General features: G+C 43.9%; 1 protein-coding gene across 3 annotated transcripts; it reads left to right on the forward strand.

The window, feature by feature from the left end:
* The first annotated feature begins 4,245 nt into the window (after window positions 1–4,245).
* LOC137369747 (protein LYRIC-like) lies at window positions 4,246–100,188 on the forward strand. 3 transcript variants are annotated; one of them, XM_068031141.1, is made up of 13 exons: window positions 4,248–4,856; window positions 13,739–13,834; window positions 31,428–31,541; window positions 37,841–37,931; window positions 44,777–44,965; window positions 46,630–46,884; window positions 52,110–52,196; window positions 69,116–69,214; window positions 71,914–72,038; window positions 76,246–76,362; window positions 86,263–86,385; window positions 90,912–91,065; window positions 98,222–100,188. In XM_068031141.1, the coding sequence occupies exons 1-13, from the start codon at window positions 4,467–4,469 to the stop codon at window positions 98,290–98,292; spliced, it is 1,911 nt and encodes a 636-aa protein (XP_067887242.1). In that variant the 5' UTR covers window positions 4,248–4,466; the 3' UTR covers window positions 98,293–100,188. The 3 variants fall into 3 exon arrangements, with proteins under 3 accessions (XP_067887245.1, XP_067887242.1, XP_067887244.1); XM_068031144.1 differs by lacking the exon at window positions 69,116–69,214 and having other exon boundaries at window positions 4,246–4,856; XM_068031143.1 differs by lacking the exon at window positions 13,739–13,834 and having other exon boundaries at window positions 4,251–4,856.
* Window positions 100,189–140,884: the final 40,696 nt, after the last annotated feature.

Genomic DNA, 140,884 nt, shown 5'->3' on the forward strand with positions numbered 1-140,884 from the left:
TGACAAATGATGGGAACTGAACATCAGGGGTATTCGATATTTAGGAAGGACAGGCAAAAAGGGAAAGGAAGTGGGGTAGCGTTGTTAATATAGGAGGAAATCATTGCAATAGTGAGGAAGGTTATTGGCTTGGAAAATGGTGTGGAATCTAAATGGATGGAGCTAAGAAACACTAAGGAGCAGAAAATGTTGGTGGGGGTTGTCTATAGGCCCCCAAGCAGTGGTGGAGATGTAAGGGATGGCATTAAACAGGAAATTAGAGATGCAAGCAATAAGGGTACAACTGTAATTATGGGTGACTCTAATCTACATATAGATTGGTCAAACCAAATTAGCAATAACACTGTGGAGGAGGATTTCCTGGAGTGTGTACATGATGGTTTTTTAGACCAATACATTGAGGAACCAACTAGAGAACAGGTTATCCTAGACTGGGTATTGTGCAATGAGAAAGGATTAGTTAACAATCTTGTTGTGCGGGGTCCCTCAGGGAGGAGCGACCATAACATGATAGAATTCTTCATTAAGATGGAGAGTGAAATAGTTGAATCCAAAACTAGGGTCCTGAATCTAAATAAAGGAAACTACAAAAGTATGAGGTGCGAGTTGGCTATGGTGTATTGAGGAACTTTACTAAAAGGGTTGACGGTGGATAGGCAAGGGATAATATTTTAGGAACGTGTGCATGAATTACAACAATTATTCATTCCTGTCTGGTGCAAAAATAAAACTAGAAAGGTGGCTCAATTGTGGCTTACAACAGTAATTAGGGATAGTATTAGATCCAAAGAGGAGGCATATAAAATTGCCAGAAAAAGCAGCAAGTCTGAGGATTGGGAGCAGTTTAGGATTCAGCAAAGGAGGACAAAGAGGTTGATAAAGCGGGGGAAGATAGAGTATGAGAGTAAACTTATGGGAAACATAAAAGCTGACTGTAAAAGCTTCTATAAATATGTGAAGAGAAAAAGATTAGTGAAGACAAATGTAGGTCCCTTACAGTCAGAAATGGGGGAAATTATAATGGTGAACAAAGAAATTGCAGAACAATTAAACACATACTTTGATTCTGTCTTCACAAAGGAGGATACAAATAACCTCCCAGAAATGTTAGGGAACCAAGGTTCTAATGAGAGGGAGGAATTGAAGGAAATCAGTATTAGTAATAAAATAGTGCTAGAGAAATTAATGGGGTTAAAGGCTGACAAATCCCCAGTGCCTGATAATCGATATCCCAGAGTACTAAAGGAAGTGGCCCTGGAAATAGTGGATGCATTGGTGATCATCTTCCAAAATTCTATAGACTCTACAGTTTGGAAACTGGAAAATGTAACCCCACTATTTAAAAAAGGAGGGAGAGAGAAAGCAGGGAATTACAGACCAGTTTGCCTTACATCAGTAGTGGGGAAAATGCTAGAGTCTATTATAAAGGATGAAATAGCTGAACACCTGGAAAACATAAACAGGATTGGACAAAGTCAGCATGGGTTTATGAAAGGGAAATCATGCTTAACAAATCTACTGGAGTTTTTTGAGGATGTAGAATGGATAACGGAGAACCAGTGGATGTGGTGTATTTGGATTTTCAGAAGGCTTTTGATAAGGTCTCACATAAGAGGTTAGTGTGCAAAATTAAAACACATGGAATTGGGGGTAATATACTGGCATGGATTGAGAATTGGTTGACAGATAGAAAACAGAGAGTGAGAATAAACGGGTCTTTTTCCAGGTGGCAGACAGTGACTAGTGGGGTACCAAAGGGATCAATGCTTGGGCCCCAGCTATGCACAATATATATTAATGACTTGGGTGAGGGAACTAATTGTAACATTTCCAAGTTTGCAGACAACACAAATCTGGGGGGAATGTGAGCTGTGAGGAGGATGCAAAGAGGCTCCAATGTGATTTGGACAAGTTGGGTGAGTGGGCAAATGCATGGCAGATGTAGTATAACGTGGATAAATGTGAGGTTATCAATTTTGGTTGTTGAAACAGAAAGGCAGATTATTATCTGAATGGTGATAGATTGGGAAAGGGCGAGGCATAACGAGACCAGGGTGTCCTTGTACACCAGTCAGTGAAAGCAAGCATTCAGGTGCAGAAACAATTGGGAAGGCAAATGGTATGTTGGCCTTCACTGCATGAAGATTTGAGTATAGGAGCAAGGATGTCTTAATGCAGTTATACAGGGCCTTGGTGAGACCACATCTAGAGTATTATGTGCGGTTTTGGTCTCCTTATTTGATGAAGGATGTTCTTGTCATGATGGGAGTGCAAAGAAGATTTACTAGGCTGATTCCTGGGATGGCAGGATTGACGTATGAGGAGAGATTGGGATGACTAGGCCTATATTCACTAGAGTTTAGAAGAATGAGAGGGGATCTCCTAGAAACCTATAAAATTCTAACAGGACCAGACAGGCTAGATGCAGGGAGGATGTTCCTGATGGCTGGGGAATCCAGAACCAGGGGTCACAGTCTCAGGATACGGGGTATGTCATTTAGAACCGAGATGAGGAGAAATTTCTTCACTCAGAGGGTGGTGAACCTGTGGAATTCTCTACCGCAGAAGGCAGTGGAGGCCAAGTCATTAAATATATTCAAGAAGGAGATAGATATATTTCTTAATGCCAAAGTGATCAAGGGATATGGGGAGAAAGCAGGAACAGGGTACTGAACTAGACGATCAGCCATAATCTTTTCTGAATGGCGGAGCAGGCCCGAAGGGCCAAACGGTCTAGTCCTGCTCCTATTTTCTATGTTTCTACATCACCTCACAGAGAATCCTGTCAGGTGTCACAGTATCTCTGATCCTGGCATTATCTGATAGAGTGTGTGTGACCTGATAGTTCGTGTTTCAGTCCTTTTGCCCAGAGTTTCTCAAACGGGGCGTCTGTGGAGACTTCCCAGGGGGTCTGCAAAATAGTCCAGCGGTACACGATTGAGCGGTGGCCGGAGGCATGCTTGGCCCAAGCTGGGAGGTTACAGAAATGTGCCCCCTGGGTTGGCTGTCTCACCTAGGAGGAAAGTGTACATGGAGAAGCACTGAGAGTAGCAGGAGGATTGCCAGGTAGATCAGCAGATACCAAGGCTGGTGGTGGGCACCAGGCAAGTTTAGCCTCTATCAAGAGAGGGTTTTTAGAAAAATATTTTAACACTATATACTACTTAATCTCAAAGCCATCAAAATACAAATTTGCTGAGGTATTATAACATAGTATTATAAAAACAAGCTACGTTTCACTCTGGTCCTTCTCTCTCCACCCTGTAGGAAGTTCACACTTGGGGCCGCCTAGTGGTGAGAGTGTGCAATGCAGGAAGGCCAACGCTGCCCCCTGGCGGTGGGAGGAGAATCGCGGGAAAGTTCCAATCGAAGGGTCAGTTGGCAGCGCCGCTAGCGGTCTGGAGGGCAGTAATACAGGACTGAAAGGTTATAGGGCCCATCGCGGAGCACGGAACCTGGGAGTTATAGTTTGCCGAGCGGCTGGAGGGGATACATTAGAGTTGGGGTTTTATATGAGATAAAGGGAGAGGTAGGTGGTGTTTCATCGCGGCTGGAGGTAGCCGGTTCCAAGTGGCATGCATCGCCTCTAGCGGTCGGAGGAATGACTCGCAGGAGGCGGGTTGGTTCGACAGAGGGCTGAGTTGACAGTCTCCGGTGGCAGCGCCACTAGCGGTCGGAGGAGTGCCTGGCAGGAGGCGGGTTTTATTGCGGGCTGAGATGCCAGCCTCCGCTCGCAGCGCCACTAGCAGTTGGAAGAGTGCCTGGCAGAGGTGGGTTTTATTGCGGGCTGAGTGAGCAGCCTCCGGCAGCGCCACCAGCGGTCGGAAGTGTGCCTGGCAGGCGGTGGGTTTTATTGCGGGCTGAGTGAGCAGCCTCCTGTGGCAGCGCCACCAGCGCTCGGAAGTGTGCCTGGCAGGAGGTGGGTTTTATTGCGGGCTGAGTGAGCAGCCTCCTGTGGCAGCGCCACCAGCGCTCGGAAGTGTGCCTGGCAGGAGGTGGGTTTTATTGCGGGCTGAGTGAGCAGCCTCCTGTGGCAGCGCCACCAGCTCTCGGAAGTGTGCCTGGCAGGAGGTGGGTTTTATTGCGGGCTGAGTGAGCAGCCTCCGGCAGCGCCACCAGCGGTCGGAAGAGTGCCTGGCAGGAGGTGGGTTTTATTGCGGGCTGAGTGAGCAGCCTCCGCTGACAGCGCCTGTAGCGGTCGGAGGAATGTCTCGCAGGAGGCGGGTTAACGTGGGGCGGGTGTGGAGACGCTGGGATTGAGTTCAGTGCTAACCTGTTACTGGATGAGTTCACTCGAGGGGGTGCTGGGCCTGTTAGTTACTCTCCTTGTGAAGTCTGACCGGAGGGGCCACGGCCTGTGGGTGCCCTGCCTGCGTTGCTGAGGCTGGTGCGGGCCATGTTAACGCCTGTCTAGCGGAGCCAGGCAGGGCCGGGAGGGAAGGAACCGGTGGGGGGAAGAGGGGGACATGGCGGCGGGGAACTGGCACGACGTGTTGGCCGACAAGGCCGGGCTGCTGCTGGGGCGGCTGGAGGAGGGAGTGTGGGCCGGCTTGGGCCTCCTTCGGACCGGCCTGGGCATCGATTTGGGGCTGGAGCCGTGGCTGAAGCGGCAGCCCCCCGGCTCGGCCGGCCTGGCGCTGCTACTTTTGCTGCTGCTGCTGACCGTGCTGTGGGCGCTGGGCCGCCGTCTCTTCCTCAGGAAGCGGCCCAGCTGCCAGGCCGGAGCAGGGGGTGCCCAGGCCGGCGGCCGCAGGAGCGGCAGCGGCGCCAGGAACAGGGACAAAACCCCGGGAGACGTCCAGCAGCAGCGCATCGAGGAGCAGAGGAGAAGGAACAGGAGAAAGGAGAAGCCAAAGGTGAGAAAATGGGAAAAATCACCGTTAAAAATTAAAACAACACTCTCCATCCCACCCCCTGAACCCCCTCAAACTGAATAATCCCCCCACTGAACCCCCTCAAACTGAATAATCCCCCCACTGAACCCCCTCAAACTGAATAATCCCCCAGTGAACCCCCTCAAACTGAATAATCCCCCAGTGAACCCCCTCAAACTGAATAATCCCCCAGTGAACCCCCTCAAACTGAATAATCCCTCACTGAACCCCCTCAAACTGAATAATCCCCCCACTGAACCCCCTCAAACTGAATAATCCCCCACTGAACCCCTTCAAACTGAATAATCCCACCTCCTGAACCCCTTCAAACTGAATAATCCCCCACTGAACCCCCTCAAACTGAATAATCCCCCACTGAACCCCCTCAAACTGAATAATCCCCCAGTGAACCCCCTCAAACTGAATAATCCCCCAACTGAACCCCCTCAAACTGAATAATCCCCCAGTGAACCCCCTCAAACTGAATAATCCCCCAACTGAACCCCCTCAAACTGAATAATCCCACCTCCTGAACCCCTTCAAACTGAATAATCCCCCACTGAACCCCTTCAAACTGAATAATCCCCCCACTGAACCCCCTCAAACTGAAAAATCCCCCACTGAACCCCTTCAAACTGAATAATCCCCCACTGAACCCCTTCAAACTGAATAATCCCCCACTGAACCCCTTCAAACTGAATAATCCCCCACTGAACCCCTTCAAACTGAATAATCCCCCACTGAACCCCTTCAAACTGAATAATCCCCCACTGAACCCCTTCAAACTGAATAATCCCCCACTGAACCCCTTCAAACTGAATAATCCCCCCACTGAACCCCCTCAAACTGAATAATCCCCCACTGAACCCCTTCAAACTGAATAATCCCACCTCCTGAACCCCTTCAAACTGAATAATCCCCCACTGAACCCCTTCAAACTGAATAATCCCCCACTGAACCCCTTCAAACTGAATAATCCCACCTCCTGAACCCCTTCAAACTGAATAATCCCCCACTGAACCCCTTCAAACTGAATAATCCCCCAACTGAACCCCCTCAAACTGAATAATCCCACCTCCTGAACCCCTTCAAACTGAATAATCCCCCACTGAACCCCTTCAAACTGAATAATCCCCCACTGAACCCCTTCAAACTGAATAATCCCCCCACTGAACCCCCTCAAACTGAATAATCCCCCACTGAACCCCTTCAAATTGAATAATCCCACCTCCTGAACCCCTTCAAACTGAATAATCCCCCACTGAACCCCTTCAAACTGAATAATCCCCCACTGAACCCCTTCAAACTGAATAATCCCACCTCCTGAACCCCTTCAAACTGAATAATCCCCCACTGAACCCCTTCAAACTGAATAATCCCCCCACTGAACCCCCTCAAACTGAATAATCCCCCACTGAACCCCTTCAAACTGAATAATCCCACCTCCTGAACCCCTTCAAACTGAATAATCCCCCACTGAACCCCTTCAAACTGAATAATCCCCCACTGAACCCCTTCAAACTGAATAATCCCACCTCCTGAACCCCTTCAAACTGAATAATCCCCCACTGAACCCCTTCAAACTGAATAATCCCCCCACTGAACCCCCTCAAACTGAATAATCCCCCACTGAACCCCTTCAAACTGAATAATTCCCCCCCTGAACCCCTTCAAACTGAATATCCCCACTGAACCCTCAACTGATCCCCCACTGAACCCCTCAAACTGATATCCCCCCTGATCCCTCAAACTGAATAATCCCACCTGAACCCCTCAAACTGAATAATCCCCCACTGAACCCCTCAAACTGAATATTCCCCACTGAACCCCTTCAAACTGAATAATCCCCCCCACTGAACCCCTCAAACTGAATCCCCCTCAAACTGAATAATCCCACCTCTGAACCCCACTGATCCCTCAAACTGAATAATCCCACCTCCTGAACCCCCTCAAACTGAATAATCCCCCACTGAACCCCTTCAAACTGAATAATCCCCCACTGAACCCCCACAAACTGAATAATCCCACCTCCTGAACCCCCTCAAACTGAATAATCCCACCTCCTGAACCCCCTCAAACTGAATAATCCCCCCGAACCCCTTCAAACTGAATAATCCCCCCCGAACCCCTTCAAACTGAATAATCCCCCCCGAACCCCTTCAAACTGAATAATCCCCCCCGAACCCCTTCAAACTGAATAATCCCCCCCGAACCCCTTCAAACTGAATAATCCCCCCCGAACCCCTTCAAACTGAATAATCCCCCCCGAACCCCTTCAAACTGAATAATCCCCCCCGAACCCCTTCAAACTGAATAATCCCCCCCGAACCCCTTCAAACTGAATAATCCCCCCCGAACCCCTTCAGACTGAATAATCCCCCCCGAACCCCTTCAGACTGAATAATCCCCCCCGAACCCCTTCAGACTGAATAATCCCCCCCGAACCCCTTCAGACTGAATAATCCCCCCCGAACCCCTTCAGACTGAATAATCCCCCCCGAACCCCTTCAGACTGAATAATCCCCCCCGAACCCCTTCAGACTGAATAATCCCCCCCGAACCCCTTCAGACTGAATAATCCCCCCCGAACCCCTTCAGACTGAATAATCCCCCCCGAACCCCTTCAGACTGAATAATCCCCCCCGAACCCCTTCAGACTGAATAATCCCCCCCGAACCCCTTCAGACTGAATAATCCCCCCCGAACCCCTTCAGACTGAATAATCCCCCCCGAACCCCTTCAGACTGAATAATCCCCACCGAACCCCTTCAGACTGAATAATCCCCCCCGAACCCCTTCAGACTGAATAATCCCCCCCGAACCCCTTCAGACTGAATAATCCCCCCCGAACCCCTTCAGACTGAATAATCCCCCCCGAACCCCTTCAGACTGAATAATCCCCCCCGAACCCCTTCAGACTGAATAATCCCCCCCGAACCCCTTCAGACTGAATAATCCCCCCCGAACCCCTTCAGACTGAATAATCCCCCCCGAACCCCTTCAGACTGAATAATCCCCCCCGAACCCCTTCAGACTGAATAATCCCCCCCGAACCCCTTCAGACTGAATAATCCCCCCCGAACCCCTTCAGACTGAATAATCCCCCCCGAACCCCTTCAGACTGAATAATCCCCCCCGAACCCCTTCAGACTGAATAATCCCCCCCGAACCCCTTCAGACTGAATAATCCCCCCCGAACCCCTTCAGACTGAATAATCCCCCCCGAACCCCTTCAGACTGAATAATCCCCCCCGAACCCCTTCAGACTGAATAATCCCCCCCGAACCCCTTCAGACTGAATAATCCCCCCCGAACCCCTTCAGACTGAATAATCCCCCCCGAACCCCTTCAGACTGAATAATCCCCCCCGAACCCCTTCAGACTGAATAATCCCCCCCGAACCCCTTCAGACTGAATAATCCCCCCCGAACCCCTTCAGACTGAATAATCCCCCCCGAACCCCTTCAGACTGAATAATCCCCCCCGAACCCCTTCAGACTGAATAATCCCCCCCGAACCCCTTCAGACTGAATAATCCCCCCCGAACCCCTTCAGACTGAATAATCCCCCCCGAACCCCTTCAGACTGAATAATCCCCCCCGAACCCCTTCAGACTGAATAATCCCCCCCGAACCCCTTCAGACTGAATAATCCCCCCCGAACCCCTTCAGACTGAATAATCCCCCCCGAACCCCTTCAGACTGAATAATCTTCCCCGAACCCCTTCAGACTGAATAATCTCCCCCGAACCCCTTCAGACTGAATAATCTTCCCCGAACCCCTTCAGACTGAATAATCTTCCCCGAACCCCTTCAGACTGAATAATCTTCCCCGAACCCCTTCAGACTGAATAATCTTCCCCGAACCCCTTCAGACTGAATAATCTTCCCCGAACCCCTTCAGACTGAATAATCTTCCCCGAACCCCTTCAGACTGAATAATCTTCCCCTGAACCCCTTCAGACTGAATAATCTTCCCCTGAACCCCTTCAGACTGAATAATCTTCCCCTGAACCCCTTCAGACTGAATAATCTTCCCCTGAACCCCTTCAGACTGAATAATCTTCCCCTGAACCCCTTCAGACTGAATAATCTTCCCCTGAACCCCTTCAGACTGAATAATCTTCCCCTGAACCCCTTCAGACTGAATAATCTTCCCCTGAACCCCTTCAGACTGAATAATCTTCCCCTGAACCCCTTCAGACTGAATAATCTTCCCCTGAACCCCTTCAGACTGAATAATCTTCCCCTGAACCCCTTCAGACTGAATAATCTTCCCCTGAACCCCTTCAGACTGAATAATCTTCCCCTGAACCCCTTCAGACTGAATAATCTTCCCCTGAACCCCTTCAGACTGAATAATCTTCCCCTGAACCCCTTCAGACTGAATAATCTTCCCCTGAACCCCTTCAGACTGAATAATCTTCCCCTGAACCCCTTCAGACTGAATAATCTTCCCCTGAACCCCTTCAGACTGAATAATCTTCCCCTGAACCCCTTCAGACTGAATAATCTTCCCCTGAACCCCTTCAGACTGAATAATCTTCCCCTGAACCCCTTCAGACTGAATAATCTTCCCCTGAACCCCTTCAGACTGAATAATCTTCCCCTGAACCCCTTCAGACTGAATAATCTTCCCCTGAACCCCTTCAGACTGAATAATCTTCCCCTGAACCCCTTCAGACTGAATAATCTTCCCCTGAACCCCTTCAGACTGAATAATCTTCCCCTGAACCCCTTCAGACTGAATAATCTTCCCCTGAACCCCTTCAGACTGAATAATCTTCCCCTGAACCCCTTCAGACTGAATAATCTTCCCCTGAACCCCTTCAGACTGAATAATCTTCCCCTGAACCCCTTCAGACTGAATAATCTTCCCCTGAACCCCTTCAGACTGAATAATCTTCCCCTGAACCCCTTCAGACTGAATAATCTTCCCCTGAACCCCTTCAGACTGAATAATCTTCCCCTGAACCCCTTCAGACTGAATAATCTTCCCCTGAACCCCTTCAGACTGAATAATCTTCCCCTGAACCCCTTCAGACTGAATAATCTTCCCCTGAACCCCTTCAGACTGAATAATCTTCCCCTGAACCCCTTCAGACTGAATAATCTTCCCCTGAACCCCTTCAGACTGAATAATCTTCCCCTGAACCCCTTCAGACTGAATAATCTTCCCCTGAACCCCTTCAGACTGAATAATCTTCCCCTGAACCCCTTCAGACTGAATAATCTTCCCCTGAACCCCTTCAGACTGAATAATCTTCCCCTGAACCCCTTCAGACTGAATAATCTTCCCCTGAACCCCTTCAGACTGAATAATCTTCCCCTGAACCCCTTCAGACTGAATAATCTTCCCCTGAACCCCTTCAGACTGAATAATCTTCCCCTGAACCCCTTCAGACTGAATAATCTTCCCCTGAACCCCTTCAGACTGAATAATCTTCCCCTGAACCCCTTCAGACTGAATAATCTTCCCCTGAACCCCTTCAGACTGAATAATCTTCCCCTGAACCCCTTCAGACTGAATAATCTTCCCCTGAACCCCTTCAGACTGAATAATCTTCCCCTGAACCCCTTCAGACTGAATAATCTTCCCCTGAACCCCTTCTGAAAAATTCCCCATCCCTGAACCCTTTTATAAGGATTAATCTGAATCCATCCTTAGCTCTTGAAAGCAAGTAGCTACCCTGTACCTCTTAAATTTCGCATTCCTTCTAAACCCCACCCTTAAACCACTCTCTCTGCCCCTGATAATTAATAATCTCCGTGTCCACCCTGAACCCCTTGTCATTAACAACCTTTTTAATCCCTGTGCCCACTCTTAACCCCTTATACTAACAACCCCTGTACCCCTTAAACGAAATAACCTCCCTGTACCTCTTAGAATTAATAATCCCTGAATGCCTTAACCCCTTAAACGAAATAACCTCCCTGTACCTCTTAGAATTAATAATCCCTGAATGCCTTACAATATAATACCCCCGAACTCACCCTCAACCCTCTGAAGCTACCCTCACCCTTTATAATTACTAACCCCTGTTCTTATATTAGTAAACCACTTGTAGCTATCTGATTCTCCCTATAATTAATAATCACCTTACCCACTTTGAACTCCATATAATTTCACATCTTGCTGTATCCACCCTGAAACTTTACAGTGAATAACCTTGAAACCAGCCTCAAGCCCTTACGGAATCTCTTGTAGTTAATAATCCCTGAACCCCTTATATTTAACAACTTCTGTACCCAGCTTGAACCCCTGATAATTGACATCTTCCCCCCCCCCACTACTTGTTCCCCTGAACATGAATAATCTCCCTGTGCCCACCCTGAACCTGTTCCAGACCAGCCTGGGGTGCTAATTTAACATTTTAATTTTAACCTATTATTGAAAGTGTATCATTGCTCTTTAAAGGATATTTTATGTGTTAAATCGGAGGCTGACGCTTTTTGGTTTGCCGTTTTGCTTGCTCCCTAAGCGCGTTCACAGGGTGTGGGAGGGAGTGAGTTATGATCACCCTCTGATAAAGGTGGGGGTGGGGGCTGGTGAGGGTTTCAATGTGTTCTTTTATTGTCAGTAAGTAGCCCGAGAGCTTTGTGGGGTTGGGGGGAGAGGAGAATCTGAAGCAGAATCTCTTCTCAAGCTGGTTCTCAACAGCTCGAGTCTTGTCAACGAGGCACGAGTGCAGTTTGTGCGTTTAGGACACTATCCAAGAACAATTTGTGTGATGTGGCAGTTCCAGAGAGAGAGAGCAGGAAATCCTGGCACAACTAAATTTATGGGGGCCGAAATGTTGCGGTTACTATTGAAGTTGCTCACTCAGATAAATTTACTGCAACGATACATTAAATGGTTACTTCCGTTTCAGTGTGGATTAACTGAAGCGATTTGCTGAAGAACAGTTAAAGCGTGCGTCTTGGCTACGAATAGTTAGCTATAAACTCATGTGTTGACTGAGCAAACAAAAATGTTTGTTTAGTATTTTGCTGCTGAGAGCTGTTTTGTGGCAAGGTTTAATGATACTCAGATGCCAAAGGATATTAGTTAAATACTAAAATCTGTGTATTTTCTTAAATATTAACTAGATTTTTTCTGCAGAATGTTTTATGTATATTTTGAGGGATTTAATATATGTTGCGATCTGAATTGCTCTTCTAAAGTTAGGTTTGATATCGGGAAGGGTTGAGATGCGAAAAGTCTTCAGAGTTGCATCTTTGCAACTTGTTAGGGCAACTGTGAGTATAAAACCTTGTTGTCACATTTAACCCTAAGATGAACTTTCAATCGCATCTCTTAAATCACCTATTTCCATCTCCTTAACGTTGCCTGACTACACTCCTGCCTCAGCTCCTCTGCTGCTGAAACCTCCACCCATGAACTCTGCCCATATCCTTCTTTGCACTAAGTCCTGTTCACTCCTCATCCCCTGTGTTCACTGACCTACACTGGCTGCTGGTTAGGCAGTACCTAGATTTTAAAATTCTCATCAGATTCCTCCATGACCTTGTCCCTCCCTATCTCTCTAACCTCCTCCAACCCCACAACCCTCCACTACCTGTGTTTTTGCAATTCTGGCCTCTTGAGCATCTCTGGTTTTAATTGCCCCACCATTGGTGGCCGTGCCTTCAGCTGCCAAGGCCTAGAGCTCTGGAATTCCTTCCCTAAACCCCTCTGCCTCGCTACCTCTCTCTCCTCCTTTAAGACTCTTCATAAAACCTATCTCTTTGACCAAGCGTTTGGTCACTTGCCCTAATATCTCCTTGTGTAATTTGGTGTAAAATTTTGTCTGATTACCCTCCTGTGAAGCACCTTGAGATGTTTTACTACATTAAAGGCATTATATAAATGCAAGGTATTGTTCTAACAGTTACTTTGGTATTTGTCTGGTGCTTTTAGAGATGTAAAAACAAGTCACAAGGCACTTCGGAAAATAGACTCGGGGTCATAGAGAGAGAGAGAGAGGTGGTGGGAGGGGTTGGGTCGGGGGTGCAGTTCGGAAGGGCAAGCAAAAGCATTGTTGAAAAAATAGGTTTTGAGAAGGCTTTTAAAAGAGGTGAAAGAGAAAGGTAGAGATGTTTATAAAGAAGGTTCCAGACAGTGGGGATCAAGACAGCTGAAGGCTGCCACCAACAGTGGGGGAATACATGAAAAATCAAAGGTCAAGCAGGGGTAGCGGATGTTACAAGGCTGGAAGAGGTGGTGGAGATAGTGAGGTAAGGTGGTTGAGTGATTGGGGCATGGGAGCTGTGATGTAGTTCAGCCAAGACAGAGTGAGCAGAACTTGGTATATCACTGGGTAAAGGCAGTGAAGTTGTGGACGCAAGTCTGGTTAGTGATTCCGGTGACTAAGTTCAGGACGAAGATGAGCAGTGTTGCTGAGGTGAATTAAGTGGTCTTGGCGACAGATGAAATGCAGGGTGTAAAATGATTGTGGCTTAGTCAGTGCGAGTAACTAGAGAGGGAAGTGAGATTGGTGACAAGGGCGTAGACTTCATGGTGTGGACCTAAAATAATGGCATTGGTTTTAGAAAATTTGCACAAATTTTCTTTTATTAAGAAAACCCAATATATAGATGTTACAAGAGTGTAAAAAATACATGGCTCAGAGTGCAGTATCTGGGTTTTCTGTTACAGACTTGACCCAGAGATATGGATAGTGTGATAATGTCACTGCTGGCTTTTTAAGATGCCGAGAGTTATTGCATTATAGATATATTTTAACGCACTTTACTCAAACATCTGTTTTCCTAAGGCATGTTAATTTATTAGGAGGTGATGAAATGTATGGTGGGCGCTGTAGATCGAATTAGAAGTTTAAGGTGGCACGTGATACAATGATTTTTTTCTTGTTTTTTTTTAAGATGGTGAGGGGTGGGGTTGGTTGGTTGGTGAAGGAAGAGGGAGGAATACTCCTGAATAAAAATTCAGAAATTGAAGCACACTACATCCATGATCTGGTACATTGTAGACATGCTTGTTCGTTTATCATTGTTAAATTGTATCTTAACTGTTAAAGTTTAGAAGTAACATTTTGTAGGTTATAAGATTTTCAAGAATAAAATTGGTTCATTTTTTGTATTATAATTACTGTATAGTTTTACCCTCGGGGGTAGAAGGGTGCCCTTTAATCAAATGGGAGGCAAAAACAGTTAAGACGACTTTATTCTTTCATGGTATGTGGGCATCGCTGGCAAAGTCAGCATTTGTTGCCCATCCCTAATTGACCTTGAACTGAATGGCTTGCTGGGCCATTTCAGAGAGCAGTTCAGAGTCAACCACATAGCTGTGGGTCCAGAGTCACATTTAGGCCAGAACGGCAAATTTCCTTCCCTAGAGAACGTTAGTGAACCAGATGAGTTTTTAATGACAATCGATAGTTTCATGGCACCATTCAATTCCAGATTTTTATTATTGCATTTTTTAATTAATAAATTCAATTTAAATTCCACCAGCTGCCGTGGTGGGATTTGAACCCATGTCCCCAGGGCATTAGCCTAGGTCTCTGGATTAATAGTTCAGTGAAATTACGACTACGCCACCATCCCCCTGAGTCTGCTGTTCAGTCTGTCTGCTTGTTTCTGTTCGAAAATTCAAAAGATGATCAATTTCAAATTTTTACAAATGCAGTCCTTTGTCAAGTGTTTCACATTGTGTGCTGTGCTGTTGCAGCATCTAGCTGGTAACTTTGCACCAACAGACCTGTTGATATTTCTTTACCCTGCACAGTCTGAACAAAAAGCCACTGTAACTACATGATTGCAAGAACTCCACAGGCCAGCTGAAGAAATGCTGATGGAAATCTTTTTCATTGGTATGACATAAAGCTGGATTTTGTTTTGCGGTTTCTTTCACTGGCGCTATTTATCTGTACAGATTTTTACTCCGTGTTACTGTTTAGAAAGAGAATATTATGGTTAAAAAGTATGGTGACTATCTCCACCAGTGAACATGATAACTCGGCTTGATCAGTGTTGCTTGTGGTGAGATTTGATGGGAAAGCGGTGGTATTGGCTGTCCTCCCTTTCCATGAAAGTTCTATTTGTAGGAAAGACTAATGCCGTAGAAATGAGAGAAGCCATTTGACCAATTGAAGCCAGTCCTTTCGATAGATTAACTTCTATCATATCTAATTGTATTTTTCATAAAATGGGTGTTATTTTCCCATTGCACTCCTTGGTAGGTTATTGTTACCTGCATGTTAACTTTGCATTTCTTGTTCAAATGGCTTCCAAATCCCACTGAACAACATTTAATTTCTCACTATTTAAAAAAAAAAATTCTATTCTTCCTACTAAAGTGAATAAAATCAGTCATGCATTTTAAAGGACAATTAGGTAAGTATTTAAAGGGGAAAGATTTGTAGGGCTTGAGGGAAAAGATAGGGGAGTGGGACTAGCTGGATTGCTGTTGCAGAGAGCCGGCATGGACTTGACGGGCTGAATGGCCTCCTTTTGTGCTGTAACCTTGTTGCGTTGCTGCAGTGCAACTTGTAGCTGGTACACACTGCTGCCACTGTGTATCGGTGGCAGGGGAGTGAATGGCACCCCATCCACAAACAATCAAGCAGACTGCTTTGTCCTGGGTGGTGTCCAACTTCTTGAGTGTTGTTGGAGCTGCACCCATCCAGGCAAGTGGAGAGTATTCCATCACACTCCTGACTTGTGCCTTGTAGATGGTAGACAGGCTTTGGGGAGTCAGGAGGTGAGTTACTCACCACAGGATTCCTAGCCTCTGACCTGCTGTTGGCGCCATGGTATTTATATGGCTACTCCAGTTGAGTTTCTGGTCAATGGTAACCCCCAGAATGTTGATAGTGGGGGATGCAATGATGGAAATGCCAACGAATGTCAAGGGGAGATGGTTAGAGTCTCTCTTGTTGGAGATGGTCATTGTCTGGCACTTGTGTGGCGTGAATGTTACTTGCCACTTATCAGCCCAACCCTGGATATTGTCCAGGTCTTGCTGCATTTCTGCATGGACTACTTCAGTATCTGAGGAGTCGCGAATGGTGCTGAAAATTGTGCAAACATCCCCACTTCTGACCTTATGATTGAAGGAAGGTCATTGATGAAGCAGCTGAAGATGGTTATATATAAATTATCTGCTCACAGAAGGTTGGAGTATACAGTAGTTTATAAATCAGGTCAGTAACCTTCTACCATGTAGCACGCAATGTACTATTCTGTTAAAGTGCAACATTATGTAACTTAGTGTGTCCCTTTAAGGCCAAAAGCTGAAATTGTTGCTTCCTCAGAAACTAGATTCTCAGATCATTAAAGGTTGATCTAGATTTCTTTTAATGGATACTTTTTAAAATAAAATAACATCCAAACTCTCTTTCTAAATGGACTCGCAGCATCATTTGGGAGGTCTGCTTTACCTCCCTGAAGTCAGTTACAGGTTATTTACTGCTAACGGACCCTCAGTTCAGTTAGAGATCAGACTGTGTACCTTTTATAGAATACACGTGTTGTCATTTTTATATGTAATAAATTATAATATCCACGTTTGACTTAAGGTTTATAAACCTGACACTGTACCTACAAGCATTTACTCTTGAGGGTGAGTTTTCCCATTGAACTCAGTAATCGAACTGTTAACAGAATTAGATGTCCGGGGAAATCAATGCCCAACGTATATTAAAAATCCTGTGTGTGTGTGCGCTTCCAATGTACACCACCTCCTCTGCCCCTGCCTCTTCTCACGTAACTGTACCACCATCTTGGCCCAAGCTGACAACATTGAGTTCACAACTCACCTGAGGTTCAAGGTGACTAAAAATAAAATCTTCCACTTTCGACATGCAGAGAGAACCAAGTCCCTAAAACTGCAGGAAGAAAGGTCTGTTTAACCAGAACCGCCATTTCTTCTGCTGTCAAGTCCCTATTGCACCCCCAGTTAGAATCTGCCCTGCCCTCACTTCGCTCCCTCCCACTTAATCTCCTGAGGGAAGATACTGCAGTGTTTATCCTTCCTTATTCCATTAGGGAAGCCACAGTAGGCTCAGTAGATACCAGTGTCTTTTCTATGAATTGTTGGGTTGGTGCTGGTGAGTTGTGGGTTTGGGCCCCATACCAGTCTTGAGCTCAAGCACTGGTGTGGTGCTGAGGGAGTTCTACACTATTAGGGGTGCCATGATTCAGATTAGATGTTAAACTGGGGCCCAGTCTACCTTTTCAGAAGGTGTAAAAGGTCCCATGGTGCCGTTTGGGGACTGTCAACCTTCCACCATTGCCACCTGAAACAGACTGACTGATCAATTTCCTCACTGCTTTTTGTGAGACATTGCTGTGTTGCCCTGAATTACAAGGGTGGCTGACATCATAGAATGATACAACACAGAACTCTCAATGAGCCATGAAGTGATGTCATTGACAGTGCTATCAAGCGGCACTTGCTTAGCAAGATCCTGCTCAGCAGTGCTCAGTTTGGGTTCCGCCAGGGCCACTCAGCTCCTGACCTCATTACAGCCTTGGTTCAAGCATGGACAAAAGAGCTGAACTCAAGATGTGAGGTGAGAGTGACTGCCCTTGACATCAAGGCAACATTTGACCAAGTATGGCATCAAGGAGCCCTAGCAAAACTGGAGTCAATGGGAATCGGGGGAAACCTCTCCGCTGGTTGGAGTTATACCTAGTGCAAAAGAAGATTGTTGTGGTTGTTAGAGGTCAATCATCTGAGCTCCAGGACATCACTGCAGGAGTTCCTCAGGATAGTGTCCTAGGCCCAACCATTTTCAGCAGCTTCATCAATGACCTTCCTTCAATCATAAGATCAGAAGTGGGGATGTTCGCTGATGATTGCACAATGTTCAGTATCATTCGCAACTCCTCAGATGCTGAAGCAGTCCGTGTAGAAATGCAGCAAGACCTGGACAATATCCAGGCTTGGGCTGATGTGGCAAGTAACATTCGTGCTACACAAGTACCAGGCAGTGACCATCTCCAACAAGAGAGAATCTAACCACCTCCCCATGACATTCAATGGCATTACGATTGCTGAATCCCCCACTATCAACATTCTGGGGGTTACCATTTACCAGAAACTGAACTGGAGTAGCCATATAAATACTGTGGCTACAAGAGCAGGTCAGAGGCTGGGAATCCTGCAGCGAGTAACTCACCTCCTGACTCCCCAAAGCCTGTGCACCATCTACAAGGCACAAGTCAGGAGTGTGATGGAATACTCTCCACTTACCTGGACGAATACAGCTCCAACAGCTCTCAAGAAGTTGGACGCCATCCAGGACAAAGCTGCCTGCTTGATTGGCACCCCATCCACAAACATTCACTCCCTCCACCACCGACGCACAGTGACAGTGTATCATCTACAAGATACACTGCAGCAACGCACCAAGGCTCCTTAGACAGCACCTTCCAAACCCGCGACCTGTACCCACTATAAGGACAAGGGAAGCAAATGCATGGGAACACCACCACCTGCAAGTTCCCCTCCAAGTCACACACCATCCTGACTTGGAACTATATCGCCATTCCTTCATTGTCACTGGGTCAAAATCCTGGAACACCCTTCCGAATAGCACTGGGTGTACCTACCTCACATGGAATGCAGCGGTTCAAGAAGGCAGCTCACCACCACCTTCTCAAGGGCAATTTGCAATGGGCATTAAATGCTGGCCTAGCCAGCGATGCCCACATCCCATGAATGAATAAAAAAAAGTGGCTATTTGGCCCATCATGCATGTTCCAGCTCTTTGATAGAACTATTGGACCCACTGTCCTCTTTCCCCATAGCCCTTCAGATATTTACTTTTCAAGTATTTATCCAATTCCCTTTCTGAAGTTACCATTAACTCTTCTTCCACTATCCTTTCAGGCTGTGCATTCCAGATCATCATAACTCGCTGCTTTGATTTTTTTTTTATCCCTTGTCTGCCTGTCTTGCCAGTTATCTTAAATCTGTGTCCTCTGGTTTCTGATCTTCTGTCACTGTAAACAGTTTCCTCTTATTTACTCTTTTCAAAACCCTTCATGAGTTAATTTCTCTCAAACCTCCCCATAACCTTCTCTGCTGTGAGGAAAACAACCCCACTCTCTTAAGGTGGCTCAAAGACTAGGCTGAAACATTTTCAGCCATTTTCAGCCAGTCGTACCAAGTGGATGATCTGTCTCTGCCTCCTCCTGAGGTCCCCAGCATCACAAATGCCAGTCTTCAGCCAATTTGATTCACTCCAAGTGATATCAAGAAACGGCTGAATGCACTGGATACAGCAAAGGCTATGGTGTAGTAATGAAGATTTGTGCTCCAGAATGAGTTGTGCTCCTAGCCAAGCTGTTCCAGTACAGCTACAACACAGGCATTTACCCTACAATGTGGAAAATTGCCCAGATATGTCTTGTCCACAAAAATTAATTTGGTAAGTGTAGGAATTTCAAGGGCTTTTCTCTTTCTAAAATGTATTCAAGTTTGCATTTAGCATTTAACTTAACTTTACATTAAATTGTAGTTTATTTCAGTAATAGTGGTAAATAAGCTGCCTGCTAGTCATAGAGTTATACAGCACAGAAACAGGCCCTTCGGCCCATTATGTCTGTACCAGCCATCAAGCACCTATCTATTCTTATCCCATTTTCCAGCACTTGGCCTGTAGCCTTGTATGCTATGGCGTTTCAAGTGCTCATCTAAATACTTTTTAAATGTTGTGAGGGTTCGTGCCTCTACCACCCCTTCAGGTAGTGTGTTGCAGATTCCAACCACCCTCCTGGGTGAAAAAGGATTTCCTCAAATCCGCTCTAAACCTCCTGCCCCTTACCTTAAATCTATGCCTCCTAGTTACTGATCCCTTTGCGAAGGGATAAAGCTTCTTCCTATCAATGCCCCTCATAATTTTGTATACCTCAATCAGGTTCCCCCCTCAGCCTTTTCTGTTCTAAGGAAAACAACCCTAGCCTATCCAGTCTCTCTTCATAGCTGAAATGCTCCAGCCCAGGCAACATCCTGGTGAATCTCCTCTGCACTCTCTCCAGTGCAATCACATCCTTCCTATAGTGTGGTGCCCAGAACTGTACACAGTACTCCAGCAGTGGCATAACTAGCATTTGATACAGCTCCATCATAACCTCCCTGCTCATATTCTATGCCTCGGCTAATAAAGGCAAGTATCCCATATGCCTTCCTAACCACCTTATCTAACTGTGCTTCTCTCTTCAGTGATCTATGGACAAGTACACCAAGGTCTCTATGACCCTCTGTCCTATCATCTAGGGTCCTACCATCCATTGTATATTCCCTTGCCTTGTTAGTCCTCCCAAAATGCAACACACTCACTTCTCAGGATTAAATTCCATTTGCCACTGCTCCGCCCATCTTACCAGCCAATCTATATAGTCCTGTAATATAAGGCTTTCCTCCTCACTATTTACAACACCACCAATTTTCGTGTCATCTGCGAACTTACTGATCATACCTCCTATATTCACGGCTAAATCATTAATGTACACTACAAACAGCAAGGGTCCTAGCACCGTTCCCTGCGACACACCACTGGTCACAGGCTTCCACTCGCAAAAACAACCCTCGACCATCACCCTCTGCCTCCTGCCACTAAGCCAATTTTGGATCCAAATTGCCCTGGATCCCATGGGCTCTTAGCTTCTGAACCAATCTCCCATCCGGGACCTTATCAAAAGTCTTACTGATGTCCATGTAGAATACATCCTTACCCTCATCTACACATCTAGTCACCTGCTCGAAAAATTCAATCAAGTTTGTTAGACACAATCTCCCCCAACAAAGCCATGCTGACTATCCCTGATTAATCCCTGCCTCTCCAAGTGGAGATTAATCCTGTCCCTCAGCTGCACAATTCATTAATTGGGTAGCTAGTTAGAACTGGTTCCCTAGTCAGCAGGGCCTGACAGGTCTGTGGAATTACAGCTAGTATAAATTCAGGAGGTTCTGCTAACGCACAAAGTAAGTCGCATGGACCTCTGCTCGACTAAGTGCTACGAAGCAGAGTGCTTAACTGGGGAATTTAGTAAGTGTGGGAATTCGGTGCAATGAGGTACTGCAGTAATCGTGGGCGATTTTAATTTTCATATAGATTGGACTAATCAAATTGGCAAAGGTAGCCTGAGCGGACAAGTGCATAGAGTGTGTTCGGGACAGTTTCTTAGAACATACGATCTTGAACCAACCCGGGGGCAGGCTATTTTAGACCTGGTAATGTGTAACGTGATAGAATTTCACATTCCGTTTGAGGGTGAGAAGTTTGGGTCTGAATAAGTAAAGGCAGTTACGTGGGTATGAAGACGGAGTTGGCTAAAGTGGACTGGGAAAATAAGTTAAAAGGTGAGACAGAGAATGTGGCAGGCATTTTAAGGAGATATTTCCCAACTCAACACAGATGTATTCCATTGAGAAAGAAAGACTCTATGAGGAGGATGCACCATTCTTAACGAAGGAAGTTAACGTTGGTATCAAATTAAAAGAAAACATACAATGCTGCAAAGATTAGTGGTAGGCTAGATGATTGGGGAAAGTTTAGATATCAGCAGAGGATGACTTAAAACAATATGGCAAATGGAGTATAATGTGGGAAAGTGTGAAATTGTCCACTTTGGCAGGAAGAATAAAAAAGAAACATATTATCTAAATGGTGAGAGATTGCAGAGCTCTGAGTTGGAGGGATCTGGGTGTCCCTATGCATGAATCGCAAAAGGTTGGTATGCAGGTACAGCATGTAATTCGGAAAGCTAATAGAACGTTATTGTTTATCACAAAGGGAATTGAATACAAAAGTAGGGAGGTTATGCTTCAGCTATACAGGGCATTGGTGAGACCACATTTTTGGAGTACCGTGTACAGTACTGGTCTCTTTATTTAAGGAAGGATGTAAATGTGTTGGAGGCAGTACAGAGAAGGTTTACTAGACTAATACCTGGAATGGATGGGCTGTCTTGCAAGGAAAGATTGGACAGGCTGGGCATGTATCCACTGGAATTTAGAAGAGAAAGAAGTGACTTGATTGAAACATATAAGATCCTGAGAGGTCTTGACAGGGTGGATGTGGAAAGGATGTTTCCCCTTGTGGGAGAATCTCGAACTAGGGGTCACTGTTTAAAAATAAGGGGTCGTCCATTTAAGACAGAGATGAGGAGAAATTTTTTCTCTCAGAGGGTTGTCTTTGGAATTCTCTTCCGCAAAAGGCAGTGGAAGCAGAGTCTTTGAATATTTTGAAGGCAGAGGTAGATGGATTCTTGATAAGCAAGGGGGTGGAAGGTTATCGGGGGTAGGTGGAAATGTGGAGTAGTCAGTTCAGCCATGAACTTATTGAATGGTGAAGCAGGCTCGAGGGGCCTACTCCTAATTTGTATGTTCGTAATAGAGGGAGTAATTAGAGTATGAGAGTAAACTAGCAAGGAATATAAAAACACAGTAAAAGCTTCTACAAACATATAAAAAGGAAGAGAGTAGCTCAAGTAAGTGTTGGTCCCTTAGAGGATGAGTCTGTGGGATTAATGGGAAACAAGGAAACGGCAGAGACTTTGAAGAGTATTTTGTATATGTCTTAACAGTAGAAGACACAAAAAGCATCCCAAGAATAACAGAAAATCAAGACTCAAAAGGGAGGGAGGAGCTTAAAACAATCTATCACTAGAGGGAAATTTACTAGGAAAACTAGTGGGACAAAACACTGACAAGTCCCCTAGATCTGCTTCTATTTCGTATTTGTCTACTACAGGGCAATTCAAACAAACCCATTACAGTCCATCAACCTTCTCTCAATCATGAACAAAATGATGGAAGGTGTCATGGACAGTCCTATCAAGCAGCACTTACTCAGAAGTAACCTGCTCACTGATGCTCAGTTTGGGTTCTGCCAGGGGCACTTTGCTCCGAACCTCATTACAGCCTTGGTCCAAACATGGGCAGAAGAGCTGAATTCCAGAGGTGAGGTGAGAGTGACTGCCCTTGACATCAAGGCAGCATTTGACAGAGTGTGGCATCAAGGAGCCCGAGCAAAACTTAAGTCAATGGGAATTGGGGGGAAAATTCCACTGCTTCGAGCCATAGCTAGTGGGAATGATGGCTGTGGTTGTTGGAGGCCAATCAACTCAGCCCCAGGATATAGGCACAAGAGTTCCTCAGGATAGTGTTCCAGGCCCAACCATCTTCAGCTGCTTCATCAATGACCTTCCCTCCATCATAAAGTCAGAAGTGGGGATGTTGGCTGCTGATTTGCACAGTGTTCAGTACCATCCGTGACTCCTCATACTGAAGCAGACTGTGTCCGAATGCAGCAAGACATGGACAACATTCAGGCTTGAGCTATAAGTACCATCAATACCATCCACAAGATGCATTGCAGAAATGCGCCAAGGCTCATTCGACAGCACCTTCCAAACCCATGTCTTCTACCGCCGAGAACAAGGGCAGCAGACACGTGGGAAGACCACCAACTGCAAACTCCCCCCCCCCCGCCGCAAGCCGCACACCGTCCTGACTTGAACAATATCGCTGATCGACGCTGTCACTCGGTCAAAACCCTGGAACTCCCTCACTGGCAGTAATGTGGGTGGACCTACACCACGCGGACTGCAGCAGTCAAGATGGCAACTCACCACCACCACCTCAAGGGCAATTAGGGATGGGCAATATCAGGTCAGGCAGCATCTGGAGAGAGAAACAGTCAACATTTTAGATTGATAACCTTTTGTCGGAACTGAGATGTTTTACAGATAAATCAGACAAGGAAGTCAGGAAGGGGTGGGAAGAACAAAAGGGAAGGTTTGTACTCGGGTGGAAGAGAGTGGTGAGAGATTAAAAGAGATGATGGTGCAAGGCCAAAAGGAAAGATACTGAGATTGTAATGGCACGCATGTGGGAGGAGTGTATAATTACAGTGTGACAGTTTTGATTCCAAATGTGAACATAGGAATTTGTAACAGAAATCTAAAAAATAAGGACTAAATGTATGACTGGTAAAATGATATTGCATTTGTATGCTCTAACCTCACCACCTGAAACCTTGATCTCAACTCCCCCGTTCAACCCTGAGAAATCAACTACTATCAAATTATCAGCATGCATCTGTGCGTACTTCCTGTGTAAACTCAAAAAGCTCAACAGCATCTAGCACAAAGCAGCCTGCTTATTTGGTACCTCATCCACAAACATTCACTCCCTCCACCACCGACGCACAGTGGCAACCATCTAGAAGATGCACTGCAGCCACGCACCAAGGCTCCTTAGACAACACTTTCCAAACCCACGACCTCTACCACCTAAAAGGACAAGGGCAGCAGATGCATGGGAACACTACCTCCTGTAAGTTCCTCTCCAAGCCACACACCGTCCTGAATTGGAACTATATCGATGTTCCTTCACTGTCACTGGGTCAAAATCCTGGAACTCCCTTTCTAACAGCACTTTGGGTGTACCGAGCCCACATGGACTGCAGCGGTTCAAGAAGGCAGCTCGCCACCAGCTGCTGAAGGGCAATTAGGGATGGGTAATAAATGCAGTCCTAGCCAGCGATGCCCACATACCAGAACGGATAAGAAAAATTATAAATGGATGTGTTCGCGCTTAAGCTTATGTAGGAAATTTTCATTTTATCATTCTGGATTTACAGCCTCCTACCAGTAGTAGCACTGCAAGGCTTCAATTCTGTATCTCCCAGCTCCTCCACCTGCTCTGCAAAAAAAAAACTCCCTGATTCCGCAGCAGGGGTTTTTCCCACTTGAGCAATCGCCAACCTACAGTCTCCTGGCTGTTGAAATGAATGAGGGTTGAATCTCGAAATGGTGAGTGTCATGAAAACCCAGTCGCCAGCCACTGCCGTCATTTACTGGGAAGGAAACTTGCTGTTCTTGCCCAGTCTGGGCCTAAATGTAATTTCAGTCCCACGCCAACTTAGCAGATACTCAAGTGCCCTCTGAACTGGCCAAGCAAGCCATCGGGGCAACTAGGGATGAGCAGTGGCACAGAGGTTATGTCTTCTTCTTTGGCCTCCTTGTCTCGAGAGACAATGGGTAAGTGCTTAGAGGTGGTCACTGGTTTGTGAAGCAGCGTCTGGAGTGGCTATAAAGGCCAATTCTAGAGTGACAGACTCTTCCACAGGCGCTGCAGATAAAATTGGTTGTTGGGGCTGCAGCACAGTTGGCTCTCTCCTTGCGCTTCTGCATTTTTTCCTGCCAACTGCTAAGTCTTTTCGACTCGCCACTCTTTAGCCCCGCTTTTATGGCTGTCCGCCAGCTCTGGTGATCACTGGCAACTGACTCCCATGACTTGTGGTCAATGTCACAGAACTTCATGTCGCGTTTGCAGACGTCTTTAAAGCGGAGACATGGAGGGCCGGTGGGTCTGATACCAGTGACGAGCTCGCTGTACAATGCGTCCTTGGGGATCCTCCCATCTTCCATGCGGCTCACATGGCCAAGCCATCTCGAGCGCCGCTGGCTCAGTATATGCTGGGGATGTTAGCCGCCTCGAGGACTTCTGCGTTGGAGATACGGTCCTGCTACCTGATGCCAAGGATTCTTCTGTGGCAGCGAAGATGGAATGAATTGAGACGTCGCTCTTGGCTGACATACGTTGTCCAGGCCTCGCTGCCGTAGAGCAAGATACTGAGGAAACAGGCTTGAAACACTCGGACTTCTGTGTTCCGTGTCAGTGCGCCATTTTCCCACACTCTCTTGGCCAGTCTGGACATAACAGCGGATGCCTTTCCCATGCGCTAGTTGATTTCTGCATCGAGAGACAGTGATAGTTGAGCCTAGGTAGGTGAACTCTTGAACCACTTCCAGAGTGTTGTTGCCGATATTGATGGAGCATTTCTGACGTCCTGTCCCATGATCATTTTCTTGAGGCTGATTGTTAGGCCAAATTCGTTGTAGGCAACAGCAAACCTGTCGATGAGTCTCTGCAGACACTCTTCTGTATGGGATGTTAATGCAGCATCGTCAGCAAAGAGGAGTTCCTAATGAGGACTTTCCGTACTTTGGTCTTCGCTCTAAGACGGGCAAAGTTGAACAACCTGCCATCTGATCTTGTGTAGAGGAAAATTCTTTCTAAATGCTTGAACGCATGTGAGAGCAGCAGTGAGAAGAAGATCCCAAACAGTGTAGGTGTGAGAACACAGCCCTGTTTCACGCCACTCAGGATAGGAAAGGGGTCTGATGAGGCACTGCTATGTTGAATTGTGCCTTTCATATTGTCATGGAATGAGGTGATGATACTTAGTAGCTTTGGTGGACATCCGTTCTTTGCTAGCAGTCTGAAGAGACCACGTCTGCTGACGAGGTCAAAGGCTTTGGTGAGGTCTATGAAAGCAACGTAGAGGGGCATCTGTTGATCACGGCATTTCTGCTGTAGCTGGCGAAGGAAGAATGGCATGTCAATGGTGGATCTCAGCTCGAAAGTCGCACTGTGCCTCAGGGTAGACACGCTCAGCCAGCTTCTGAAGTCTGTCTAAAACGACTCGAGTGAAGACTTTCCCTACTATGCTGAGCAGAGAGATTCCATGGTAGTTGTTGCAGTCACCGCGGTCACCCTTGTTCTTATAGAGGGTGATGATATTGGCATAGCGCATGTCCCGTGGTACTGCTCCTTCATCCCAGCACAGGCAAAGCAGTTCATGGAGTGCTGAGAGTATAGCAGGCTTGGCACTCTTGATTATTTCAGGGGTAATGCCATCCTTTCCAGGGGCTTTTCCACTGGCTAGAGAATCAATGGCATCACTGAGTTCCGATTTTGTTGGCTGTTTGTCCAGCTCATCCATGACTGGCAGAGACTGGGCTGCATTGAGGGTGGTCTCAGTGACAACATTTTCCCTGGAGTACAGTTCTAGGTAGTGCTCCACCCAGTGGTCCATTTGCTTACGTTGGTCAGTGGTCGTTTCCCCTGATTTGGACTTGAGGGGGGGCGATCTTCTTGATGGTTGGCCCAAAAGCTCTCTTAATACCATCATACATTCCTCTGATGTTTCCGGTGTTGGAGGCCAGCTAAATACGACTGCATAGGTGTTGCCAGTAGTCATTTGAACAGCGCCTGGCTGTTCTTTGTGCAGCGCTTCTGGCTGCTTTAAGTGCTACGGATGTTAACTCGCTGGGGGCTTCCTTGTAGTTAAACAGTGCAGAACGCTTCGTGGCAATGACAGGTTCCAGCTCTTCAAAGTGAGATTGAAACCATTCTGCATTCTGCTCACGTTTGCCAAAGGTGGTCATTGTTGAGTCATAGATGGCGTTTCTGATGTGGGCCCACTTCGTTTCAGCATTCCCTGCAAGAGTGTTTTGAAGGGCTTTTTCAAGTGAATTTAGAAACTTATGTAACAGCTGTGGATAAGAAATTCTGTTAGTGATGATGCGCGGGCGGCCCTTCTGCTTGGATTGATGTAGCTTCTTTGGTTTGAGTCTAACTTTGTTGTACGTCAGGGAGTGGTCGATGTCGCAGTCTGCACTGTGGAAGCTGCGTGTGATTTGGACACTGTTTGTAGAGGCTCGCCTTGTGACGAATTGGTCCAGCTGGTGCCAGCGGAGTGATCTTGGGTGCCTCTATGAAACCTGGTGACAGGGTTTAGTATGAAAGAACGAGTTGGTGATGCAGAGGTTATGATAGGTACACAACCCCAGCAGTCTCTGTCCATTCTCATTCATCCTTCCAATGCCTTAGCGCCCAAGGCAGGAGCGCCATGAGTCATGGTCGGCCCCAACCCTGGCATTAAAGTCCCCCAGCAGGAACAGATGTTCGGTGTTAGGAATGCTACTAATGATATTATGGAGTTCCTCGTAGAACTGGTCTTCAGCTTCAGGTGGGGAGCAGAGTGTTGGAGCATAGATGCTGAGTAGCTGTACTGGACCAGAGGCGGTGAGCAGTCGGATGGACAATATGCGTTCCGAGCCATTTGAGGGAGGCTCTATCATGCTGAGCAAAGAGTTTCTGATGGCGAAGCCCACTCCATGCTGTCATAGTTCTTCAGGATCCCTACCCTGCCAATAGAAGGTGTAGTCTTGCTCTCTTAGAGATCCACTCGCAGGGAGGCGTGTCTCCTGAAGTGCTACAGTGTCAACTTTGAGTCTACTGAGCTCGTTGTTAATGATGGCGGTCTTCCGAGAATCGTTGATTTGTGTAAAGTCTTCCGACAGGCCAGGGCGCACAGTTCTGCTTGCAAAACGAAGGGCTGGTACCTTCTTTCCTTTTTTCTCGTGCTGTTGTCGTACATTCTACTTGTCGGGCAATGACCCTGAGCTCCAAGCACCCATTGAAGCAGGTGGCCTGTGGCAGGGCAGAACCTTTCTGACCGGGGGCTGCCTGGTTTGAGGCGGGCGGTAGCTGTCCTGTGAGATGCAACGACCTCTCCCACTGACAAAGGCAACCTGTAGCACCCAATCTCTACGCCAATTGAACTGGACTTATAACCTGAAACTGCTGCCTTCCGTGTTGTTTTGGTCGCTGTGAGGCGACTATGGAGTGACCTATGGCGCATGCCTGGGCATAATGTATGGAGGTTGTGAGTGTCCCAAGCGTCTAAACCCCCCTCTCGACCTTCCTTGTGGGGTCCAAAGTAGTGCAGAGCACAACGTTTGGTAGCGGTATGGCTGCAGGAACTGCCGGAAACATGCCAAAGGTGACACATAACCCTCTTAGGGGGTCCAATCCCATTCCTTTCATATCATCCCATCACACCCTTCTTCCTATGCCATTCCTATCCTCTATTCCATACCTCTCATGCAGTCACCCTCCTATGCCATCTCTTTCCAACATCCCCCCCCCCCCCCCCGCTCCACCTCCAATTGTTGATTAGTTGATTCAGTCATATTTTCCAGCAGAACACTGCTTTCCATGATGGTGTAAACATGAAGTGGGTGGAATGCCTCTTGCTTTTTTTTTTTGGCAAGTTCAGAGTGAAGCTTTGATCCCGGCACCAATATTTCATTAAATATTGCGGTTTTGCATATTTAAGTAATAAAATCAACTCCCCATTGTAATAGATTAAGGTTATGCCTTGTCTATAGTACTGACCACCTCCAGGCGCGTATCCATTGTCTCTCGAGATAAGGAGGCCCAAAAGAATAGTATGACTATAAGTCTATATGTCTATAGTATATATGTCTATAAGTCTATATGTCTATAGTATGACTATAAGTGCTATAATGACTATAAATATGTCTATGTGAGTTAATCCTGTTAAAGTAAACTGTCCTATAGGTATGTTTACTGCAGATTAAGGTCAGTGACCAAGCTGGGTAATCTGCTGTCTAACAGTCACTGTTCAACCATACCTGTGTTCTTATAAGGTGTGTTTTTTTTCCAAGTTTTCCTTGGCATAAAAAAAATCAATCCCATTGCAGGTTGTGATTTAGATATAGGCCTAGAGGGATTGGGAGTTCAGTTTGATGGGACACTAAAGGTGTACCTCAGGTTGGTATGGTCATTCTATATATTAAAAAAAACAAGCTGCTGGAATCCTAGGTTTTATCAAAATAAAGAAATACAGAATAAAAGAGGCGTTGAGGCTGCATAAAACATTGATAGCTACTAAGTTTGATATGTGTGTGCTTTGACATTGGACCTCAGGAACAGGAGTAGATCATTCAGCCCTTGAACCTGTACCACTATTCAGTGAGATTATGGCTGATCTATATCCTAACTGCATTCACCCATATTGACTCCATATCCATTAATACCCTGGCTATCAAAACTCTTATCGGTTTCAGATTTAAAATTATTCATTGACCTCACTCCCTTTTTTAATATTTTTATTTCTGCTAGAGCCTTCCCTCCCTTTCCCCCACCCCTCACCCTAGCCCCCATTTTATTGATTTTAAAGTCCTTTCTACAGCCCTATTTGTCACTTCAGTTAGGATATTGGCTCCTGCCTGGTTCAGTTGAAATCCATCACAGCAGTGCAGCTCATTCCTGCCCCAGTACAGGTTCCAAAATCCTATGAAATGGAACCAATCTTTTAGACACGTTAGCTTTCCTGGTCTATTTGTCCCTTTGCCACTTCACACATGGTTCAAACACTATAGGAAGGAATTGAGCTTAAGAGAAGGTACAACACAGTTTCACTAGAATGCTGCATGATATCAAATGCAAATACAACATGAGTAGACTGGAACATGGGGCAGTTGGATAGAAGCTGACTATTTCCTGTAGTTGAGATGTCAAGAATGTGGAGCCAGAGATTTAAGACAGAGCAAGAGAAGTCTCTTTGCACAGGGAGTAGTGAAGTTGTGAAATTCCATGATTAGTGGTGAAGGCAGAAACTATGTCGGCATTCAACATTAAATTGCATAGGTGGATGAAGGAAAAGGAGACTTGAATAGAGTGGGTAAATGTGATTTACTTGAGGGCAAACGCCAACATAGAATTGCTTGAGCAAAATGATGTGGGGGTGTGGTGGTGGGCGGGGTTCATGGGTATGTGCATGTGTGTGTTTCTTAGTTATAACTTCTGTGTAAGTTAGCATAAACCTCCTGGCTATTTGATTTTTCTATCTTTCTGTTATAACCAACCGTCGAAGGAATCAAACATTTCCCAATCATTCCTTCCTGTTCTCCTTCTCTTCCCCCTGCAAAAAGTGACGTAACTGTAGTTTTATCTTTACATTAGGAACATATAAATTTGTGTCAGCCAAAGTAGACTTGTGGTTAAAGATCTAATACTTGTAATAAAATAGGCAAAAACCACTGTAGATGTTGCAGTTTTCCTGCCTGGCATTTTACATTATGACTTAAATATTTTTAAGTTTTGGTAATTTTTATTTACATTATGATCTAAAGTGTTAGTGCTCTAAATAGGTAATTTAAAATGGAAATCTAAAATAAGCTATAGAAAGAAATTCATAAGATCAGTGATCTTGCTAACTTTTGTATTCTCTTTAATTTCTGACATCTGAAGCTACTGATGCTTGCTAGGATGCGCCAATAATTGTCTGTACCTCACCCCATGCCTATTCTTAGCAGTGAGTGACAACGGGCTATGCAACCATGGATGGCCTTACAGTTGAGTCTGCATATACGCATGTTTTTCAGCACAAAAGGGAGCCATTGTTTTTCACTCTCCCTCAGTTACAGCACCCCACTTGCTCTATTGGCTAACTCGGCAGAGACTCCGATTGAACTCGAGACCTTCTGGCCCATGCGGGTCAGTTTTGCATTGAGTTCTGCCATTACACTGTAGACCATTGGAGAGATCATTTTGCCACTCCATATTGGAGTATAACACAATTGGCAAACCACCTCTATCCCTTGGATAGGTATTAGAAAATGAGTTGGTAATCCCAGCTCCATTCCAACTATACCTTGTCTTGATGCAATTGAAACGTCTGTATAAGTTGTAGCCACAGAGCATACTTTCTGAATGGGTTGAATTTGTTTTCTTCCCAGAAGATTCCTGATTGTTTTGTGGAATTATTTCAAGTTGAATAATTTGGTTGAAGAGTAACAGTCATAGTAAGTTTGTGTCCTGGGCAAGGAGTTAGTATGGTTTTTGCCATTTGCAGAGAAAAGTCGAAAAGTAAACATAACTGGACTTGTATCGGAATATAAATGTATTATACTTACATCATTTACTGAATTCCAGAAATCGCAGCCGAATGGGCGAGCAGGAACCGAACCATTAGAAGAGGAAATTCTTCCAGCATTTGAGAAGATAATCGTCAAACAACAACTGGATACTGAGAAGAAAACAGAAAAGGTTTGTGCGCATGTCAGCTAGCTTTTAATTTTCGAGTATGATTGTTTGTGTAAGCTGACACGAGTCTTAAACAAACTGATCTCAAATCAGCAACACAAACTACAGTGGTTCAAAAGGGTGGCCCACCACAATCTTGGACATCTAGGGATGGGCTGTAAATACAGGCTTTGCCAGTGTCGCCCAAATCCCGAGAATGCTTTTTAAAAAAAATATATTTGCAAGTTGATATCCTTCAGTAGTTTTTTTAAATAATTTTGTTTCTACTTTTTAAGACTAGTTCCTGTGTACTAGTGTAATGTGCATGATGTTTTAAAATGCACAATTAAATTAGAAGTCTTGTACTATCATTTAAAATCTGGTGGTATGGTACTGTTGAAGATCTGAGATGGCATGTACTATTTAATATAATTGCTCAATGTAAGGGTGTGGCATTATTAATATGTAGTCTGACTAATATTTAGCTGGGGCCCAGAAAACTTACTGTAGAGTATACTGCCGTGATGTACTTGTTGCTATTGAAATATGGCAAGCCTATTTCTGCTCTCCCATGCGTTCAAGTATTCAGAAGAAGGAATTTTCCTCCACACAAGATTAGATGGCAGGTTGTTCAACCTTGCCTGTCTAAGAGCGAAGACCAAAGTTCGGAAAGTCCTCATCAGGGAACTTCTCTTTGCTGACGATGCTGCATTAACATCCCACACAGAAGAGTGTCTGCAGAGACTCATCGACAGGATTGCGGCTGCCTGCAACGAATTTGGCCTAACCATTAGCCTCAAGAAAATGAACATCATGGGACAGGACGTCAGAAATGCTCCATCCATCAATATCGCCGATGATGCTCTGGAAGTGGTTCAAGAGTTCACCTACCTAGGCTCAAATCACCAGTAGCCTGTCTCTCGATGCAGAAATCAACAAGCGCATGGGAAAGGCGTCCGCTGCTATGTCCAGACTGGCCAAGAGAGTGTGGGGAAAATGGCGCACTGACACGGAACACGAAAGTCCTAGTGTATCAAGCCTGCGTCCTCCAGTACCTTGCTCTACGGCAGCGAGGCCTGGACAACGTATGTCAGCCAAGAGCGACGTCTCAATTCATTCCATCTTCGCTGCCTCCGGAGAATCCTTGGCATCAGGTGGCAGGACCGTATCTCCAACGCAGAAGTCCTTGAAGCGGCCAACATCCCCAGCATTTACACCCTACTGAGCCAGCGGCGCTTGAGATGGCTTGGCCATGTGATTCGCATGGAAGATGGCAGGATCCCCAAGGACACATTGTACAGCGAGCTCCTCATTGGTATCAGACCCACCGGCCGTCCGTGTCTCCACTTTAAAGCTGTCTGCAAACGCAACATCAAGTCCTGTGACATTGATCACAAGTCGTGGGAGTCAGTTGCCAGTGATCGCCAGTGCTGGCAGACAGCCGTAAAGGAGGGGCTAAAGAGTGGTGAGTCGAAGAGACTTAGCAGTTGGCAGGAAAAAAGACAGAAGCGCAAGGCGAGAGCCAACTGTGTAACAGCCCCGACAACCAATTTTATCTGCAGCGCCTGTGGCAGAGTCTGTCACTCTAGAATTGGCCTTCGTAGCCACTCCAGGCGCTGCTTCACAAACTACTGACAACCTCCATTCGCTTACCCATTGTTTCTCGAGACGAGGCCAAAGAAAGATTTCTGCGGTAGATCTTCAGATGTTGGAAGTGCAATCTCAAATTCTACCTGGAAGCAGTGCAAATTGTCTAAACAGCTGCCACCAGATTGAAGCTGTTTTACAGCTTCCCCATTTTTAAATAGTGAAAGATTTTTAGAGTTGCCCCAGTAAAGTTGCAACAAAAAAAAAATCTTTTCCAAAGCAACTTTGTTGCACAAGTGCAACTTTAACATTTTTCCTGATTTTTTGTTTTCCCCCTCTTCAACCATTTCCTCAAACATTGGACACTCTAGTTGAGTGCTAAATCCACCTCTTCACCTCCACAGGAAGAGGCAGGCAGGCTTCAGGCACTCTGGATGACATCCAGATTTCTTTGCTTCCTTCTGTAGCCTTCCTGATATCAAGCCCAGCCTCATTAGGGAGATTTTACTTGCTGATGAGCAAGAATCCAATGTACAGAACTTCCCTGCACTGCAAACAGATTAGTTGGAAAAAGACTGCAATTCTTCAAAAAAAAAAAAAATCCTTATTAAAAATTGCATAAATGTGTATTATTTTCATTAAAATGTCTTGGAGGGCAGGACGGTAGTGGGTCCTCCAGATTGGCAACATTCCAGCTTTCTCAACAGAGTAGCTCTCAAACCTGCTTCCTCTCCTCGTGAAGGTGGCTGTATCCACCCATGTCCTAGTGATGCACCTCTACCCAACCATCAGTGGCCCTCGGAGACCTGTGGAAGACAGAGATTTAAAAAAAAAAGAAGCAAATAGACAAAAAAAGGAAAATAACTGAGCAAAGATTCAAGATTATTGTAGCACAGACAAAGAAATTACGTGGTTGAAGCAGATGGCACTGATGTGTTTAAGGCATGGCTAATGGTTGTGAAAAGTGCTATAGAAATGCAAGTCTTTTTCTTTCTCAGAAGAGGCTTTGGTGCATACATGAGGGAGAAGGGAATTGACGGATACAGGGGCGAGATGGGAGGAGGTTTGTATGGAGTATAAACACTGGCATAGATCGTTGGGCTGAATGGCCTGTTTCTGTGCTATGGATGAATGTAGAAGGGAAAGTAAGTGAGAAACAAAGACAGGTTGAACATCAAATGTCTGTCAGTTCATAACTTTTACTATGACTACTTCTTATGGCCAATGCATGATTGTATCCAGAAGTTACAAAGGTAAAGTTACAGACCTAATTCTATACTAAGGAGAATGGAAACTACATGTGCTGCTAGTTCACTCTCAAAATGAACATATGGAGCAAACTGCCACCTCACACAGTGAATATGGGGTTGATTGAAGAGTCTCAACAGACATTGAATGAATCAGTGACTGAAGAGCAGAGGAATCAGGCTTGGCAGTGAGGCAACAGATGAAAGAAATTAGTTTCAATTATATAGGGTCTTATAATGACCTCTGGATTCTCAAAGTACTTCACAGCCAGTCAGCAATTTTGAAATGTAAACCCTGTTATTATGTAGGTGAACACAGGAAACAATGTATGCATAGCAAAGTTCCACAAGCAGCAAATGAGCTGAATGGCCAATTATCCTGGTTTTGGCAATGATAGTTGTCTGAGGACTGTTATCTTTGAATATCCTATGGGATCAGTTAAGTCGCTGGCATTTATTGCCCATCCCTTCCCCCGAGAAGGTGGTGGCTCTGCAGTCTGTGAGGAAGATGCTGGCACGATACTTCTCTTTTATTCGCTCACAGGATGTGTCTCTCACCGGCAAAACCAGCATATATTGTCTGTCCCTAACTGCCCTTGAGAAGGTGATGAGCTTCCTTCTTGACAACTGAGTGGCTTGTTAAGCCATTTCAGATTGCAATTAAGAGTCCGCCAGGTGTTAGCTGTGACTCAGTTGGTAGTACTTTTGCCTCTAAATCAGAAATTTGTGGCTTCAAGTCCCACTCCAGGACTTGAGCACAAAAATCAAGGCTGACACTCCAGTGCGGTGCCGAGGGAGTACTGCACTGTCGGAGGTACCGTATTTCAAATGAGACATTTAACTTAAGCCTCATCTGCCTCCTCAGGCGGACATAAAAGGTCTCGTGACACTATTATGAAGAAGAGCAGCAATATTATGCCCACTGTCCTGGCCAATATTTATCCCTCAATCAGCAGCACAAACAGATTATCACATTGCTGTTAGTGGGAGCTTGCTGTGTACAAATTGGCTGTCATGTTTCCTACATTACAACAGTGACTACACTTCCAAAAAGTACTTAATTGTAAAGCCCATTGAGACGTCCAGTAGTCATGAAATGCGCTATATAAATGCATGGCTTTTTTCGTGTTGCTATAGGTTTGGAGTCACATAAAGGTCAGATCGGGTAAGGATGGCAGATTTCCTTCCCTAAAGGACCTAAGTATATCAGATGGATTTTTATGACAATCTGGTGTTTCATGGTCACCATTACTGATGCTAGCTTTTTATTCCAGATTTATTTAATTAACTTGATTTGAATTCCCCAGCTACCATAGTGGGATTTGAACTTGAGGATCTGGATCCAGGACTCTGGATTACTCGTCCTTTAACATCCCCATGATGCTACCGTTTCTGCTTATTATCCTTTGTAACGGTTTGGTACAACAGAGCGGCTGGCTAGGCAGTTAAGAGGCAACTAAGTTGGTGTGGGACTAAGGTCATGTATCGGCCAGATTATGTAAGGACAGGTTTCTGTCCCTAAAGGACACAAATGAACCAACAAAAACTTGTGCCATTGCGAAGACCACTTACCTCCATCTTCAGACCATTGCCTGTCTCTGCCCTAGCCTTAGCTCATCTGCTGAAACCCTCACCTATGCCTTTGTTACTTCTAGATTTGACTATCCCTACACGCTGCTGCTGACCTCCCATCTTGCACCCTCCATAAACTTAAACTCATCCAAAACTCTGCTGCCCTTTATCCTAACTCATATGAATTCTTACCCATCACTTATGCTCGCTGCCCTACATTGGTTCCTAGTCCATAACTGCCTTGAATTTAAAATTCTTATTCTTGTTTTCAAATCCCTTCATGGCCTTGAACCACTTCCGGGACTACAATCCTTCAAGGGCTCTGCATTCCTCCTACTTTGCCTCTTGCAAAGGAGCATCCCATGCTCCTTTCACCCCACCATTAATGACTGTACCTCCAGCATATAGTGCCTTTAATATAGTAAAAAGTTCCAAAGTGCTTCACAGGAGCTTTATCAAAGAAAGTTGACACTGAGCCACCTCAAGAAATGTTAGGGCAGATGATTTAAAACTTTGTCAGAGTAGGGTTTAAAGACCTTCTTCCAGGAGGAGAAAGTTAGGTGGAGATGTTCAGGGAAGGAATCCCGGAGCTTAAGGCCTTGGCAGCTGACGGCTAAAATCAGGGATGTGCAAGAGGCCAGAATTGGAGGAGGGTGGATATCTGAGGGTTGTAGAGCTGGAGGAGGTTAGAGATTGGGAGGGGTGAGGCCATGGACGGATTTGAAAACATGGATGAGAATTTTAAAATTGTGTCGTTGCCTAACTGGGAGCCAATGTAGGTCAAAGAGCACAGAGCTGGGTGGACAGGATACAGACAGCAGAGTTTTGGATGAGCTTGAGTTTATGGAGGGTGGAAGATGGAAGTCCAGCCAGGAGTGTGTTGTAATAGTCAAGTCTAGAATTAACCATGACATGAATGAGGGTTTCAGCGCAGACGAGCTGAGGCAGAGCGGAGTCGGGCGATATTAGACAGGTAGAAGAAGGTGGTCTTTGTGATGAAGAGGATATTGGGTTGGAAACTCTGGTCAAAGGAAAAAATACCAAGGCTGCAATCTGTCTGGTTCAGCCTGAGACCGTGCCCAGGGAGAGGAAACTGAGTTTGTAGCATGGGCCGAAGACCATAGCTTCCGTCTTCCCAATATTTAATTCGAGAAAATTGTAGCTCATCCAGGACTGAAAGTTGGACAAGCAGACAGTTGGGGTTTTAAGACAATCTGACAGTTTCATGCTTTTTTAAAATCAATACCAGAATTTTGGGCGCTTTATAACCAGAATTGAAATTTTCTGAAGCAGTCATGGTGGAATTTGAACCCATGCTATCTGGATTAATAGTCTAGTAACATACACTATGGTAGCCAAGCTATAATTGCCTATTGTGTACAGATATGTATGAAGGGATCAGCCAGTGTCTCCTTGAGTACTTGATACGTTCTGAAATGTTCTCTTTAATAAAGTTGCTTATTTACGAGATTTTAAAGTCTGCTTATTTTTGTTTATTTCAGATGTAATGCTAAACCAAAAGTACTGAAGCTGTTGCAATAATTTCATGTCATATTTAATTTTCCAGATTAATCATAGAACTATAATGTTATATTTTAGGGAGGGGGGAGCTTGATAAGTACATGTGGGCAAAAGGAATAGAAGAGTATGCTGATCGAGGAGGAGGCTCGTGTGGAGCATAACCAATGCAGAGGCCTGTTTCCATACTGTAAATTCTATGTAAAATTGGCTGGGTTTTTTTGTAGAACAGTACAGCCATTCAAACTAAGATGCATCATTGCTGAAAAGTTCATAACACTTTTATGCTTCGAAGGCACAGTGCTAAAATATAGATTCAGGCCTTCCATATTCACCAGCTCTGTGCAATGAGTTGACTGTTTTTTAAAAAAAAAACTGGTCCTTGATCTTTTTTAATAGACAAAGAAAAACAAGAAGAAGCCAAAGGCAGAGATGAAACAGCTGCAGGATGAGCCACAGAACTGGGCTGAAGGCAAAGAAACTGATGAAGGTGGGTGTTGCTAACATCATATACTGGTATTAATTCGAAATTAGTTTTTACTCAAAATTCCAATTATTCAGAAGTTCACAGTGAGCAATTTTTTTCATTCATTCATGGGATGTGGCCGTTCCTGGCAAGGCCAACATTTATTGCCTATCCCTAGTTACCCTTGAGAAGGTGGTGGTGAGCCACAGCCTTGAACTGCTGCAGTGCATGTGATGTAGGTACACCCACAGTGCTGTTCGGGAGGAAGTTCCAGGATTTTGACACGGTGACAGTGAAAGAACGGCCAATATATTTCCAATGGTATGTGACTTGGCGGGGAACTTGCAGGTGACTGTGTGCCCACCCAGCTGATGCCCTTGTCTTTCTGGGTGATAGAGGTCAAATTTGCATAAAAATAACACAGGAGGCATGTTTTTGTATGACTTCAATTCACATTAACAGGTAATTTGAATCATAAGTCAACTGAATTTGTAATAATTCACCAAAGATGAACTTTATTAACTGTTCTGTAAAGTTATTTTTAAAAAAAACTTTGCTTCCTTACTTGTGGATGGAAGGATCTCTTAGAATTAAAACTACAGTTTTTTTTTTAAAGTGCCAGGTTACACTAGACTGAAAATGTGCAGACGTGCAAGAATTTAAGAACAAACTAAAGGACCACAACGAATAAATAAATCATAATCCCGGAATTCTCTAGTAAAGCAAATAGCAACTGGACGGTGGAAAAAAGATTCTTGGGAAATAAGAGTGTTTGCATTCAACCTCACAGGATCATATTGAATTGCAATCATAATGATCCTTACCAAATATGATCACTCAGGGTTAATGAGACTGTTACTAAGCCAGATCATTCCCTGGGTATTAGATATTTTTTGGTACATACAGCAGCATTTTTCTTCGATTTAAGCCCAGTGTCACTCAACATTTTTACAAGGGGAAAGCTAAAAGAGAGAATTTATCCAACTCCCAACTGTTGTATTGAATGATTCATAATCTGCCTGCACTCCCCGTTTAGGACCATGCATGAAGGATGGCTTGTTGTATAAGGTACAGTTTGATACTTTCATTTATGGAACTGTGGCTGTTGTCCGAACACAAGAGGAGAATTGACATTTCTTGTATGAAATATTTATTAATCTGGTTTCTGTTTACAGTTTAGCTAAGAGGAGAAGAATGTGGTCTATTGTAAGGGGAAAGAAAAAAGAACCCGTATTGCTCTAAGGAAATCTTTATCTGTCATTATTGACATTTTCTTTCTTTCTGCCAATTTCTCTTCCCTTACGATCCCTCAATTTCTGGAGGTCTTGACTCCATGCTAAAGTCCAATCCCACAAGGGATTCCAATCCAGTGCCTTACCCAAGTGACCATTCTTACATGAGCACGCACTCACATGATTAGGTACAGGAATCTTGTCTGGCTTTCCCCTCCCTAGCATTTATAGAGCGTCTTGCATGATCTCAGGTCGTCCCAGCATGCTTTAGTCATTGAACTACTTTTTAAGTGTAGTCACTGTTGTAACGCAGGAAACACAGCAACAATTAGTGCACTGCAATGTCCCACAACTTTGAACAATGTGATAATGACCAGATAAATCTCTTTTTTTTGGTGATGTTGATTGAGGGATAAATATTGGCCAGGACATTGGGGATAACTCCCCTGCTCCTCCTTGAAATAGTGCCATGGGATCTTTTATGTCCACTTGAGTGGGAAGGTGGGGACTTGCTTTAACATCTCATCTGAAAGACGGCACCTTTGACAATGCAGTACTTCCTCACTGGAGGGTCAGCCTAGATATTTGAGCTGAAGTCCTGGAGTGGGACTTGAACCCACAACCTGACTCCGAGGCAAGAGTGCTACCCACTGAGCCAGAGTCCTGAACTCTGTCCAGAGTTGTAGTATAGTCACAGCTAACTCAGCACCGATTAAATTCCAGTAAGAGTGGGTGCAAAACAATAACTCCGTTTTTTTTCAAGAAGGAACAACATAATATTCAGAATTGAGTAGAAACATTTAGCTGTCAAATTACTGCGTTTGCTGAAATATATTTTCAAATTGAAGTCAGTGGAGTATTTATTTTTCTGATCATTTGAAAATAACTGGCTTTTAATAAAAAAAAATACATTTTGAAGAAGTACTTCAGAATCAGCTGAAGCATTATTTGTCCATAGGAACGTGTCATTTTCACAAAGGCCCGATAAGATTTGGAATGCACTACCGTGCCCAGCGTGAAAGCAATGGAGAAAGGTCCAGCTATCACATGGTCAGTTGAATCCTAGTTGACTGACTGTAAGGTTGGAGTTGATATGGTGGTTTATAGCTGCACCTGTTGTCCACTGTTCAAGCCGATTTGTTGAGGAAATGGCAAAGGAATCAGGAAAGGTTGACCATATTGGGTGTGTCAAAGGGAGCTGCGCTGTTGGTGGATAGAACAAATCAGAGTGAATTGACAACATGATTTTGTTTCAAAGTCTAATTTTGTTTCTGCATTTCAATGGCTTTTTTATTCGATTATGGGGATGTGGGCATCGCTGGCCAAGCCAGCATTTATTGCCCATTCCTATTTGCCCATGAGAAGGTGGTGGTGAGATGCCTTCTTGAACCGCTGCAGTCCATGTGGGGTAGGTATACCTACAGTGCAGTTAGGAAGGGAGTTCCAGGATTTTGACCCAGCGACTGTGAAAGAACGGTGATATAGTTCCAAGTCAGGATGGTGTGTGGCTTGGAGGGGAACTTGTTATTTTCACAAAAGGAGGAGCAATTATTCTGCAGAGGTCTGACAACCGATGGCGGGCACAATCTGCATGACGCTAGGCGCGTAGTAACATGCCGTTGAGTATCAACCAGCTTAGTGTACAGTGAGTGAGCTTAAACAGGAGGATAATATTCCACAACAGAGAAAGAGTACAAAAGAAGATGAGCATAAAATGGAGGAATTTCCTGTCCAGACGGAGCTGGGCAAGTTTGGTGATTGGGTTATTTTGGGTCTTGATTTTCAGAGCAGTTTTCAGTTAGATGGTTTTTGTAGGTTACCGACCAGTTGATGGTTGAGCCCAAGTAAATAGGGTAAGCACCATGTTTAAGTAGTTTCTCATTTAGGTGAAAATGAGTTCACAAGAGGCACGAGCATCCTTTCATATTGTTAACAACATACAACATTAATGGGCAGGAAAAGACCGGCTTGTCCACTGAGTGTGCCCTGGAGCGGAGACGTCACTAGCTTGAGTATCATTGGCACTGTCCTGGACATAGATGAATTACCCCAAACTGCTCATAGGTCATTTATGTACAGATTAAAAGGGAGTGGCATTATGTCTGATCCCTCAGGCATGTTGTTGATTTGCTACCTCCATGATCTGGTTAGCTTGGCCAGGTGTACTCTGAAACATCATCCCTATTGCAGTAGTTCAGCTGTGCAAGTGGCCCAAAATGCAGCACACTTCTTTCCTTATGGGACCCATCTTCCATTTAACAATTTTCTTGTAGAATACTTCACTGCCATCAGTTTCAAAATCTTCCTTTTATTGTGGCTCTAATTGTGTTATTAATTAATTTCATCCCTCCTTTTTTTCCCTCCTTGAAGCCAGGAACACTTAGTTTCTAGTTTTACCCTGACTGTAGCCAACTTTGTGTTCTATTGAATTTTCTATTCTAATTAGTGCTTCAAGATTCCTGGTTTTAATTCTAATGATTTGAATATAAAGACTGTTGTCCTGATCCCTTCATCCTCTTCAGGGACCTTTTCCCTTCTCCTTAACCCCGCTTCCTGTTTGCTTGAGGTATATCTCCATACTCTCCATTTTCACCTGCTTTGCCCATTAACTTTACCTATTTTTGACGCCTCTGCAATATGCCCTGTTAAGCCTCTGCATCCCATCCCACCCAAGGTTACCATTTTACCTTCACATCCAAGATTTCCAGACATTGTGCTCCTCTACTGCAAGCTCCTGTTCCACATATGGCCCCGGTGCCCCCACTAACTTGAAACTCCCACCAAAACCACTCTTCTAACTGCTTATTCAGTTGCTTCATCTTTCTCTGCCTATCAGGCTTATCACATTGCATAAGGTTGTTCCTTAGAATACTAGCCTTGCAGTCTTGCTTCTTTCTAGCTCATATTCTTTGTGTAGGATGCCTTTCCCTGTCCAACCAGTACCATTACTTCCACTATAGCTCAGAACCGTTGGATTCTTGTCGAACCCTTTCCGATGGGTTAGTCAAGGGAGTTTCAATTGAAACTTGAATTTTTAAAATTTGACCCTCCATTATGTCTGAGACAGCTGAATGGGAATATGACTCTTCCCCCTATTCCCTACTTAACATTGACTCCCAGTTGCCATCCTATGTTAAGTATCACAATATGGTAAGAATCGAGGTGAATGAAGGAAACAATTTCTGTGCCAGATTCAAATGTGATAGATTCCTTCCTCACTCAGGAGGCCAGTACCATGTCAGGAGTTTAAAAAGACTTGCCTTTAGTTTTTTTGAGAAAACATTGAGAGTAGAGATGCTGTTACATGGAAAATAAATAGATACCATGCTAACTGAATAATCTGTCTTGTTTTGTTAACCTGAGGTTACTCAGTTAATCAATTTTGATTCTAATTTATACACTAACAAATGTCCTGTTTTTTGTTTGGGGCTTTTTTTTGAATGTGATGTGAAACATTTTCTTGCAACTTATATATGGTCTGAGTAATTTGCAATTCCCAAGAGAAGGTGTACTTGTTATTTTGAATTGGATGTTTTATTCACATTACACCCAAACCCAATTATGTTCCTTTGAAAGTAAATCTTTGCTAAAGTGTGATAGTTTGTACTACAGTATAATTGCTGCTGTTAAACTTTCAACATTAACATTTTCCAGTATAAATCCAGTCAGAATAGATTGCTATTCAAAACTTGAAACAAGTTTCCTTCAGATTATCTGCATTCAATAGATTATCCTCTGCCATTTCTCTCACCTTCAATACAATCCAAGCACATCTCTCTTCCCTTTCACCATTCTAAAAGAACCATGCCCTCTGTGACACCCATCTACTCCCCTCTATCACCCCAACAACTGTTCTGCTTTCCTTGCCACCGTCCCATGTGAGCGCAGCGCCCCTTGCAGTCATGATTGAGTCTTTAAAATGATAGAATCATACAGTATATATGTAGGTGGGAGGGTAGGGAGGTGATCTGTAGCAATCAAAGAATGATATAGGGTAGGAGGCCATTCAGCTCATTGTGCCTGTGCTGGCTCTTTTGAAAAAGCTATCCAGTTAATCTGACTCCCCTGCTGTTTCAACATAACCCTTTCCTTTTCAAGTATATGTCCAATTTCCTTTTGAAAGTTGCTATTAAATCTGCTTCCAGCACCTTTTCGGGCAGTGCATACCAGAGCACCACAACTCGCTGAGTTTTGGATTTAAAAAAAAATTTCTATCTCCCCTTTGGTTCTTTTGCCAATTTGCTTGAATCTCTGTCCTCTGGTTACAAACCCTCCTGCCAGTAGAAACAGTTTCTCCCTATCAAATCGCCTCATAATTTTGAGCACCTTTGCTAAATCCCCCCTGCATTAAATTTCATCTATTGGGTGTCTTCCTATTTCACCAGTCCGTGCTGTCCAAAAGTCTGCTACTGTACTCATTACATTTCTAAGTATCTGTCATCTGAAAACTTTGAAATTATGCCCTCTACGCCCAAGTCCAGGTTAATATATAACCAAAAAAAGCAGTGGTCCTAATACCGGCCTCTGGTGAAAATACAACTGTGCGCTTCCCTCAAGATTGAAAGACAACAGGCACCTCCAACAGTTCAGCATTTCCTCAGTACTCCACTGGAGTGTTGGTCAGGATTATGTATTTTTGTCTTGGTAGCGGTACATGAACCCACAGCCTACGAACTTGGAGGCAAGAGTACTACCCACTGGGCCGTGTCCGACACCTGTTCAGCGTAGTAATTCCTTTTTACTCTTAGCTATATCCTTGTTGGTCATGAGTGGCAGGTGTGACATTTTCTCTTCCATCTTTCTTTCTAAACTCACCATGCAATCACTTCCTCCATTCCAATTTTGTTGAAATCACTTCACTTGCAATGTCCTATTCCAACTTAGTCTTGTCAAAGCTCCTGTAACAAAACAACTATCTTATTGACCACCTTGCCATGAGCAGCACTTCATAGGGTCCACCAATTATTAACAGGTTAAACGTGTGTGCTGAATTTTTATTTTTGGGCATATTATACCAAGCGAGTTATGTATATCTGTACAGGAAAAGTAACAAGAACTTCAGAGAAAAGCTGTCTTTATACTGTGCAGCACTTTAAGATGACATCACTTGTCAAAACAAGGTAATTTAATCCAATATCTTAAACTGGAACAGCCAGTTAACTGCTCAGATCAAAATGGTTGAATCCAAACATATGATAAAGGAATGTTTCCACTTTTTGCAAGCTTAGGTTTGGATATTGAGTTGGATACTTGAAGCTTGCCCACATTTAGGCTTACTGCATAAGAAATATTGGGTAAAATGTAGCTTGAACGAGCATCATCATAGAACCATAAGAGTTCAAAAGGAGGTCCTTTGCAACTGTGCCACACCTTTGGAATGTGCTCTGTACTGAGTCCCATTCTTCGTTCTTTCCCCATAGAATCATAGAATGAAACAGCACCAAAGGAGGCTATTTGGACTATTGTGTGTGTCGACTCTTTGAACAAGCTATCCAACAGTCCCCCTTTCTCCTTAACATGCAAATTTTCCCCTTCAAGTATTTATCCAATTCTCTTTTGAAAGTTACCTTTTTTAAAAAAAACTTTTTCAAATGTTGATCCAAATGTAATGCAGGCTTCATTTTGGTTCTTCCACAGGGGCATGGGAAACCAAAATCAGTAGCCGGGAAAAGCGGCAACAGCGCAGACGCGATAAAGGAATCAATGAAACTCCCTCTGTGGATTCCAGTCTTCCTGCAGTTGGATCTGAAGCTGTTTCTGCACAGCAACACACGTTAGCCTCAGCTGGACTGGGTCCTCGGAAGAACAAAGGAGTAGAAGCTGCAGGTTGGTCAGTAGAGGAAAGACTTATTGATGTTAAACACAACAATGGACTTACTCTGGGAACCAGGTGATGTGCATGCAGGGAAATTATGATGCAACCCAAGATGATGCATGATGAATTAGTAGTATTGGACACTAAGTTCAGTGCCATGTTGTGTTGCAATAACATTTCATAACAAGACTGCCTCACTCTCAGAATACAGTGCTTGTAGAATTTCCATCTCTAGTTGTATTTATTTGTAAAGAAACAAAGGACGGCACAGTGGCGCAGTGGTTAGCACCTCAGCCTCACAGCTCCAGCGACCCAGGTTCGATTCTGGGTACTGCCTGTGCGGAGTTTGCAAGTTCTCCCTGTGTCTGCGTGGGTTTCTGCCGGGTGCTGCGGTTTCCTCCCACAGCCAAAAGACTTGCAGGTTGATAGGTAAATTGGCCATTGTAAATTGCCCCTAGTGTAGGTAGGTGGTTGGAGAATGGTGGGGATGTGGTAGAGAATATGGGGTTAGTGTAGGGTTAGTATAAATGGGTGGTTGTTTCAAAAGTACTTTTGAAGTGTAGTCACTGGCTGCCACATTTCCTACATTACAACAATCTGTGTACTGCAAGCTCCCACAAACAGCAATGAGGTAATGAAAAAATAGTCTATTTTTAGTGTTGTTGATTGAGGGGTAAATATTGGCCAGGACGCTGGGTATAACTCCCCTCCTCTTCGAAATAATACCATGGGAACTTTTACGTCTACCTGAGAACAGAGAGGGCCTCAGTTTAACATTTCATCCGGAAGGTGACACCTCCGACAGTGCAAAGCTCCCTTAGGACTGCACTGGGAGAGTCAGCCTAGTCTCTGGAGTTGGACTTGCCTACAACTCAGCAGGAGGCAAGAGTGCTCCCACTGAGCCATGGCTGACCCTTTTTAAAAAACATTTATGCTGTTTTGAGCCTTATAGGTATTTTTCTCTGCCTTACTCTGAATATTCATAACCAACAGTCTGTAATTACCAAAAAAAAAGAGGATTTAGGCCAATTAGAGCTCTCACTATTTAGGCCTAAAATTCCCTTCGGCATAACATTCAAAACATTTGCAGAAACATACTGAAACGTACAAGATCCTGAGGAGAATTGATAGAGTGGATGCCAGCAGGATGTTTCCTCTTGTGGGGGAGACGAGAACTAAGGGATACAGTTTAAGATGGAGGTGAGGAGAGTTTTTTTTTCCTCAAAGGGTTGTTCGTCTGTGGAATTCTCTTTCCCAGAAAGCAGTGGAGGCTGGGTCATTGATTTATTCAAAGCTGAATTAGATAGACCTTTGATAGACAAGGGAGTCGAGGGTTATGGGGTACAGACAAGAAAGTGGAGTTGAGATTGCAACCAGATCAGCCATGATCTAATCTATTGGTGGAGCAGGCTCGAAGGGCCAAATGGCCTACTTCTCCTAATTCCTATGTTTCCCTGCAAAAGGATTAGTTTATTGGGATTGTTACTTGGATTCATAAATATGTGCAACTAATTTTTGGAATTGTTTTCAATGTTGATCAACTTGATGTAGGTTTCTGTTCTAAAATACATTTTCAGTGTCTCTGGCAAAACATTTTATGGTAAACACAGTCATTATTACAGGCCGAGTCCATTTTCTGACGCTGAAGAAGGCTTGTTTTTCTTTTTCTTCAAAGTTGCTCCCGGGTGGGGTGAACAGCTAACAGTGAATGGAGGAGGCTGGTGTGATATCCCGATGAAACTGCCCAATCAGATTAATGCAACTAAAGATGATAAATGGCGCCAAATCCCAATATTGTCAAATGCAAAAAGAAGCCCAGATCAACCTGCTTGGGGCCAGGAAGGAGGTGATGCCAATGCAGGGGCAAAGGAATGGGCAGCACCTTTAGTCGATAAGACTTGGAGTGAGCATGCACTATTCTCCACCATTGGTGAGTGCTGAATCTTGCATCTTTCTTAACTGGAATTGTTTAAATTAGAAATGAGAGAAATTGAAATTAGTTTAATATGGTTGAAGACATGTGTGCCTGTGTGTTTCTCAAAATAACCCCTGATGGCTTTATTGGTAAATGTTGATACTGACCTACATAGAGGGAAGGGTTCCCAGGTTCAGTTCCTGACTCATTCGGTCTCAGCCAGAATAGTACTTGGGGCACCAAAACAGTCCTGAGCACCCTTGATCTAGAGAGGGGAAATGTGAGCCGCAGTTTTTGCTGTTGAACGTCATCCTCTGAAAAGTGTGGAGTGAAGATGGGGTCAGGTTCTATTGCCCTCCATTGGTGGGTGAAAGCTGCTGTCTAGGACTATATATGAATAGCCACAGTACAGTATTCACTACGGAGCTACCCTACACTAAAAGGTTGGCAAGCATAGATGCATTAATATTCAATTTCTGCTTTTTGTTTAAAAGGAATGCACTGTTCAGGACTATCCCAAGTTAACTATAATTTGAAGTCTGACCAGATAGATAAACTAATAAATTGTGGGGGGTTTTTAGCACATCATTGCCAAAGTAATCCTTTTTTATTAACATGCAAATAAATAGGAGAAGCTGAATAATGAATGAAAGAGTTGAGATTGAGCAAATGACCATCTCTGTGTAGGGTGCAGAGGATTTCAAAATCAGAAATTCATAAAACTTGTGGTTTCTATTTCGATTTAAGCTTTTTGATATACCTGAGAGTTTACTTCAAAGGTCCTTCAGTGCAATTTGGGATATGTGTGTCTGGCAACTAATAACTTTATTAGCATCTAGCTATTTAGGAAGCGAGCATTCCACCTTATTTGCATAGTTGAGTTGCGCATTTCTGAATGTAGACTTTGTTTCTCGATATCCTCACTGTTGTACTGGGGTACATAATAAGAACCCAGTCACCACAAAGAAAATACGAGATGGGGCAAAATATTAAAAGTTGTGTTTGTAGTCAATTTTTTTCATTTTTGTGCGCTTCTAGAACAATAGATATGAGACTCTTGCCACAATAATTTAAAGGATCATAGAATCATAGGAACTTACAATACGCTCCATTTGGTCCATTGTGTCTGTGCTGGCTCTTTGAAAGAGCAGTCATGCATAGTCCCACGTCTTTGCTTTTTGTCCATAACCCTGTAAGTTCCTCATCCTCAAGTACCTGTCTAACTCCCATTTAAAATTATTTATGGAACCAGCTTCAGGTAGAGTGTTCCAGATGCTGACAACTGAGTAGAAAGAATTCTCCTCGTCTCCCCTCCAGATGTTTTGCCAATGATTTTAAATCTGTCTGGTTATTGACCGACTCAGCAGGAGTAGTTTTTCTCTGTCCACTCTTGAAAACCTCTATTAGGCCACCTCTTAACCTTCTCTGTTTCAAGGAGAACAGTCCTTACTTTTCCAACATCGTCTCATAACTGAAGTCCCTTATCTCTGGTAGCATTTTAGTATGCGTCCTCTATACCCGTTCTAAGAGCTTTACATCTTTCCTGAAGTGTGGTGCCCAGAATTGTTCACAGTACTCCAGCTGATGCCTAACCTGTGATTTATAACGTTCTATCATCTCTCTGCTTTTATATTCGATGCCTCTTAATTTTTTTTTTATATTCTTTTCGTGGGATGTGGTCGTCTCTGGCAAGGCCAGTATTTGTTGCCCATCCCTAATTGCCTTGAGAAGGTGATGGTGAGCTTCCTTCTTGAACCACTGCAGTCCATCTTGTGCAGGTATACCCACTGTTCTGTTAGGAAGGGAATTCCAGGATTTTGATCCAGCAACACTGCAGGGACGGCGATATAGTTCCAAGTCAAGGTGGTATGTGATTTGGGAATTTGTAGGTGGTGGTGTTCCCATGCGTCTGCTGTCTTTGTTGTTCTAGGTGGAAGAGATTTTGGGTTTGGAAGGTTCTGTCTAAGGAAGCGTGGTGAGTTGATGCAGTGTATCTTGTATATGGTACACACTGCTGCCACTGTGCGTCAGGGAGGATGGAGTGAATGTTTAAGGTGGCAGATGGGGTACAGGTCAAGCAATTTGCTTTGCCCTGGATGGTGTCGAGCGTCTTGAGTGTTGTTGAAGCCGCACTCATCCAGGCAAGCGGAGAGCATTCCATCACACTCCTGACTTGTGCCATGTAGATAGTGGACAGGCTTTGGACAGTCGGGAGGTGGGTCACTTGCCGCAGAATTCCCAGCCTCTGACATGCTCTTGTAGCCACGGTATCTAAGTGGTTGTTCCAGTTAAGTTTCTGATCAATGGTAACCCTCCCCAGAATTTTGTTAGTGGGGGATTCAGCGATCATACTGCCATTGAATGTCAAGGTGAGATGGTTAGATTCTCTTTTGTTGGAGATGGTCATTACCTGGCACTTGTGTTACACGAATGTTACTTGCCACTTATCAGCCCAAGCCTGAATGTTGTCCAGGTCTTGCTGCATGTGGACACAGTGCTTCAATATCTGCGGAGTCGCGAATGGCACTAAACATTCTGCAGTCATCAGCGAACATACCCACTTCTGACCTTATGACCTTATGTTGGGAGGGAAGGTCATTGATGAAGCAGCTGAAGATGGTTGGGCCTAGGACACTACCCTGAGGAACTCCTGCAGTGATGTCTTGGAACTGAGGTGATTGGCCTTCAACAACCTCAACCATCTTCCTTTGTGCTAATTAAGACTCCAACCAATGGAGAGTTTTTTCCTTGATTCCCATTGCCCTCACTTTGGCTAGGGCTCCTCGATGCCACATTCCATCAAATGCTGCCTTGGTATCGAGGGCAATCACTCTCACCTCACCAAGCCAAATTTTTTGAAGAGCATCTTTTTATTAAATACTATGTTCCTTTCAAAAACAGTTTTGTTTGGGTTCAACAAGAACTGGAAAGGGTAGAAAATTGGGAAGAAACCTGAGATTCGATCTGCTTTTTGCCAAATGGGATGAAGGTGTTGTGTGAAATGAGAGCTTGGATGATCTTTGTGTCCGTGTCCACATGCAGCAAGACCTGGACAATATCCAGGCTTGGGCTGATAAGTGGCAAGTAACATTCGCGCCACACAAGTGCCAGGCAATGACCATCTCCAATAAGAGAATCTAACCATCTCCCCTTGACATCTTTGCGTTTCGCTTGGTACTAAACTATACAAGTGGAGTTGCTAGGGAAGTAGCATTTTTATTTCTGTCTCGACGATCCAATGTTTTTCTATGATATAACCCTATAAACACGGCTTTTCATCAAGTGTTCTTTTACCTGCTTTTCAGTAACAGTGCGAGGGGCAGTGAAACACTTCGCTTTGCTCTTGACCTTTAGGCTAGTGTCAGGAACTTAGGATATAGTGTCAAGCATTTTTTAGTGTGCAGAGTTGCATGTCCCACGCTTCTGTTTAAAAATAAACTCTCTAGTTAAAAGATTCATTATTGATGCGTTTCCTGACTTTGAATTTAAATTGGAAATCTGCTACGCCATCTGCTTTTTTAAAAACTTTGGAGTTGTAAAAAGCAACTGAAAGGTCAATAGATTTTAACTGTTTTAAAAAAGGTAGTGGTTCTGCATCTGGTTGCTATTTTGGTGTCTCCAAATTGACTCTGATCATCTTTCACTTCAACTCTGGACCATTTTAGAAGAGTGAGCAGAGAAAACTTAAAGAATACTGCATGTGTATCTCAGAAGTTTCTGTTGTTGCCGAGCAGGAAAAGTGATGATATCTTGCTGACTGAGGTGCGTCTGGGGGCACAGTGGCAGGGGAGGAGGAATTAAACTGCCTCATTACTTCAGCCTTTGTGACCAGGCAGAGATTTACTAGGGTTAATTCGAGCAGCTGCTGTTGACAAAACTTGGAGCTCTGTCCTCTGTAGTGTGAAATTTGCCACCACTTAATTAGCATAGTGTGTATGTTACTTTAGATAATGCCTGCCTTCTTTTGGCACCTGTCCCCCCTCTCCTTTTTAAGACCTTCCTTAAAACCTACCTCTTTGACCAAGCTTTTAGTCACCTGTTCTAATAGTGCAAAGGAAGATGGTTGTGGTTGTTGGAGGTCAATCATCTGAGCTCCAGGACATCACTGCAGGAGTACCTCAGGGTAGTGTCCTAGGCCCAACCATCTTCAGCTGCTTCATCAATGACCTTCCTTCAATCATAAGGTCAGAAGTGGGGATGTTCGCTGATGATTGCACAATGTTCAGCACCATTCGCAACTCCTCAGATACTGAAGCAGTCCGTGTAGAAATGCAGCAAGACCTGGACAATATCCAGGCTTGGGCTGATAAGTGGCAAGTAACATTAGCGCCACACAAGTGCCAGGCAATGACCATTTCCAACAAGAGAGAATCTAACCATCTCCCCATGACATTCAACAGCATTACCATCGCTGAATCCCCCACTATCAACATCCTAGGGGCTACCATTGGCCGAAAACTGAACTGGAGTAGCCATATAAATACCGTGGCTACAAGAGCAGGTCAGGCTAGGAATCTTGAGGCGAGTAACTCACCACCTGACTCCCCAAAACCTGTCCACAATCTACAAGGCACAAGTCAGGAGTGTGGTGGAATACTCTCCACTTGCCTGGATGGGTGCAGCTCCAACAACACTCAAGAAGCCCAACACCATCCAGGACAAAGCAGCCCGCTTGATTGGCACCCCATCTACAAACATTCACTCCCTTCACCATCGACGCACAGTGGCAGCAGTGTGTACCATCTACAAAATGCACTGCAGCAATGCACCAAGGCTCCTTCGACAGCACCTTCCAAACCCATGACCTCTACCAACTAGAAGGACAAGGGCAGCAAATAACTGGGAACACCACCACCTGCAAGTTCCCCTTCAAGTCACACACCATCCTGACTTGGAACTATATCGCCGTTCCTTCACTGTTGCTGGGTCAAAATCCTGGAACTCCCTTCCTAACAGCACTGTGGGTGTACCTACCCCACATGGACTTCAGCGGTTCAAGAAGGCAGCTCACCACCAGCTTCTCAAGGGCAATTAGGGATGGGCAATAAATGCTGGCCTGGCCAGCGACGCCCACATCCCATGAATGAATAAAAAAAAATCACTCTGTGGCTCAGTGTAAAAAAAGTTTTGATCCTTGTGACATTTTACAATGTTTAGGACACTATATAAATGCAAGTTGTTCTGTCTTTTCCAGAAAAACTCAATTGATATATATATAAATATTTTGTTCTTTCTTTCAGGGGCTTGGGCAGGTGTCAATGACAGGATGAATACTTCAGAGCAGAAACCTCCTTTCTCTACTGTGGGGGCAAAAGTTGCAGTGGCCAGTAAATATTATTTTTACAGTTGATATTTAATCTTAAAATCGTTTTGAATCCACTCCTTTGTGAATGTACGGACAGAAATTAGTCTATGATAAAACTGTTCATGTTACAAAGTTATGAGTGGCATGGACAGAGTGGATAGTCAGAAGCTTTTTTCCAGGGTGGATGAGTTACTAGGGGGCATAGGTTGAAGGTGTGAGGGGCAAAGTTTAGAGGGGATGTGCGGGGCAAGTTCTTTACTCTGAGGGTGATGAGTGCCTGGAACTGGCTGCCGGGGGAGGTGGTGGAAGCAGGTACGATAGTGACGTTTAAGAGGCATCTTGACAAACGCATGAATAGGATGGGAATAGAGGGATACGGGCCCCGGAAGTGTAGAAGGTTTTAGTTTAGGCAGGCATCAAGATTGGCGCAGGCTTGGAGGGCCGAATGTCCTGTGCTGTACTGTTCTTTGTTCTTTGTTACCCTGTTATTTTGGTCATTGCTCACTTGATCGTTCATAGGTGATTTGTCAGCATACCCTTTTACTTGCATTATACACTGCTACTTTAAGTATTTAACTTTTATGTTCCTGGTAGCACACATCCCTCGTAATTTGCACAAATGAGAATTAAATTAGCATACAAACATATGATTTAGGAGCAGGAGTAGGCCATTCAGCCCCTTCGAACCACCATTTAATAAGATCATGGCCGATTTGATTGTGACCTCGGATCTACTTTCCCGCCTATCCCCGATACCCGTTGACTGCCTTGTTAGTCAAGAATCTATCTACTTCTGCCTTAAAAAACATTCAATGACCCTGCCTCCTCTGCTCTCTGGGCAAGAGATGACCAAAGACACTCAACCCTCAGAAAAAAATTCTCCTCATCTTAAATGGGTGACCCCTAATTTTTAAGCTGTGTCCCCTAGTCTAGAATCTCCCACAAGTGGAAACATCCTTTCAGCATCCACCCTGTCAAGTCCCCTCAGGATCTTCTATGTTTCAATAAGATCACCTCCCATTCTTCTAAACTCCAATGGATACAGACCCAACCTGTCCAACCTTTCTTCGTAAGATAACACCCCCATTCCGGGTATCAGTCGAGTAAAATTGTCAGTCTGAATCAGACTGGTTTTTTATGACAATCTGGTAATTATATGGTTAACATTACTGACACTAGCTTTCAATTCAAAATTTATTTAATCAACTTAGATTCCCACCTGCCATGGTGGGATTGCAACTCGTGACTCTGGATCATTAGCCCATGCTTACTGGATTACTGGTCCATTAAAATAGCTGATATGCTACCATCAAAGGCTGGTTAAGAAAGTGAGGCTCATGAAATAGGAGGATCAGTGTCAGCTTGGATGAAAAAATTTGGCTGAAGGACAAAAAACAGCGAGTTGCAGTAAATGGTTGTTTCTCAGACTGGAGGATGGTAGATGATGGCATTCCCCAAGGTTCAGTGCTAGGACCACTGCTTTTTTTTTTAATATATAGTCATGCAGGCCCCCACCTGCCAAGAATGAGAGACATATGAACATTAAAACTTAAAATTGTTGCTGGGAGGAAAAGCGGGCCTGTCACAAGGAGTCGCCAAGCCCTTGACTGGGAAGACATTTGCATAGTAACAGGCAGTGCTTGGAAAGGCCAACGAGTCCACTCCCTGCTCCAATTTAATCCACAATGAACTTTTGATTGCCAGACGTTGAAGGTGGAAAGGCTAGCATTCCTGGTTAACTGCTAAGATGGCCGAATACACAAACAGACGTGGTCAGACCAGTTTAGTCACATGACTAACTGGTTGTTGGTTTTTAAAAAAATTTGAAATGGCCACAGAGAATTTGAACTCAAAGCTGTTTGCTCCTGGAATGAAAAGACCTCTCTCCTGTTTTCCCATCTCTTTCTCACGGAACTGAAGACCCATTGAAGACACGAGAGAGAAAAGTCTCCTATGGTGAACAAGGTTTAAGAAGAATACTGGGCCCCAACGAAAAGCAAGACTATCTACAGAAGGACTACAGTGAGCTCGAAGCACAGTAACAAGAAACTGTTCTACTTTATAGTAACAAGAAACCTCTCTACTTCATTTTTCTTCTCTTTTCTGTCTCTATTTGCATGTGTGTATTGCATATGCATGCTAGCATTTGGCGCGGCATGTATCCGTAGGTGTTGACCGAATTAGAGTTTACATTTTAATATATTTCAGTTTTCTTTAAACCTAAGGAATCCTGTTTGTGCTCATTTCTTTGCCTTATAATTGAAAAGCAGTGGACAAGGATTCACCAAGGGGGAGCTCAAGACACAGTGTGTTTAAAAATTAAACCCTGTTACAGCAAGACTCGGTGAAGGCTGAAAGAGACCCCTAGACACCTTTCTCACTTGGTCGTAACAGAAATTTGGGTGCTAGCGTCTGGAATTTTACCCACAGACAAACGAGAGAAATTGTAAGTGGGAAGCCAAATTGTTCCCAATCAAAAAAAGAGCAAAATCAATACAGGTTTTCTTGTGGTTGTGTGTGATTGAATACTAACATATCTGCAACTGAAGCTAGTTGCTCTCCAAGCCAGGGTGAAGTAACTTGGGATAAGTTAAAAGCACTGTCTATGGAGGAGCTGAGAAAAATGGCTGAGCAATGTGGGATCACTGTACGTGGCAAGGCTAGGAAGTCTGAACTCCTAAGACTAGTGGCCAACCGTTTTTCCATTGAATATGGAGAAGTAGAAACAGGCTAAGAAGCAGAATTCGACAGGGTATTTTATTAGCAAAGAAACAATTGAAACAGAGGAAACTTGAATTGGAAGAAAGAGAAAAAGAGAGAGGCAGGTGAGGGAGAAAGAGAGACAGGAAAATGAATGAGAGTGAGAGAGGACAGAGAAACAAAGAATATTCCAGAAAGAATGCTAGAGAGTTGAAGCGGCTTGAGTTAACTGGCGGGGGCGCCACACAGTAACCCCAGTGAAAGCATGGCCAATATGGAGGAGCAGAATTCAGGGCTGGCTACAAAATTGCTAAAGCTAGCTCAATTAATTCCAAAATACAATGAGGAAGATGTGGAAGCGTTTTTTGTGTCTTTTGAGAAACTAGCAAGGCAGCTAAAATGGCCAGCTGAGACCTGGTCTCTCTTATTGCAAAGCAAACTAACCGGAAAAGCCCATGAGGTTTATTCCTTGTTGCCAGATGAGAGTTCATCAGATTATGAACTGACCAAAAATGCTATCCTCGGGGCATATGAATTAGTACCTGAAGCCTACCGCCAAAAGTTTAGAACCCTCAAGAAGCAAGCTAATCAAACTTATCTGGAGTTTGAAAGAAGTAAGCAGCTGGCTGAGGGCTCTTAAAATACAGCACAGTAATTCTGTTAGAGGAATTTAAAAACTCTTTCCCACTCCCAAAGACCCAGATAGAGGAGCAGCGGGTTCAGGGACCCCGGCAAGTGGCTGTTCTGGCCGATGAGTTAGATTTAATTTGTAAGTCAGTTTCCCAGGGGAGAATCATTCCTAATCACTCCCACAAATCCGAAAAAGTCAAAGGGTGGGAAGGTGATCGAAGCCCAGGCAGTCCTGGGAGAGAAAGGAAAACAGGCGACACCGGGGGGCCCTCCTCCAGCCAAAAAGGAAGGTGCTATGAGCAAGAGTGAGACCTGCAGACCTGTTTGCTTCCATTGGAATAAGGCAGGGCAGTTAAAAGCTGATTGCTGGAAACTAAAGGGTAAACCGGTAGGTTTAATCAGGGCACACCCGCTCAATGGAGACAGGACCCTGATGGAAAGCACAGAGCAAGCTGTGGCTTTTACTGCAGTAAGAATGCAACCCAGGAAGCTTACTATGGCCAGTGTAGGAAAGGTTAATAGGATTCCTGAAGGTTATCAGCATTTTGTGTCAGAAGGGAAAGTAACCCCATACTCCTCGAGTGGGGCAATCAAGCCCACAGTGATTCTCAGGGACACGGGCCACCAGATCCCTTTTACTGGGAAAAGGCCTGATATTTCCCCCCAGAGAGTGCGGTGAACACCAAAATGGTGGTGAATGGTATTGGAGGGCAGTGTAGGCTTGTACCTGTACACCGGGTGGACCTGGAGTGCGACCTAGTTTCGGGACTGCTGACTGCAGGGATTGTCCCTAGTTTGCCTCTGGGCTGGATTGATCTGGCGGGGGTGAAGGTGGTAGCCTCCTCTTCCCCCCCCCCCCACTCCCCCCTCCCCTCTCCTCTCCCAACCCCAGTAGTGAAAGACTGCAGGAGGCCAGAGAGGCGGGGCAGTGGTAGTTTCCCTGAATGTGTAGTGGATCAGGACATGATCAAACCAGCTTCCCCAGAGGAGACTGCATTGGCACTGCAGGCAGATGACCATGAGGTCTGCCTGTCCGAGACTTTTTTTGGGAAGTTAGGAGACCCAGGGAGTTAATTAAATTGATTTTCCCTTGCTGAGGCTCAGCAAGCTGACCCAGTATTGCGAGTTAGCATAGGCTGTCCAGTCTGAAAGTGAAGCAGAGGGAGTCCCTGATTGCTACTATTTAAAGAATGAGGTACTGAAGAGGAAATGGAGTTCTCCTCACAGACCTGAGAGCAAGGAGTGGACAGTAGTTCACCAGTTAGTGGTGCCACAGAGGTACCGGGGAGAAATATTAAGGGCCCACAAGACTACAGTGGCTGTACATGCTGGTATACAAAAGATCAAAGCCCGCATAAGACAGAAGTTTGACTGGCCAAAACGCCACAAAGATGTGGTGGAGTACTGCAGGAGTTGCCACATGTGCCAGATCGGAACATAGGAACAGGAGTAGGCCATTCAGCCCCTCGAGCCTGTCCCACCATTCAATGAGATTATGGCTGAACCGCGGCCGAACTCCAAATACCTGCCTTTGGCCCATATCCCTTAATATCTTTGCTTAACAAAAATCTATCTATCTCAGATTTAAAATTAACTACTGTTCTAGCTTCGACTGCAGTTTGTGGGAGAGAGTTCCAAACCTCTACCACCCTTTGCGTGAAGAAGTGCTTCCTCACATCTCCTGAACGATCTGCTCCTAATTTTTAGACTATGCCCCCTAGTTTTAGAATCTCCAACCAGTGGAAATAGTTTATCTTTATCTAGCCTGTCTTTTCCTGTTAATATCTTGAAGACTTTAATCAGATCACCCCTTAACCTTCTAAATTCTAGCGAAACAGGCCTAATTTGTGTAATCTCTCCTCGTAACTTAACCTCTGTAGTCCAGGTATCATTCTTGTAAACCTACGTTGCTCTCCCTCCAAGGCCAATATATCCTTCCTAGGGTGTGGTGCCCAGAACTGCTCACAGTACTCCAAGTGGGGTCAAACCAGGGTTTTGTACAGCTGCAGCATAACCTCTGTGTCTTTATACTCCAATCCTCTGGATATAAAGACCAGCATCCCATTAGCCTTTTTGATTATTTTCTGCACTTGCTTGTGGCATTTTAAAGATCTATACACCTGAATCCCCAAGTCTCTTTGGACATCCACTGTGCTTAACCTCTTCCCATTTAGAAAGTACCCTGCTCTATCCTTTTTTGGTCCAAAATGGATAACCTCACACTTGCCCACATTGAAATCCATCTGCCACAGTTTTGCCCACTCACCGAGTCTGTCAATATCTCTTTGCAATTTTATGCTATCATCTAGACTGTCTACAATGCCGCCTAACTTTGTATATATGACTTACTATGCCATCATCCAAGTCGTTAATGAATAATGTGAATAATTGAGACCCCAACTCCGATCCCTGCGGGCCACCACTAGTTACATCCTGCCAATCAGAGTACTTACCCATTATCCCCACTCTCTGTCACCTACCACTCAACCAACTTTCTAACCATGTCAATAATTTGCCTTCAACTCCATGGGCTTCTACCTTAGTTAACAGTCTCTTATGTGTGACTTTATCTGGAAGTCCATATAAATAGCATCCATAGACATTCCCCTGTCCACTACCTTAGTCACCTCTTCAAAACATTCTTAGAACATTACAGCGCAGTACAGGCCCTTCGGCCCTCGATGTTGCGCCGACCTGTGAAACCATCTGACCTACACTATTCCATTTTCATCCATATGTCTATCCAATGACCACTTAAATGCCCTTAAAGTTGGCGAGTCTACTACTGTTGCAGGCAGGGCGTTCCACGCCCCTACTACTCTGAGTAAAGAAACTACCTCTAACATCTGTCCTACATCTATCACCCCTCAACTTAACATGTCTGCCATTTCCCCATTATCAATGACAATATCTCCAGTTTCAGCTTTTACTGGGCCTACATTGCTCTTGACTACCCGTTTTCCCTTTATGTAACTATAACATTTCTTATTGATTTTGATGTCCTTTGCAAGTTTCCTTTCAGAATCTCTTTTAGCAGCTCTTATAAGCTGCTTTGTGACCCTTTGCTGGTCTTTGTATCGATCCCATTCGGCCGGATCTGTGCTGCATTTTGCATTTTTGTAAGCCATTTCTTTTTGTTTTATGCTATCCCTAATCTCTTTAGTTGTCCATGGCTGTTTTTTCTGTGAAGTGGAGCTTTTTTCTCTCGGGTATATACTCGCTCCTGTATTTCGTTAAATGTTTCTTTAAATATTCTCCACTGTTCTTCAGGCCTTTGACCCATTAACAGATCTACCCAGTTTACCGTGGACAGTCTCTGTCTCATCCCGGTAAAGTCAGCCTTACCCAAGTCTAAAATTCTAGTAGCTGATTCATTCTTTTCACTTTCAAACGCGACCTTGAATTCGATCATGTTGTGATCACTATTTGATAAATGTTCACGCACAGTTAGGCTACAAATTAAATTTGGCTCATTACTCATAACTAAATTTAATATTGCCTGTCCCCTTGTTACATCTAGGACATATTGCTGTAGGAAACTATCCCAGACACATTCCAGAAATTCGCTACCTTTCTGACGGGTGCTAGTCTGCCTCTCCCAATCTATGTGTAAGTTAAAATCCCCCATCAATACTACTCTGCCTTTGTTACGCACTTGCCTAATTTGTGCATTTATACAATCTAACAGCTCAGAACTGCTACCAGGGGTCTATACACAACACCTATTACAGTTTTAGATCCTTTTCTGTTCCTCAATTCCACCCATAAGGTCTCCACTGGATGCTTTCCCCTCATTATATCCTCCCTCACCAATGAGGTGATATTATTTCTAATCAGTAAGGCTACTCCATCCTCTCTGCCATTTTCCCTGTCCCTCCTGTAAACTTTATAACCAGGTATATTTAGTTCCCAGTCCCGAACATCCTGCAGCCACGTCTCCACAATGGTAACCACATCATAATTTTCCATTTGAATTTGCGCCTGCAGTTCATCTAGTTTATTTCTTACACTCTGTGCATTTGTATTTAGAACTCTTAATTGGGCTATACCCCCTAACCTGTCCCTCAGCACTGATGCTTTATTCGCCTGTTTATTATTTCTCTCTCCTGGTTTAACCAGTATACTTCTTGCAGTTTGGTAACAATCAGCCTCACCACTAACCTGCACTCCTACCTTCTTTAACTTCCAGTTTTTCCATGTAACTGAACCCTCCCCCCTAATATTTAGTTTAAAGCCCTATCTACCGCCCTAGTTATACAATTCGCCAGGACTCTGGTCCCAGCATGATTCAGGTGGCGCCCGTCCCATCGGAACAGCTCCTTCCTTCCCCAGTACTGGTGCCAATGTCCCACGAATTAGAACCCATTTCTCCCACACCATTCTTTGAGCCACGCATTTACCTCTTTAATCTTATTGACCCTTTGCCAATTTGCTCATGGCTCAGGTAGTAATCCAGAGATTATTACCTTTTTGGTTCTGCTTTTTAATTTAGCCCCTAGTTGCTCATATTCCCTCAGCAGAACCTCTAACCTCGTTCTACCTATACCGTTGGTACCTACGTGGACCACGACAACTGGATCTTTCCCCTCCCACTCCAAGTTTCTCTGCAGCCCAGATGAGATATCCCCAACCCTAGCACCAGGTAGGCAACAGAGCCTTCGGGACTCTCTACCCTGGCCACAGAGAATAGTGCCTATGCCCCTAACAATACTATCCCTGATTACAACTACATTTCTCTTTTCTCCCCCCACTTGAATGGCTCCTTGTACCACAGTGCAGTGGTCAGTTTGCTCATCCTCCCTACAGTCTCTGCTCTCGTCCACACAGGGAGCAAGAATCTCGAACCTGTTGGACAAGGACAATGGCTGAGGCTCCTGGAGCACTACCTCCTGGATCCCTCTACCTGCCTCACTCATAGTCACACCCTCCTGTCCCTGACCACTGGCTGAATTCACGGTAGTTAATCTAAGGGGTGCAACTGCCTCCTGAAACACAGCGTCCAGGTAACTCTCCCCCTCCCTGATGTATCACAGTGTCCGAAGCTCAAACTCCAGCTCATCAACTCTGAGCCAGAGTTCCTCGAGCAGCCAACACTTGCTACAGATGTGGTCACTAGGAACCACAGTGGGGTCCATCAGCTCCCACATCATGCACGTATAACACATTGCCTGGCCCTGCATCTCTCTTTTATTTAATTAGATTTTAATTTGTTTTTTAAATTTCCGACTGGTCTTTAGTTTTTAATCTGTAAAATATTTCTCCTATTCACCTTTAATCTGAAATCAATTTAGAATAGGTAATTCAAATTAGCAGTTACTTACCAACCAATGAACTTATGGTTTTCCTGTGATGTCACTTTTTTTCACTCTATTTTTACTCCCTTAAATTACCCAGAAATTAGATTTACACTAGGTACCTTGATTCCCCCCCCAAAAAAAACTACTTACTATATTAAAAAGAACTGTAGACCTTTCTCTTTATTTTAGTTACAAAACCAGCTATTTAGAGTTATTCCCGAACAGCTGTTACTCACCAACCAATCACCATGCAGCTTTCCTGTGATGTCACTGTTGACTATTTTTTTAAACCTCCGGCGCTGTCTGAGTGAACTCTCTCTCTCTGTCTCTCTGTCCCAGTCTCTCTATGTTCTGGCTCCCGCTCTCGCTGTTTCCCGCTAAGGGGAAACCCCAACCTACAGTGAAATCTGCACCCCTACGTCCTGTACTGGTGTTAGGAGGACCCTCCAGCCAAGGGCTGGTGAACTGTAAGGGACCCCCGCCAAGAACATAAAGGGACAGGCAGGCGCACGGCTGGCAAAAGTTTAGAAAGAGAAGGGGAAAATGTGACCAAGCGGGCAGGTTAAAGGAAGTCCAGGAGGAATCCAGGATGAAAACCCCTACTGTACGGTTAGTCAACCCTGAAAAATGTGAAAAGTTAGACCCCACATCCTCCTATGTAAATGCAGATTCTAGAAGTACCACACCAGAGTTGCTAACAGAATTTACAGGAGCTTGCAGAGATAAAGAGAGACATCTAGGGGGCACAGAAACTGTTAGGGTAATGCCTCACTTAGTCGAAGTGCCACAGGAGAGTGCAGTCAAGTCTGCACACATGCCTGCAGGTAGGAGCGTCCCAGAGAACAAAGGGGAGATTAGCAAAGCATCCTCTCCCACAGTCAGAGAAAAAGGAAACTACCCATCCCCTGAAGTCAAAAGTCTTTGCATGACTCCGAGTTCAGGTTCGATCCGCCCACTACTAATTCTCCTGGGGGAAAAAAATTACCTCATCAGCTTTAAGAGTTATGAATGAATGAGAAATGGATGGTTTTTCCTTCTGTATCTTCTATTTCTTTCGCACCTTTTAATGAAATGCGCCATTTCATTTCAAATCCCATTTCATTTCCCTGGGTGTACAGGTGTCCTGCAGGCCCCCACCTGCCAAGAATGAGAGGCATATTTCACCATATGAACATTAAAACTTAAAATTGTTGCTGGGAAGAAAAGAGGGCCTGTCATAAGGAATTGCCAAGCCCCTAACTGGAAAGACATTTGCATAGTAACAGTGCTTTGAAAGGCCAAAGGGGTCACTCCCTGCTCCAGTTTAATCCACAATGGGCTTTTGATTACCAGACGTTAAAGGCAGAGAGGCTAGCATTCCACGTGAACTGCTAAGATGCCCAAATACGCAAACAGATGTGGTCAGACCAGTTTAGTTACACGACTAACTGGTTGTTTTTTTTTTTAATTTGAACTTGCCACAGAGAATTTGAACTTAGACAGCTGTTTTGCTCCTGAACTGAAAAGACCCCTCTCCTGTCTGCTCTCATCTCCTTCACGGAACTGGTGACCCTTTGAAGACACATGAACCCCAAGAGAGAAGAGTCTCCTACAGTGAATAAAGTTGAAGAATGCTGGGCCCCAACGAAAAGCAAGACTACCCACAAAAGCTCTACAGTGAGCTTGAAGCACAGTAACGAGAAACTCTTCTGATATTGCCTCAAACCTCTCTACTTTATTTTTCTCTTTTCTGTCTCTATTTGCATGAGTTATTCTGTATACATGCTAGCTGGGGCGTGGCGTGCCTGTTTGTGCTCATTTCTTTGCCTTATAACTGGAAAGCGGTGAACGAGGATTCACCAAGGGGGAGCTCAAAACACAGTGTGTTCAAAAAGTAAGACCCTGTTACAGCAAGACCAGGTGAAGGTTGAAAGAGACCCATAGAATGGTTACGGCTCAGAAGGAAGCCATTCAGCTCATCATGTCTGTGCCAACTCTCTGTAAGAGCAACTTACCTGTCCCACTTCCCTGCCTTTTCCCTGTAGCCCCGCAAATGTTTTCTTTTAAGGTAATTATCCAATTCTCTTTTGAATGCCTCGATTGAATCTGCCTCCACCACGCTCTCAGGCAGTGCTTTCCAGATCCTAACCACTCGCTGTGTAAAATCAGCTATTCCACATGTTGCTCTTGCTGTTCTTTTGCCAATCACCTTAAATTGGTGCCCTCTAGTTCTCCATCCATCAATGGGATCAGTTTTTCCCTATCTACTCTGTTCAGACCCCTCATGATTTTGAACACCTGGATCAAATCTCTTCATCTTCTGTTCAAGAGAAACAGCTCCAGCTTCTCTAATCGATCTTCATAACTGAAGTTCCTGAGAACCATTCTCATGAATCGTTTCTGTACCCTCTCTAATGTCTTCATATCCTTCCTAAAGTGTGGTGCCCAGAACTGAGCACAATACTCCAGTTGAGGCTGAACCAGTGTTTTATGCAGGTTTATCATAACTTCCTTGTTCTTGTACTTTGTGCCCTTATTTATAAAACCCAGGATCCTGTATGCTTTATTAACTGCTTTCTCAACCTGCCATGTCACCTTCAATGGTTTTCCACGTATACCTACAGGTCCCTCTACTCCTCCACCCCTTTTCCAATTGTACCCTTTAATTTATGTTGCTTCTCCTCATTATTCCTATCAAAATGAATTACTTCACACTTTTCTGTATTAAATTTCATCTGCCACTTGTCTGCCCATTCCACCAGCCTGCCTGTGTCCTCTTGAAGTTTATCACTATCCTCCTCAGTTCACAATATTTCCAAGTTTTGTGCCATCTGCAAATTTTGAAATTGTGCACTGCACACCCAAGTCTGGGTCATTAATAGCGATCAATGAAAGCAGGGGTCCTATCACCGGGCCCTGGGGAATCCCACTATATTCCATCCTCCAGTCTGAAAATCAGCCGTTCACAACTACTGTTTCCTGTCACGCAGCCAACTTCGTATCCATGCTGCTTGGTCCCTTTTATTCCATGGGCTCTAACTTTGCTGACAAACCTATTATGCAGCACTTTATAAAATGTCTTTTGGAAGTCCGTGTACATCACATCAACCACATTAGCCTCACCAACCCATCTGTTACCTCATCAAAAAACTCAGGCAAGTTAGTTGATCACTATTTGCTCTTTAAATCCATGCTGGTTTTAACTCACATTTGTCTAATTGACTATTAATTTTGTTCCAGATTATCATTTCTAAAAGCTTTACCACCACTAATGTTAAACTGACTGGCTTGTAGTTGCTGGGCTTGTCCTTGCACCCTTTGTTGAGCAAGGGTGTAACATTTGTAATCCTCCAGTCCTCTGGCACCACCCCTATATCTATGGAGGACTGGAAGATGATGGCCAGTGCCTCCAAAATTTCCACCTTTAATTCAGAGTAAAATTTCAAAATTTTCCAATGATACCAAACTAGGAGATGTGGCAGACTGAGGATGATGCAACTCGAGTGCAATAGGACATAGGCTAGCAGAATGGGCAGACAAGTGGCAGATGGAATTTTTTACAGAGATGCATGAGGTGGTGCATTTTAGCAGAAGGGATGGGAAACGGCAATATAGAATAAAATGGCACAGTTCTAAAAGAGTGTAGAGGGACAGAGGGACCCTGGGGGTTTCATGTGTATATGCCAATCTAGTGGTGCGAGACCCCTTGGGGATGAGCGACCATAATATGATAGAATTCTTCATCAAGACGGAGAGTGACGTCGTTGATTCTAAGACAAGGGTCCTGAATCTTTGCTAAGGAAACTACCAAGGTATGAAGCGCGAGTTGGCGATGACAGCTTGGGAAACCTTACTTAAAAGGATGGCGGTGGATAGGCAATGGCAAACATTTAAAGAGCGCATGGATGAACTGCAACAGTTGTTTATCCCTGTCTGGTGCAAAAGTAAAATGGGAAAGGTAGCCAAACCATGGCTTACAAGGGAAATTAGAGATAGCATTAGATCCAAGGAAGAGGCCTATAAATTAGCCAGGAAAAACAACAGACCTGAGGATTGGGAGCAGTTTAGAATTCAGCAAAGGAGGACCAAGGGATTGATTAAGAAGGGGAAAATAGAGTATGAGAGCAAGCTTGCGGGAACATAAAAACTGACTGTAAAAGTTTCTATAGGTACGTGAAGAGAATAATATTGGTGAAGACAAATATAGGTCCCTTACAGTCAGAAACGGGGATTTATTATGGGGAATAAAGAAGTGGCTGACCAACTAAATGCATACTTTGGTTCTGTCTTCACAAAGGAGGACACAAATATCATACCAGAAATGTTGAGGAACACAGGGCTTAGTGAGAGAGAGGAACTGAAAGAAATCAGTATTAGTAGAGAAATGGTGTTGGGGAAATTGGGATTGAAGGCCGATAAATCCCCAGGGCCTGATGGAATGCATCCCAGAGTACTTAAGGAAGTGACCCTAGAAATAGTGGATGCATTGGTGTTCATCTTCCAAGATTCTCTGGACTCTGGAACAGTTCCTACAGATTGGAGGGTAGCTAATGTAACCCCACTATTTAAAAAGGGAGGTAGAGAGAAAACAGGGAATTATAGACCAGTCAGCCTGACGTCGGTAGTGGGGAAAATTCTAGAGTCCATTATCAAAGATTTTATAGCAGAGCACTTGGAGAACACTGGAAGAATCGGGCAGAGTCAGCATGGATTTACAAAAGGGAAATCATGCTTGACAAATCTACTTGAATTCTTCGAGATGTCACTAGTGGAGTTGATGAGGGGGAGCTAGTGGATGTGGTTTATTTGGACTTTCAGAAAGCTTTCGACAAAGTCCCACAGAAGAGATTAGCATGTAAAATAAAGCGCATGGGATTGGCGGTAGTGTATTGCGATGGATAGAAAATTGGTTGGCGGACAGGAAACAGAGTAGGGATAAATGGGTCTTTTTCCGAATGACAGGCAGTAACTAACGGGGTACCGCAGAGATCGGTGCTAGGACCCCAGCTATTCACAATATACATTCATTATTTAGATGAGTGTACTAAATGTAATATCTCCAAATTTACAGATGACGCAAAACTGGGTGGGAGGGTGAGTTGTGAGGAGGATGCAGAGAGGCTTCAGGGTGATTTGGGCAAGTTGAGTGAGTGGGCTGATGCATGGCAGATGCAATATAATGTGGATAAATGTGAGGTTATCCACTTTGGTAGCAAAAACAGGAAGGCAGATTATTATCTGAACGGCTATAAACTGAGAGAGGGGAATATGCAGCGAGACCTGGGTGTCCTCGTACACCAGTCGCTGAAGGTAAGTATGCAGGTGCAACATGCGGTAAAAAAAGGTAAATGGTATGTTGGCCTTCATAGCGAGAGGGTTCAAGTACAGGAGCAGGGATGTCTTGCTGCAATTATATAGGGCCTTGGTGAGGCCACAACTGGAATATTGTGTGCAGCTTTGGTCTCCTTATCTGAGGAAGGATGTTCTTGCAATAGAGGGAGTGCAGCGAAGGTTTACCAGACTGATTCCTGGGATGGCGGGACTGACGTATGAGGAGAGATTGAGTTGGTTAGAGTTATATTTGCTGGAGTTCAGAAGAGTGAGGGGGGATCTCATAGAAACCTATAAAATTCTAACAGGACTTGGCAGGGTAGATGCAGAAAGGATGTTCCCGATGGTGGGGGAGTCCAGAACCAGGGGTCATAGTCTAAGGATACAGGGTAAACCTTTCAGGACTGAGATGAGGAGAAATTTCTTCACCAAGAGAGTGGTGAGCCTGTGGAATTCGCTACCACAAAAAGCAGTTGAGGCCAAAGTATTGAATGTTTTCAAAAAGGAGTTAGATATAGCTCTTGGGTCGAAAGGAATCAAAGGGTATGGGGCAAAAGCCGGAACAGGCTACTGGGTTAGATTATCAGCCATGATAATGAATGGTGGAGCAGGCTCGAAGGGCCAAATGGCCTACTCCTGCTCCTATTTTCTGTGACCTTTGAAGGTGGCAGGACATATTGAGAGAGTAGTTAGAAAAGCACATGGGACCTTGGGCTTCATAAATAGAGGTGTTGAGTACAAAAGCAAGGAAGATATGCTGAACGTCTTTATAAAGCTCTGGTTAGGCCCCATTCAGTTCATTTCTGGTCACACTTCAGGAAGGATGTGAGGATCCTTGAGAGGGTGCAGAGGAGATTTACCAGGAATGAGGGGTTTGAGCTACAAAGTTAGGTTAGAGAAGCTGGGTTTGTTCTCGTTCGAGCAAAGGAGATTGAGAGGAAATTTGGTAAGATTATGACAGGTTTAGATAAGGTAGACAAAGAAAACTGTTCCCAGTAACTGATGGCACAAGGACTAGGGGGCACAGATTTAAGGTTTTGGGCAAAAGATGCAGGGAGGATGTGAGGAAGAACTTTTTTTAACTTAGCAAGTGGTAATGACCTGGAACTCAAGGTTGGTGGAAGTGGGGATGATGAACGATTTCAAAAGGAAATTGGATTGGCACTTGAAGGAAATAAACATGCAGGACTACATGGGTAGAGTGGGGAAAATGAGACTGATTTGGATTGTTTGACAGAGTGCCGGCATTAACTCAATGGGCTGAATGTCCTCCTCTTATGCCATAACGACTCTGACTCAGTGACTTGCCTCCGAGACTGGCTGCTGTTGTAGAAAATTGACTATTTCCGAGGTGGTATATTGGTGTTCTGATATTGAAGATAAGGAAGTTGGCTGGGGCAGAATAAAGGGAACTTTACTTGGTGTCTGGCGCTGCTTATATGATGGGATAAATGTCCCAATCACTGCCCAAATTCACTCATCTTGATTGCAGACATTGCCAAGGGAAATAAGTATTGATTTAAGGGTAATAATGCATGTACAGTTAACTTGAAAATAGAAGTACAGCATCAGTTTCAGTTCCTTTGCTAAATAGCTTTATGTGCAAAGAAATGGAGTAACTTAAATTCACAAAGCACCTTTCATGTCCTTAAGGTGTCCCAAACACTTAGGCTGGACATTGAGAGAGCTTCCCTGCTCTTCTATGAATGTTACTAAAGGCGTTGAGCCACAGATCAGTCATCATCGAATCAGAAGGCAGAACAGGCTCAAGGGGCTGAATGGCCTACTCCTGTTTGTGTTCATGTATTCCTTTGGAATGGAGAAGGGAATTGAAAATAGGTTAAATTATAGTGTTATTTTGGAATGTCCTAAGTTGCTAGTTTGTAATAGGGAAAATATTTATGTCTGACACTAGATCTTATTTTTAGAAAGGATTCACATGCTAAATAGTCCAAGGTGCTAAGTTTGGTCAAATCAATCTTGGCAATCTTTTAACAGCTTTTTAAAGGTGCATATATGTACTTTATAGATGGCACCCAAATCTTAGTGATGGCTGAGTCCACGAATAATGACACCAGTGACTTTGAGTGCCTGTGGCTGGTTTCTACCTTTTGTCCACAATAAAGCTCTTATTTTTGTTTAAAAAGAGAAATACAAAACTAGATGAGAATAACTTGAGCAATACATTAATTACTCCTCCAGCTCTTCATTTGCTAAACTAAATAATTAATTGAATTTGGGCCTAGATGAAGTGGATAGGAAGGACCTATTTCAGTTAGCAGAGAGGTAAATAACCAAGGGAGCCATAGATTTAGAATAATTGGGAGAAGGATTAGAGGGGAATTGAGGAGTAATTTTTTCAGCTGGGGATGGTGGAGAGGTCTGGAACTCACTGCCTGAATGGTAGAGACAGAAACCCTCATCACATTTAAAAACACTTGCATGTACACTTGAGGTGCTGTAACCTGGAGGACTACAGACCAAGAGCTAGAAGGTGGGATTAGACTGTATAGCTCTGTTTCATCCAGCATGGACACGATGGACCAAATGGCCGCCTCTGTGCCGTGAATATTTCTATGTTTGAACATCATGGATTCTGCCAATGGGCAAGTAATTCTGCTAGACTCCTGATAGTCAAGTCAAAGATACTTTTGAGTTTAGAATGACTGATACCAACTGGTCATCTTTAAGTTAAATTTTTCCCCCATGGTTGATTAAAATTGTAGCCAACTGCAATTATCTGAAGTCACTAGTCAAATACTTTGCCAAAATCTTTTCCATTTCCCTTTTTTAAAAAAAAATGATTAAAATGTAACGAAGTTTTTGCCAAAGGCAACAAAAGTTAGTTCATTTGACACTTATTCTCCCCAAGAATCCCCCATCAGTCAACTAAAAATAAAGAATCTAAACAGGTCATCCTTTCTAGTTTGAGCAATTGTCTTTGAAATCTGTTATTTCATGTCAGTTTGATCATGTATAATTTCCTCAACCCTCCCATTTTCAGATACCTCCAGTGAGCCAGCCTCCCAGCCAAGCACCACTGACCATCAATGGGATGCCAACCCAACTCCCAGCTCTATTGATGATGCCTGGTCTGGAATAAGTATGTGATCCTGTTGTGTATTTTTCTATTTGCAAGTGAATCACATGCTGAAATTGGACAAAGTAAACTAGATGTTTGGAGACTAAGAGGATAAAAAGCAATTGAGACTGATAAATCGTCACAACCTGCAGTATATTATAGCTGCCAGATAATCAAAAAAAAAAATAACATTGGCTTCATTAAATCTTGTTACCAAACCAGCAAAATCTCTGAAATACCAACCGTATAATTAAAATATAGACAGTTGCACCATAAGGATCAGTGTGTACACTGTGCTGGTGCCTTCCTTTCTCAGCCAAATCAATAAATTGGAGTAAAAGCAAAATACTGCAGATGCTGAAAATCTGAAATAAAAACAAATGTTGGAAATACTCAGCAGGTCTGGCAGCATCTGTGGAGAGAGAAGCAGAGTTTACGTTTCAGGTCAGTGACCTTTCATCAGAAATGAGTTCTTGTGACTTTTTAAAAAAAAACAAAGTTCAGCATCTGTCCAAGCTTCCAGATGAATCATTGTCCATAATTCAAATATAAATCCTTAAAAACATATTCTAAAAAAAATAAAAGTACTCGTAACATCGCAAATACAAGGCAACATAACTCATTTAAGGTTGGTCGGGATTCATGATCACTATGCAGAGACACATTGAAAGTAAATGTCGGCTTGTATTCTCTGGAATATAGAAGGTTTAAGTGGCAATTTCATTGAAGTTTTTAGGACTTTGAAAAGAATTGATAGGGTAGATAGAGAAAAGAACTTTTCTGCTCGTGGGAGAGTCCAGGGAAAGGAGGCAAGGCCTTAAATTCAGAGTCAGACCATTCAGGAGAGAAGTTAGGAAACACTTCTTCATGCGATAGGTGGTAGAGTGTGTAACTCTCCCACAAAAAGCAGCAGATGCTAGCTAATAAATTTAATTCTGAGATTAATAGATTTTTGCCAGCCTTAGGTATTGAGGGATATGGAGCCAAGGCGGGTGGATGGAATTAGGATACCAATCAAACATGATCTCATTGAATAGTGGAACAGGCTGAATGGCCTCCTCCTGTTCCTGTGCTAGGACTGATTCAAACTATATGGAAATTTTCCACTTGTGCCTATTTTTTTTTTTAAAAAGGGGGCCTTGTGGTCCAGGTCATGAATGTTCAGTCGATGGGAATGCCTTCAACTGGCTGTTGTAACGTGTGAATCTATCATTCCTAGCGTAAATAATTATCATAACATAAGTTTAGGAGGAGTGATAGCCACTCAGCACATCAAAGCTGACCCCTTGATCTTGAAGCAGATTGCTGGTAGAACAGGTCCAAACAAGTTCACTATTGGAGAAAAAAAAATTGCAGGGATATGCCAGGAAGTAGGACTAACTGGATTGCTCTTCAATGGAGCTGGCATAAAGTCGATGGGCTGAATGACCACTTTCTGTGCTATACTGTTCTATGATTGACTGGCTGGAACCTGGATTTTCCAACTAGCGCTAAACTCTTGACTGATGCTATTTCAGGATCAATGCCAAGTTGGGTATCCAATACTTAGATACTAATCCCCATTCATTGTGATTTCATCAATCACTCCCACAGAATGACTTTTTAACACTCGTGTTAAATTTCTTCCTGGCTATCTGATACCTTTATAGGGTTTCTCCAGCCTGATGGCATGTATGCATTCAATCACCTGAAGTGAAATAGCCCCCAGTTATCTTTTCAGAGGTGCCTTTGAACAGCCGACAATTTTAAATGGCCCTAAAGCATATTTAAAAGCTGCTGTTCTGAGGCACATCTAGAACCAGGTCCTTTAAATTAGTGTGCCCTAATTGCAGCCAAGGCAAGTTGCAGTTATAATTGCTGTTTTCCCCAGTGTGGTTATAAATTGTTGTTTACTAGTAAGAGAATTCCCTTCAGGGTTTATTTTAGGGATATGTTCTATGCTGCTCTGCCAATATTAACTCTCAAATTGACGGGAGCTGAAAGCAAATACAGTTTTTAAAAGACGTCTAACCTGTACATCTCCAGTATCTTGTTTTTCTTTTCGGCCTGATTGTGTCTGCCTTTTCATTATTTATATTTCATGTTCTGATTCCTTGTGCATAAATGAAAGGATAAGAAATTTATACTTGGCCTTTATCAAGGATTTTGAATTTGCAGTTTCTGTTTGTTCTGCAGCTGGCTTGATCTAATCCAAGTTAATTCTTATCTGTGCCCTTATTGGCTATCTCCATCTTTGGTTGTGTTTTTTCTATGATAACTTTGTCATTTGCTCTGATCTGTCTGAATCTGTCCCCCTAATTGGCTGTTTTTTTTCTTTTAAAGCTGGATAAGATAAAGACAGATGGAGGGTATCAACAGAAATAGCAATGGTTTCTTTCATCTTTTACATTCTCAGATGGTGGTTAACGCCAGAATTCTGTGCCTGCCTTGTTAAATTTAAGATTCAAGTTAAAATATTCAGTGCAAAACATTTAAAATTAGCATAATTGGTACATGGAATATTTTACCTCATTTTAAATATATGATTGATCACTGATTTGAAGAACCTTAAAGTCCCTAAGATTTGAAATTACTGTCTTTTAGATCTTTGTATTCATATTCTTCATCGTGCAGGCTTAGCAAAAGTCCAAACAAACAGAAATCAAAACTAAGTCAAAGCTGAATTGTTTTAGCAATTGCTCTTTTTGATTTGATTTCCTATTTTGCCCACCATTGTACAGATGGAATCTCGACAGCTGACCCGAGCTCTGACTGGAATGCTCCAACGGAAGAGTGGGGAAATTGGCTGGTGGAGGAACCGGCTTCAACTCCGCAGCCTGAGGATGCTGTTGCACAAACTCAGAAGGTTAGTAGCCCTGCTGTTGTTGCTGTGTTCTTCTACGACCTTCACTTCGCACCACTGAGGGTTATACTCTTAGCACAACAGTGGGAATGCCTGTTGGCAAATGCTCATTTGCGTGCATCTGTATTTTTTGAATTGTATTTCACCACTGTTGGAACTCAAAGAGGAACTTTGCGGCCTTTGCGTCAATACTTTTGCCATAGTGATCCATGCAGGCACGTTTTAAAATCAATTTCTCTTGAACTCTCATTGATTTCCACTTTGCAATGGAGTAACTGCACGCATAGTTATAAGTGTCGGAAAGATCTTGCGCGTACTTTGCTTCTATTTTTATAAGGTACTAATAGTACACAGGGAGTCTTTAAACCGAAGAACTTAGAATTTATAATTTTTTTTTTAAATAACTATAGTGCCTTATTTGCACATTAATGTAGTTTCAAAGCCCATAAGTGAATTTTATATTAAAATTTGTTCAAAGGTTTTTTAAATTTGAGATTTTAGTGCTGGTTTATAAGTAAAATCATAGAATCATTGAAAATTTACAGCACAGGAGGAGGCCATTATGCCTGGGCCGCTGAAAAAAATGTTATTCACCCTAATTCCACTTTCCAGCTCTTGGTTCCGTAGCCTTGTAGGTTGCAGCACTTCAAGTACATATCTGAGTACTTTTTAAATGTTATGAAGGTTTCTGCCTCTGCCATGCTATTTAGGAAGTGAGTCCCAGACCCCCACCACCCTCTGGGTGGAAGAATTTCTGCAACTCCCATCTAATCTTTCTGCCAATTGCTTTAAATCTGTGCCCCCTAGTTGTTGACCTCTCTGCTAAGGGCAATAGGTCCTTCCTATCCTCACTATCTAGGCCCCTCATAATTTTATACACCTCAATTAAATCTCAACCTTCTCTGTTCCAAGGAAAACAAACCCAGACTGTCCAATCTTTCCTCGTAGCTAAAATTATCCATTTATTTGGTCAGGTAACCTAAGATAAATGTGCGATCACATCAAAACTAATGGCTGATTTTTCCCCCCCACCTCCCCACCCCCTCTGGTATGCCCAAGTAGGCCTTGAATTGAATGTTGCAGCATTCTGCTTAGAGGAAGATAAGAGTTTAAAAATAATCCCTGAGGCAGATGGAAAGTGTTGTGAAGACAAAATGGGGGAAGGGGCAATTAATCAGAAAATTCAAGCTGTAAGGAAGGAATAAAGAAATCGAAGGGAAAAATGAGAGCAAGAAGGGCAAATGTATAGTGAAAAACTGGTGGAGGTTGCAAAAGCGAGACTTAAAAAAAAACAAAGGTAATTACAGTAAATAAATAAGTAACGATTCTAAGAAAGCAAATAGAATGAGATGGGAAAATTGTTAGATCTGATGATTTCTGCTCCTTTGTCCTCCTCCCAACCCTCTTCAGAATCAACGTAAGCTGAAGAATTCCACTCACATTGGAAAACTACTGTCTGAATTTTCACCAGATATCACCCTTCCTCCTTTCAACACTAGCAACTCTCTGTACAGAGTCAAGCTGAAGTAGCAAAGCTCTCACATTTGCAGCTGTGCTCAGTGTTACTTTGGAATTCCCAGCTGCGTTAAGTATTGGAGCACTTGAACTTTTTAAAGGACATGAGGGGTGGGGCAGGGCTGTTTCTTCCAAGGAACCACACCCAGTATCTTTCAGTGTTTTGTCACTGAACAGCAGTGCTATTCGCTATCTCTAGCCAGTTGGCTTAATTGTCATATGGATTGTAGACCACTTAAATAAAGAAAATAAATTCATGGTGTTGAGAGATCATGATGAATAAAATATTTATGTATAGATACTTGAGCGTACTTGTTCAGTCTGCGCTAATGTCAGTAATGAGAAATGCTGGAGATACTCAGCAGATATAGCAGCATCTGTGGAGAAAAATGCAGAGTTAACGTTTCAGGTCCAGTGACCTTTCATCAGAACTGGCAAAGGTTAGAAATGTAATAGGCTTTAAGCAAATAAAACAGGGGTGGGGAAAAAGAGAACAAAAGGGAAAGTGTTGATAGGACAGAGGGTCACAGAGAATAACTGACAAAGATTACTGACTAATGTCAGAATATTTCAGTGACAAAGCACTGAAAGATACTGGGTGTGGTTCCTTGGAAGAAACAGCCCTGCCCCACCCCTCATGTCCCCTAAAAAGTTCAAGTGCTCCAATACTTAACGCAGCTGGGAATTCCAAAGTAACACATGGCACATGACAATACTGACTAATGTCAGTATATTTGTGTAACAAATTATGTTAGGAACATGTTAATTATCTTGGGGATTGCAAATCCTGCAGCTGCCTCAAGCACCAAAACACACAGTAAAAAATAATTAAATCATGCTTGAATTATTTTTAGCAACACGATTTTTCCTCTTGCATATGAGAAGCTAGTAAATATGAACAAATAACGAAAATGCAGTTAAGAACATGAGTGAAGGGGTTTAACAGTACTTTCAGTATTCAATGCATCTCTTCAAACCCACCAAAAACATTGGTATTAGTCCTGTGACAGGTGTTTTGATATTTATTTACAGTGTTTTGATCTCTCTTTGCCACAGAGATTTGCTATTTTGGGTTCTTGTATTCAGTGGAGAACTGCTCAGCTGTCATAAGCAGCAAAGTCTGTCGGTGACTGGCACCACAGGGGTAATATGAATTGGTAGCCTTAATGGTTCTAGATGCCATTTGGGAGTGACCTTTGGGATGAGTTGGAGACCTTCAGTAACTACTGATCTCAAGTGGCAACCTCCCAGATGGCACTCGGGGCTAAAAAGGTATCAATTAGCACTGCTTCCCATTGGGACGCTCAATGATATCGGCTAAGGGAATCCTTACTGCCTCTGGAAATATGAAAATAGAGTTCTACAGAAGAATAAATAACAATTTAAAATATCTCCTGTAAAATCGATGTTAAATTGAGGCAAAAAATAAATAAATGGCCAAAAAAAACCAGGGTGATGCGAATTTTTTAAAATTGGTTTGTGATCTGGAATTTACTGTTTAAAAGGGTGGTTACAGCACCTTTTAAAACTGTGTATATATTCACATGGCTGGGGAAGCAGTAAAAGTTCGATGTCCGCTCAACCGCTTCAGCTGGTGCAGCGTAAATGGTTGTGGGAATGGATCTCTCAGGGCAAGAGTTCGTTATGTGGGTGATGGTCTGACTTGGATGGCCACAATTTGAGCTGTTCCTCACGTTCCACTTGTGGAGTAAGTGGTCACATCTTCCCTGGCCCGTCCTCAAGAGATTGAGGGTTGTCCATATTTTCCGTGAGAGATTGAAACCTGGGACATCACTTTTCGGGTCAGTTACCAAGTTACAGTTGGTGACGTTTGCAGTCAACCAGGAGGTGCGCCATTGAGAGCTAGGACTGTCGTCGGTTTGTAGTGTGTGAAGTGTGTTCCAGTGGGGGCTACAAGATTTCAGGTGAGTACGTGGGGGTTTTTTTGCAGACCTGTATCAATGGGAGTGCTTCGTTAGCTGTCAGCTGGTTGTGTTCTTTGAGGAGAATTGGATCTTGACTTAAAAGGTAAAAATTTACAGGGCTATGAGGAAAAAGCATGGGCAATGGGACTAATTAGATCGGTCCTTCAAAGAGCTAGCATAGGCATGATGGGCCAAATGATTACCGAAGCGGTACGATTCTATACGAAAGCCTGGCTACCGACCCGACTACGTGTCGGGGTCGGGTCTATATTCCGAGTCCAGCATTCAGACTCGGGTCAGGCTGGGCACTGCTTCCGGGAGGTCACGGGATCAGGCTTACCCATGATTTCCCCACAACTCCATCTGCAGGGATAACCTGCTGCCGGAACAGATGAAGGATATTTGGGTCGGGTCGGGTGCGAAAAAAATTAAAGGGCTTGGGTCGGGTTCGGGTTGGCTGTGGTCTGGTCAGGTTTTAATTTTATACCCGAGTCAGGCTTTATTCTATTCAAGATAAAGTGATGAAGTGTGAATTTGAAGTAATGCATGCAAGATTCGAATCAGTTTATTAATCTGTAAGTGTAAGGAAAGCTTTGATTCCAGGATGGAGCGTAACGTTTTCACTTCTGTTGTATGTATCTTCAGTCCTGATCTGCAAATAAAATAGTCCTCCCACGTGGCCTGAGGAAGAGGTTTGCAGATTTACAGAGGAATGAATTGTAGTGTTGAAGTTGTAGAATGTTTTAAGAACTGGCGTATTCCTTTTGTAGCTGTCCGATGACGATAAAGAGAAAGTGGACTCGGGTTTGCAAGGTTCTGCAGCCAGCAAATCGAAGAAGAAGAAAAAGAAGAAGAAGAAGGGCGAAGATGCCACTACTCCTGCTCAAGTAAGCACATCTGCCTTATTCAGAGAAATATAACGACCACAGTGGGCGGCACAGTGGCGCAGTGGTTAGCACCGCAGCCTCACAGCTCCAGCGACTCTGGTTTGGTTCTGGGTACTGCCTGTGTGGAGTTTGCAAGTTCTCCCTGTGACTGCGTGGGTTTCCGCCAGTTTCCTCCCACAGCCAAAGACTTGCAGGTTGATGGGTAAATTGGCCATTGTAAATTGCCCCTAGTGTAGGTAGGTGGTAAGAGAATGGTGGGGATGTGGTAGGGAATATGGGATTAATGTAGGATTAGTATAAATGGGTGGTGGTTGGTCAGCACAGACTCTATGGGCCGAAGGGCCTGTTTCAGTGCTGTATCTCTCTATGACTATGACTCTATGACCAGGCTACAGTCTCATGGGGAGGGGGTGGCGCAGTGGTAATTACTGGACCAGTAATTCAGAGCCCAGGGCTAATGCTCTGGGGACATGAATTCGAATCCCACCACAGTAAATGGTGAAATTTGAATTCAGTTAATAAAAAATCTGGAATTAAGAAAATACCTAGTCTAATGATGACCATAAAACCATTGTTGATTGTTGTAAAAGCCCATCTGGTTCACTAATGTCCTTTAGGGAAGGAAATCTGCCGTCCTTACCTGGTCTGGTCTACTCTTAAAATGCCATTCGGTTTAAGAACAAATTAGGGATGGGCAACAAATGCTGGCCTAGCCAGCTATGCCACATCCCACGAAATGAATAATAAAAAAATGTTGTGGGGGGGGTGGGGGGGTGGCGGTGCTATGGTTGAGACAGTAATACTACAAAGAAAACGAAAGCAGATATGGAAAATTTTGAGTGTTTTGAATAGAGTTAATAAGGAGAAATGCATTGCCTGAAAGGATGGTGGAAGCAGATTCAGTAGTATCTTTCAAAAGGGAACTGGATAAATATTTTTGAAGGGGAAAGAGCAGTGGCAGTCGAACTAATTGGATAGCTCTTTTCAAAGAGCCACTACGGGCACGATGGGCAAAATGGCCTCCTTATGTACCATGATTCTTGAAATGACTCCAGTAATGGTCTGTCTGGTTGAGAGGAGAGCTTACCAAGTGGCGAGCTGATTATGGTAATGATAGAAGTTGTGTTAGGAACATTGGAATAGGAGTAGGCCATTCAGCCCATCGAGCCTGCTCCCCCATTCAGTTAGATCATGGCTGATCTTCAACCTCAACGCCACTTTCCTGCGCTATCCTGTCTCCAGAAATCTATCAATTTCTGTCTTGAACTTGCCAAGTGATTGAGCTTCCACAGCCCTCTGGGGTAGAGATTTCCAAGATTTACCATCCTCTATGTGAAGAAATTCCTCCTCATCTCAATCTTAAATGGTCTACACTGATTTCTGAGACTATGTCCCCTGGTCACCAGCCAGGGAAACATCCTATCTACATTCACCCTGTCACACCCTGTAAGAATTTAAGTTTCAATGAGATCACCTCTTATTCTTCGAAACTCAAGAGAATACAGACCCAGTTTCCTCAATATCTCCTCATAAGACAATCCCACCATCCCAGAGATTAGTCTGGTGAACCTCCGTTGCACTCCTTCTGTGGTAAGTATATCCTCCTTTAGATAAGGAGACCAAAAAAACTGCGCACCATACTCCAGGTGCGGTCTCACCAAGGCTCTGTACAATTGCAGCAAAACATCTTTACTCCGGTACTCAAACCCCATTGCAATGAAGGCCAGCTTACCATTTGTCTTCCTAATTGCTAGCTTTTAGCGATTCATGAACAAGGGCACCCAAGTCCCACTGGACACCAAAACTTCCCAACCCCTCTCCATTTAAGAAATAATCTTTGTTTTTTTTTCTACCTAAGTGGATCACTTCATACTCGTTCACATTATATTCCATCTGCCACTTTCTTGCCCATTCGCTTAGCCTGTCTAAGTCTGTTTGAAGCCGCCTTACATTTTCCTCTCAACTTATATTCCCACCTAATTTTATGTCATCAAATTTGGAAATATAATTGGTCCCCACATCCAGATCATTTATATAGATGGTGAACAGCTGTGGCCTCAGCACTGATCGTTGCGTTACCCCACTAGTAACAGCCTGCCGTCCTTAGAATTACCCGTTTATTCCTACTCTTTGCTTTCTGCCTGTTAACCAATTCTCAATCCATTGCAGTATATTATCCCCAATCCGATGTGCTCCAATTTTGTTTAATAACCTCCTCTGTTGGAACTCATCAAAAGCCATTTGAAAATCCAAAAACACCATATCCACAGGATCTCCTTTATCTATGCAACAAGTAACATCCTCAGAAAATTCCAGCAGGTTTGTCAAGCATGACCTCCCTTTCATAAATCCATGCTGACTCTGCCCAGTCCTACCATTATTTTCTAAGTATCCAGTTATCACATCCTTTATAATAGATTCTAACATTTTCCCCACTACTGACATCAAACTAACAGGTTTGTAGTTCTCTGTTATCCCTGTTCCTCCCTTGTTAAATAGTGGGGTTACATTTGCTACATTCCAGTCTGCAGGAACCTTTCCAGAATCTATAGAATTTTGAAAGATAACAATCAATGTATCCACTGTCTTTCTGGCCACCTCCGTCAATACTGTGGGATGTAGCTCATCTGGTCCAGGGGACTTATCAACCTTCAATCCAGTTAATTTTTCAAGTAGGTGCTCCGGTACAGCCAAAGACTTGCAGGTTGATAGGTAAATTGGCCATTGTAAATTGCCCCTAGTGTAGGTATGTGGTAGGGAATATGGGATTAATGTAGGATTAGTATAAATGTGTGGTTGTCGGCACAGACTTGGTGGGCCGAAGGGCCTGTTTCAGTGCTGTATGACTCTAGGATTCTATCTCTTCACTAATACTAATTCCTTTCAGTTCCTCAGTTTCACAAGTCCATTGGTTGCCTAGTATTTCTGGGAGATTTTCTGTATCATCTTCCGTGAAGACAGACACAAAGTAATTGTTTAGTTTCTCAGCCATTTCCCTGTTCTCCATTATAAATTCTCCTGTCTCCATATTTGTCCTTGCAAATCTTTTCCTTTTCACATTCCGAAAGAAGCTTTTACAGTCCACCTTTGTGTTTATCACTAGCTTGCATTCATTTTCTTTTTTTCCCCTTTCTTTATCAATTTCTTGGTGTTGGTGGAGGTTGTACAGATAGCAAAGAGCAGAAGAGGCATCAAGTTTTGAATGTGTGCAGAGTTACCAGTTGTGGTGGTGTACAAATTTCAACATGCCATCCAAACAGTCTGGAAGCAGAAAGTATGTTGGCTTTTAACTGGAAGCAATAGTTTTGTTCCAGGTGAGAAAGGAACTGGAAGATGTTGGCTAGAATGTTCCCGAGTAAGATGAACAGCCACAGGAAAATGGAAGGGCTAAATACAATCGATACAGGAAATTTGAAATATAAACAGAAAATGCTGGAAATGCTCAGCAGGACAAAGTAGCCTGCTTGATTGGCACGCCATCCACCACCTTCAACATTCACTCCCTTCACTGTTGACACACAGTGACAGCAGTGTGTACCATGTACAAGATGCACTGCAGCAATGCACCAAGGCTCCTTTGACAGCACCTCTACCACCTAGAAGGCCAAGGGCAGCAGATGCATGGGAACACCACCACCTGCAAGTTCCCCTCCAAATCTGACTTGGAACTATATCGTCGTTCCTTCACTGTCGCTGGGTCAAAATCCTGGAACTCCCTTCCTAACAACACTGTGGGTGTACCTACACCCCAAGGACTACAGCGGTTCACGAAGGCGGCTCACCACCATCTTCTCAAGGGCAATTAGGGATGTTTAGTTTAGTTTAGTTTAGAGATACAGCACTGAAACAGGCCCTTCGGCCCACCGAGTCTGTGCCGACCATCAACCACCCATTTATACTAATCCTACACTAATTCCATATTCCTACCACATCCCCACCTGTCCCCTATATTTCCCAACCACCTACCTGTACTGGGGGCAATTTATAATGGCCAATTTACCTATCAACCTGCAAGTCTTTGGCATGTGGGAGGAAACCGGAGCACCCGGAGAAAACCCACGCAGACACAGGGAGAACTTGCAAACTCCACACAGGCAGTACCCAGAATTGAACCTGGGTTGCTGGAGCTGTGAGGCTGCGGTGCTAACCACTGCGCCACTGGCCTTGCCAGCAATGCTGACATCCCATGACCGAATTTTTTAAAAAAAGTCTGGCAGCATCTGTGGAGAAGGAAACATAATGCTTCAGGTCAATGACCCTTCATCAGTACTGGAAAAAGTTAGAGACATAACTGGTTTTAAGCAAGTACAGAAGCAGGGAAGGGGGGGAAGAACAAAGGGGAAGGTTTTTGATGGGGTTGAAGGGAGGAGGGATTAAATGACAAAAGAGATGGCGATGCAAGACCCTTGTGCCATATATCCTTTTGTCATTTAATCCCTTCTGCCTTCCATCCTATCACAGAGCTTCCCTTTCGGTTCTTTCCTCCGCTCCCCCTTTCCCATCTTCTGTACTTGCTTAAAACCAGTTACGTCTCTAACCTTTTTCCAGTTCTGATGAAAGGTCATCAACTTTAAATGATGACTCTTTTTCCTTCTCCATGGATGCTACCAGACCTGCACAGGAACATGGAGGTGGTTTCAAAATGAGGTGTGAATGCACTAACCACGTCATAACACTGAGATGTTATGGGAAAGTGCTGAGAGTGATTATCTGGAGCTTGGATTCATAAGTGCTATCAATAATTTGCAGATGATGCAAAGTTAATCGAGGTGGCAGACTGCAAAGTTGAACAGGAATAACCACAGGGTAGTTTGAATGTACTTGGGAATTGGGATGACAGGTGGCAGATAAATTCAATGCCGTCATGTAAATTGTTACACATTGGGGACAAAAATGCAGCAGGCGACTGCTACAAGGAAAGAAAATGTGCATGGAAGATGAGAGATCTGAGGTATCCCCTAACAACTTAAAGCTATCACAACAATGCTCGATGAGTAAAGCAAATCTGATGTTGGGATACATTAATTAAAAAGTCATTATTGACCCATAATTAAGATGTAATCCTGCAACTTTATCAGCCATTGATGCAGCTGCACCTCAAATACTGTGTACCGTTCTGCAGGACAGGAAGGATATTGCAGCTACTAAAAGGATGCAGAAAAGGGCAAACAAAATGGTTGAGGGGCTGTATGGATTGGATTATAATGAGCAATTGTGTAAATTTGGCATGTCCTCACTGGAAAAGAGAGGCTGAAAGGTGACTTTAGGAGTCTGAGGGAACCAGATAATGTGGACTGTCATCAGCTATTTCACCTCTACCAGAACAGTAGAACCGGAGGACGCGGCCTGCGCCTCAAGGGGGGTGAACTCAGATTTAATCTGAGGAAATATTGTTTCAGTGAGTGCGTGGTAACCTATGAAACAGGCGCCCGAGGGAGAGGTTGGAAGCAGATAATATTGATTCATTCAAATGCAAAACATATTGGCTTGTTTCAGAAAAAATGTATTTTGGGATGCAGTACATGAGTGATTTTGAGATGTGGTATATAGTAAGTATAGCACGCATGAGAGGAACTGCTGAAATGCTCCCAAAACTGGAGGTTTTTGTTGTCTCATATCTGGGTCTGTGGACTAATTGATGGCGATTGATTGCCATGATTAGTCAATAACTCCATTATTGCTGTAGGACGTGACCACCTGGATGGTAGAAGACAAACTGGATGTGCTTGGGTCCTTTTTCATCTGGCAACTCCTAAGTGTAAAACTCCACTGTGGAGATATGGTACATAATTTTAACCTAACTCACCAGACAGGAAACCCGTGTGATCAGGTGGAGCACCAGTTTTACATCCCATTGACTTCAGTGGAGAGTAAAATTGGGCTGTGTAAAATCAGCATTGCACCCGATCCTGTCAGTTTCCCGGTGGGCAAGTTAGATTAAAATTACCTCCATGGTGTCTGGGAGTAACTTGAAAGAACTTGACTACTAAAAGAGATGATTGAGTGGGAGACTTGTCTAGTGATTGAAAGGAAAAGTTTGAAGATTGAAGTCCTGTAATAAAGCAGAGAGTGGGAAATAAACAGTTAATGTGCCTGAAGGTTAAGCACAGCCAGGAGCCGAGTAACAGAATGTCTATTCTTACTGGGACCTTGGTTGTCATAAGTGAGCTGGCTACTGAAAGAAAACAGGGGGAACTCACAGCTTCTGAAAGATTGCGTTCATAGGAGGGAGAGCACAGAAGGATGAGGACTGAATAAAGGAGGCATTGACAGTGTGGGGGTGGATGTGGTTAGAGATGATTGTATACCTGGCAATTTGTATGCCAGGCAAAGAGAGCTGTCAGCAAGGGTTGCCGAGATGCATAGCTTTAGCTATGTATGTTGTTGACAGACTGTGGAGAAGCAGACACGTATTGTGACATGTGCAACAGAGAATATTGGAGGCTCGTGTGCAGAGAATGTTTCTGTACAGTTCCAAGAGCTGGATTCTGACAAAAGTGCAGATGATGATTCTGGATACTTTTGAAATGCCTGGTACAAGTAGGATGTTGGATATCCTCCAGCCCCATAACCCTCAAATATCTGTACTTCTCTAATTCTGGCCTCTTCAGCATCCCTGATTTTAATCACTTCACCATTGGTGGCCATGCCTTCAGCTGCCTGGGCCTGGAGCTCTGGGATTCCCTCCCTAAACCTCTCCAACTCCTTTTCTCTCGCTCCTTCTTTAAGACACTTCTTAAAACCAACTGACTAAGCTTTTGGTCACTTACCCTAACATCTTCTTAACTGGCTCGGTGTCAAATTTTGTGTTAGAGTGCTCCAGTGAAACACTTTGGGATGTTTGATTACAGTAAAGGTGCTTTATATATGCACGTTGTTGGTGAGTTGCAAGGGCCAAAATAACCAGCACTAGTGTTGGAAGGAGGGGTTTGCATGCAGTTGTCATTAAAAGATTTAAATGGACAGGATATGTTGGCCATATGATGCCCTCCAAAGGTAATGGAATGGCTTTGCATGGGGAAAAGACCAAGTGGAAAACCAGAGCTAATAGTGTACATTGGAAGAGATGAATGAAAAATCATATGTTCAGACAGCTGCAGAAACTGATTTGTGGGGAGGGGTGTGGTGTGTGATGTCTTGCGACACCATCCAGCTTGGTTGTAATTCGTAACTTTGGATTTAGTTGAAAGTATTGGCTTTACTCAAGCATTGGAGAAGGAAAAGGTGTTCACTGCAAATTTCAGACTTGTTCAAAGCTTGATGTGATGCATAATGAAACTGTCTTGTATCAATGGACAGTGGCCTTGTTTTATTTTTAAACCTTTTGCATTGTGTCATGGTACAATATGTGGTTACACTCGGTTGGATCGGTCCTTGGGTTGAATTGATCACAGAAATTGCAATTAAATTTAATTTATATCTCAACATTTTGTTTCATAGCTTTTAACACTGCACATACTGGAATTCTGTGGGTTTGCATACAGTAGCTGCTTGCTTGGCCATAGTACAATCCCGATAACAATGAGATTTGATTCCGTCCCTGACATAACAAGGAGCCTGCCATTGCCACTACTGCAAGCACTACCCTCAACCTTTTTAGCTTACAGGATGTTGTGGATCCAGTACAGATATTTTATTTTATATTCAGAATGATCTCCCTAGCTGCCCCAATTACTGACGATTCCAAGCTTTTTTTGGCACCAGAAAAATTAAATTAAACATAAGTAAATTGGAAATTCTGGGCTAAAAAATGTAATCAGATAATTTGAATTGAATGAACAATGTAATGGGTAAATACACCAATACTGTATGTCAGTTTAGCTGAGTGTTAGCACTTTTAACCCTCAGAAGATTGTGTGGTCAAACCCCATTCCAGAACTTGAGCACGTATCTAAGCTGATACTGCAGTGAGTAACTCGCCAAAGCCTGTCCACCACCTACAATGAACAGTCAGGAATATGGCGCAATACAAAATAAAAACAGTGCTGGAAATATTCATCAGGTCTGGCAGCATCTTTGGAGAGAGAAAGACAGTTCACATTTCAGGTCTGTGACCTTTCATCAGGACTGGCAAAGGTTAGAAATGTAATAGGCTTTGAGCAAGTGAAGGGGGGATAGTGCGGAGAAGAACCAAAACGAAGGTCTGTGATAGGGTAGCGGGCAGCAGAAATTAAATGACAGAGATGTCATGGAACAAAAGGCCAAAAGAGTGTTAACAGTTATAGTAAAAGACAAGGCATTAGTCCAGAGAGCATGTTATTGGTAGAATAATGAAAATCTCTGTCCGAAAGCAAAAACATGAAAAATAAGTTTCACAGGCACATGGGTAAAAATAAAATAAATAAAAAATGGCAGTCATGCTCTGAAATTGTTGAACTCTATGTTGAGTCCAGAAGGCTGTAGAGTGCCTAATCGAAAGATGAGGTGCTGTTCCTCGAACTTGCATTGAGCTTCACTGGAACACTGCAGCAGGCCAAGGACAGAAATGTGGGTATGAGAGCAGGGTGGTGAATTAAAATGGAAAGCAACTGGAAGCTCAGGGTCATGCTTGTAGACTGAGCGGAGGTGTTCTGCAATGCAGTACTGTCCACATGCCTGGAAGAGTGCAGCTCCAACAATACTAGAGAGGTTTGATTGGCACCACATCCACCGCCTTAAAGATCCATCCCTTCTACCACTGGTGCAGCCTGGCTGCAGTGTGTACCATCTACAAGATGTACTGCAGCAAATTGACAATGCCCCTTTGACCGCATCTTGCAAACCTGTACCATCTAGAAAAATAAGGGCAGAATGTGCTTGAGGACGCCACTACCTGCAGGTTCCCCTCCAAGTCTCTCTCTCCATCCTGATTTGGAACTATATCGCTTTTCCTTCATGTCACTGGGTCAAAATCCTGGAGCTGCCTCTGTAACAGCACTGTGGGTGCACCTGCACCACATCAACTGCAGCAAATCAAGGCGGCAGCTCACCACCACCACCACCTTCTCGAATCTCATTAGGATGGGCACTAAATGGCCTTGCCAGTGACGCCCTTCCATCCCAGCCCATGAACAAATAAAAAATAAACTTCCTTGCAGCACTGAGAGGTGGCAGCTTTTAAGCCGCAGCCCCATCTCCCCCTTCAGCTGGATGTAAAAGATCCGGTGGCACTCAAATGAAGAGGGGCAGGAAACCTTCTGGTGTCCTGACCAACATTCATCCTTCAATCAGAACCATCAAAAACCAGCTTAACTGGCCATTCAGTTATTGTTTGTGGGATCTTCCTGTGCATAAATTGGCAGCCAGGCTTGGTTACCTAAAAAGAATTTGCACATGCCTGTGAAGCGAATTTGGGTTATCCTGATGACAAGAGCAGCAGGTCTCTACTGAGAAGGTAAGGATGAATTCAGGTCCATGTCGAATTAATTGATCTATCAGCCAGGGAGGTAGTAGGGATGCTGCAGTCTGTTCCTCCCGAGCAGTGGGGATGCTGCAGTCAGTCTCTGTTCCTTTCTAGCTTGGGTGTACTTGCAGGTTGCTGGCAAACCACTGTGTGAAGGTTGAACAGGGGAGTGAAATCAAGTTTGGCTGTGGTTCTTTCACAGTTGAATGGCCCATCATCAGTGTACTGAAATATGATTGGTCACCTTGGTACCCTGAGTTATCTGGCATATACAGAACCCTACCCTCAGTAGAGGAGGGAAGCAAAATTAGCAGGTGAAGTCAGGAGGTGTTGGGAGAGAAATGGAATGAGGTGAAACTGATGCTAACGGGGCAATGCTCAAATATGTGCAGGGTTTAGAGTGCCAAAGCAAGCAACTTTCTGCATCACTAACCTCCATTGTTATAAAAAAAATTAAGGAATTCTTACCTTGGGTTTTAAGTACATTACAATGTAAAATGTTTTCTAAATTTATAAAGGAGACTGAAGAGCAGGAGAAGGAACCCATTATTGGAGATCAGGAGCAGCTTGTTGTACAAGACCAGCCTGAAAAGGAGACTGCTCCACCTGTTGAAACAATATGCACTAGTGAACCAACTGAGGTAAGAATTAGAATGTCACAGAATGTCAATGTTTAATAAATGGCGGACTCAAAAGTTAGAGGGCATAGGAGCTGGAGTAGGCCGTTCAGCCGCTCAATCCTGTTCTGCCACTCAGTGAGATCATGTATTTATCTATGACTTAGATGATGGCATCGAAAGCCTCACATCCAAATTTGCTAACGCCACAAATTATGTATTGGAAGCTTAAAGTTACAATGGTAGATTATGTGAATGGGCAAAACTGTGACAAATGGGCAAATGTGGCAATGTAGACAAATGTTTGGTCATCCGCTTTAGACCTACATAGGAGAGAACAAGGTACTTCCTCAATGATGAAAAGCTAGAAACAACAGAGATCCGAAGAGACTTTGAAGTCCAGGTTACAAGGATCATTAAAATACCATGAACTGGTACAGAAAATAATCCAAAAAAGCTAAAGGAATGCTGGCCTTTATGTCTAGAGGACTAGACAACAGGGGTGGATAGAAATCATGCCTCAGCTATACAAAGTCATGATTAGACCACATCGGGAGTACTGTGAGCAGTTCTGGGCACCACATCTTCGGGGAGGTGGTGGCACAGTGGTAATGTCACTGGACTAGTAATTCAGAGGCTCAAGTTAATGCGCTGGGGACATGAATTTGAATCCTATCATGGCAGATGGTGAAATTTGAATTCAATTAATAAATCTGGAATTAAAAAGCTAGTCTAATGTTGACCATGAAACTAATATCCTTACCTGGTCTGGCCTACATGTGACTCCAGACTCTAAGCACTGTAGTTGACTCTTAAATGCCCTCTGAAATGGCCTAGCATACCACTAAAGTGTATCAAACCACTACAAAGTCTAAGAAAAGGAATTAAACTGGATGAACCACCCGGCATTGACCTAGGCACTGGAAACAACAACGGCAAACCCAGCCCTGTCAACCTTGCAAAGTCCTCCTTACCAACATGAGAGAGTTTGTGCCAAAATTGGGAGAGCTGTCCCACAGACTAGACAAGCAACAGCCTGACATAGTCATACTCACGGAATCATACCTTACAGACAATGTCCCAGACACTGCCATTACCATCCCCGATTATGTCCTGTCCCAATGTCAGGGCAGACCCAGCAGAGGTGGTGGCACAGTGGTATACAGTCATGAGGGAGTTGCCCTGGAAATCCTCAACATTGACTGCAGACCCCGTGAAGTCTCATCAGGTCAAACACGGGCAAGGAAACCTCCTGCTGATTACTACCTACTGCTCCCCACACCCCGGCTGATGAACCAGTGCTGCTTCTTGTTGAGCAACAGTTGGAAGAAGCACTGAGGGTAGCAAGGGAACAAAATGTACACTGGGTAGGAGACTTCAATATCCATCACCAAGAGTATCTTGGTAGCACCACTGCTGGCTGAGCTGGCCGAGTCCTAAAGGACATAGCTGCGAGACTGGGTATGCGGCAGGTGGTGAGGGAGTCAACAAGAGGGGAAAAACCTACTTGACCTCGTCCTCACCAGTCTACCTGTCGCAGATGCGTCTGTCCATGACAGTATTGGTAGGAGTGACCACCGTGCAGTCCTTATGGAGATGTAGTCCTGTTTTCACATTGAGTGTACCCACCATTGTGTTGTGTGGCACTACCACCGTGCTAAATGGGATGGATGTCGAGCAGTTCTAGCAGCTCAATGCTGGGCATCCATGAGGCGCAGTGGGCCATCAGCAGCAGCAGCAGAATAGTATTCAACCAATCCATAACCTCATGGCACAGCATATCCCCCACTGTACCATTACCATCAAGCCGGGGCACTAACCCTGGTCCAGGAGCAGCACCAGGCATACCTAAAAATGAGGCGTTAGTCTGATGAAGCTACAACACAGGACTACTTGTATGCCAAACAGCGGAAGCAGCATGCGATAGGCAGGGCTAAACGATCCCAAAACCAAGGGATCAGATCTAAGCTCTGCAGTCTGGCCGCATCCAGTTGTGAATAGGGTGGACAATTAAACAACTGACAGGAAGAGGTGGCTCCACAAATATCCCCATCCTCAATGATGGGAGAGCCCAGCATGTCAGTGCTAAAGATGAGGCTGAAGCATTCGCATTCATCTTCAGACACAAGTGCTGAGTGGATGATCCATCACGGCCTCCTTCTGAGATTCCCAGTGTCACAGATGTCCGTCATCAATGAATCCAAATGTGATATCAAGACATGGCTGAAGGCACTGGATATTGCAAAGGCTATGGGCCCTGACAATATTCTGGCAATAGTACTGAAGACATTTGCTCCAGAACTAGCTGCACCCCTAGGCAAGCTATTCCAGTACAGCTACAACACTGGCATCTACCCAGCAATGTGGAAAATTGCCCAGGTATGTCCTGTACACAAAAAGCAGAACAAAGCCAACCCGGCCAATTATCAACTTATCCGTCTATTCTTGATGTCGGCAAAGTGATGGAAGGGGTCGTTGACAGTGCTATCAAGCGGCACTTGCTCAGCAATAGCCTTCTCAGTGACGTTCATTTTGAGTTCTGCCAGGGCCACTCAGCTCCTGAGCTCATTACAGCCTTGGTCCAAACATGGAGAAAAGAACTGAACACTGTCAACATCCTGGGGGTTACCATTGATCAGAAACTGAACTGAACCAGCCATATAAATTTTGTGGCTACAGGAGCAGGTCAGAGGCTGGGAATTCTGTGGCAAGTAACTCACCTGTCTGTGCGCCATCTACAAGTCAGGAGTGTGATGGAATACTCTCCACTTGCCTGGTTGAGTGCAGCTCCAACAACACTCAAGAAGCTCAACACCATCCAGGAGAAAGCAGCCCGCTTGATTGGCACCCCATCCACCACCTTCCACTTTCACTCCCTTCGCCACTGAAGCACAGTAGCAGCAGTGTGTACCATCTACAAGATGCCCTGCAGCAGCTCGCCAAGGCTCCTTCAACAACACCTTCCAAACCCGCGATCTCCACCACCTAGAAGGACAAGGGCAGCCGATGAATGGGAACACCATCACCTGCAAGTTCCCCTCCAAGGCACGCCATCCTGACTTAGAACTATATCGCTGTTTCTTCACTGTCACTGGGTCAAAATCCTGGAGCTCTCTTCCTTAAAGCACTGTTGGTGTAACTACACCCCCCTGGACACCCAGCGGTTGAAGAAAGCAGCTCACCACCACTTTCTTAAGCACAATAAGGGATGGGCAATAAATGTTGGCTTAGCCATGAACAAGTTTATAAAAAAAAAAATACTGGGATTGGGGGTGGTGGTGAAGTGCAGATACTTTTTCTGGAATGATACCTGGACTCCAAGGGTTAAATTATGAGGAGAGATTCCACCAACTTGGGATGTATTCCCTGGAATTTATAAAGTTTTTTTTATGGCATTAAGGGGAACAGATAGGCAGGCCAGCCAACACACCCAGAATCTTGATGTGCATGTCCATTCAGTGCCCTCCTGCAAGCCACTCCGTCGAGATCCTCTGCAGCATTATTTGGCTGCCATCTCACCGAGCAAACAAGCCATCCTTTACCCCTGGCCCTTTTGCAGCCCATTCTTGCCCGGGAGCTCACCACTTGGTGATTCCAATTTTGTGCTAGCCTGCTCGGTAAGTGCAGTGCCAGTGTCTGAGAGTGTCAGATCAAGTGATGGGGCCTTTTTATCAATGCTGTGCTGTTGCTCTCTCCCATTCCTTCTTGGGCTGCAGTGGCTGGGCAGCTAACAGTTCTTGGGTATCTGAAAGTAGGAACTCAAGGGGTAGGTTCTTGTGAGAGAAGTAGTTTGGGGCGGGAAGCAGGAGGTCCATGATCACACCAGCTTGCTTATCATCCAGATTACAGGAGGAGGCTGTGCTGGGTGTTTAGAAGGCAGAAGATGCCATCACCCTCAATGTTCTCATGACATTGGATGCCATGGGCTCTGTTGCAACCATGATACAGAAAGCCATCTCCTCTGTAGGGCTCAGGAGATGCGGGCATCCTTTTTCCGCACCAGCTGTGCTGTGTTCCCTTCTGTTGTGTGCTGGGTATGATATGTCGTGCGAAGATACATTCATTGACTCCTCCCATTTAAAATTCTCCTCGTTGTGTTTAAATCTCCAAGGCCTCACTGTTCCTTATCTCTAACTTTCTTCAGCCTTGCACGACTCAAGAACTCTGCGTTCCTCCAACTTCCTCTTCTATATCCTCCACTCCCTTCATCTGCCATTCGTACTATGCCTTCAGCTGTCCAGGTCCTATGTTTTGTAGTTCCCTTTGGAAACCTCTCCTGCTTAAAACCCATCACTTTGCCCAAACTCTGGGTAACAGCCCCTCTACCCTCACCAATCTCTCCTTAGACTCAGCATCTTTAAACCTCTGAAGAACCAGAGGATATTTTTCTACATTTTCTAAATTTGCTATGCAGATGCAAGTTATTGGGATCTTTCATGTGTACATGTCAAGTATTCCTCCTTTTGTTTCCAGAATTGTTTGGAGGGGTGTTCTAGGGGGTGCAGGCGAAGTTTTAAATCTCAAACCTTTGTAAAATTTTTGTTTCACAGGTTGAAGAGGCGCAGCCAGTAGTAATCACCGAAGAACCAGCTGTAATTGTGGAAAGTTCTTCCCAGGATATCACTTCCCAAGTGCCAGACACACTATCAGAGACGGAATCATCATCATCTGCCACGAAACAAAATAGCTTGCCTCCTTCACAAGGTCAGTATTTGAAATCTCTCTAAATGCGGCCAGGGTTGTGTGTATATGATATGAAGATCAGACAAATTTTAAGTGACGTCAAGCTATAACTTAGAAAGTTTCCTATTAGCATGAAGAAATTAGGGGGTGAAATATACAAGGTAAGTATGATTCATATCTACTGAGGAATTCTGATAGCCCACCTATTACACCAATGGACCAACTACACTGTATATCCATTACAGTTTATGCCCAAACATGGACAAGAGTTGAATTTCGGATGCTGGGTGAGAGTCACTGCCCAAGGGGATTTGAGGAAAAGATTTTTCACCCGGAGGGTGGTTGGAATCTGGAACACTACCTGAAGGGATGGTGGAGGCAGGAACCCTCACAACATTTAAGTATTTAAATGAGCACTGGAAACGCCATAGCATACAAGACTACGGGCCAAGTGCTAGAAAATTGGATTAGAATAGATAGGTGCTTGATGGCCGGCACGGACACGATGGGCCAAAGGGCCTGTTTCTGTGCTGTATGACACTATGACATTAAGACAGCATTTGACTGAGTGTTCCATCAAGGAGCTGTAGCAAAATCTAAGTTATTGGGGAAAAAAAGCTCTTTTCCTCAGGGTAGTGTCCTAGGCCCAACCATCTTCAGCTGCTTCATCAATGACCTTCCTTCCAACATGAGATCAGAAGTGGGGATGTTCGCTGATTGCAGTGTTCAGATACTGAAGCAGTCTGTGTCCGCATGCAACAAGACCTGGACAACATTCATGCTTGGGCTGATAAGTGGCAAGTAATATTTGTGCCACACAAGTGCTAGGTAATGACCATCTCCAACAAATGAGAGTCTTAATTATCTCCCCTTGACATTCAACGGCATGATCTTTACTAAATCCATCACTATCAATATCCTGGGGTTACCACTGACCAGAAACTTACCTGGGCCAGCCACACACACACTGTGGCTACAAGAGCAGGTCAGAGGCTAGGAATTCTGAAGCAAGGGACTCGGATACTGACTCCCCAGAGCCTGTCTTCTATCTGCAAAGCACAAGTCAGGAGTGTGATGGAATACTGTCCACTTGCCTAGATGAGTGCAGCTCCAATGAACACGGATCTTGACACCAACCAGGGCAAAGCAATTCGCATGATTGGCACCCCATTCACCACCTTAAACGATCATTCCCTCCACCACTGGCACACATTAACAGCAGTGTGTGTCATATGTACCATTGTTATGTGCATACTTCTGTGTAGGAGGATAGTGATAATCATCAAGAGGACATAGCCTGGATGTTGGAATGCATGGACAAGTGGCAGATGAAATTTAATGCAGATAAGTGTGAAGTGATACATTTAGGTAGAAAGAACAAGGGGAAGCAATATAAATTAAAGAAAACAATTCTAAAGGGGTGCAGGAGCAGAGGGATCTGTGGGTATATATGCACAAATCATTGAAGGTTGCAAGGCAGGTTGAGAAAGCAGTTAATCTGGGTTTTATAAGTCGGGGCATAAAGTACAAGAACAATGAAGTTATGATAAACCTTTATAAAAGATTGGTTTGGCCTCAGCTGGAGTATTGTGTCCAGTTCTGGGCACCACGCTATAGGAAGGATGTTAAGGCATTAGAGAGGGTGCAGAAAAGATTCACAAGGATAACGTTCCTCATCCTTGGGACTAGTTACGTAGATAGATTGGAGAAGCTGAGCTGTTCTCCTTGGAAAGAGGAGATCTAATAGAGGTGTTAAAAATCCTGAGGGGTCTGGACATAGATAGAGAGAAACTGTTAACCATCGGCAGAAGGATCCAGAAACAGAGCACACTGTTTTAAGGTGGTTGGAAAAAGAAGCAATGGTGTGATGAAAAACTTTTTTCATGCAGCGAGTGGTTAGGATCTGGAATGTGCTACCTGAGAGCGTGGGTGGTGGAGGTAGGTTCAATCGAGGCCTTCAAAAAAAAAATTGGATAATTATCTGAAGAAAAAAACTTTGCAGGACTACGGGGAATGGCCAGGTAGTGAGACTAGGTGAGTTGCTCTTGCAGAGATCATGTATGGACATGTTGAGCCGAATAGCCTCCTTCTGTGCTGTAATTGTTCTGTGATTCTATGCTGCACTGTAGCAATTCGCCAAGGCTCTTTCGACAGTATCTTCCAAACCCGCGACCTCTGCCACCTAGAAGGACAAGGGCAGTAGGCGCAAGGGAACACCAGCACCTGCAAGTTTCCCTCCAAGCCACACACCATCCTGACTTGGAAGCATATTGTCGTTCCTTCACTGTCGCTGGGTCAAAATCCTGGAACTCCCTTCCCAACAGCACTGTGGGTGTACCCGCACGACATGGATTGTAGCTGTTCAAGAAGATGACTCAGCATCATCTTCTTAAGGACAATTCAGGATGGGAAATAAATGCTGGCCTTGCCAGTGACGTCCACATCATATGAATGAAGAAAACAAAGCCCAACATAGCATATCCTATGAATGCTTTATAAATGTTGAGAGGCTACTGTTTTGATCTGTGTACACCAAGACTGCTCTCTTTCTAGATTGTGGCTGAAATAGAAACATAGAAAATAGGAGCAGGAGTAGGCTATTCAGCCCTTCGAGCCTGACCCACCATTCATTATGATCTTTTTTTTAATTCATTCATGGGATGTGGGCGTCGCTGGCCAGGCCAGCATTTATTGCCCATCCCTAATTGCCCTTGAGAAAGTGGTGGTGAGCTGATCATGGATGATCATCCAACTCAGTAACCTGTTCCCGCTTTTGCCCCATATTCTTTGATCCCTTTCACCCCAAGAGCTGTATCTAACTCCTCCTTGAAAACATACAATGTTTTGGCCTCAACTGCTTTCTGTGGTAGTGAATTCCACAGGCTCACCACTCTCTGGGTGAAGAAAATTCTCTGCATCTCAGTCCTAAATGGTTTACCCCGTATCCTTAGACTATGACCCCTGGTTCTGGACTTCCCCACCATCGGGGACATCCTTCCTGTATCTACCCTGTCAAGTCCTGTTAGAATTTTATAGGTTTCTATGCGATCCCCCCTCTTCTGAACTCCAGCGAATATAATCCTAACCAACTCAATCTCTCCTCATACATCAGTCCCACCATCCCAGGAATCAGTCTGGTAAACCTTCGCTGCACTCCCTCAATGGCAAGAACATCCTTCCTTAGATAAGGAGACCAAAACTGCACACAATATTCCAGTTGTGGCCTCACACATAATTGCAGCAAGACTTCCCTGCTTCTGTACTCGAATCCTCTCGCTATGAAGGCCAATATACCATTTGCCTTTTTTACCGCCTGTTGCACCTGCATGCTTACCTTCAGCGACTGGTGTACGAGAACACCCAGGTCTCGTTGCATATTCCCCTCTCTCAGTTTATAGCCATTCGGATAATCTGCCTTCCTGTTTTTGCTACCAAAGTGGATAACCTCATTATCCACATTATATTGCATCTGCCATGCATTAGCCCACTCACTCAACTTGTCCAAATCACCCTGAAGCCTCTCTGCATCCTCCTCACAACTCACCCTCCCACCCAGTTTTGTGTCATCTGCATATGCAATCATTAATATATATTGTGAATGGTTGGTCAAATTCATGACTGTTTTGCTTGTGGCAATTTAGATGGTTCTGCAGTTTTTCCATGAATTGTTGTCCAGATGAAAATCTACAGTTGTCATAGTTTTTTAATTTGATTTTTATCTGATGCATTGCAGAACACCTGGAATAGTTTTTAATTTGATTTTTATCTGATGCATTGCTGAACACCTGGGAGTGTTTATAACCAGCTATTCCTGTAATAAGGACAGTGCAGTCTTCACACAATGGCTCGTGGGATAAATGCACTGTGTGGTGGGCTGGTGGTGATGCTATTCTCGCATCAGAACATCTCTGGTTCAGTTGCTGTCTTTGTTGAGTTTGCTAATTTTGGCCAAGGCAGCAATCCGGGGAGTTGCAGTGTCCCTTAGTCAAAGGAGAGCCCACATTCCAACTTTAGCCAGTTATGCCTCCTAGAAGGTATGAATGAATGTCAATTCAGAAACAAATTGATGATTTCGTGACTGAAGACTGAACTCTTGGGTACAATACTTTCACAATTCTTTCACAAGTAGCAACAGTTTTTCCCTATCCACTCTGTCCAGACCCCTCATGATTTTGAATGCCTCTATCGCATCACCTCTCCGCCTTCTCTTTAAGGAAAACAGCCCCAACTCCAATCTATCTTCATAACTGAAGTTCCTCATCCCTGGGTCTATTCTCTTCTGCACTCTCTCCAACGCCTTCACATCATTCCTAAAGTGCCGTACCCAGAACTAGACGCAATACTCTAGCTCCAAACTAGTGTCTTATCGGTTCAACATAACCTCCTTGTTCTTGTACTCTATGCCCCTATTCATAAAGCCCAGGATATTGTATGTTTTATTGACCGATCTCTCAACCTGTCCCACTACCTTGAATGACTTATGCACATTTACCCTCAGGACCCTCTGCTGCTGCACCCTTTTAGAATTGTACTCTTTGTTATATTGTGTCTCCATGTTCTTCCTACCGAAATAAATTACTTCACGTTTCTGCACATTGAACTTCATCTGCCACTTGTCTGCCCATTCCACCAACTTGTCTGTGTCCTTTTGAAGTCCTACGCTATCCTTCTCACAGTTCATGATTATTCCCAGTTTTGTATCATCCACATATTTTGGCATTGTGCCCTGTACACCGAGGTCTCGGTCATTAATATATATTAGAAAAAGTAAGGGTCCCAACACTAACCCCGGGGAGCTCCACTACAAACCTTCCTCCAGCCCGTAAAACATCCATTAACCACTACTCTCTTTTTCCTGTCACTCAGTCAATTTCATGTCCATGTCATCAGTGACCTTCCCTCCAGCATAAGGTTAGAAGTGGGGATGTTTGCTGATGATTGCACAATGTTCAGCACCATTCACGACTCCTCATACTGAAGCAGCCCTTGTCCAGATGCAGCAAGACCCGAACAATATCCAGGCTTGGGCTGTTAAGTGGCAAGTAACATTTGCGCCACACAAGTGTCAGGCAATGAGCATCTCAAACAAGAGAGAGTCTAACCATCTCCCCTTCATATTCAGTGGCATTACCATCACAGAATCCTCCACTATCAACATCCTGGGGGTCACCGTTGACCAAAAACTGAACTGGACCAACTACATAAATACTGTCGCTGCAAGAGGAGGTCAGAGGCTGGGAATTTTGCAGCGACTACCTCATCACCTGACTCCCCAAAGCCTGTCCACTATCGACAAGGCACAAGTCAGGAGTGTGATGGAATACTCTGCACTTGCTCAGACGGATGTAGCTCCAACAACACTCAGGAAGCTCAACATCATCCAGGACAAAGCAGCCCGCTTGATCAGCACCCATCAACCACCTTCAGCATTCACTCCCTTCGCCACTGGTGCACGGTGGCAGCAGTGTGTAACATATGCAAGATGCGCTGCAGCAACTCACCAAGGCTTCTTCAAACAGCATCTTCCAACCCTGCAACCTCTACCACCTAGAATGACAAGGGCAGCAGATGCGTGGGAACATCACCACTTGCAAGTTCCCCTCCAAGTCACACATCGCTGGGTCGAAATCCTGGAACTTCCTTGGTAACTGCACTGTTCGAAACCATAGAAAAATGGCACAGAAGGAGGCCATTCAGCCCATCCTGTCTCCGCCGACCGAAACAATTAGCCACCCAATCTAATCCCACCTTCCAGCACCTGGTCTGTAGCCTTGCAGGTTACAGCAGTTCAGGTGCATGTCCAGGTACCATTTAAATGATTTGAGGGTTTCTGCCTCCACCACCATCCCTGGCAGTAAATTCCAGACACCCACCACCCTCTGGGTGAAAAAGTTTTTCCTCATGTCACCTCTAATCCTTCTACACCTTAAATCTGTGCCCCCTAGTAATTGACCTCTCCACTAGGGGAAACAGGTCCTTCCTGTCTACTCTATCTCGGCCCCTCATAATTTTGTACACCTCTATTAAGTCACCCCTCAGCCTCCTCTGTTCCAGGAAAACAACCCTCGCCTACCCAATCTTTCCTCATAGCTGCACCTTTCAAGCCCTGGCAACATTCTTGTAAATCTCCTCTGTGCTCTCTCCAGAGCAATTATGTCCTTCCTGCAATGTGGTGACCAGAACTGTACGCAATACTCCAGCTGTGGCCTAACCAGCGTTTTATACAGTTCCAGCATTACATCCCTGTTTTTGTATTCTATACCTTGGCCAATAAAGGAAAGCCGCCTTCAGCGCTCTACCTGTCCTGCCACCTTCAAGGATCTGTGGACACGCACTCCAAGGTCTCTCACTTCCTCTACCCCTCTCAATATTCCCTGTACTGCTCTATTAACATGACATCAGGTTAAATATTCACTTAAGAGTCGGTGTTTTTTTTAATTTTATGGATGGGGGTGTCGCTGGCAAGGTCAACATTTGTTGCCCATTCCTAATTGCCCTTGAACTGAGTGACTTGCTCGGCCATTTCATAGGGCATTTAAGAGTCAACCACATTGCTGTGTGTCTGGAGTCACTTGTAGGCCAAACCAGGTAAGGACGGCAGATTTCCTTCCCTAAAGGACATTCGTGAACCAGATGGGGTTTTACGACAATCGATAGTTTCATGGCACCAATACTGAGACCAGCTTTCAATTCCAGATTTTTAATAATTAATTGAATTTAAATTCCACCAGCTGCCGTGGTGGGATTTGAACCCATGTCCCCAGGGCATAAGCCTGGCCCTCTGGATTACTGGTTCAATGACATTACTACTATGCCACCGTATCCATGGTGGAGGTACAGGAATAGGGCCAGAAAGTGGAGTTTATGTATGAAATAAACAAAAAGAGCTGGAAATAATCAGAACTTTGAAAGGTCACAGATCTGAAACATTAACTCTCCTCCTCTCTCCACAGATGCTGCCTGACCTGCTGAGTATTTCCAGCACTTTGTTTTTATTTCAGATTTCCAGCATCTGCAGTATTTAGCTTTTATTTTACAGTTTGAGTTGCCGCTGTTGCTAATACAGTGCTTTCTGTTTGTGGAAACCAGACGAGTGCATCCTTCCGATGACCAGCGATACACATAATCGCGGCTAATTGTGCCCATTGTCACAATCCTGTCTTTTTCTTGGTTTCAGCAAAATCTGAAGAAAACTGGGAGTCACCGAAGCAGATCAAGAAGAAGAAAAGAGCAAGAAGGGAAACATGAGCTTTGTTTTGTATTCAGTGGTCAGTTGTTATGCAAAATGATCTTGAAGAAAAAAAAAATCTGTTTATGCAATAATTTGTGAAAATGTACAGAATTTTATAGAAGAAAATTTGACTGTAATTTTTATTAAAACTTATTGCAATGCGCATGAGCAACTTGATTTGATACAATGTAACAAACTTCAAGTGAAACACACTGATGCTGTCTACAGCCAATTTCATGCTGGGCCTGAGTTTGTTGACACTAGGAAGTGTATGATTTTTGTCTTTTCTTTAATTTTTTTAAAAAGGTTTAGGAAAATCTGTGCAGAACCAAATCATACATTATGACCATGGGGTCCACACTAGAGATTTGCAACTAAAAGTTGACTTTTAAATTCAGAAATTGGGCCACAGGAAGAGTAATTTCTAGGGAGATTTTTGCTTTTCTGTTCCACATTTTGCGCCCCCCCCCCCCGCCCCCTCTCTTTCCCCCCCCCCCCCCCCCCCACTCAAACTTATGTTTAATTTCAAAGGATTGAAGAAGCTGCAGTTGTTCTTGTGAGGGAATGGGAGAGCCTCTGAGCTGCAGCAAGCACATCACCTTAGAAAAACACAGTTAAATGTAGATCACATGGTGTTCAAATGGTATAGGGTTGAGCATAAAGCAGAAGAAAAAAAGGGAAGAAAATATTTAGATAGCTTTAATATTTGTGGCCAGAATTTCAATTTATATCAGGAATGACATTTTACTGCCTTAACCTGTAGTATGTAGAGAGAAATGTGTTTAGATAACCTAAAGTGAAATTACAATTTTCTAAGAATCATTAAATGCTGATTCATAACAGTGGGAGGTTGGGTGGGTTGGTAGGAATTAGCATTTACATATGGTCGGAAGGTGTTTAGCGTTGGTTAACATTGGAAAAGCACTGCAAAATATCCAGCTGTTCAGACAGATATTTTCTTAAAGAAAAACTCAATCTCAAGATGTCATCCTTCTGCTGACTAAAGTGGGCTTGTCTAACCTGTCATTTGGTTCGGCCAAAAATTTGCCTCTGCTCCCAAAAGACTCCTGTGGGGGGTTGACACTGTTCAGTCGTCAGTCACTAGACTTTGCCAAACAGAATAAATCTAATGGATACCAATCACTAGCAGCTGAGAACTCTTGGTCTGAGGGTCTCATTACTACTGCTTTCACACAAGTAAGAAGGCTAATGAGAGAGGGAAGAAAATTAAATTGGGTAAAAACAAATGGGAATACTTGAAATAAAAGGTTTATAAAACGGTCAGAGTTAAAGCACAAATATTAAAGAAAAATACAAATTATTAAACTCCTATTCTGGTTAGAACCTGAACCATAGCCCTGCAGGTAAGATTCCAGTTTCTACTTTGCAGTGTTGGCATCTGAGTATTGTTAGAAATGACTGGTGCATGCTATGCCATGTGCATTGTTTAATAACTTTACCAAATGTACATTCTCTTGATGAGGACCATGGTATTTTACACCACCTACTTGAGTTAACCTGATCATCGTAAGCCATGATTATTGTTTTTGAATGGGTGTAAAATGTTCATGCTGCACAGTGAAAGAAAATGGAGCATAAATTTAAACGAGCTAATACTAATGGTACTTAGTCCACTAATCTACTGTGTCATGACTGTTACTGAGTTTGGTGGGACAAGATTGCTAAGGTTTTGCAAAGTTTAAATAATGAGTGTCATTATGCTCCCAGTAACCTGCCTTAATTGGTTATGACGTGGTATTTGTTGTGCTTTCGTAATTACCTTGATTACTAAAGTTAAACAAATGTATTTATACCTGTTTCAGAAACATAGCAAGTATGTTTACATGTTCTAAAGTTTGTTAAAATGCAATGAATTTCTAAGTTGATTTGTTCAAATAAATTTAGCAAATTAATATGTATGCACTGTATATTTCTTCAAAGCATCTTGCGGCAGCATAAACAAGTCTTCGAGATCAGTTTGAGTTTTTTGGGCTGCACAGCATTCGAGGGTGTGGAATGACTACCAACGTAAAGGAGGGCAAAGGGGAATGCGGAAGAGACAAATTGGGTGTGAGAGGAAGGAGGAGAGGTGTGGAAAGAAGGGGGAGTGAGAGGGAAAAGGAGGGAGGATAGTGGGAGAGGGGAAGACGATAACTGAGGATGTGAAATTAATCAGTGGGGGTATGAGGTTTCACACAACAGCCAGCCATTGAGGGGGAAAAATACAATCCATTGAGGGGATATTGTAGCGGGTGAATGCAGTTGGAGGAAATGGGGACGGGGGTGGGGGGTGGGGTTGATAGTGTGGTTACTGTTAAAGGGGACTTGAAGTGGGGTAAGGGTACTCTGAGAGACACATCAATACCTGGTGGGAGGGGGCAGAGAGATTGGCAGCAAGTGCATTGATTGAGATTGTTATCGCTGGAGCAGAGAAGACTGAGGGGTGACCTGATTGAGGTGTGCAGGATTATGAGGGGCATGGCTAGGGTGGATAGGGAGCAGCTGTTCCCCTTAGTTGAAGGGTCAGTTACGAGGTGAGTTTAAGGTGAGGGGCGGGAGATTTAAGGGGGATATGAGGAAGAACTTTTTTACCCTGAGGGTGGTGACGGTCTGGAAAGCCCTGCCTGGGAGGTTGGTAGAGGCAGGTTGCCTCACATCCTTTAAAAAGTACCTGGATGAGCACTTGGCACGTCATAACATTCAAGGCTATGGGCCAAGTGCTGGCAAATGGGATTAGGTAGACAGGTCAGGTGTCTTTAATGCATCGGTGCAGACTCGAAGGGCCTCTTCTGCACTGTATGATTGAGAGATGGAAAATGTAGCCAGCAAGGGTGGGGTTTGAAATCTTTCTCATTAATGTAAGGGGGTGAAAAACACTGTTCAGGAGAGGAATGGGCACAAAAGTGGGTGGTTGTTGGGCTGAAAATATGCTCCGTGATGGGGTGCAATGTATTTGTGACTATCAAAAGACACTATTCTGATGACTGTTTATGTATGCTTTGGAGGTCTTTTTGTCCTATTTGGAAGAGTGGCACTTTTCAGTCTTGGCTGAGCTTTAAGTCGCGCTTTAAAAAAATAATTATTTCGGGGGATGTGGGTATTGCTGGCTAGGCCAATATTTATTGCCCATCTCTAATTGCCCTTGGGAAGGTGGTGGTGAACTGCCTTCTTGAACTGCTGCAGTTCATGTGGGGTAGGTACACCAACAGTGCCGTCAGGGAGTTCCAGGATTTTGACCCAGTGACAGTGAAGGAACAGCAATATAGTTCCAAGTCAGGATGGTGTGTAGCTTGGAGGGGAACTTGCAGGTGGTGGTGTTCCCATGTATCTGCTGCCCTTGTCCTTCTAGGTGGTAGAGTTTGCAGGTTTGGAAGGTGCTGTCAAAGGAACATTAGTGAGTTGCTGCAGTGCATCTTATATATGGTGCACACTGCTTCCACTGTGTGTCGGTGGTGGAGGGAGTGAAGGTTTAAGGTGGTGGATGGGGTGCCAATCAAGCAGGTTGCTTTGTCCTGGATGGTGTCGAGCTTCTTGAGTGTTGTTGGAGCTGCACCCACCTAGTCAATTGGAGAGTATTCCATCACACTCCTGACTTGTGCCTTGTGGACAGGTATTGGGGAGTCAGGAGGTGAGTTAGTTGCTGTAGAATTCCCAGCTTCTGACCTGCTCTAGTGGCTGGTCCAGTTCAGTTTCTGGTCAATGGTGATGCCTCGGGTGTTGATAGTGGGGGATTCAGCGATGGTAATACCATTGAACATCAACGGGAGATGGTTAGATTCTCTCTTGTTTGAGATGGTCATTGCCTGGCACTTGTGTTGGAAGGGTAAGAATGAAGTTTCCAAGTTGTCTTTTGAAATGAGCTACAGTAGGATCCTGCAAGGTGTGGCTCACTGAAGGTATCCAAGCTCTGCTTCAGGCCAAAGCAAAATGCTTTTGTATTGAAGGGGTCAGTGGGAATGAGTCATATGTTTCTAACGGGTGGTTGTCACACAGCTGGAGACTTGAGTGCTTCATTTTATTTGGAAAAACTGTGTGAGATGGGGAGGATGTGATGACACTTCAAAAAGGGACGAAAATAATGACATCTCATGTAACTGCAAAATGCTTCCATTGCTTGAAGCAAATTGCAGTATGCTCTACCAGTATGTCTAAGTTCTGTCATCATTGTGACACCATTGCACATCATAGACTACATAAAGGGCTGAAAGTTGCCTTGGGCAGTGGCAAATTACCCTCCCATTATCAAACAATATTTGACATCGAGCCACATGAGATATGAGGGCAGATGACCAAAATCTTGGTCAAAGAGGTAAGTTTTAAGGAGTGTCTTAAAAGGAGGAAATTCTAGAGCTTAGGGCCTAAACAGGTGAAGGCACAGTCACCAATGATGGAGTGACTAAAATCAGGAATGCACAAAAGGCCAGAATTAGAGGAGTGCAGAGATCTCGGATGGTTGTAGGGCTGGAGGAGATTACAAAGATAGCGAATTTTAAAATCAAGGTGTTGCTTAAAGGGAAGCCGTTGTAGGTCAGCGAGCACAGGTGGTGGGTGAACGGAAGTTAATGTGAGCCAGGCAACAGTTTTGTGTGACTAGGAGTTCACAGAGGGTTGAAGATGGGAGGCTGCCAGCTATCCATTGGAATAGTCAAGTCTAGAGGTAAAGGTATGGATGAGAGTTTCATTGCCTGGCACTTGTGTTGGAAGGGTAAGAATGAAGTTTCCAAGTTGTCTTTTGAAATAAGCTACAGTAGGATCCTGCAAGGTGCGGCTCACTGAAGCTATCCAAGCTATGCTTCAGGCCAAAGCAAAATGCTTTTATATTGAAGGGGTCAATGGGATGGATGAGAGTTTCAGCAGCAGAAGAGCTGAGGTGGGGCGGAGTCCGTCGATGTAATGGAGGGGGAAATTGACGGTCGTAGTATTGGAGTGGATATGTGGTTGGAAACTCATCTCTGGGTCAAATACAACAGCCAGGTTGTGAACGATCTGGTTCAGCCTCAGACAGTTATCAGGGGAGGGATGGAGTCGGTAGCCTTGGAATGGAGTTTGTGGTGGGGACTGAAGACAATGGCTTCAGTCTTCCAAATATTTAATTGAAGAAAATTTCAGCTCATCAGGTGCTAAATGTTGGACAAGCAGTGTGACAACTTAGAGTGGAGGGGTTGAGAGAGCTGGGCAACATCATTGTACCTGTGGAAGCTGACGCTGTGTTTTTTGGATGATGTTGAGAGGCAACATGTAGATGAGAAATAGGGGCCCAAGGAAATGGCCTTGGGGGAGACTAGAGATAGTGCAGGAGTGGGAAGAGAAGCTATTCTAGGTGATTCTCACTACGACTGAATAGATATGAATGGAACCAGCTGAAGATGGAATGGCTGCATTTGGATAGTCAGGAACAGAATTACAAACTCATTATAGTTTTACAGCACAGCAGCAGACCATTTTTGTGCTCCACACGAGGCTCCTCCTACCTTACACATCTCACCCTATCCTTATCTGGTCTGGCCTACATGTGACTCCAAACCCAAAGCAAAGTGGTAGGCTCTCAACAGCCCTCTGAAATGGCCTAGCAAGCCACTCAGTTCAAGGACAATTAGGGATGGACAACAAATGCTGGCCTTGCCAGTGACGCCCACATGCCATGAACGAATAAAAAAGACTATGCCAGCTTCCCACCCTTCACCCTACATACACTTGTGCATATCCGAAGCTCTGCTGCCCGTAACACCCAAGCCCCATTTAGTCATCACCCTTGTGCTAACTGACCTACACTAGTTCCCTGAGCAACAGCACCTCTATTTTAAAATCCTCATCCTTGTTTACAAATCCCCCCGTGGTCCCTTGCCCTCCCTATCTCTGTAACCTCCTTCAGCCCTTTAACTCTCCTAGATCCCTGTGCTCTTCCAATTCTGACCTCTTGATTATCCCTAATAATTCCACCATTGGTGACCATGCTTTTAGCTGCCCGAGCCCTAAGCTCTGGAATTCCCTCCCGAAACCATTCCACCTCTCTACCCCTCTCTCCTCTGTTACGGTACTGCTTAAAACCTACTTCCTTGACCAAACCTTTGACCATCTGTTGTGATATCTCATTATGTGGCTAGGTGTCAGAATCTTTATTACGAACGCTCATGTTAAGTGTCTTGAGATGTTTTGCTACTTTAAAGGTGCTATATAAATGCACGTTGTTCTAATCGTTATCTTCTATTTATGGTGCCTAGAGATGGATGGACTGCCTCACAAGTGGAAACATCTCTATATCTACCCTATCAAACCCCTTCATTATCTTAAAGACCTCTTACCAGGTCACCCCTCAGTCATTTCTCACAAAAAAGGAATATAACTCGTGGAGCTGGATAACAGAGTGCATTAGAGGAGGATGGTGTGGTCAAACCCTATCAAACACTGAGCAGAAGACAAGGAGGAATAACACACTACGGTCACACAGGATGTTGATCGACACTGCTCGGGCCATTTCTGTGTTGTGAAAAGGTTAGAAGTTTTTTATTCATTCTTGGGATCTGAGCACAAATGGCAACACCAGCACTTATTGCCCATCCCTAATTGCCCTTGAGAAGTTGGTGGTGGTCCATGTGGTGTTGGTACAGCCACAGTGTTGTCAGGGAGGGAGTGCCAGGACTTTGACTCAAAGACAGAGAAGGAACGGCAATAGAATTCTAAGTCAGGATGGTGTGTTGCTTGGAGGAGAACTTGGAAGTTAATGGTGGGAGATTCAGTGATGGTAATGCCATTGAATGTCAAGGGGATATGGTTAGATTTTCTCATGTTAGAGATGATCATTGCCTGGCACTTGTGTGGTGTGAATGTTCTTCTTCTTCTTTGGCCTCCTTGTCTCGAGAGACAATGGGTAAGCGCCTGGAGGTGGTCAGTGGTTTGTGGAGCAGCGCCTGGAGTGGCTATAAAGGCCAATTCTAGAGTGACAGACTCTTCCACAGGTGCTGCAGAAGAAATTGTTTGTCGGGGCTGTTACACAGTTGGCTCTCCCCTTGCGCTTCTGTCTTTTTTCCTGCCAACTGCTAAGTCTCTTCGACTCGCCACACTTTAGCCCTGCCTTTATGGCTGCCCGCCAGCTCTGGCGATCGCTGGCAACTGACTCCCACGACTTGTGATCAATGTCACAGGACTTCATGTCGCGTTTGCAAACGTCTTTAAAGCGGAGACATGGACGGCCGGTGGGTCTGATACCAGTGGCGAGCTCGCTGTACAATGTGGTCTTTGGGAATGTTACTTGTCACTTATCAGCCCTAGTCTGAGTTGCAGGTGGTGGTCCCATGCATTGCTGACCTCGTTCTAGGTGGTAGAGGTTGTGGGTTTGGAAGGTGCTGTCGAAGGAGTCTTGGCAAATTGCTGCGTGCATCCTGTCGATAGCACAAACTGCTACCCCTGCACACCGGTGATGGAGGGAGTGAATGTTGAAGGTGGTGGATGGGGTGCCAATCAAGTGGGCTGCTTTGTCCTAGATGGTGTCTAATTTCCTGAGTGACTTTTGGAGCTGCAGTCATCCAGACAAGTGGAGAGTATTCCGTCACACTCCTGACTTGTGCCTTGTAGATGATAGACAGGCTTTGGGGAGTCAAGGGGTGAATTACTCACTGCAGAATTCCCAGCATCTGACCTGTTCTTATCGGCACAGTATTTATAGGGCTGGTCCAGTTCAGTTTCTGGTCAATGGTAACCCCCACGGTGTTAATGGTGGGGTATTCAGCGATGGTGATTCTGTTGAATGTCAAGGGGATATGGTTAGATTTTCTCAAATTGGAGATGGTCATTGCCTGGCACTTGTGTGGTGCGAATGTTACTTGCCACTTATAAGCCCAAGCCTGAATGTTCACCAGTTCCTGCGACATGCGGGCAATGATTGCTTCAGTATCTGAGGAGTTGTGAATGGTACTGATAACTGTGCAATTATCAGCAAACATCCCTACTTCCGACATAACGATGGAGGGAAGGTTATTGATGAAACAACTGAAGATGGTTGGACCTTGGACACTAACCTGAGGAACTCCTGAAGTGAAGTTCTGGGACTGAGATGTTTGACCTCCAACAACCACAACCATCTTTCTTTATGCTAGGTATGACTCCAACCAGCAGAGAGTTTTCTCTCTAATTCCCATTGACTTCAATTTTGCTCGGGCTTCTTGATGCTATACTCAGTCAAATGCTGCCTTGATGTCAAGGTCAGTCATTCTCGCTTCATCCCTGGAATTCAGCTCCCTTTGTCCATGTTTGCACCAAGGCTATAATGAGCTATGGAGCTGAGTGGCCCTGGCAGAGCCCAAGCTGAGCATCGGTGAACAGGTTATTGCTGAGTAAGTGCTGCTTTATAGCACTGTCAACAACACCTTCCATCACTTTGCTGATGATCAAGAATAGACTGATGGGATGGTAATTGGCTACATTGGATTTGGCCTGCTTTTTGCGGGCAGGACATACCTGAGTAATTCTTCACATCGATGGATACGGACATACACAGGAACAAACAAATTAGGAGCAGTTGTAGGCCACTCAGCCCCTCGAGCCTGCTCTGCCATTCAATAAGATCATGGCTGATTTGACTCCACATTCCCACCAACCCCCTAATACCTTTCACCCCCTTGCTTATCAAGAATCTATCTCTGCCTTAAAAATAGTCAAAGTCTCCGCTTCCACTGCCTTTTGAGGAAGAGAGTTCCAAAGACTCACGACCCTCTTTGAGAAAAAAATTCTCCTCATCTCTGTCTTAAATAGGTGACCCCTTATGTTAAACAGTGACCCCTAGTTCTAGATTCTCCCACAAGAGGAAACATCCTTTCCACATCCACCCTGTCAAGACCCCTCAGGATCTTATATGTTTCAATCAATTTGCCTCTTACTCTTCTAAATTCCAACGGATACAAGCCTAGCCTGTTCAATCTTTCCTCACATGACAAGCCACCCATTCCAGATATTAGTCTAGTAAACCTTCTCTGAACTGCTTCCAACACATCTACATCCTTCATTAAATAAGGAGACCAATACTGTACACAGTACTCCCAATGTAATCTCACCAAAGCCCTGTATAACTGAAGCATAATCTCCCTACTTTTGTATTCAATTCCCCTCACAATAAATGATACCATTCTATTCGCTTTCCTAATTACTTGCTGAACCTGCATACCAACCTTTTGTGATTCATGCACTAGGACACCCAGATCCCTCTGCATCTCAGAGCTCTGCAATCTCTCACCATTTAGATAATATACTTTTTTATTTTTCCTGCCAAAATGGACAATTTCACATTTTCCCACATTATACTCCATTTGCCAGGTCTTTGCCCATTCACTTAACCTATCTACATCCCTTTGTAGCCTCCTTATGTCCTCTTCACAATTTACTTTCCTACCTATCTTTGTGTTATTAGCAAATTTAGCAACCATACCTTCGGTCCCTTCATCCAAGTCATTTTTATAAATTGTAAAAAGTTGAGACCCCAGCACAGATCCCTGTGGTACACCACTCATTACATCTTGCCAACCAGAAAATAACCCATTTAAGCCTACTCTCTCTTTCCTGTTAGCTAGCCAATCTTCTATCCATGCCAATATGTTACCCCCTACACCATGAGCTCTTATTTTCTGCAATAACCTTTGGATGTGGTGCCTGACCAAATATTTCTGGAAATCTAAGTACAGTACATTCACCAGTTCCCCTTTATCGTCAGCACATGTTACTTCTTCAAAGAACTCCAATAAATTGGTTGAACATGATTTCCCTTTCACAAAACCATATGACTCTGCCTGATTACCTTGAATTTTTCTAAATGCCCTGCTATAACGTCTTTAATAATAGCTTCTAACATTTTCCCTAAGACTAATGTTAAGCCTGCAGCTCCGACAATTTGCTCAGTACCACTTCCCTGGTGATTGTAATTTTCTTGAGTTCCTCCCTCCCTTCCATTTCCTGATTTACAGCCATTTCTGGGATGTTACTTGTATCCTCTACAGTGAAGACCGATGCAAAATACCAGTTCAGTTCATCTGCCATCTCCTTATTTTCCTTTATTCATTCCCCAGAGTCACTTTCTATAGAACCAATGCTCACGTTGTTAACTCTTTTTTAACTATCTATAGAAACTCTTACTATCTGGGTAGATGCCAATGTTATAGCTGTACTGGAACAGCTTGGCTAAGTTTGACTGGAAGGAGCTTCAGGAGAAGTGGGCTTGGAGCTGGATGGTGACAACACTTTCAAAGAGTGTTTTGATAGAAAAGAGATGTTGAATGTTAGACAGTGTAGAAAGGTATTCCAAAAAAGAGTTGTTTCGCATTATATTGCAACGCCACTTTACTGTTGAGCTTGACAGAAGGAATATATATACATATAATCACTGATATTTATTTGCTTCATCTTTCATGCAACAAATTTGCTTAATTATCTTAAAATGAAATCTAAATTTGTTGTGCTGTACCACTTTTTGAAGATGAGTCAGAAATTCAATAGAGATGTAGGATAAAAGAAAGTATTTGCATTTACATAGCACCTTTCAGGATCGCAAAGAGCTTTACAGCCAATGAAGTAATTTTGAAGCATAGTCATAGAATCATAGAAAGTTTACGGCAGAGAAAGAGACCAGTTGGCCCATCGTGTCTGCGCCATCCGAAAAATGAGCCACCAAGACTAATCCTGCCTTCCAGCATTTAGGAGCTGGAGTAGGCCATTCAGCCCATCGAGCCTGCCCCACCATTCAATATGATCATAGCTGATCATCCACTACAATGCCTTTTCCCCACACTATCCCCATATCCCCTTATGTCATTTGTATTTAGAAACGTCAATCTCTGCTTTAAACATACTCAATGACTGAGCTTCCACAGCCCTCTGGGGTAGAGAATTCCAAAGATTCACAACCCTCCGAGTAAAGAAATTTTGCCTCATCTAGAAACATAGAAAATAGGAGCAGGAGTAGGCCATTCAGCCCTTTGAGCCTGCTCCGCCATTCATTATGATCATGGCTGATCATCCAACTCAGTAACCTATTCCCGCTTTCGCCCCATACCCTTTGATCTCTTTACACCTAAGAGCTATATCTAACTCCTTCTTGAAAACATTCAATGTTTTGGCCTCAACTGCTTTCTGTGGTAGCGAATTCCACAGGCTCACCACTCTCTGGGTGAAGAAATTTCTCCTCATCTCAGTCCTGAAAGGTTTACCCTGTATCCTGAGACTATGACCCCTGGTTCTGGACTCCCCCACCATAGGGAACATCCTTCCTACATCTATCCTATCAAGTCCTGTTAGAATTTTATAGGTTTCTATGAGATCCCCCCTCACTCTTCTGAACTCCAGCAAGTATGATCCTAACCGACTCAATCTCTCCTCATACGTCAGTCCCGCCATCCCAGGAATCAGTCTGGTAAACCTTCGCTGCACTCCCTCTATAGCAAGAACATCCTTCCTCAGATAAGGAGACCAAAACTGCACACTATATTCCAGGTGTGGCCTCACCAAGGCCCTGTATAATTGCAGCAAGACATCCCTGCTCCTGTACTCGAATCCTCTCGCTATGAAGGCCAACATATCATTTGACATTTTTACTGCCTGTTCCACCTGCATGCTTACCTTCAGCGACTGGTGTATGAGAACACCCAGGTCTCGCTGCATATTCCCCTCTCTCAGTTTATAGCCATTCAGATAGTAATCTGCCTTCCTGTTTTTGCTACCAAAGTGGATAACCTCACATTTATCCACATTATACTGCATCTGTCATGCATCAGCCCACTCACTCAACGTGTCCAAATCACCCTGAAGCCTCTCTGCATCCTCCTCACAACTCGCCCTCCCACCCAGTTTTGTGTCATCTGAAAATTGGAGATATTACATTTAGTTCCCTCACCTAAATCATTAATGTATATTGTGAATAGGTGTGTGTCCGAGAACCGATCCCTGCCGTACCCCACTAGTCACTGCCTGCCATTCGGTAAAAAGACCCATTTATCCTACTCTTTATTTCCTGTCTGCCAACCAATTTTCTATCCATCGCAGTACACTACCCACAATCCCATACGCTTTAATTTTACATGCTAATCTCTTATGTGGGACTTTGTCGAAAGCCTTCTGAAAGTCCAAATAAACCACATCCACTTGCTCCCCCTCATCAACTCTACTAGTTACATCCTCGAAGAATTCTAGTAGATTTGTCAAGCATGATTTCCCTTTTGTAAATCCATGCTGACTCTGTCCGATTCTACCACTGTTCTCCAAGTGCTCTGCTATAAAATCTTTGATAATGGACTCTAGAATTTTCCCCACTACTGACGTCAGGCTGCCTGGTCGATAATTCCCTGATTTCTCTCTACCTCCCTTTTTAAATAGTGGGGTTACATTAGCTACCCTCCAATCTGTAGGAACTGTTCCAGAGTCTGTCCGAAGTGGCTTCCCCCTTATTTTGAAATTGTGTCCCCTGGTTCGAGATTCCCCAACCAGGGGAAACATCTTACCTGCATCTACCCTGTCTATCCCTTTAAATATTTTGTAGCTTTCAATGAGATCACCTCTCATTCTTCAAAACTCTAGAGAATACAGGCCCAGTTTCCCCAATCTCTCTTCATTGGACAGTCCCACCATCCCAGGAACAAGTCTGGTCAGTGCACTCCCTCTATGGCAATGATATCCTTCCTGAGGTAAGGGAACTAAAACTGCACACAGTACTCCATGTGCAATCTAACCAAGGTTCTATACAATTGAAGCGAGACTTCACTACTCCTGTACTCAAATCTTCTTGTGATAAAGGCTAACATACCATTAACCTTCTTAATTGCTTGCTGTACCTGCATGTTAGCTTTCAGTGACTTATTGACAAGGACCCCCAGGCCCCTTTGTATTTAAGAAATACTCTGCACATCTATTCCTCCTACCAATATAATAACCTCACATTTTTTCACATTATATTCCATCTGCCACATTCTTGCCCACTCAGTAAGTCTATCCAAATCCCCTTGAAGCCACTTTGCATCTTCCTCACAACACATATTCCCACCTAGTTTTTTTGTCATCTGCGAACTTGGAAATACTACATTTGGTCCCCACATCCAAATCATCAATATATATTGTGAACAACTGTGGCCCAAGCACTGATCCCTGCGGTACCCCACGAGTCACAGTCTGCCAGGGCGAGAATGGCACGTTTATTCCTACTCTCTGCTTTCTGCCTTAATTCTTAATTAATCTTTAATTCATGTCAGTATATTACCTCCTATCCCATGTGCTTTAATTTTGCTAACCAACCTCCTGTGGGGGACTTCATCAAAAGCCTTCTGAAAATCCAACTACACCATGTCCCCTTTATCAATTCTGTTAGTAACATCTTCAAAAAAAAAACTCCAACAAATTCATCAAACATGATTTCCCATTCATAAATCCATGTTGAGTATGCTCAATCAGTTCATTATTATCCAAGTGTCCATCCTGTAGAATGGATTCTAGCATTTTCCCAATGACTGATGTAAGGCTAACAGTTCTGTAATTTCCTGTTTTCTCTCTCCCTCCCTTCTTAAATAGTGGGATGACATTTGCGAGCTTCCAATCTGCAGGAACCGCTCCAGAATCTATAGAATTTTGGAAGATGATCACCAATGCATCCACTATCTCCATAGCTACTTCTTTCAACACTCTGGGATGTAGAATATCAGGTCTTGGGGACATATCAACCCGACAGCCCCATTAATTTCTCCAATACAACCTTCTTACTAATACTAATTTCCTTCAATTCCTTGTATTTTCTTTGGTCCGTAACCCTGCAGGTTACGGCACTTGAGGTGCATATCCAGGCACTTTTTAAATGAGTTGAGGGTTTCTGCCTCTACTACCCTTTCAGACAGTGATTTCCAGACCCCCACCATCCAATAGTCACTATTGTACTGTGAGACTCACAGCAACCAATTTGCACACATCAAACTCCTACAAACAATAATGAGATAATGCTTTTAATGGCATTAGTTGAGGGATAAATATTGGGCAGAACACTGGAAAGAACTCTGCTGCTGTTCTTCAAAATAGTGCCACAGAATCTTTTATATAAGAGGGTAGATAGAGCCCTAGTTAGAAAGACAGTGTCACAAAGAGTGCAGCACACTGTTAGCGCTGCAGTGAAGCATTAGCCTCTGGAGTCGGCCCAGAACACACAACCTTCTGATTCAAAGGCAAGAGTGTTACTACTGATCCAACACTGACACCTGTGGCATGCTTAAATAAAGAATATTTATCATGTTCATTCATGAAATGGCATTCTGAGTTAAGAATGCTACCCACTGAACTGTGCCTGAGCCCCAAATTCCTCTGCAATTCAAATAGCTAAAAATAATGAAGAAAGATGTTCTGGGCATGTTATTGAAGCCTGTGTAGATTCCCTTTGAGGTTTTAGGAGTCATGTGTGAGAGTGATCTGAAAAGAAATCTAAAGGAGCATAGGCCCAAATCAAAAAATTACATTTCACAAGAAGATGATTAAATTCATCCATTGAATTGACTTTTAGTATCTTCATTAAAGTTTGTACCTCAATGACTCAGTCTGAATTTCATTGATTTATCTTCAGCACTGTACCAGTCAAAGACCTTTCAAAAACTGTTCAAATGTCATCATTTTCAATTAATTAATTAATTAATGCAATCAATTACTTTGAGCTATATTGCCTCAAGGATCGTGACCTGGTGTGTTTTGGTATCCAGGCTTCATGCAATACATTGGACCAGGAGGAGTAACTGAAGTGGAGGCTCACTTCCTTCACATATCTGCAATCAAGTGGCAGTCCGAGCAGTTTCCGCCCCCAATAAAGGGGTGGATATAGAAATGGCTGTTCTTTAGTATGTTGTCATAATAAGCTAACAACACCATAGCTACAGTAGTTGGAGTGGTGAGGAAGAGTCCCCCCTGCTTATCCTGTGGTGCTTTTATTTTAAGTAGGATCCATGCATAAAGAGCACTCAAATTGGCAGATGCAAGAAGTGTCTGCTTCTAGCTATAGCAGTAAGTGGAATCAGATTCATGCAGCACAGATAGAGGCCATTTGGGCCATTGTTTCTCTGCTGCCTTTTTGGTAGAGCTATCTAATTAATCTGAGTCCCCTGCTCTTTTCCCATAACCCAGTAACTATTTTTCCCTTTAAGTATTTCTCCAATTCCCTTTTGAATATTACTATTGGAGATCCAACACAAAAATGGCAGACATGGTGTAATTACTCCCCACTGCCCATTCTTAATATCCCCCCCCCCCCACCCTGTTTGCATTGACACAATAGCTTTTTGTTTCAGGTAGTGAATTGGTAAAAACTGATTTGTTCCCAAATTTGATTGAAAAAAAACTTTAGGGTGATGTCAGGGAGCACTTCGTCATAGAAAAGGTGGTGGAAATCTGGAACTCTCTTCACCTGAAAAAGCTGTTAATTAAAAGTTTCAAATATGAGAGTGACAGATATTTGTTGAGTAAGGGTATTAAGGGTTACAGCAGCAAGGCAGGTTGATGGAATTAAGATACAGATACAACCGTGATCTCATTGAATGATGGAACCGGCACGAGGGCTGAATGGCCCCTTTCCTGTTCGTATGTTAAAAAGAAACCATTGATAATTTCCCATTGTTTTACCAAAACCTACTCCAAGGATGCATGCACATCACAACCGTGTTGTCCACATGCACCTTACATGTTGTATGTGCCAGGCTGACATAGATGTAATGCAGGCACATCTCAACCCAATTACCAGCAGGGAAAGAAATGAAGGCGTATGATTTATTTTAAGGGCTGATTGTCATTATGTAATGCTGTGAGGAGTGTGTTCAGTTTATCATTCCAATTTAGGTATGGAACATGAACAGCAGAGCGCTGGTACAGTTACCAAAGGGATAGCCTCCTGAAGGCATTGGTCAATAGTTACAGGTGGCACAGTTCCCATGTCAAGAATGAGAACAATTTGCATTTATATAGCGCCTTTAATGTAGTAAAATGCCTCAAGGCATTTCACTGGAGCATAAGCAGAAAAAAGTTGATGTCAAGCCACGCGAGGACACATGACCAAAAGCTTAATCAAGGAGGTAGATGTTAAGGAGCATTTTAATGGAGGCAGAGAGGGTCTTCCTTAAGAACTAGACAGCTGAAGGCACGTCTTCCCAAGGAGGTGCCAAAAGAAATGAAGGGATGCACAGGAAGTCAGAATTGAAGGAGCGCAGAGATCTTGGAGGGTTGTAGGGCTCGAGCCAATTTTTAAAAAATTATTTGTTGATGGGATGTGGGCATCACTGGAAAGGCCTACATTTGTTGCCCATCCCTAATTGCCCTTGAGAAGCTGGTGGTGAGCTGCCTTCTTGAACTGCTGCAGTCCATGTGGGATAGGTACACCCACAGTGCTGCTAGGAAGGGAGTTCCAGGATTTTGACCCAGCAACAGTGAAGGAACGGCGATATAGTTCCAAGTCAGGATGGTGTATGGCTTAGAGGGGAACTTGCAGATGGTGGTGTTCCCTTGAATCTGCTGCGCTTGTTCTCCCATGTGGCAGAGGTTGCGGGTTTAGAAGGTGCTGTCGAAAGAACCTTGCCAAGTAGCTTCAGGGGTGTCCACACTTTTTACGTGGGGGGGCCACATTACAATTTTTGTTGTACATAGGGGTCGGTAAGAAAATTTCAGTAAAAATTTATCTTACTATCAAAACATGTGTGTATTTTTGTGAGGAAGCTTTAAATGAAAAGACTAGGTTATTGACTTACTTTCTCATGACTATGTTGAACACTGATTTAGTGACATATCTGGCATTATTTTTCTTATATAAGTACTCAATTTCTACCCGTACTCTTGATCTAGCAATGCGGAGTATTCCGGATAGATGTCCATCAATCAGGACTGATCTTTATCTCTTTCTCCCCCCTCCCCTCCCCATCTCTCTCTCTCCTCTCTGTCTCTCTCCCCCTGCTCTTTATCTCTCCCCGCTCTCTTTCTGTGTGTGTCACTCCCCACTACCCAATCTCCACTGCCTGCTCCCCGCTTCCCGCTCTCCACTTTTCACTCCCCATACCCTGCTCTCCAGTGTTTGCTTCCCACTCGCCACTGCCCGCTTCTCATTCCCCACTGCCTGTTCCCCACTGCCCACTCCTCACTCTCCACTGCCCACTCCTCGCTCCCCGTACCTCACTTCCCACTCCCTGTCTGTGCACTCACCATAAAAGTGCAAAATTGAGACAGGCTGTGAACTCTGCATCTCCGCTGGGCACTGCCATGTTGTGCGGGTGTGGCTTCATAACAAAATATCACGTTTTGATAGTGATGATGGGTGAATAGAACCTGCTACGAGACAGGATATGGGCAGTTTATGGGGAGAGTGCAACTTGGGAGACTGGCCAGGACAGTATTGGAATCGTCGAGCCTGGAGGCAGCAAAACACAAGATTGTAACTGTTCCCCTGTAAATAATCCAAACAATTTAAATATCTCATCTTGATGGTAACAGTTAAGTGGCTGAAGCTACAGGTCTTCAATTATACTTTTTTTTTTACAATTGTTTCAAGAATTAAATGAGAGGCAGTGATCCTCATAAAAATGGTCTCTGTGAACTGTAAATCATTTTGAGTAAATAATTGCAGAATTCCCAGTCTCTGACTAAATTTTACAATTTTGAAGATCCTAGTTACTTTGCAAGTCATTAAGGAGAACAGATGGATTAGATAGAGAGAAATTATTTTTGCTGGTTGGGGAGTCGAGGACACGGTTTAAAAATTGGAGACAGACCTTTCAGGAATGAAATTAGGAAGCACTTGTACACACATATTTTGGAATTCTCTCCTGCAAGCGGCAACTGATGCTAGATCAATTGTTAATGTTAAACCAGAAGTAAACAGACTTTTGTTAACCAAAGGTATTAAGGGATATGGGGCAATGGTGGTTGAATGGAGTTAGGTCACAGTTCATTCATGAGCTCATTAAATGTTGCGACAGGCTCGAGGGGCCGAATGGCCTCCCAGATCCTATTTTCCTATGTTTCTTGAGTGTTGGCAGCATTGAAATTAAAATATATATTTTATTGATTTTGTCTGAATTTTACTGGGCTCTTTGGGACCTCCTTTTCTCCTCCATTTTCTTTTTATACTACAAATAAATCCTGATTTAAAAAACGGCTTTTAAATTGGTTAATAAACCTGACTTCAATAATTATTATTGATGCATCAACATGCTTTCTGCTTTGGCAGTCATTAACACAGCAAATTATTCTCTTGCTCCCTCCAAAAACAACCCATTAAAATTTCATAATTCCCTTTAACATATTAAAGCATTATTTAAAGAAGTCTGCATTAAATTTAAAGGGCTATTTAATTAAACCAGCCCTTACTATTATGTCTGTCCGCTGTTTGTACATGTAGCTGACTGTAAGTGGTCTCCCTTTGATCACTGAAGTTGCAATTTGCCAAAAGAAATCATTCCAAAACACTGAAAAGAGGATTTACAATATGCTCCAAAAACATCGAATGATTAATCAAGTTAAAACAAACATTGCAATTAGTCCAGCTTTTAAGGGTCTGACGCTAAGATGCAGTGAAAAATTAAAACATTAAATTGTATTTGCGTAGCAGTGAAGTGAAATGCATAAAATAAAAAGCTGTTCAGCAAAGTAACTTCAACTCGTTGCTTCCATTGGCATCTTAACTTTGTGTCATGGGGGGAGTTGTAATAATGACGGCACAGGAAGGCTAATCCCTGAAGAAGGCCTTGCTCCTGATCAGTACCAGAATCGCTCAAAGTGGTAGGTTTTTGGGGCCTCGCTGGGAGTGATCAGTCGGGCCCCAGCGAGGCAAGGGTGGTCAAGTGGGGGGACGCGGGGCATGTTTGGCGTTGGGGGTGGTTGGGGCATCGGGGGTGGCCCTCCGTTAGGCACAGGGCTCCTGACCAGGAGTGCCCTCCTACAGGCCGGCAGAAGGCCGCCTTCTTTTTATAGGTGGCTTTTATCGAGCCTGGGCTGCCAACAGTAAAATCCCAATGGCGGCGGGCGGAGCCCCTTGAATAGCTGTTGACTGGCCACTTAAGGGCCTTGATTGGCCTGGGGTGGGTGGGCCGTTTCCCGCCACTGCCGCCCCACATACAATGGCAGCAGAGGTGGGAGCGGGTCAGGAAGGGCTCCCCCGAGCCTCCCACTCCATTTAACGTTCCTCCCACCACCAGCCCGCTCTTTGGGGAGGCATAAAATTCCGGCCATCCTCTTAGCATCTATCCTGCGAATCCCCCTCAGAATCCTATGCGTTTCAATGAGATCACCTCTCATTCTTCTAAACTCCAATGAGTATAGGCCCAACCTGCTCTACCTTTCCTCATAAAACAAGCCCTTCATCCCAGGGATCAGCCCAGTGAACCTTCTCTGAACTGCTTCCAATGCAAGATTATCCCTCCTTAAGTAGGATACCAAAAGTGTGTGTAGTTAGGGGAGGTGTTGGGGTAATAGTAATGTCACTAAGCTAATAATCTAGCTTCTCTGGAGGTATGAGTACAAATCCCACCATTGCACCTGGTGAAATTTAAATTCAATTAATTAATAAGTTAAATCAATTAATAAAATTCTGGAATTGAAAGCTATTCTCAGTAATGGTGCCATGAAACAATCATTCATTATCATAAAAAACCATCTGGTTCACTAATGTCCTTTAGGGAAGGACTGAAATGGCCGAGCAAGCCACTTAGCTGTCAAGGGCAATTAGGGATGGGCAACAAATGCTGACCTTGTCAGTGAAGCTCATATCTCATGAAAGAATTTAAAAAAAACTCTAGGTTTGGTCCAACCAATACCCTGTACAGTTGTAGCAATACTTCCCTACATTTATACTCCATTCCATTTGCCTTCCTAATTACTTGCTGTACCTGCATACTGACATTTTATGATTCACGTACAAGGACACCCAGATCCCTCTGTGCCACAGCATTCTACAGTCTCTACCCTTGTAAATGATATTCAGCTTTTCTACTCTTCCCGACAAGGTGGTCATTTCAATTCTCCACCTGGCTCCCACTCTGACCTTTCTGTCCTTGGCCTGCGACAGTGTTCAAATAAAGCTCAACACACGCTCAGGGAGCAGCACCCCATCTTTCGACTGGGTACTTTATAGCCTTCCAGACGAACAGTGAATTCAATAATTATGGATCATAACTGCTGCCTCCATTTTGTTTTTTATGCTGGTTTTTTTTTTTTCTCATGTTTCATAATTCCTTTACTTTATGTCCAGATGGCTGCTATTCTGCCATTCACATCTCCTCTAGACACATCTTTTGTTTCTTTACCTATCCCATTACCACTCCCTTTGGCTTTTCAACATGAAGCCTTTTGTCATTTAATCACTCCTCTCTTCCACCCTATCACAGACCTTCCCTTTTGTTTTTCTCCGCCTTCACTAGCTCAAAATCTATTACATTTCTAACTTTTCTTTCAGAGTATTACTTAAACGGAGAACGACTGCAGAACTCTGAGGTGCAGAGGGATCTAGGTGTTCTAGTGCATGAGTCACAAGGTTTAAGAAGAATACTGGGCCCCAATGAAAAGCAAGATCTACCTACAATCAAGGACTCTACAGTGAGCTTGAAGAACCGTAACAAAAACTCTTCAGACATTGCCTCAAACTTTTCCACTTTATTTTTCTTCTGCTCTTTTCTGCCTCTATTTGCATGTGTGTATTGCATATACATGCTAGCGTGGGCACGTTGTGTATCCGTAGGCGTCAACCGAATTAGAGTTTAAGTTTAATAAATTTCAACTTTTCTTCTTTAAACCTAAGAAAGCCTGTTTGTGCTTGTTTCTTTGCCTTATAATTGGAAAGCAGTGAGAAAGGATTCACCAAGAGGGAGCTAAAAACACAAAGTGTTTAAAATTAAACCCTGTTACAGTAAGACCGGGTGAAGGCTGAGAGGGACTGCTAGACACCTTTCTCACCTGGTCGTAACAGTATATAATATCAAATAAAGATTATGGGTTAGGAGAGTGACCTGGTAGTTACAAGTGATAAATCACTGAAGATCCACAAGTGAGGTTATTGGGAAGATAAATAGGGTTTTAGGACAAGACAATATAAAACTAAGAATGCAATATATAGAATGACATAGAATTTTACAGCACAGAATCAGACCTTTCAACCCAACTGGTCTATGCCAGTGTTTATTCTCCACATGAACCTCCTCCTACATTATTTCATCTCAACCTAACAACATATCCTTCTATTCTTTTCTCCCTCATGTATTTGTCTAGCTTCCCCTTAAATCTATGATGCCCTACTTATACTGAAGTGCTGTATTGGATTACAATCCTAGTCCCTTTTTGGGGCTATTCTGGATCAGACATACTTCTCAGATGATCACTCTCAACCTAAGTTTGAGAAAGACAGATCCCAAAGACACTTGAATGAGTCAGAAGGACTGATCTATCTCTCCCTAAAGGAAAGGAACCAGCTAAGAATGTTATTGTCCTCCAGATAGCTCTTTGAACAAGTTTCAGTCAGATTAAAATAACCCGGATATAATAAGGCTGCAGGAATCACTCCTCATTAATGTACCTACCCACCAAAGCGTGTACGGAGACAGGTTCACGAGTTAGCGATACAGAAGACTACGTGAGACATCATAATTTCTAAATTATATAAAAGTTTATTAAACCGAACATGTAATTCACTATTGGTGAGACAGTCAATCACAACCTAATAGTTCTAGGGAAAGAAAGCAAGTATAATCATGTCTCTAGTAGAAAATTCAATTATAAAATCTGCATATTGTTACAGTAAAATATTTAAGATATCCATCAATCGTTAAAGTAACATTTACACCTTAAATCCCCGAACAGAAAACTGCAGAGTTTAGTGAGATACCTCTAAGCCAATTAAGGAGAGAACTATCAGCTCCTCACCCCAGGGGCAGTACCTTTACCATGAGACATTGGAGTGAGTCCAATGAATCTAACAGCCCCATTGTGTGGTTCCAATATTTATACTGTTTCTAAGCTGCATAACTTATTTTTTTACTTATGGCTGTGTTACCTCTTTTATAAGTAGGTTCACCCCCTTTATTTCCCAAATAAGGCTGTATTACTGTTACTTTCTAGTTAAGATCACTTCTTTGATTTCTAAGAAGGGCTAGGCTGATAGCAAGCTGTGAATCTCTCGTGGTGGTCAATATCCATTAGTCATTTAATTGTGTTTCAAGATTAGAATTTAGTTTCTTGGGTTTGGTCAGTTTTGTCAAAAATTCCCCACTATTTAAGAAGGGAGGGAGAGAGAAAATGGAGAACTACAGACCTGTTAGTTTCACGTCAGTATTAGAGAAAATGTCAGAATCTATTATAAAGCATGAGATAACTGGACACTTGAAAAATAATGGTTGGATTGGGCAGAGTCAACATGGATTTGACAAACTTGTTGGAGTTTTTTGAGGGTGTTACTTGTGGCATTGATAAAGGAGAACCAGTGGATGTGGTGTATTTGTATCTTTTTTTATTTGTGTGTGCGTTGTGCATATCAGTGGCTAGGCTAGCATTTATTGCCCATGAACTGAACGGCTTGCTAGGCCATTTAAGAGTCAACCACATTGCTGTGAGTCTGGAGTCACATGTAGGCCAGACCAGGTAAGAATGGCAGATTTCCTTCCCTAAAGGACATTAGTGAATCACATGGGTTTTTACAACAATTGACAATGGTTTCATGGTCACCACTTGACTAGCTTTTAATACCAGATTTATTAATTGAAATCAAATTCCACCATCTGCTGTGGTGGGATTTGAACTCTTGCCCCCAAAGGATAAGCCTGGAGTTCTGGGTTACTAGTCTAATGACATTACCACTACACCACCACCTCCCCTTTCAAAAGGCTTTTGATAAGGTCCCACACAGGAGGTTAGTAAACAAAATCAGAGCCCATGGGATTGGGGGTAATATACTGCAATGGATTGAGAATTGGTTAACGGACAGAAAGCAGAGAGTAGGAATAAATGGGTCATTCTCAGGATGGCAGGTTGTTACTAGTGGGGTACCGCAAAGATCAGTGTTGGGGCCACAGCTGTTTACAATCTATATCAATTATTTGGATATGGGGCCCAAATGTAATATTTTCAAATTTGCTGATGACACAAACACTAAGTGGGAATGTAAGTTGTGAAGAGGAAGCAAGGAAGCTTCAAGGGGACTTGGACAGGCTAAGTGAATAGGCAAGAACATTGTAGATGGAATATAATGTGAATAAGTGTGAAGTGATCCAATTTGCTAGAAAAAACAGAAAGGCAGAGTATTTCTTAAATGGTGAGAGTTTGGGAAGTGTTGATGTCCCAAGAGATCTGGGTGTCCTTGTTTGTGAGTCACTAAAAGCTAGTATGCAGGTGCAACAAGCAATAAAGAAGGCAAGTGGTATGTTGGCCTTCATTGCAAGGGGATTTGAGTACAGGAGTAAAGATGTATTACTTTAATAAGGCCTTGGTGAACCTGCACCTGGAGTATTATGTACAGTTTGGATCTCCTTATCTAAGGAAGGATATACTTGCCAAAGAGGGAGTGCAACGGAGGTTCACCAGACTAATCCCTGGGATGGATGGATTGTCTTACGAGGAGAGATTGCAGAAACTGGGCCTGTATTCTTTAGAGTTTCAAAGAATGAGAGGTGATCTCATTGAAATTTATAAAATTCTTACAGGGCATGACAGGGTGGATGTGGATAGGATGTTTCCTCTGGCTGGTGAGTCTAGAACCAGGGCACACAGTCTCAGAATAAGGGGCAGGCCATTTAAGACTGAGATGAGGAGGAATTTCTTTACTCAGGAAGTGGTGAATCTGTGGAATTATCTACCCCAGAGGGCTGTGGAAGCTTAATCATTGAGCATGTTCAAAACAGAAATTGATAGATTTCTGGATACTAATGACATCAAGGGATATGGGGATAATGGGGGAAAATGGTGTAGATGTATATGATCAGCCATGATCCAATTGAATGGCAGAGCAGGCTCGAATGGGCTCCTATGACTGGTTTAGGGCTGTCTGCATAAAACCATCTTATCAACTGACATTTTTAGCAGTGAGGTTTAACTGAGTGGCTTACTAGGCCATTTCAGAGTAAAGCCTGGCTACCCGACCCGAACCCGACGAGACCCGAATCCATGTGTCAGGTTCGGGTTGGGTCAGGTCGGGTCAATATTCCGAGTCCAGCATTCGGGCTCGGGTCGGGTCGGGCTGGATAGTGCTGCCTCCGGGAAGTCACGGGATCAGGCTTACCCATGATTCCCCACAACTCCAGCTGCAGGAATAGCCTGCTGCCGGAACAGATGAAGGAGATTCGTATCGGGTCAGGTCGGGTTGGGTTGGGCGCAAAATAAAATTAAAGGACTCGGTCTCGCATTGGGGTTGGCTGTGGTTGGGTCAGGCCTTAATTTTATACCCAAGCCAGGCTTTATTTCACAGGGCATTTTAAGAGCCAACCACATTGCTGTGCGTCTAGAGTCACATGTAGGCCAGACCGGGTAACGACAGCAGATTTCCTTCCCTAAAGGACATTAGTCAACCAGATGGTTTTTTACAACAATTGACAATGGTTTCATGGCTATCATTAGACTAGCTTTTTAATTCCAGATTTTTTTATTAATTGAATTCAAATTCCACCTTCTGCCATGGTGGGATTCAAACCCATATCCCCAGAGCAATACCCTGGGTCTCTGGGTTACTAGTCCAGTGACAATATCACTAAGCCACCACTTAGTCAAAATCCTGGAACTCCCTTCCTAACAGCACTGTGGCTGTACCTACCCCACATGGACTGCAGCGGTTCAAGAAGGCAGCTCACCACCACCTTCTCAAGGGCAATTAGGGATGGGCAATAAATGCTGGCCTGGCCAGTGACGCCCACATCCTATGAAACAAATAAAAAAAAATGTCATCAACTATTACACTGTGGCAGCTTATGTGATTATTTGTAAAACGATGAATTAATGTTATGCCGTGTGATAAGGTTTGTGACTTGTAACAGTGAATCCCTCTTATTAGAAGCTGTCTCTATGTTCGAAGACGAGGCAAGCCCGTCAGCACAGAGGCATGCCTATGAACATTTTAGGAAGAGGAACCCTTCCTTTAATTTTTTAAACCCTAATTCATAGAAAATAAATATTTTAACCCTATAATCCCTCATTATGGCCTGATTCTTTCACAGCATAACATAAGTGGAGGGGGTACAAAGGTACAGAGAAGAGTGATCAAAACAATGCCTCGAGCTAGGGCTCAATTAGCAGGATTGGCTCAAGGAGGTGGGACTTTTTCATTAGTGAAAGACAGGATTTGAAGAGGCACAATTGAGCTTTAAATTCATTCTATCCAGTTGATTAGGGCATTTGAGGTGGATAAGGATGTGAGAACTAAGGGGAATGTGTATAAAATCCATAGACAAAGTGTTAGTTGGATCTCAGGACCTATTTATTTTCACAAAGATTCTTCACCCTCTGGAACAGATTACCGAGGCAGGCAGTGAGTTTGGATTGTCTCAAGTCATTCAAAAAGAAGCTTGATGCATTCCTGAGGGATGAGACACTTGCAATTATAAAGGGTAAATTTCAGGATGTGTGGGGGTCACCATAGTCTCCTGGAATTGATTTCATTACAGAGTCGGAGGTGATTATCCCAGTGTTTTTCCGAAACTGGTCTTGGGTATTATCTATTTTTATGCCTCTCCCAAAGAATTAGGTGAATCTTATACACCACTGGATCATGACTCGAGCTGTTAAATTGCTGCTGTATTAGAATCTCATTCTGAAATCTGCATACTCTCAGCACATGGTTCAATCAAAAGTAGCACTAAATAATTATCTAAATAACCAGACCTTTCAAAAGCTTATGAGCCCACACGTGCACATCGAACACAAGTAATGTTCATGCATTTCTGTTTGTAGTGCCAATGTGCCTTTTTACAGTCATAGAGTTATACAGCACAGAAACAGACCCTTCGGCCCATCGTGTCTGTGCCGGCCATCAAGCACCTATTGATTCTAATCCCATTTTCCAGCACTTGACCCGTAGCCTTGTATGCTATGGTGTTTCAAGTGCTCATCTAAATACTTCTTAAATGTTGTGAGGGTTCCTGCCTCTACCACCCCTTCAGGCAGTGTGTTCCAGATTCCAACCACCCTCTGGGTGAAAAAAATGTTCCTCAAATCCTCTCTAAACCTCCTGCACCTTACCTTAAATCTACGCCCCCTGGTTATTTATCCCTGTGCTAAGGGAAAAAATTTCTTCCTATCTATCCTATCTATGCCTCTCATAATTTTGTATACCTTAATCAGGTCCCCCCTCAGCCTTCTCTGCTCCAAGGGCAACAACCCTAGCCTATCCAGTCTCTCTTCATAGCTGAAATGCTCCAGCCCAGGTAACATCCTGGTGAATCTCCTCTGCACCCTCTCCAGTGCAATCACATCCTTCCTATAGTGTGGTGCCCAGAACTGTACACAGTACTCCAGCTGTGGCCTAACTAGCATTTTATACAGCTCCATCATAACCTCCCTGCTCTTATATTCTATGTCTTGGTTAATAAATGCAAGTGTCCCATATGCCTTCCTAACCACCTTATCTACCTGTGCTGCTGCCTTCATTGATCTATGGACAAGTACACCAAGGTCCCTCTAACCCTCTGTACATCCTAGGGTCCTATCATCCAATGTATATTCCCTTGCCTTGTTAGTCCTCCCAAAATGCATCACCTCACACTTCTCAGAATTAAATTCCATATGCCACTGCTCTGCCCATCTTACCAGCTCATCTATATCATCCTGGTAGTGCCACACATCATAATGGAGGGTATCCTCAATGTGAAGACAAGAATTCGTCTCCACAAGGACTGTGCGGTAGTCACTCCTACCAGTACTAATGGATTACACTTTTCTAGTATAATCACCTAAAGCTCCTGCTTATAACTGAACCTCACATCATTCTTTCCTATTTCCAGCTTGTTCTGCCATTCAATTAGATCATGGCTGATCTGTATCTTAACCCTGTCTTCCCACCTTGGTTCTATAACACAATACAAAATCTATCATTCTCAGTTGGTTGTCCCTGGGCTCGGCAACTTTTTAGAGGAAGAGTGTTCCAGATTTCCACCATCCTTTGTGTGAAGAAGTGCTTCTTGACATCACCCCTGAATGGCCTGGTTCTAATTTTAAGGCTATGCCCCCTTGTACTGGACTCCCCCTCACCAGAGGAAATAGTTTCTCTCTATCTACCCTATCAACTCCTTTAATCAACTTAAATACCTCAATTAGATCACACCTTAATTGCGACTCAAGGATATACAAACCTATTAGCAACAGAAATGAGAGCCAGCTAATCTGTATTTGTGACATTGGCCAGGACAAACTCCTCTGTTCTTCAAGGAAAAAATAGAGCCATGGGACCATTTACATTCACCTAAGGAAACGGGCAGAGCCTCAGTTTAATATCTCATCTGAAAGACGGAACCTCCAACCATATAGGATACCCTCAGTTTTGCCATCCTAGATTATATATCCAAATCTCTGGAGTAGAACTTGAATCTACAACCTTTGGAATTAGATGCAAGAATGCTACCAACTGAGTCACAGCAGATACCTGAATAATATCTATTTATCATGTTAAATAGTGAGATGCCATTGTACATCTCATGAATATGGTTTTGATCAATGGCTAAATCTACCATTTTCTTCAATTCTGATTAACATATAAAATTAGAACATTTGTTAAACAAGAAATTTTTCATTAATTCTTCATGTAGGAATGTATAATCTCATAGTGTTCAACAGTCTAAGAATTGTTCCAAAAGGATCAGGAAGATTCCAAACAATTAAGTGGTTGTACAGGCCTCATTGAGAATTAACCTAAGGAATATTTTACTCAAATAAGACCAAAATACTGCAGATTCTGGAAATCTGAAATAAAAACAGAAAGTGCTGGAAATACCCAGCAGGTCTGGCAGCATATCTCTGGAAAGAGAAACAGGCTTAACGTTGCAGAATCTGATGAAAGGTCATCGACCTGAAATATTAACTCTGTTTCTCTCGCCGCAGATGCTGCCAGATTTTACTCAGTTTGGTGTTTTAACCTGCATTGCAAGTGATACAAGGGACACACAAAAGTTCACTGGAATTTTGGTGTTGAATTATCTCTGTCTTCCTACTGACTATTTATCACAATTAGCCTTGTATTTGGCTGCTTCAGTTCAAGTGTCATTACACCCATTGTTCCAATAAAATCTATGATCTAAATAGATTGTACAAGATTTCATACAATATATTTGTAATGCATTTGAAGTGTTGCACAAGCTTCTGGTTTGTTAGACCTGTTTCCTGTGTCATAGTTTGTTAATGAATGGGTCCTTTTACCTTTCAAAGTTTAAATGCCTGCATACTCGTCATAACTTACCTTGCAGTGCAGACCTCCTAACTGTTAGTGGTGCTATTGCACCGTGTCTAATCATCTTCCAATGCCTGACCTACACCTTCTTTTCATAGCCTTGCCACTCATCGCCACCTTTACCTAGAGTTGCCAACCCTCTTCGGATTGCCCTGGAGTCTCCATGAGTTAAGGATTTATCTCCAGGATTCTGCTGTCAGCAACATTCAGGAGAAAAACCATAGGGGCAACAGTTTTTTTTTAAATTTTCTATGAACACTTTTGTTGGTTAGTAATATATCAGATGTGGGAAAAAAGTTGCTTGATGGACAGTCAAGAATCATTCATTTGCTATGTTTCTATGTAATGAATCTATTTGCTACCCAATTGGTGTGGGGATTATGGGTATGTTGGGCAACCAATGGCAGTTGTGTGGGAGTGGGGCAGTTGAATGTCATGTGATGACACCTCCAGGCTTATGCCCAAACCTCACTTTGCTGCAATCTTTGGGTCAGCTGTAGCTCCGGTGGTAGCACTTGTGTCACTGAGTTCCAAGCAGGGCTAGGCACTGACATGTTGCACCACAAGCATTTGGCAAAATTATTGACTCAGCCATGGACATGGGGGAAATTAATCTGTATATAAGGTGTATAGCCAATCTAATGCCATCAATACACAGTCTGATTTCAAACACATTTCTCCCGATAAATAAAGTAGCTAAGCATACCAACATCAATGGAGAGCAGCATAACTGTATTAGCTAGCTAGCAAACAAAATAGTATGCAATGCCAATGCGAATTACATTTGCTGATCAAATAGAGCTCGCAACACCAAGCCACGGGGTGGTAGAAGGACCTTATTGGCTTACCTCTGTGGATTCACTCTGTGGCAGGAGTGCAAATTCATTCAATAAACCATGAAACTCAAGAAGATTGTTATTGTAGTTATTGAGGTGAGACAGTAGAAAAATCAGCAATAGGGAGACAGAGCATTTCTTACACTGCTGTTGTCACAAGACAATTTAACCTGGCATGGTCAATGTTGGTGCAACTTCTCCACCTGCTTGTAATATGTAGCTGAAGACAGGGCAGCCAACAAAAGGGCAATGATCTCCAAATCAGGAGAATTTTATAGGATTGAGCAGATAGTACTTCAGAAGAGTTGTGTAAAACAGAAAAGCAGAGTGGGACAGGAAGGACAGAGAGATTAATGGTAGGTAGCCAAGACTAGTTTATTCATCTTGACAGGCTGTTAAACTAGGTCCTGGACAGTCCTAGGTTCTATCCTAAAATACAGAAACAACAGAATCTCTCATGGACAAAATATAATTTGCTCACCAAAGCTGTGTCAAAATTAGATAAGCACAATTACAAATAAAGAGCGCCCTTCAGTTCCTCCAATAAAATGATTCTCTTAAATTTACTTATGTCGATATCTAAGTCTATCACTGTAGATTCCGATTCAGCTCTGACAAGATGATTATTAACAATTTCTGCAAAAGGTTGAGCAGTAGTTACTACATGTATTATTTTGTTACAAAATGTTTGGTCACTATCTGTAAGATTGTACTCCAGACTAACCAATTTATTTCCAAGCCAAATCTCTTACCTGTTAGCAAAGGTGCACTTTTAACTTAATGTAATTATATGATAGTCAACTTTCAAATGATATTGGCCACTCAGGTTATCGGCCCTCAAATTGAATAGTAAATGATGCACATTGCAGTTACTGATCTTTGACATACTTGTAAAACTTGTCCTTTAATACAACTCGCAGCCAAAAAAAAATCAGTTAATAAACGTTTCTAACATGGTCATTGAAACATAATAAATTTCTACAGTCTTCCCTGACAGTTTTTAAAACTGCAAATGCAGCATGCATTTTGTTAAGGAATCATAGACAGTTCATCATAGATTAATGTTTATTAAAGTTATCTGTTGCATTGTACTTGCTAACTTATTGTTTTCTCTCTTCATTCATGGGATGTGGGCGTTGCTGGCTAGGACAGCATTTATTGCTCATCACTAATTGCCCTTTGAGAAGGTGCTGGTGAGCTGCCTTCTTGAACCATTGCAGTCCATGGGTGGTAGGTACGCCCACAGTGCTGTTAGGAAGGGAGTTCCAGGATTTTGATGCAGCAATAGTGAAGGAACGGCGATATAGTTCCAAGTCAGGATGGTGCGTGGCTTGGAGGGGAACTTGCAGGTGGTGATGTTCCCATGCATCTGCTGCCCTTGTCCTTCGAGATGGTAGAGGTCGCGGGTTTGGAAGATGCTGTCGATGGAGCCTTGGTAAGTTGCTGCAGTGCATCTTGTAGATGGGACACACTGCTGCCACTGTGTGTTGGTGGTGGAGAGAGTGAATGTTTGTGAATGGGGTGCCAATCAAGCGGGCTGCTTTGTCCTGGATGGTGTCGAGCTTTTTGAGTGTTGTTGGAGCTGCACCCATCCAGGCAAGTGGAGAGTATTCCATCACACTCCTGACTTGTGCCTTGAAGATGATGGACAGGCTTTGGGGAGTCAGGAGGTGAGTTACTCGCTACAGGATTCCTAGCCTCTGACCTGCTTTTGTAGCCACAGCATTTATGTGGCTGGTCCAGTTCAGTTTCTGGTCAATGGTAGCCCCCAGGATGTTGATGGTGTGGGATTCAGCGATGGTAATGCCATTGAATGTCAAGGGGAGATGGTTAGATTCTCTCTTGTTGGAGATGGTCTTTGCCTGGCACTTGTGTGGCGCGAATGTCACTTGCCACTTATCAGCCCAAGCCTAAATGTCGTCCAGGTCTTGCTGCATCTGGACATGGGCTGCTTCAGTATCTGAGGAGTCGCGAATGGTGCTGAACATTGTCCAATCATCAGCGAACATCCTCACTTCTGACCTTAGGATGGAGGGAAGCTCATTGATGAAGGGCTGAATTTTACAGACCGCTCAATGTCGGGAGTCATGGCGGGGGGTGGGGGGAGTGCGTGTAAATGCTTCTGGCATAGGCCCCGCCATGGGCCTCGACAGTGGGAAGTCCCAGCCCCATATTGCCGGAGTCAGCGAGGCCTCTTGGCGGTCCCTCACCCCGCTGCTTGGTGACGGGAGCCCAATTTCAATATGTTAATTAATATAAATACCTGAATTAATGACCGTCGTGCTCCCGCAGTCCGTCCCGGAGAGATATTGGTGCTGGTGGCTGGCACTACATTGCCATCTGGGGATCCGAAGCGGAACACTGGTGGGAAGGGGAGCAGGTAAGTTTTTAGTGCCATAGAGATGGGGGGGGGGGGGGGGGAGCGGTGTCAGACTGATTTCATTTGTGTAGAGGATGGTGGGAAGGGTTAAAGTTTAAAGTTTATGAAATTTGGGGGGAGAAGGCTAGGTGCACAAGGTAAATATTCTGGGGAGGTGGGGGAGAGGGCAAGGAATTAAATCTATGGTAGTTGTGGGGGGTGGAGAGGGGCAGGATCAATTCATTTAATATTTTTAAATCCATTCTCCTTTAAATATTTAAATGTAACGATAGGGCTTGAAGCCCTTTAAAAATGGCGTCAGCGCCTGCGCAAAGGTAGCTGACATCATTGCTGCGGACGGTCCACCTGCCCCTCCAAGTCATCGGGGTGGGGGGTGTCCGCCCCGGCCATTTAAATGAGCCACTGCGTTTAATATCGCGACGACTCCATGACATGTGTGGACCGCCATTGTTTACATCGGCAGAAATGAAAAATGCAGCCCTAAGCAGCTGAAGATGGTTGGGCCTAGGACACTACCCTGAGGAACTCCTGCAGCGATGTCCTGGAGCTTAGATGATTGACCTCCAACAACCACAACCATCTTCCTTTGCGCTAGGTATGACTCCAACCAGCGGAGAGTTTTCCCCCTGATTCCCATTGATTCCAGTTTTGCTAGGGCTCCTTGATGCCATACTCGGTCAAATGCTGCCTTGATGTCAAGGGCAATCACTCTCACCTCAACTCTGCAGTTCAACTCTTTTGTCCATGTTTGGACCAAAGCTGTAATGAGGTCAGGAGCTGAGTGGCCCTGGCGGAACCAAACTGAGCATCACTGAGCAGGTTATTGCTAAGCAAGTGCCGCTTGATGGCACTGTTGATGACACCTTCCATCACTTTACTGATGATTGAGAGTAGACTGATGGGGCGGTAATTGGCCGGGTTGGAATTGTCCTGCTTTTTGTGTACAGGACATACCTGTGCAATTTTCCACATTGCAGGGTAGATGCCAGTGTTGTAGCTGTACTGGAACAGCTTGGCTAGGGGCGCGGCAAGTTCTGGAGCATAAGCTTTCAGTACTATTGCCGGAATATTGTCAGGGCCCATAGCCTTTGCAGTATCCAGTGCGTTCAGTCGTTTCTTGATATCACGCGGAGTGAATCGAATTGGCTGAAGTCTGGCATCTGTGATGCTGGGAACCTTAGGAGGAGGCTGAGATGGATCATCAACTCGGCACTTCTGGCTGAAGATTGTTGCAAATGCTTCAGCCTTGTCTTTTGCACTGATGTGCTGGGCTCCCCCATCATTGAGGATGGAGATATTTGTGGAGCCTTCTCTTCCTGTCAGTTGTTTATTGTCCACCACCATTCATGGCTGGATGTGGCAGGACTGCAGAGCTTAGATCTGATCCGTTGGTTATGGGATCGCTTAGCTCTGTCTATTGCATGTTGCTTACGCTGTTCGGCATGCAAGTAGTCCTGCGTTGTAGCTTCACCAGGTTGACAGCTCAGTTTTAGCTCTGCCTGTTGCTGCTACTGGCATGCCCTCCTGCACTCTTCATTAAACCAGGGTTTGTCCCCCAACTTGATGGTAATGGTAGAGTGGGGGATATGCTGGGCCATGAGATTATAGATTGTGGTTGCTGCTGCTGCTGAACCACAGTGTCTCATGGATGCCCAGTTTTGAGTTGCTAGATCTGTTTGGAATCTATCACATCCAGCACGGTGGTAGTGCCACACAACACGATGGTGGGTATCCTGAATTGCAGACGTGACTTCGTCTCCACATGGGCTGTGCGGTGGTCACTCCTACCAATACTGTCATGGACAGATGCATCTGCAACAGGTAGATTGGTGATGACGAGGTCAAGTATGTTTTTCCCTCTTTTTGGTTCCCTCACCACCTGCTGCAGATCCAGTCTAGCAGCTATGTCCTTTCGGACTCGGCCAGCTCGGTCAGTAGTGGTGCTACCGAGCCACTCTTGGTGATGGCCATTGGTGATGGTCCTCTCCTGTTTGTGATTTTTATTAACGACTTGGATGAGGAAGTCGAAGGGTGGGTCAGTAAATTTGCAGATGATACAAAGGTTGGTGGAGTTGTGGATACCGAGGAGGGCTATTGTCGTCTGCAAAGGGACTTGGATAGGTTGCAGTGCTGGGCTGAAAAGTGGCAGATGGAGTTTAACCCTGAAAAGTGTGAGGTCGTCCATTTTGGAAGGACAAACATGAATGCAAAATACTGGGTTAACGGTAGGGTTCTTGGGCATGTGGAGGAGCAGAGAGACCTTGGGGTCTATGTGCATAGATCATTGAAAGTTGCAACTCAAGTGGATAGGGCTGTGAAGAAGGCATATGGGGTGTTAGCGTTCATTAGCAGAGGGATTGAATTTAAGAGCCGTGAGGTGATGATGCAGCTGTACAGGACCTTGGTAAGGCCTCATTTGGAGTACTGTGTGCAGTTCTGGTCGCCTCATTTTAGGAAGGATGTGGAAGCCTTGGAGAGGGTGCAGAGGAGATTTACCAGGATGTTGCCTGGAATGGAGAATAAGTCTTACGAGGAAAGGCTGAACATTCTAGGCCTCTTCTCATTAGAAAGGAGAAGGATGAGGGGTGACATGATAGAGGTTTATAAGATGATCAGGGGAATAGATAGGGTAGACAGTCAGAAACTTTTTCCCCGGGTGGAGCAAAGCGTTACAAGGGGTCATAAATTTAAGGTGAAGGGTGGGAGATATAAGGGGGATGTCAGGGGAAGGTTCTTTACCCAGAGAGTGGTCGAGGCATGGAATGCCTTGCCCGGGGAAGTTGTTGAGTCAGAAACTTTAGGGACTTTCAAAAGGCTTTTGGATAGGTATATGGATAAAGGAGAATGATGGGGTATAGATTAAATTGTCCTTGACAGAGGACAAAGGATCGGCACAACATTGTGGGCCGAAGGGCCTGTTCTGTGCTGTATGTTCTATGTTCTATGTTCTATGAAGTCCCCCACCCTGAGTACATTTTGTACCCTTGCTTCTTCCAATTGGTGTTCAACATGGAGGAGTATTGACTCATCAGCTGAGGGCGGGGGGTGCAGTAGATGGTAATCAGCAGGAGGTTTCCTTGCCCATATTTGACCCAATGCAATGAAACTTCATAGGGGCCGGAGTCAATGTTGAGGACTCCCAGACCTACTCCTTCCTGACTGTATACCACTGTGCCGCCACATCTGCTGTATCTGTCCTGCCGGTGGGACAGTACATACTCAGGGATTGTGATGGTGGTGTCTGTTTTGCACAAGCCCCCAGATGTTAGTAAGGAGGACTTTGCAGGGTCGACAGGGCTGGGATTGCCATTGTCATTTCTGGTGCCTTGGTCAATGCTGGGTGATCCGCCTGGTTTCATTCCTTTTCCTTTTGTTTCATTTTATTGTATACAGGTCAGCAGCATCCTGTTGTTGCCAATATCATTTAGCCCCATTACACTGTGCTCTTGTATTCATGTGGAACTTACAGTGTTGACATCTTGAGATTCTTTGGATGTTCTTGCCTGTTTTCTCCTCAATACAAGTTCTGAAATAATGTGATTCCAAATAGCAGCAAAATTGCAACATTTATGTAGAAGTTCAAGTCCAGCATCTTTCAACATGTCACTAGGCTTGTGTCCCAAATGAAAGTAATGTGTGCCAGAGTGTAGAAATTGAGACATTCCCTAAGTGAATTTTGCCATTTTAAAATGAGTTTGCATAACACAAGCCTTTAAACTTGTTTTCAAATAACCTAGCCTCAAGGTTATTTTAAAATGCAACGTTAAAGGCTTGGAGAAGGGGTGTTTGACCTTTTCTTGTTGGGGTGGGAGGTGGGGGGCACATTATAATTTTTGTCTTACATAAGGGGGAAGTGAGAAAATTTTGGAAAGATAAAGGCATTAAAATCTTATCTTGCTATTAATCAAAACAAGAACAAATGTGTGGTTTTGTGAAGAAGCTTTAAATGGGAAGATTGATTTATTGACTTACTTTCTCATGACTTTGTTGGACAGATTTAGTGAGATACCTGGCATCGTATTTGCTTGCACAAGTAGTCAATCTCTTCCCGCACACTTGTTGTCACAATGCGGAGTATTCTGGATAGATGTCCATCTGTCAGGAGTGATCTTGATCGCTCTCTCTCCCTCCTCTCTCTCTCTCTCTCTTTCTGTGTCTCTGTCAATCCCCTGTCTCTGTGTTGTTCTTCCTCTGTGTCATGCCCCTTCTCTCTGTCCCCCTCCTCTCTCTCTGTCCTCCCCCCCATCCCCCTGACAGCTGTTAAGAACGGGAACTGTCAGCAGAGCAGCGCTTTTTTGGTTGGTCAGCTTTCACAGCTCACAGGTGCTAAGAGCAGAGCACCAGCTTCCGAACCTCAGGCAGATTTGTGCTTTTCCAGCGGGCTTTTAAAAACAAATCGGAACCCGTCAGAAAAGCATGTATCTGTCTGAAGTTTGGAAGCTGCTGTTCAGCTCTCAGCACCTGTGAGCTGTGAAACTGACAGTTGCGATTTTAAAAAAAAGTCAGTCTGGTTGGAAAGAATAGAAAAACGATAGAAAATTTCTCATCCCTGAAATTACCAGTTACTGACCTCAAAATCTTTTACCATGGAAACTGCTGACCCCTGGTTCCAAGGTTCTTGGTTCAAGTCCCACTCCGAAGCTTGAGCACAAAAACCAAGGCTGACACTCCTGTGCAGTACTGAGGGAGCGCTGCACTATTGGAGATGCTGTCTTTCGGATGAAATGCTAAACTGAAGCCCTATTTGCTTGCTCGAGTGGATGTAAACAATCCCTATTTCAAAGAAGAGTAGGGGAGTTCTCCCCAGTGTCCTGGCCAATATTTATTTCTCAATCAACACCACAAAAAATCAGGTTATCTGGTCATTATCACATTGCTGTTTGTGGGAGTTTGCTGTGTGCACATTGGCTGCCTCGACCTTCCCTTTCTCTGTAATCTCGTCAAGCCCTACAATCCTTGGAGCATCCCTGATTTTTATCGCTCCACTGTTGGTGACCATGCCTTCAGCTGCCAAGGTCCTAAGTTCTCAATTTGCTCCCTAAAAAATTCTGCCTCTCTACCTCTTTCTCCTCCTTTAGGTGCTCCTTGAAACCCTCCTCTTTGACCAAGCTTTTGGTCATCTGCCCTAATACCTCCTTATGTGGCTTCCTGTAAAGCGCCTTGGGACGTTTTGCTACGTTAAAGGCACTATATAAATGCAAGATGTTGTTTACCAAGAGCATTGGTGAACTAACTGGGTTTTTACAACAATGCAGCAGCTTTCATGTGACATTTTACCAGCCTGTAAATTACCAGATGCTATGGCAGCATTTGAACTCATGATCCTTTGGGTTGCTAATCTGGTACCATAACAAGTTGGCTTCCATAGTGTTAAGATCTGAAGGGACATATCTTCCCCATTTACTTAGGGGCCCCCAAGACAAGCAGCTATCAGAGGGATATTGTGCGATGTGGGCCCTCTATGGACATGCAGTGGGAAAAAGATAAGTGGGAAAAAAACAACTCTCATTATTAAGCAACATAAAATATTCCCCAAACCACTTTCAGGAAGAGAGAGGTGGATTGAGTTAAAGAAGATTTTGAAGAGTTGGATGAATGCACAGTCAAATAAGTCAGTTTTGAGGATTTTTTATGAAGGAAGAGAGTGAATCAATGAAGAGATTTTAGGGAGGAAGTTCCAAAAGGAGAAACTAAGAAAGCTGAAAGTTCTACCATCGAGAGAGGAATACTGGGGAGGATGCCCTGAATTCAGAACTGAAGGATGGGATTTAAAGCAGGTGCAGATTGCAGAAGTAGGGTCAAGTGAAACTGGAGGGATTGTAAATAAGAACAAGAATTTTTGGGTGTGTTTGGAAGATGTAAAGGTAGTGAAAGTCAGAAAGGTGATGCCGCAGCAACCCTTTTATGAATACAAAATGTAAGGAGCATACTTTTGGACAAATTGCGTTTGTATAATGAGAAATACACAGAGAGAGATACAACAAGATGTAAAGGGTGACAAATACAAAGAGGGAAGTCAGAAGAAGCAGAGACTTCCTGAAAGAGTGAGCGAGTGAAACAGAATTGAAGGTAAAGAGAGAAGATTGAGAGAACTTGTGGGGTAGGATTCAGAGTGTGAATGCAAAAGAACTCAAAATGAAGACAAACCGAAAGACAGAAAGAGGCAAGCTATGGGAAGGGAGATACATTTTACAAACAACAGCATAATAGATCAACTGGAATGTATTTTTAAAATTGTGAATCCAAGGTGAAGCACCAGGGACCATCAAGAATGAAAACACTGGAAGAGAAGACAAATAAATCGGAAATCATTAGATGCTTCCAAGATTGAGTTTTAAAACCAGAAGATTGTCCTAAGAAAGAAAAGCTGAGAGAGATAAAAAAGACGTCAGACTTGCATTTCTGTAGTGTCTTACCCGACCTCAAGACGTCCAAAGTGCTTTACCTTTTTTGAAGTGTAGTCACTGTTGTAATGTAGGAGATGTGGCAGCCAATTTCTACACAGCTAGTTCCCACAAACAGCAATGAGATAAATGATTAGATAACCTGTTTTGGTGATGTTTGTTCAGGGATCAATATTGGTCACGGACATGGCGAACTTCCCTGCTCTTCTTCAAAATAAACCTGAGAGGTTTAATATCTCATCCAAGTGACAGCAGCTCTGACAGTGCAGCATTTCCTCAGTACTGGACTGGAGCATCGGCATAGATTTTGTGCTCAAGTCTATGGTAAAGACCTGGTCAGGTCAGGATAAAAACCTGATCCCCGCCCGACAGAACCACATCGGACCCGAGCCCAACCCGGCCCGAGTCCCTCCATTTTTTCCTGAGCCCCACGTGACCCGAGCCTGACCCGACCACCGGAATGTTCACTTTACCTACCTTCCGATTCCGAATCCGTTTATTTTTAAACAACCTTTCAAGTCCAATTAATACTGTGTGTGTCCAACCCCGACCCGGCCCGACCCAACCCGAGCCCAAAAGCCGGACCCAGAAGAGTGACCCGACCCGAACCCGACACATGTCATCAGGTCCCGTCGGGTTCGGGTAGGTTAGCAAGCCTTTAGTCTGTGAAGTGGTAAGGAATTCCATGCTTTTGAGATCCTTGAAAGAAAAAGTGTGGGAGGCTCTCTAACCTAAGGCACCACACTTTAAAAAAAGGTGTCAAAGATTAGGGATGGCACAGAGGAGATTTACTGGAATGATACCAGGGACTTCAACTATGTGGAGAGACTGGAGAAGCTGCGCTTGTTCTCCTTCAAGCAAAATAAGTTAGGGGAGATTTGATAAAGACACTCTGAGGAAAATTCCTCTCAGATGAGGAGGAAAATAATTACTCAGTGAGTTGTCATGATCTGGTCTGCACTGCCTGAAAGGGGGTGGAAGCAGATTCAGTAATATCTTTCAGAAGGGAATTGGATAAATATTTGAAATGGAACTATTTGGAAGGCTCTGAGGAAAGACCAAAAAAATGGGACTATTTGGATAGCTCTTTCATGGAGCAATGTGCTGAATGGCGTCCGATGGTGGTTCATACTATGTAATTTGATGAGTCATACTTTTGTCACAGTGAAGGTGTAGGGACCTGGTGAGTTCGTAACATGCATCTTAGAAGGAATGGGAGATGAAAGTTCAGAGGTATATAGAACATAGGTAAAATGGAAAAATGATTTCATTCCACATATAGGGTTGGATTTTAAGGAACCCTTGAAGTTGGGATCCATGGCGGGGGAGCCTGAAGATGGCCCTGGATGAGGCCTGCAATGGACCTCGATGCTGGCAGGCCCCAGCCTGATCCTCCCAGTGGCGATGGGGCACCATGGCAGCCCCCTCGCTGCTCGACAATGTACAATCACCATATGCAAATAAGAATTGCTGAAAATAGAGACATGTTGTCGAAGCTTTTCATCTTGCAATCATCAGGACAATACGCAAGAATAACCAATGTAAGGGAAAACAGCAACTACGATCTGCCAGTCTTTGGGACGTATGGCCTATATACCTAGCATCACACTGGCATTTAAATTTATTTATTTAATTTAGAGATACAGCACTGAAACAGGCCCTTCAGCCCACCAAGTCTGTGCTGACCAACAACCACGCATTTATACTAATCCTAAATTAATCCCATATTCCCTACCACATCCCCACCATTCTCCTACTGCCTACCTACACTAGGGACAAATTACAATGGCCAATTTACCTATCAGCCTGCAAGTCTTTGGCTGTGGGAGGAAACCAGAGACTCCCAGCAGTCACAGGGAGAACTTGCAAACTCCGCACAGGCAGTACCCAGAACGCTGGAGCTGTGAGGCTCTGTGCCACTGTGCCACCCATTATTCATACAATATCACATTACTCATTTGTGTGATAGGCAGGACATCTTTTTGGCTTGACGGCAGCATCCTGTTAGTGGCAAACACCACATGTGTTGCTACTGCATTGTAGCAGCGTGAAACAGCTCACAGACAGAAAGAGCATGTGCACACATTGCGCCTGTTTCAGCTGAACGAAAAAAGTGACAGCCATTCGTTGGTTCATTCCTCAGGGCAATGCCTTGACCAAACCGAGTCAAGCTGCCTGGTTTAACTTTCAAACAAAGCTTGCAAGTTAACTGTCAGTCATCGTAAACTGATGCATTCTCCATGGCAACACCTCTACCAATCAGAGTTCACTTGCCAATCAATCAGCACTCTCTTCTCATGCAGTATAAATTGTTGTTTTCCCTTACATTGGTTATTCTTGCAGATTGTCCTGATGAGTGCAAGACGAAAAGCTTCGACAACATGACTTTATTTTCAGCAATTCTCAAGTTTTGTACTACCATAGAACATAGAACATAGAACATACAGCACAGAACAGGCCCTTCGGCCCACAATGTTGTGCCGATCCTTTGTCCTCTGTCAAGGACAATTTAATCTATACCCCATCATTCTCCTTTATCCATATACCTATCCAAAAGCCTTTTGAAAGTCCCTAAAGTTTCTGACTCAACAACTTCCCCGGGCAAGGCATTCCATGCCTCGACCACTCTCTGGGTAAAGAACCTTCCCCTGACATCCCCCTTATATCTCCCACCCTTCACCTTAAATTTATGACCCCTTGTAACGCTTTGCTCCACCCGGGGAAAAAGTTTCTGACTGTCTACCCTATCTATTCCCCTGATCATCTTATAAACCTCTATCATGTCACCCCTCATCCTTCTCCGTTCTAATGAGAAGAGGCCTAGAATGTTCAGCCTTTCCTCGTAAGACTTATTCTCCATTCCAGGCAACATCCTGGTAAATCTCCTCTGCACCCTCTCCAAGGCTTCCACATCCTTCCTAAAATGAGGCGACCAGAACTGCACACAGTACTCCAAATGAGGCCTTACCAAGGTCCTGTACCAGATGACTATATGCAAATAAAATAGATTTGCATGTACTTAGCATTAATCTTGATGTCCTGCTGTAAGCTTCGGCTCGGCGGCCGACACTCCCATGCCTTCGGATCCCCGTCCGGGATTGGTGGGGACGGGGGAGGCGGTACGTTTATCTGCGCGGGGTGAGGGGGAGTCGGGAATGGGGTCAAATTAATGTCAAGGGTGTAGGGGATGATGGGAAGGGTTGAAGTTTAAAGTTTGTGCAGTGTGGGGGTTGCAGATAGTAAAGGTAAGTGTTGTGCGGGGGTGGGTGGGTAAGGGCAAATAATGAATTTGATTGTTATTCGGGGGTGTGAGAGGGACAAAGGAGATGTGTTTATTTATTTTCATTTAATCTTTCTTTAAATATTTAAATCTGCCAGTAGGACTAACAGCCCTTTAAAAATAGTGCAGCCAATGATTGCATCTCTTATTAAAATCAACTAATTCTGCTCTTACTTTAGTGAAAAAAAAATCACTCAAACATACCTGCTCCTGATTGCTATCTAGTGATTTTTGTTCAAATTATTTGATTTGAGCATCAGACAAGGAAAAGAAGCCTATACCTTTCTTCATAAAATTGTTGAGCCATTGTAGGAAAAGAAACGTTTATGAAAAATTGGGTAATTTTTCATCGGTGGCTCCCCATTTAGTGCAGTGTTCAATCAACTAACTAAGCTCCCTCAGGACCACAGTGTTTGGTAACAGGAGACACCTAATTGCCTCCTATTATTTACATTGTTTCACTGTTCTTAAACACGACTGAAATGAAACAGAAGAAATTTGTTCCAAAATGACAAGAAAGCATGTACTTCTTAGGGCAGACAAGGTTAAGGGGAGATTTGAAAGAGATGTTCAGATCTTGAAAGGGCATTGATAGAGTAAACAAGGAGAGACTGTTTACCGTGGCACAAGGGTCAGTAACCAGAGGACACAGATTTAAGGTGATTGGTGAAAGAACCAGAGGCGACACAATGAAACTCTTTTACACAGTGAGTTGTTGTGATCTGGAGTGTGCTGCCTGAAAGGGCGGTGGAAGCAGATTTAATAGTAACTTTCAAAAGGGAATTGGATAAATACTTGAAGGGAACAAATTTTACAGGGCAAAGGGGAAAGAACAAGGGACTGGAATCAATTGGATAGTTTTTTCAAAGAGCTGGCTCAGGCATGATAGGCCGAATGTCCTCATGTATTGTATCATCATCTGAGTCTAAAGATATTTAGTTCAGCTCCAATGTGGTTGTTGTAAATTTTAGACTTTTTGAAAAACTGGTTTATAGGGTTAAAAAATTATAAAAGCAAAAAGGGTTGAGAAGCCTTGGAAAAAATGGTGAGGATAAGAGTGACCACTGTACCTGATTGATTCTAGGAAGGGGAGGGATCTGCTCTTTGAGTGGAACTAGAGTAAAAGGGAAAATAAAGGTTCGGATTTTAAGAACACTTTCAATTGCTAGTTTGTATTTGCTCAAGTGTTTGCGTGTATTTACAAGAAAATACTTGACCGTTGGGAAGAAAGAAAGATTGGGGGTGGGAGAATAATGTAGAATAAAATCTATGAAGGGGAGGTTTGTTTAAAAGCTCGATTCCATTGCATGTCTCTGCAGCTTAGATTT

Source organism: Heterodontus francisci, chromosome 5 (genome assembly GCF_036365525.1).
Source record: "Heterodontus francisci isolate sHetFra1 chromosome 5, sHetFra1.hap1, whole genome shotgun sequence".
Classification (NCBI taxonomy): Eukaryota; Metazoa; Chordata; class Chondrichthyes; order Heterodontiformes; family Heterodontidae; genus Heterodontus; species Heterodontus francisci.

Coding starts and splice junctions, on each gene's coding strand:
- LOC137369747 (XM_068031141.1), top strand. CDS start 4,467: ATGGCGGCGGGGAACTGGCACGACGTGTTGGCCGACAAGGCCGGGCTG. Junction 4,857..13,738: donor GGAGAAAGGAGAAGCCAAAG/GTGAGAAAATGG, acceptor TTTTTTTTTAAG/ATGGTGAGGGGTGGGGTTGG. Junction 13,835..31,427: donor CACACTACATCCATGATCTG/GTACATTGTAGA, acceptor ACTGAATTCCAG/AAATCGCAGCCGAATGGGCG.